This window comes from Acartia tonsa, chromosome 3 (genome assembly GCF_053477335.1).
Source record: "Acartia tonsa isolate MP-2025a chromosome 3, ASM5347733v1, whole genome shotgun sequence".
Taxonomy (NCBI): domain Eukaryota; kingdom Metazoa; phylum Arthropoda; class Copepoda; order Calanoida; family Acartiidae; genus Acartia; species Acartia tonsa.
In genome coordinates, this window is record NC_137262.1 from 53,174,546 (window position 1) to 53,318,724 (window position 144,179).

Genomic DNA, 144,179 nt, shown 5'->3' on the forward strand with positions numbered 1-144,179 from the left:
AATATTTATTGTAATAAAAAAAAGTTTCTAAGATATCTTATTTCTTATGTACCAAGATGGGTTATTAAGAAATTAAGGGTCATAAGATCAGAAGTCCAAATCCATTTCAGACAACAAGACAATCGAATCAATGCATAGCAGCGTATTACAAACAATTTTACACGAATATTAAAATAAAAATCATAAAATTAATACTAGATTTGTAAGCCCGGGCATCGGGCCAATCATAATTTTTTTATTTTAATATCTGCGATAAATAACTATTAGTTTACTAATTTCTATGTTCAATACTGATCAAAAGACCAGTTACAAATATTACGCCTGACCTCCTAGGCTGAGGGTCAGACTGACAGGTTTTGTTGCCTTATGTCTAGTTTATCTGAGGACACATTTCATGCATATGAAAGCTGCTAAATTCTAATGGCCTAGGCATAGAATTTAGCGCACCTTCATATCAATGCCAGCATGACTCAATTTACTATCAAACAAATATTAAATATTATTGTTCTAAAATTTTATAATTATTTCATACTTTAAAATTAATTGATAACATATTAGAGCTTAGTTTTCAAAACAGTATTTTTTTATAATGTATGAAAAAAAATTTGTATTTAAAGAATATTTTTTTTTTGCTCCGTATAATATGTGAATGTATAAATAGTTTTGAGACATCTAACGTTCAAATTCTAAACTACGCGTAATACAGCTTAGTCTCTAATAAGTAATTGAGATTTCCTTTCTAGACAAATGTAAAAGAAATTTTTCCTTTAATTGCCTAACGAGCACAGAAAACTATATCTTTAAATGAAATAAATGTGGATAAGGAAAGGTAGTGTTTTCTTTTCTGAACGGATATGTGTGGCCCTACCCCTGTAGGGTCTACACTGCGGGACTGCACTGTACTAAATAGAACCTAAACTAATCACATGATCTTAAGTAAAATATAAACATTAAAAAAATTACTCCCCTTACCTTTATGTAATAAAGGGAATGGGGTAGGGAAGTTCTGTGCTCATAAAGGCACTTTTAGGAAAACATCCAGAGAAAAAAATCCGGGAAATATTTCCCATTTCGTTTTCAGCTCTAGTCCACAAAGAGAATCAAATAATATTACATGATTTTTTAAGTTATGACGTTAATTGTGACACTAAAGGCCTGGGAAGAATAGATAATCAACGTTCAAGTGTTTATTTATAACAACAATATTTAGCTTTTTTATAAATTTCTAAAACAGGTATCTTCTTTATATCCCAAGGGCATAATCCGCTTGTAATGGGATGCAATACTCTAACACCCACTGTTGGATATTAGGTTAAGTAACATCCAACAGACAACCAACCCTTTGATTGCACGACCTTTGTCCTAACTGTGTATTGTAATAAGTTGTGCCTGTTTATGGGCCAAGGCAATTCCCCCATCTCTGACTATTTATGCCACGATCCTGAAATAGCAGCAGCAGGAACCATTTTTAATGTCTATAGTTTTGACGCGGTGTCGGGACGAGATTCGAACCTATCAACTGGCCGATGACGAGCAGATGGGCTACGTTTTGAGCCATGGTTGCGGATTAAAAGTTACAGGTTACAATAGTTGACAAAATAGAAGACAAAGAAAAATATTTGCCCTTTAGTTCAAAACCTGTTTTTCCCTTTATAACTTATTACATGATCATTAAATTCTTTTTCTAGCTTTTGTTGTTGAAGAGGAACACCTGTATAATGAAGAATGATCTTTTAACCTCCGCCTGTGTTTACAGTGTTTTCTAACGCCTCAACAACTGATGCACTTTGTAGACCAATGAAATCTAAAGTTATCCTTCAAATTTTTGATTTCTTAACGTAAGAACATACTCTATTCTCATATAAAAGTGTACCAAAGGAACTTGCTATCTGCTGAAGCGATATAGTTCTATTTTACAATGTAGCTTTTCATAGGTTCTGGTAAGGTTTATAACTATTTTTGGAAGAGTCCAACCCTAGAAAACTAATATGGAAAATGCGTGTAGGTCTACTTATAGTATAATGTGCCCATTTAGGCCTCAAGAAATACGTAGAGGCATTTTTTTTCATGAAAGTTTTTTAAAAAAGTATTTTCTTACAGAATAAATATTATAATTTTGTTAATATTAGAAGAACATTAGAAGAATACATTTAGACTTAGTAATAACTTTTTCAACTAAAAAACGACAATGACAACTTGCTTAGATTACTATTACCAGTCTAATCTTTAATCATAGCTTTGAAACTTCGCTAAAATCTCAAAAAAAATCCCTGTCACCCCAAAGTTGATTGTTTAAAATTGCAGAGCTAATGCTCAATGTAAATGTTAATGTTTAAAAATCTGACTGAGTAAATTCAATTTGTTTGACCCGTAGGAATAGAAACATTTACAGTTAATAGACATATTAGTCATAGATTTTTAATCATTTACAATTGTTTATCAAAGAGAGATTTATATAGCTTTTTGCATTTAAAATTTAGAATTTAGACAAACTATGTTTTGCCAAGTTCGTGTTGATTAACTGTAAATGTTATCAACAAAGAAACAAAATTCTAGTAACTATTATGTTTCAGGTATCATCATGCAAAGTTTGAAACTAATAGAACAATTCTAACATGCCTGAACTAGCAATAACTAATTTTTAGGTACGGACGTACAGAATCAATTATAGAACCACTCAGCTTTTTAAAATCTAAATAACCTGTTATAGAAGCCGGAATAGGATAATCTAAACTTACTCCAATATAAGCTCATAAAGGAATGAAGTATTTAAAATTCAAAACATAACACTTTGCTGAATACAAATATATAACACTGTAAAAAAAAACATTGAACTATTGTACAGTGTAAATAAACAATTATTTCTTAAAGTAACGGATGTCTGTCTGTGTGTTACGAAGGATCTTGTTTACAGCTGAGTCGATATGGTTCTCCTATAAATCGATGCTTAAAATAGATCCAGGGAACTATTTCACTTGAAAGTAGTATTGAAAGAAAATTTGTAAAGTCAGATTGTAAAAAATTTTTAACAGTGTAGCTACATGTTTTAACCCCTTGCATTATGGGTTTTGCTTTGCCCTTAAATTGCGTATTGTTATAAAGAAGCCCCTATATACAGAAAATGCTAATAAATTCTTTAAAAGCGCAGCTATTCTAGTATTATAGTTTGTATATTAGCTTAGTCCGTTTTTTAAATATATAATTCAAAACACAATTTAATTATATAAAATTCTTGTGCACCTATATGTTCACAAAACTTAAGCATTCATAATATATTTATATTTTAATAAATATATAGATAATTTAGATAAAATGTTATAAATAAATTACAAATAGATTTGTTCCTTCACAGGATGTTTTTATTTAATGTAACAAATGCATTGCTTAATGCAACTTACCCACTTAATCTTGTCAGAAATTAGTCATCAATTTCTTATTTTCTTCATTGGCTTGGGGAGTTTTAATTCAGAAAAAAATTTATATCATGACTTACAACAATTTATTCATTGAAAACTTGTTTTTTTTTCTAAACAATATAAATACAATATATAAGTTTTTATGATCGTGGTTTATAAATCTTCCCTTCAGGTGGTATTATTTCTGCTTGCCAGTCTTTTACTGTCTGTGACGGCCATAATAATGAGAGCGTGCAAAGAAGCAGACAATCTCTCATGTAGAGTAGCAAACCAATTTCAGAAACCAAGGTCCATAAGCCAACAAAGTAGGGTACCTAAAATTGATTTATTATTACTTGGATCGTAAACCAGATTATTATGTACTTTTATAAAGTGAAACTTTTAGCTGGCTAATTAACGATCCCCTCCCTCCACCGCCTTTCTCTCTTCCCCTACCCTCCTAATGAATGAACGAACCAACCAATAAATAGCAACCTAAATTGACGACAATTCCACTGTCATAATATCAATGTATATTCTACTACATTGTACCTGATAATGAACAGAAAGAGCAGCAACATAATATCCAAAGGTGGAAGAAATTAAATCACCAACAATATTTTGCCAGGAATCCCCATCGTACAGCTCAGAAGTTCCACTGTTTTGTCTGTAAAGTTCGATAACATATTCTGAATTTTCTGCCACTTCTATAAGGAACTCGAGAAGAAGGGCAAGCAGTGACCCCTCATACCAAATCCAATGGTTATTATCAATTGCTGCGGCCACAGGCAGCCACCATCCAAAGATTGCATAGAAGATAAAGCCATGCAGGATGTGGGTAAAGCTGTACGGGTCAAAAAAGTGCTGAGATACTCTGGGATGATACCATTCTGGAACGTAGAGAGGCCACCAGTATCCATTATGTGGAAACCATTTCATCTTTTAAAAAAACTGTTAATATAGTCTATTTTTTCAACTAAATTTTCGATGATTTTTATCAAATTTTTCGATGGATTTTTCATTCTTATAAATAAAATCAAATATTCATTTTAGTCAACATATTTACACAAGAAAATTTTAAAGATAAAGTATATTTTTCAAGGTTTTTTTCCGTTATGATTTTTGACTGAACTGATTAAATTCTTCATTTTAGGGAAACTTGACTTAGGTCTCGGTATGGTTTTAGTGTATTTTTTTTTGTAATTTGATCTTTGTTAAGCTAAAATATGCTTTGATTCATTACATAAATATTGCAGCGCTACTTATGCATGAAATAATTGTTTATCTATGTATGTTGGAGAATTAACAATTTAAACAGACCAAAAAAACTAAAAGCCAAAAAAGGTAAAAGTGAATGTTTTGCCTATAGATCGCAAGACAGTTGTAATCAAGTAAACGACATCTCTCTCCTTCCTTGGAAAACAATACTAAACAAGAATAAAATTGTTAGATATTAAATGAATAATTTTAGATATATATAATCCAAACAACTACCTGCCCCAAGTGTTGGAGACCTTTTTATGCTAGCAAATTACTTTTTGTTCTTGTAGGAGGACTTGGCTGTGTTTATAATTCCGACACTATTAGCTAATTTAATTAAAATTAATAGACCCAATACAAAATCGGGACAGGGTCCCCGCCACGTGGATAGAATTACATACAGCTCATGCTCAGTCTATATATTCTTTTACTTCAAAAACTAGATAATTCTGAAATTTAAATAATACAAAAAAGGGATTTTTTGTAACTACCAACACAGAGACAGATAAACAAAAACAACTACTTACATTTCGATAATATTTTTTTTTTATTATTTTCAAACAGCTTTCAGAGAAGCTGCAATTCTAAACGACAAATTTAGCGGGTAAGCAAATTTTTTTCAAATACGAACAATACATCTTTGTTGGATTAGGGACTTATATTCCTTTAAACAAAATTTGTTTAAAAATTATTTTTTTTTAAATATTGATCATTTTATTATCATTATTTCTCCATCTATACTATACTATATGACAATTGTCCATCTATTTATCAATCCATATATCCATTAATAAATCTATTGATATATCTTTCTTTCTATATCTTTCTCCTTGTCTTCTATCTATCTTTTTTTCTCTATATATCTATCTCTTTCTCTCTCTATCCATATATATTTTTTTCTATCTTTATCTATCTATAAATACACGTTCTTGTATTTAGCTTAATATTTGTTCGCTTCTATTAGACGTACATATTCTTGTTTACTAGTCGCTGTCTCTTAGTTACAATATCGCCCCCGCCCTAACATTTAAAGAGCTCCCAAGTGTATGTACATAGACTATATAGTATCAGGGTTACTTGGATAGATAACGGGACGATAATCTTCCTCCGAATATTCGAAAATTCTTTCATTTACCGCATTAAGTAATGATGGTAGAAAGGGATGTTGAGTAATTTCAATGCCATTGCCCTCCTCCTCCCTGATATATACGGGATGACCTAACCAAAACACATATATACGACTTTTTATGCAAAGTTACTTTTCTATAATTGCATTTTGTAGATTTAAAATTTTAAAAAAGATATTAAAATATTATAAATTAAATATTTCAAAAATGAGGGGAAAGCAAAAGAAAAAAATCCCTGAAAAATAAATCTACAAAACGCGCGAAACCAAGGCATTATTATTGCATGGCACTAAGGCACACTCACGTACATACACACACACGCACGCACAGTAAGGCCCTGGACTTTACGGTGAAAACAAGGAGTGTTCGTTTCTTCGCGTAACTTAGTTAAATACATTACATGAAACATGTTTCTAATAAATATTATGTATATATTTCTAGAGGTGTGTTGTTGAATTATTAACAAACAAAATATATTACCATTCTTTAAGTTTATGGGCAGGGCATTTAAATTTCCCCTGGTGCTTTTAAAGCATTTTAAAGCCATTATATTCAAAATTTATAGTTTATTTTTCTACAGTGATGGTTGTTAGTGATTATACGCAGCTGGGATAGTTACGCTCATTTTGCGTTATATCTTAATCAGTGAAAGATATTAATTTAGTGACAGGTGGAGTTATCGTAGCACTGCTACTCTATATCAAGTTTAAGCTCGTCTGTCATTATCAAAAATTATTGTTTGTGACCATTTTTAAAAATTTGAAACCATTAGTTCCATTTAAAAAGATTTTTATTGATGTGTGTTATATAAATTTCATGTTTAGGGATTTATTACCATTAGATACTACATTTTTTTATATTCCAGTATAGCATCTTATTTCAGACAATTTTCTACGAATATTTAAAAAATCTTAAAATCAACATCCAGGGCATATAGCTATAGTCCGGGCGGCTAACAAAACAGGTTTTAATCTTACTTTTTTTTATTTTAATATCCGTGGAAACCTGATTATAATATGATGACATAAATAACTATTCATGTAAATTTTCTTTGACGCTTGAATAATTTATTTTGTTAAAAAACTTTTTTCGTTTTATATTTTGGTAAATATTAAATATTTTTTACACGTTAAAAATGAATGCTACATTTTTTTCTCATCGTGGTTAGTTAATTGTTTTTAAGACAGGTTCTTATTTAAAATATTTTAATTTTTTTAATAATATTATTTACCTAATGGATATTTATATATACCTAATTTATTTCATAAATATAAATTAATTACTTAAATTAATCTCTTCTGAAACATATATATTATATCCTGATCACTATATCAATAAATTTGTATTCAATTTTAAAACATGGCGAATCTTTATTAAAAAGGCCAATTATTATCTATTGTATTATATCAAGTAGTAAGTTTTTTGTATGGAGACGATTTGTATAACTACTGAACCGATTGAGTTCTCTATTTCACTATAGGTCCCAGGATGGTTTTAGGTCATTTTTCTATATTTTATTATTTGAAATGTTTTAACTTTTCGATTTTAGAGCCCATACATGCTTGGGGCGCATCAGCTAGTCTTAAAAAACGGAATTAAATAAAAAGTAGTCAAAAGTGGCATTACAATGATTATAAATGTAAAAATTAGGGTGAATCTACAACAAAATATCAGAAGCCTAATATCTAAATGCTGCGCTACTAAAAGTATTATATTATTGGTTTATTGAGGCATGGTATATTACCCTAAAATTTAAGTATTTATAAAACATATGTTATTAAAATATTCTTAAATATAACCTAAAATTTGACAATAACTTATCTGTAACAAAATGTTAATATTTAATGGTAACATTAATGTCTATATTTGTATAAAATGTATATAACAAGTGAAATATGCAAAATTTTGCAGTGCTTATACAATATTGAGAATTTTTATCTACATTTTAGTAATTTATTAATAATTATTTTTCATCAATCAATGTGGTTAATGTACAATCTAATTATGATAAACAAAATTAACCCTTATATTAATTAAAATCATGGTTGAAAATTAGTGGATGAAACTGAGATGAATTCTTAAAAACTTTTGCCCCACTAAACTCAGTGAGGCAAACTAAAAATATAGAGGGGATAATTTTGCCTCACTAAAATTTTAGTGAGGCAAACTAGTTTTAGTGGGGCAAAAGTTTTTTTAAAGAATTCGCCTCTAGTTTATACTACCCAATCAAGTTTTAATAAAAGTCCCCAACGATTTTAAGCCAAACCAATTATATTTAGTGTTTAGTGTCCAAATGATATACCAATTTATCTGTTAATTCATACTCTATTGTCATATTTCGCTATTGCGATTCTGATTTTTATATAAACACCACTAGAATTAGATATGGAATAAGCTAAATATTAGGAATAATTGTATATTGTGAAACCCGTGCTAAACATAAGATTTATCCCCTCTCTATCTAAATTCTATAGTTTTGGTGTAATTGATTTTCTATTAAAGTATTTAGCAAAATGAGTAATATCATATTGCTGTCGAACCTTCTATTAATTTCAGGGATCTTAAGGGATAAGACAATTAATGGTAAGTTTGTGTACACCCCCAATTATGATAAAAAAAACTACTGTTATATTATTTTGGTTGAGAGTTGGGATACTGTTTGCTTAAAGCAACCAAATAAAGATTTGATAAAAGTACCCAAGGTTTATAAGCCAACCAGTAGTGTGTGTAGGGCGGGGTGTTTACACTCGCTTAAAACTTAAATTGGGACAGTATGTTTTTCCCTTTTCTTTGAGAGTGCCTGGGTAATATACAGCCCAATATCTTCACCCTGAAAAAATCCATCTCTGTACAAAGCTTTCTTTTAGAGCCTAGAAATATATACAGATTGTAACATAAACCAAATATCTGTATATTTTATTGTATGAATAAATTTTACGTCCATTGGATTAATCTAGACTAATATATTTATAAAACTACCCTTATTTAATTTGGATTACAAGCTAGCATTGTATTTATATTATACACAAAATCAGAAAAGAGGTACATGTTTTTCCGAAAAAGAATTGAAAAGACAAAAAAAAATTACTTGGAGGATACATCAATTTATCGTCCATGGACTTAACCATTAATATCAATGGTTGATGCTGTGAGTATTGGTGCAAAAAATATGACGTAACAAAAAAAATTAGCCAATGAGAGGCCGTTATTGACCAATGGTAAAATTTATAGTGGACTCTCATTGGCTAATTTGTTTTGTTACGTCATATTTTTTGCACCAATACTCACAACATCTCAATGGTTATATATCAATACTTTTTTATTCAAACTATTTCTCAGGGTTGGGCCGGATATTTTTTTTGCCGGATATCTGGCCAACGTTCGATATCCGGCAATTTACCGGATAACCGGATATCCGGCGTCAAAAATCAGCCGTATATCATGGAACCGGATATTTTTAAAATCCAGTATCCGGCCGGATATTGAAAATGACCGGATATCCGGCCGGATAACCGGCTATACCCTATTATTTCTATCTAGTTGTTTATGCACTGCTTATTGACAAAGGTTGTCCTTGTTATCATTAGATTTAATAAAAATGTCCCGTGTCTTTGAATATCCAGAAAATATTGAGATTAACTGTACTCCTAAGGGCAAAATTGTAAAAATTGGTCCCCAATTTTACACAAGGTTTGGGAGGAGTACAAAAAGAAAATCTATCAAAGATGGGGAAGGATTATCTGAAAAAAAATCAAACTGAAAATCAATGATGTACTGAAAAAATTATTACCTACATTACAACTGAAAAACAAAATTTGCTTTTGATCAATTTAATACTTTTTCTTTTTCCTATTTAGTTAATTGTTTTTTTTAAGGACAAACAAATTTTATTTAGACCTTTATTATTTTAAAATACATTACCTTGATTGGAAGTAACAGAAAAGAAACCTTGTTTTATACAAATTTTTAAAATATACATAATAATATGTTTGTTTGAGCTTTAATAGACTTTTATAGAGTAATCGTAATTGTTTTGAGGGTTTTTAGGTTTTCTAAAAATGAATAAGGTAGCTAGTTGAAAAATCATTTAACAATTATTTGTTGAAGTTAGAGAAAAAGAGAAGATAATGAACCTTAATTGATATGAATTTATGAAATGTTAAATTAATTTGTCTAATATTTGTAAAAGAAAAAGAAATGCTCTTATTATTTGATTTAAGGTTTACAAAACATTGCTTTGTCCATTTCTCAAACTGTAATAACCTTTGGGGTTTAAGCAAAATGGAGGATAATTTCTACCATATTCTTATAAATATTGAAAATTACCTATAACAAGGGTTAAAATTAAAATGTTTCTACAATCTACAAAGTAGCAACTCTACAATCTTCACTAAAATGAACGTATGTAAATCCAAATTTTTACATTTTATTACAATTTTATCCGACATAATTATCCTTTTCATTTGAATTTTTGAATTTGAGTAATTTAAAGATTTGGCTATATGACATAAGAGAAGTATCTATATACTTAAGTTCAAACATGTTTTATAACTTTGCTGCTGTTCTTTTATCAACATAAGACTTCAATTGTTGGCAGTTTTGTACGGTAATTTTGTTTATTTATGATTTAGCAAACAAAGAATATTGGGGTATAGTCCTTTCCACGACATCCCTCCATAAGGAGCGATTCTTCGTATTTTTCACAGTAGCTTTTCTCCTATTTCTAGCCCCTGCGGGGGGCTCTAACCCTGCGGGGCCAATTACCTAACCCTGTGGGGCAATCACCTAACACAATATAACCTAACCTAACCTAAAATAACCTATAAAAAGCCATTTTAAAAATACGAAGAATCGCTCCTTATGGAGGGATGTCGTGAAAAGGACTATACCCGAATATTGTAATATTCGCCAGGAAGTAAGAGCACACTGACAGAGCAAATAATCTATTTTCCTCCTAACTCTTATTATAACCCAATGAGAGAATTTGATTAATAAGTGTTTTTAGTATTGATTTATTACCCGTTGATGTTTCCCTGCACCCCTGAATATTTGCTGTGATATTTGCAGGCTGAGCTTTTCTCATAGATAAGTTGATAACAACTAGAAACAAAGATATGAAATATGTCAAACAAAAATCATAATAAAAAAAAACAGATTTTAGCACTATACCATATAAAAAAAAATATTTGATGTCTAAGCATAGCTACTCTAAAAGATGCATTATCAAGCTTGTTTGCTTCCCTTTTCAACTGTCCTAAAGCCAAACAAAGATTGTTAAGATTACCGTAAAAAAATAGGGCACTCAAACAGACTTAAACTCACAAACACATTCTTGTTACCTCGCTATTTATGGACAAATTTGTTTTGTTCTTTGCTGTCAAAATATCATTTAAATTTAGGAAAACTATTCCCTGCTCTATAACACCTAGCAAATATTTTTTATTGATTTTAAGATAAACAATTTGGCTTATTAGTCATTAAGTGACTTGCTTGCATTTCTTTGCTTAAATTTATAAAGAGCTTTGTTTTGGATATTATTAATTAATAAGCCAGATAAAGTGATAAATTTTGATAATAAACTGTTTTCGCAATTTTTTTATTAGTGTAATGGAAGGTAAAACCAGAATGATTTATTTTGGAATTCACATCAGTCTAGAAAAAAAATATAAGAACAAATATAAAATCAAACATTTTTTTGCATTCTTTAGACAGATGAAATATTAATCTTCACATAGACGTTCAAGGGGAAAGGGAGGTAATGAGGTTTTCACCCCCTTACAATTTTTACATCATTTTACCCACCTCAAAATTAAAAAAATACATTTGATTGCCCTCTTAGACCTTTAAAGCCCCTTATTTTCACCCCCATCAAAAAAACTTTGACGTCCTCGAATCTTTAGTTATTTTTCTATTATTAAAAAGTTTTATTCAGGACTGTAAAAAAAACACTTAAAATAGGCGAAATAAAGAAAAACAGAGTAATTGTAATAATGTTTAACTTCTAAAATTTAAAAAAATTTCGAAAGAATAAGCATGAATGAAATCTTTAAGATGCCAAAAAAACTAAATATAAGCCTGAATAGGTCTTTTGATTTTTTATTAAAATTCCATACAGGATTACATTCTATAATAAAATGTTGTACTAAAAGAAAAAAAACTTTAAGAAAATAGAAAGAGATTTTGCTTCTGAAAATCTAAAAGATCATTCTAGAATATAATAGGAGTGTGAAAAAAAGCACGCTTTGCACGTCAGTTTAAAAGTCAAAGCACGCTTTTTAACCTTTAAGTCTGTTGATTATGTAGAGGATGAACACGTAAGGGGGTAGATGCACCCTCTGACTATAAATTACATCCAACTTGTTGTCTGTTTTACGCCCCCTAAAACTCTCATCCCCCTACATCCCACCTCAATATTGGTTTAAGGGCATGTAATGAATCGCAAGATGGTAAGTCAACATTTCAAGTGTGCTGTGCACACCCCCCTGAAAAAATACTGTGCACGCCACTGTCTTGAATATAAGCAATAACTATAATGACCGAATACTAAACATAATAATAAAATAAGTTTCAGAAAGCAATAAACTTAAGCGAAATAATAAAAGTTTTGAACGATGAATACTTTTAAGATTAATTGTACCTTCCTTTGACTAAACATGATTGAGTAATATGATATTCTAAGAAGCTGGTAAAGTTATTCTATTACAATTTACTTGTATAGATTGGATTTTATTTTATAATAGCAATTTATACCTCGTATTATAGACAGCTTTCCGCGGTTATTAAAAATAAAAATAAATTATGACTCTATGAGATTAATACCTGGGGGTTGAAGGTTAATAAAATTTTAATAACAATCAGAAGAATTAAAGGCAGACACAAAACCTCAGTTTCATCAATTGGTGCATAAAAACTAAATATAATTTTATTTATTTCCCTAGACTTTTGATTAGTTAAAACTTTCATGCATAGAAATAAGCGTGTCGACGGAGGATATAAAATATTGAAATTAGTAAGGTCTGCCTTCCCTTCTATTTTAAATCCTTATAGTTTACACCCCTCTAGCAAAACCTTGAGCACACCTTGTTAAAATAATTGTGATAAGTCTTTAGTCCTAAAACTCTAATGGGCCTACAACTTATTTTCTTGTGTTTGTATCATTCTGGATAAAATTACATTTAATAAACTAAATTTTAATTTATGCTTTAAAAGGATAAGCTAAAATGAACAATTTTAGAATAAGAACAATTCATGTTCATCAGTAGCGCAGTAGCAACAACATACAATATAACGCTAACGTAAATCTTTTATATATTTTTATATCTTAAAATATTTTTTTGCTCATTCAGAATGTAACATTTTATCATACAAATAAGATTACTTCTAAAAGCCAGTTTTGTAAATTAGGTCATATAATAATGAATTTTAAATTAAAACATTTACGCTTTTGTAGATAAAAGAGACATGCATTTTAACAGACTATTATAACTGAGAAAATAAATGTAATACAATTTTTTTTCTTTATTAAGACAACTCAAATCTGAAGTATTAGTATATTACATCAAAACTTAGACATGTATGTTACATTTCTACTGAGGTTAGTATAATCCACATAAAGGGGATCTTGGACAAAGTAGCTTCGGACAAAGTAGCTTCGGACAAAGTAGCTTCGGACAAAGTAGCTTCAGGACAAAGTAGCTTCCGGACAAAGTAGCTTCCGGACATTTACTTAAGAAAAGTAGCTTCTAATAGAAAAATAAAAAAAATCGCCGAACCATTTTTAGTAAAATCCACGATCCACTTTTTGTAAAATCATCAAATTTTATGATTACAAACAAAATGCAGCTAGAAACCCCACCCTTTCTACAAGAGTTGTGCTGGCTGAGGTGGCTACAAAGTTACAAACTGATTCGATGGCAGTGGCTACTTCATCATCTAAATCTGATACACTGTCCAAGGCGATGTTTAATGGAAGAAAAGAACATTGGACATAAATAGTTAACTACAATTGTAGTTGTAATTGTAATTTGACCAGTTTATAAAAATAAATTGTTAAAGTTTTGTTTGCTTTTAATAAAATTAGAAGTTAATGTACATTAAACATTCATACATAGGTTAGGTTAGGTTAGGAATTATAGGCAAGGGGGCCGAGCGCCCGCGGCTAGGCAGGCCAGGGGGCCGAGCGCCTCGGCCATAACCTTTATTACTATTAGAAGCTACTTTTCTTAAGTAAATGTCCGGAAGCTACTTTGTCCGGAAGCTACTTTGTCCTGAAGCTACTTTGTCCGAAGCTACTTTGTCCGAAGCTACTTTGTCCAAGATCCAAAAATACACTTATGCTTATTAAAGTAAAAGAATAGAGGGGTCATGAGCTATATGTAAAGGGCAGGGACCATCAGCTAATAGTGACGAAAATATAAGCACAGTCAATTGCTTACAAAAGAATAAAACGCTACTTGCTAGGAGACGAAAACAATTCTTTCACTTGGGGTATGACGTTGTCTGGTTTATACATCTATACTTCTACATTTGTTATCTGCTTGTTTTGCTAAATGTTTATACCTGCAATGACAAACACATAAACTTAGATATATGTAAATACCTTAATCCTTTTAAGTCTATCTATTTTAAATTTCAAATACTTTTCTCCGAAATAAAATTTAACAAGAGATCATTTTTAGAATTCTGTACTCCCATATTTTTACTAATCTGATTTCAAGTGTAACTACAAAATTGTGAAAATTGTTAAAATCTGAAAATGGTTTGTGTCCAAAGAAGACAAACTAACAACATGTATTAATATAGATCAGTATAGTTTTTAAAAGTAAAATGCAGGTTATTTACCTTTTTAAAGCTATTTTTGTGTTATTTTTAAAAAAATTTCTTCTAAAAGAGAATACTTGGAAGTTTAATTAAAGACATACTTTTGTAATATTTCTAGAGGAGCGACACTTCTAGATTAACAACCATGGTTAAATTGTATAAACTTTTATATAGATAGAGATCTATATGGGTGTTTGGTGCTTTAATGCTTATGTATAATAACATATGAATAGGACATTTAATAACAAACAAGGACAATAATATTCTTAAATAGTATCATAATAGTAAACTAAAAAAATCTCAATAAGTAATAAATATATTAACATTCAGTTTTGGTTGATGATGTCAAAACTCATTGTACAGGACAATTGATTTTCAATTCACAAATAACCTTCTAATATTCAAATCTGTCAAGAAGTAAAGAAGATCATATTGATTTAACGTCATCACGGCAAACAAGCCCTTCTTATTATAAATTGTTAAATTATTAAATGCTTAGCTAAATTTAAACATAAAGTATTATAAATAGATTTATGAATTTTTAAATTTTTCAGAAAAAAAATAAAAAATTCAAAACACATGTTTAAAAATGTTATTGTATTGATACGTCATATCTTTTATTTATTTATTTTTATATTTCTATATATAACAATGTATGTATACAAATAAATGAACATAAATCAATTCTCACTTTAATATGACTTAAAAGATAATATACAATTAGAAGTTTTTTTCCTTTTCATTTTTTGCTTACTGTTAAACAAATAACAATCCTTTAAATAGTTTTTTTTCTAATAGAGGTATATAGATAGTTTATGCGTCTTCAACATTTCTGTCCATTAGAAATAAACACTTTTTATAGGAATACTTTGATATTCATCTAAATGTTTAATATTTTTTTTTTGATGGGAATAAAATATACATAGAATGAAATTCTAAAAGATTGCAGTTTAAAGTATAAAATTCCTAATCCCTGTTGTTTTTATATAGCTCGTAATCTGAATATGATACATGACCCATAAATCAAAACATAACAGAACAGTTTTAGATAATAGAGTTTTTAATATCATAAATTAGTAGAATATGGTAGACAAAGCCTTTATCAAAGAGGATAATATTGAGTAAAATAAGAATTCTAAAATATTTATTTCACCCCTACCATTTAAATTGCCAATAAGACTGATTTCTCGAGAAAGGGTTGTGGTACCCTCCCTAAAAATATTTTAAAACCTACATATAAGAAGCTACAATGTAAACTAGCAGCCATTGGTTCAGCGGTTAGCTATACCATTCGGCACAGATAGATAGACACACACAGACAGACATCCTGTTACTCTTATATAAGGATAAATTTATTTGACTGGCTCATAATTTAATGTACTCTAGGTTTAGATTACTGTAAATGCCAAAAAGGGCTTGTGATACTATACAGTAAAAAAGGTATAAAGCAATTTTGATAAAATTTGGATTGATTATTTTTGCAAACATATATTTTAGGCTTAGTTCGGCTATAGCTTCAGTCTAATAATTTAGAGGGCTGCACTGAAACTTTAAACATACAGCAACCGTTTTACGGCTGCATTTCGACATAATTTGGCTGGAATTGGAAGTGTACACTGTACAAAATCATATTTTAGTCAAATTTTGCATTAAACATAATTTAAGTTTACCAATACTCCATTTTATTTCTGGATAAACATTGTCAAAGCTTTGCATGTATATTTGACATATGAGTAGAGATATGATAAAACTCTTAATAAGCAGTATAATAAAATATCTAAACACACAATGATGCCATCGTCCGTAAGTAGCGAAGATCATAAAGTAAAAAAAATATGAAATTTATGAAACATTTACATTTAATAAAAGACATGAGAATCACAAGAAAAAACGTGATTTAATTTGCTGCTTTGTAAATTTATTTTTCAAATTCTTTTCCTTTTTTTGTTTCGCCACTTATGGATGTTGTCATCCTTGTTTGACATATGAGTATAGATATGATAAGGCTTATAATGAGCACTGCAAGCTTTTTACAGTAATCAAATTGTCATTTCTAATATTACTTACTAGCAGCCTCTTGGGGCACTTAAGTAAGGAGGGGAAAAAGTCGACCTCATCCCATTTTAAATTTGAGTTTTAAAGAGTAAAAAAAAATTTTTAAAACCTTTCCGTCCTGGAAGCTTCACTGTAAAGGAGAACAATATCGGTTTAGCGGTTAGCAAGATCCTTCGGGACAGACAAAAATGCTTACTACTTTATATTATAGGATTGCAAATATTTAAAATATCATCCTATTTACAAATTTAGTTTTCTCGTATTCATTCGAATCCGGTGGATAGGAACCGGTTCTCATCCATACGAAAAAACTATGTCTAACATCGTATTAAATCCAGCTTTCTACGAATATAAAAATGTACAATCAAAAGATTAAAACCAGTTTTTTTAGCTTTGATATATTCTAGCTTTGATATATTCTAGCTTTGATATATTCTAGCTTTGATATATTCTAGCTTTGATATATTCTAGCTTTGATATATTCTAGCTTTGATATATTCTAGTGGCTTCCTCATTAGCTTCTAGGGGTGGTTAAACCTCTCATGGTATGTTTTAAATAAGAAAAATTACGAAATGGGGTAGTTAGGGATTTTTAAAAATTAGTCAATCATTTTACATATCACAGTCAGACTATTGGTAGTATGACGGACAGACGAACAGACTTATTCTTATTAACGAGTAGCTGCGCTATTTAAAAAATTGGACAGCTAAACTAAGTTAAATGAATTTACTAAATAAATTAGAAATTTTAACATTTGTAAATTTGTAGAGAAAGCCACACCCTAAAATTTTGAACATAATATACAAAAATGGTTATATTATTACTTGGATATTGCATCAGATATTCATTACTCTAATAAATTTAAACTCAAAGCTGGCTAATATAACGATTCCCCAGTCACTCCATTCTTACTGGATGAACGAACTTACAAATAAATGAGGTCCATATTAGCAACCTAAATTGAAGACGCATTTTTCCTGTCAATATATCCACGTTATATTCTATATCCATATACAAAGTTTTTCAGTGAGGGTACTGAAATTATGTATAGATTTTAGAGTTGCTAATCAACTAATTTAATCTACTTGATATGAATCTATATAAAAAATAATCCTCAAATCATTTTATTAGTAGTAGCGAAGCTACTCTATAATTCACTTTGTCCGTCCGTCCGTCAGTCAGTCAGTCAGTCTGTCCGTAACGCTATGGGGGAAATGGGATTTACTCAGCTCCTATAAAAGATAGAATGCTGAAATTTTTGACAACATTCCCATCATTAAGGAGCACAATTGACTATAAAACATCATTGGCGTTCGGACCGATTTTTAGCAGGTTTTAGGCTATTTTTTTAGTTTTCACATTTTTCTCCATATCTTCAGTGTTTATGGTCCGATTTTCAAAATTTTTTTAGTTACAGATATCAAAATTAAATTTCCCGTCGTTTAAAGGAACAGCCATGAAGGCCAGACTGCCTTTTTAGCAGGTTTTAGGCTATTTTTATATTTTTCACATTTTTCTCCATATCTTCAGTGTTTATGGTCCGATTTTCAAAATTTTTTCAGTTATATAGATATCAAAATTAAATTTCCCGTCTTTTAAAGAAAACAATCATGGCAGCCAAAGTAACCATGACGGCCAGACTGCCTTTTTGGCAGGTTTTAGGCTATTTTTATATATTTAACACTTTTTCCATATCTTCAGTGTATATGGTCCGATTTTCCAAATTTTTTAAGTTAAGGATTTAAAAATTAAATTTTTTGTCGTTTTAATAAAACAACCATGACGGCCAGACTGCCTTTTATCAGGTTTTTGGCTATTTTTATATGTTTTACATATTTCCCCATATCTTTGTTTATTTTGATGCAATTTTCAAACTTTTATGGGATATCAGTATCAAAATAATTTTTCCCATTGTTATAAGCATCTTTATTATAATTTACTTTGACCATCGTCATCATGCAAAATAAAACAAGGTTTCATGTTTATTTTATCCAATAAATCTATTCTTGATTTTAGTAAAAACCTTTTAAATCTACCTGTACGTATTCCCATCGACGATTTTTTGTGCTTCGCTACTTATGGATGTTGTCATCCTTGTTTATATTATAAATGAACTATGCCTTTCTCTTTTTCGGAATTTTTTTACAGTAAAAGCATATTTGTAATTACGCAATCCTATTAAACCCATTATCATTTCAAAGTCCTCACTGTTTTATGCAACTAAAAATCATTGTTTTAAAGAAACTATGAAATCATTAAAATAACAATTACTTAGAAATTTCTAGCATCAATCTTAAATTGTGTTTTCGAAAAGACAATTTTGCAAATAAGTTATAAAAACATATTTGATCAAAAAGAATAGTAAATTGTAATACAATGATTTATTTATGTTTACCTATATAATCTTATGTGTTCCATCTCATTACAAAACTTTTTCTTGGTATATAGACGGTCAAAGCGAGATATATCAAGAGGGAGGGTCCATTGGGATGTTCCTATTACACTAGTACCCAAAGTTTTATAATAATGTTTTCTTATTTGTTGGTTCAACAACTTTGGGGACTTTTTGAATTTTGATTTGTTAGTTCATTAAGTTGAGTGTCAAAACGTTTCAACCACTGATTGTAATCATGTACAACATTAATCAGCCACTGTTTTATCGTTTTAGATAACTAGCGATATACTCAAGTTACAGAGTTGCTACAACTTAAAAAGGCATGTGTATATAATTTTCATTGCATATCACATATCTTTTATCTAAACTCATAGTCAACACAAAAACTTTGCATTCTTAATCAGGGATCAAAAGGGATAAGACAATGGCCGATAAATTAAAGAACATCCAGAATGAGAACACACAAAATTATCCCTCCTTTTTACTACAATTAGTTGTTGAAACTTTTAGACACTTAACTTAATTAAACGACCTATCAAAAGTCCCCAAAGTAGTTAAGCCAACGAATAAAAAAACGTTATCTTAAAACTTTGGGAACTACTGTTATAAACAGCCCAAATGTCCCCTCCCTTCTTGATTCTTAATAAGTCAATTCAGCGATCAATATTCTTACGATATTAATTTAGTAGTAGAGCAACAACTTTATAAGCAGGGCTTTTTTTTCTGCGCTAAAGTAATTTTGTAAGAAAATACTATCTGAAAATATGTAATAGATTTTAAACATTTTTTTTTATAGAAAATGAATTTGAGGTTGATATTATTGCAATATTTCTTAATGAAAGACACGAAGCAAATGAACTTATGTTACTATGCAAAAGTAAATGCATAATAAGAACTGGCAATTTTAGAGAATTAAAAAACTATGTATGGATAGTTTTTGTAGTTTTAATTTTCCAGTTATTCAAAAACATAAAGTTATATTTCTAGACTTTTATTCGCGTTCAAGAAAAGCTTAATGTTGCTAAAAATCTAAATGTCCCAAATTGCCTGATAAGTTATGCTAGCTATTAGGGATGGAAAAAGTATCCTGAAAGGTTTTTGTTTTAAGGTTATACTTGAGTTGAGAATCTGGAATTTAAAAAAATACGTTAAAATGAATTATATACTATTTTTAATATTACTTACAACTAGAATTTGATTTCAAAGAAATTTTAGTTAATTGTCCTATCCCTGTATCCCTGTTCATATATGATGAATGGGAAGGGTATGACAATGTGTTGATAGACAAAACTTGATCATAATTGACAAAAAATTATAGACTGATCGAACATTCTACATTATTTAATTCTTATTTGCTAGTCGTTTATTTTTATTGTTTAAATGTTCAAACAGATATATTTTCGTACCATTTCATAAAATTATAAGCAAAAGATTTCTATAGTTATGCTGGGGCAAGTAAACTGTCCTTTTTACATAATCGTTCTGTAGATTTAAAGGTTTTGGGCCTTCTTGAGAGAACTTGGACTTTGCCCCTATGGTTTCGAATCCCCACAAACCCCCCCTGACTAAGTATCTTTAGCATTGGTTAAAAATTATAAAAAGAGTAGAGTTAAAAATAATCTAATGTAATTCTATTTAGATGACAGTGTTTTATCTAAAAGTCTACGGGACATAGAGGAGAGTAAATAACTAGCATAGACTGTAATAAATATAATTCTTAAATACAAATTGGACAAGTAAAAGCAGGAGTTTATCTTCTGTAAGTGTGTATGTACTCGGTTTGTTATTTATTGGATTAAAGACACCGCATAAAGATTTAAATGAATTTATGATATACGTGGATATATTGATAGGGGAAAATTTTTTTAATTTAGATTGCTAATATGGACCTTATTTATTGGTCATTTAGTTCATGAAGTAAGAGCTTCACTTGAAAGTACATGAAAATCTGGTGCAACATCCAAGTAATAATACATCGATTGAAATTTACCAACCTTTTGTTTTTTCCTCTCTAAAAAATAACATTTTTACTGATCTAAAAATCCCTGGTTAAGTTCATGGGTGATGTTGTTATAAAATAAAGTCAGTATTATCATATACATAAACACACATGCACATGTATAACTTTATTTATAGGCATATTGTCATTTTGTGTGCAAATTTTATAGCGTGACAACTTTAAGGTGATATAATGCGAATATGAAAAAATTAACGGTAGATTTTCCATTAAGTTGTTTATATATATGTTGTAAGTTTGAAGCAAGGTGATCTAACATACAGAAGTTAAACTTGTATTATTACTTGGTCAAAGATAATAGTTCCGCTATGCAATTAGACTATTTTAATTTTAGGTTGAGTCTTGGGATGGTTTTAGGTTATTTTTTGTCCTATCCTACCCAATCATAGTTTCTAGATTCTTTGGGTGCAGTCGCTAGTAGTTTGCAATTTACTTTATACGCCCGTCTTTCCGTCTGTATTTAAACAATATTTGATTAATATAATCAAAAATGCTTAATTTAATTGTATTTGACGTTGTTTAAAAATTCTCCACATTTTTATCCCAGCTTTATTTACAAATTCTGGGTGTTTTCAATTCAAAACATTTCACACCTAAAAAAAAAAGATTTATGAGTAGCAAAATTTTCCAATAAGACTGATTTTACTTAAATTTTGACAGTTTGTGTGAAATCTTTTGCCAAATTTAGAAATGTTGTTTGTAACTTTACAAAGTGTCTTAGCCATGTGACGTCATAAAAAGGAAGGAAATGAGAGGAGAAGTGGAAAAGAAACCCCCTAAAAAATAGAAGGATAATCCCTTATTTTTATGACGTCACATAGCTGATTTTTGAAACACTTTGTAAAGTTACATGTTATTTCTTTTTTTCTAAATTTATCTTATTATTTTTACTTTTGTACTGCTTATTTCTATTTTTAAACATTACATTTTGTTATTGCTGCCCTATCTATGGGTATAGTAATCCTAATACACTATTAGAAAGTTAAATAAACAAAAATATATGTAAATGTCTCTATAATAATATTCTGATTTTGGTTTAGTTTTGGACAATTTTGCCTTTTATAGGTTAACATACACAATTCTATATGATACTTGAAAGATATAGAAAAAATTGTACTTTCCCTCAAAGTGCTTATTGAGGTGTTTGTTTTTATCCTATCCCTTTGGAGGGCCTAACCATGCGGAGATATTCATTTTAAAATATGGGTGAGGGGGTTTGTTCAACTGGGCCTTCCTCGTTCGTCGTTCTGTATGTCTATAATTTAAGCTATGAAGTATAAATAAACGTTTTTTATGAAAAAAATTTAATATGCTAAAATGCTACATTGAGAAGATACTGATTTTTTGTGAAGAAGTCCTTTTTGTCCGTTTGTCAGTCTAAATTTATTAAGGTTTTATTTTATTTTCAGAAATGAACAAAATGTGTGTCTTCAATAATCATAATTAGTGATACTAATCCTTAAAAGAGTGCATAAAATGTAAAAACCTGCTATTCTAAATATCCATCTACATAGATAGATAGATAATATTAGAAATGGCATAAATCTACAGATGATTGCATCATGCCACCGCCTCCCCCAGAAAAAAATCCTCCAAACGCCAGAAAAAAATCAACAAACATCAGAATTTAGTGATTTAGATACTGAAAGCTTCCCCCCAAAAATAATAATACCCTCTCTCCCCAAAAATATAGAATTCCATATAAGGCTCTGATGTGTTCTAAAGTGATTGTGAGTGCCAAAAACTGAAAAATGTTGTTTGGTTGCGGTTTGTGATATCATTATATACATAAATATTCAATATAGGTACATATTACAGAGATTATTTAGAGATATAAAAAAAACAATAATGAGCTATACTTTTTTTTAAATAAAAAACTGATAAAGTAAACCTTATGCACTTGAAAAAATATGGACTAATAGGTAAATTAGTCTTTTTAGATTGGTCTAAAGAGTATGTAAACAGGTATGTTGAATGAAGTTTTTTGGGTGATTTTATAGAAATTTTTAGAAAGTTCAACCTTTTATCTTTAATAGGAGCCGAAATAATGTAGTTTCTCCCATTTCGTTCCTTATTGACGGACGTAGGGATATTTGGAATTATAGAGTAGCTTTGTTACTAAAAAGAAACAAGCTTAAATTCAAACAATTAACTTATTGCTCTAAATAATCTCTTTTTTATTATAAGATATCCCTTATACAGAAACTATACACCTGGCGAACCCAAAGTGATAATAAGCAAAAAATGATCTACACACCAAAAATAGATCATCATTAACCATGCTTAATTAGTGAATAAAAACCTGCCAATTTTACTTCATTAAGAGTTGAAGTGGTTAATGTTTAATGCGAAGGAAGAGAAAACAGCAAATGGAGATTTAAACGTGTTTGTTTGTTTGTAATTAATTTCCACAATTAACAAGGCTTGGAAAATGTTAAATTCACAATAAAATCAGAGTACAGAAGAGTGCATTTTTACTATCACAGGACAATTCCATCAGTCCTAGAACCCGCTTAGTAATGAAGTAAATGAATGGAAGATTAAATTAGAGAAACTAAAGTGGATATAAAATGTGTGTGAACGAGCTGGAATGCCTGTTATATTATTTTTCCTCGTAAACAGGTACTTTATTTTGTCTAGCATAGGTCAGCTACTCCATAACTTGCTTTGTAAATTGTATATTGTAATGTAAAAAGAAGTGTACGGGTTTACCCATCAATTACCTCTACGGGCAATTGACGGCTGTCCAATACACCTTAACGTCAGGTTCAACAACATAGGATCACTAAGAAGAGCTAAATCTCTCCTTTCCTGTCCAAACATCCGGGGTATTTGATTAAGTAACACCCAAGGGACAACCAACACTTTGATTGTGCGATTTTTTTCTAGTAGTCCTAACTGTACATGATAATAAGTTGGGTCTGTTTAGTACCAAGACATTCATCCTACTCTGTATATTAATGTCACGCATCTAACATAGCGTCAGTAGGAACCATTTTTCTCTTCTTTGAAAGTTGCCATCCTTGTTAATTTAAATGCTTTAGTAACAATTAAGAATAAGATAAATTGTCAATTAAAAGCACAATAACAATTGATAGAAGCAAATAATTCTTACTTTCTTTTACCTACACCATAGCTTGAAAAGGACAAATATGTCCAAAGGAAGAGTAACATTAACCAGCCCCCCCCCAAAAACAATAAAACGAGCATTAATCTATAATACAGTAATCATGTACTGCAATATTTTTATGAAACTTTATAGTTATTAGTCTTAATAAACTTAATGAAAATATCTTTAATTTCTAATTGGTGTATTTAGAAAACTAGCGGCTGCATTTAGGGGGGGGGGGGGAGTAACATTCCACATACAACGTTTGTTTTATCAATAAGGGTAAAATAAGAATATACCGATGGTAATATTTTACATTAAAATAATATCTCTTGGAAGGAATAAGCACGCTTTCCCCCAAATAAAATAAAAACTTCTCGAAATATAAGAAACTTCCCTGTAAAAGAGAATCTTTTAGAACAAACAGACACAGGTGATAAAAGACAGAAAAATCTACCTTGTTTTATAAAGAGAATATATTTAAGGTCTCAACGGGAGCTGGTTAGAGAGGAAAGTTGAAGATTTAATCACTGAAGATAAATTTGAGCAAGAAAATGACCAAGCTTATGATAAAGCTGGGGTTGATGAGAAATATGCTTGGAGCGAAGCTTCTCCTTGTCTTGTTAATGGCACATACTGCCTCATGCTCACCTTTAGATAAGGTAGGATTTATTTATAAATAATGGCGCATCTGTAGTACAACTAACATATCTAATTAGTTTACAATCATTTAGCAAATAGACCTTTAAAATGTAGTAGCATTTAGCGATTTTGGTGAAGGGTAAAAGTAACCTCCACAATATGGTTCTCCTTCATAAAGAAGCTTTGTTGTGAAGGAGAACCATATTAGTTCATAAAAATTGCCTAAAAAGTACATCCTATTTAGACCAACAATTTCCGAGATCTTAAGCTTCAGACAAAAAAATACTTTATTATACAGTGTGTTTTTTTTGTGAGAACTTTTTTTAAAGCAATTTTACCCCACTTACAGTTATCAGAATTTAATGATTCATGGCTTATTTTTTTCGTTTTTTATAACCATTTATAGAACAATTTTTCTTAAGCTAAAATCTTCTGCCCTTTGCAAGAAAAAAATTGTATTTTCAGTAGTCGACTTTGGGGGGCCAGTACTCCCTCCCTGGTTGAGATATGGCCTTCAAACTTTGATATGATCTAGTACATGTCCCCAATAGTATCTGTATAAATTTTTAACTCTGTATCTCAACTTTAAAGCGTTTTGCAGCGTTCTTGCAAAGGGTAGAAGATTTGAGTATGAGAAAAATGCGCTAAAACCATTTTTAGATGTTGACACCTAGGTATTGAATTTTTTATTTTACTGCACTTTTTTAATAAAAACTGAAATATTTTTTTGATGTTCTATAAATGGTTATAAAAAACGAAGAAAATAAGCCATTAATCATTAAATTCTGATAACTATAAATGGGGTACAATTGCTTTCAAAAAAGTTCTCATAAAAAAAACACATTGTATAATTGGATAGAAAAACTGTATCAAAATAAACTGTGGTTTTATCTAACTTTCTATATATCTCCTTGTTTTGTACCTATATTTTATGAATTTGATTATGCTTGTTTATTGAAAAATTAATTTGGGAGGTAGGTTAAAGTAAATATGAATATTTTGGTATATGCCTTCTAGTTTCTAGATGTTTGGAAGTACGGGATTTCAAATTGAAAGGTTGCTATGCCTTCGAGATAAGTTCAAGTAAAGTTTAAACTAGCCAGGAAGATTATGAGCTATATTGTTTATGTTACAGATGGAAATAAATAGCCAATATGTAGAAAAGCTTCGCTTATAAACAATTGTAAAGTTGTTATGAGAAATGATTGTGTAAAATATTAAAATGTGTTTTCAATTAGAATAAAATAGCTGCATGTGCAGCTAAACTTCACAGAGATGCAGGAATACATCAACTCAGTATAATCCATTTTTAAAATGTGTTTCCAATCAGAAAAAACCGCTTCATGTAGAAGTATTGCTCCACTTTGTTACTTTGTTCTATAATATTAAGTAGTCAGAAGTTTTTTTTAAGATCTCCAAAGTTGGTTTTCTTTATGGGTTATGCTTTTCATGGAAGATTCGTAAATGTAGAGGGGAAGCATTTAGTTTATATATAAAATATTGAAATACTAGTTATTTTTTTTCTTCTTTTTGCTAAGGAAAGTTGAACGCAAAATGATTTATATTGAAATAAAACATACTACCAAGGCGAATAGTTTAAAAATAAAATTTTTAAATGGCGATTTGGCAAAATTATCACAAAAGAAATCCCTGTCCTGTTTGTAGCATAACAAAGCACTTAATTTAATTTAGAAATAAATATCTTAAATTAATGATAAACTCCGAAAATAAGTAGTGTATTATTGCAAGGAGAGAGGGAGAGTCCTAAAGGTTAAAATAATCTGCAACTATGTATTACGTCATATTTGCCAGACCGTTTTTTAATATCAAAAGATTTTTTATGAACGATTAATTAACCTTCATTGCGCTATCCCTGTATCCCCTGAATGTAAGGGAGTATTGACCAAAACTTAATGTATTTGATTAATCTGTCAATCAAATTTTTACATCCAGCTACATACAAATACATACCTAACTTTCCAGCGAGTTGGAATAATTATTTGGAAACAAATATTAGATCTGGGCACAGGAATATCTAAGTTATTGATAGATTATTTAATTTTCAAACCGAGCTATTACGCCTTCTTAGTCGCAAGGTAGATTTCTTAATCTCATATCGATAATGAACAAGTGTATGAGGATCAGTTGAAGTTTAATTAAAATTGGCTTTAGAAACTGAAAATTTCTATAAGATTTTTTAAAATTTTCAATCTTAGCCATAGACCTCTAATATTTTGGAATGTATCTCCCTCTGTATCTTTCTATTAATCTTTCATTCTGCTCATGAACAATTATAATAGGTTGAAAATTAGAAAGTAAATTCTTGAATTTATGTACAATTACAATACCTGCTAATATTTCAACTAGAAACATGTAGGTTAATTTCATATTCCAAAATCTTTTCTGATTAAATTAGAAATATTTAGTGTAGAATATTAATATAGGTCTTTATTTTATCTATAAGTTTAAAACAAGATGATATTTGATTGTCTTGTGTCGCGAACACTTGAAGTTTTGAATAAGTAAGTTAGATATATAGGGAAATGTTTAATAAAAAGAGATAAATAGAAAGAAAAATTAAAGAGAATGGAAGTGAAAGCGAAATAATGAGAGAAAGAAAGAAAGAAAGAAAGAAAAGAAAAAAAAAGAGAGAGAGAGAGAGAGAGAGAGAGAGAGAGAGAGAGAGAGAGAGAGAGAGGCATTTATTTGATTGCTTTTAATGGTTATTATCATTTGTAAGAATTGTCCATTATTAATCAAGAAGATAGGAATGCGAAATGACATAAGGCATATGATAGGTTAGATAAACTTTATATTTTGGGGTAAAATTTGTAGGAAAGCATTCTTAGCTGACATTATAATAAATGTTACCATATCCTTTGTGTCCAGGACGCAAAAGCTTTAATCTAATTTTTTTTTAATTTAAGGGGTGTAATGAGAATTTAAAGTTATTTGTTTTTTTTTTTTTTGGGGGGGGGGGCACCCATTTACTTCTAGGACGTCTATGCTTTGTATTATTAGTTAGTTTTTCTTGTCATATCATTATATCTTGTTCGCCCTTAGCCTCAAACTAAATGTAAAATATAGCCTAAAACACACCCAGAACCAAAACAAGCTTCCCTATGTATTTTAGTCCAAGTAATCGTTAATGTAGCTATTCTAACGATAAATATTTTCTTTGAAATGTCATTAAGATAATCATGAATGATTCTTTTCTAAGCATGAAATCAAAATAATGTCTATGTGATAGACATTATCAAAACAAGGATGTCAAGAACCATTAGAGCAATGTCTTTAAATTAATAAATGAATAAAGGACGTACTAACAATTTTAAATCTTGATAATTGAGATACATCGGTTACAAATTTAAGTATAGAGATTGATAAAAAAAACAATAATAACATAAATGGACTGTGCTTTTAATATTTTGATTTTAAAAATGAAAAATCTTGAAAAGTAAGAAAACATTGTTTCTTGCAGTAATTTCTCTGTTTTATCTCTTTACTCTTGCCTATTTTAACCACAACGAAAGAATTGTTTTTCATACATTTAAGTAAAAATAAAAATAGCCAAGTTGTTATTTATTTTGTTTATGTAGGCCCTAGCAACAACCTTTAAGAACATAAAGAAATTGTAACTGAATTTTAGTGAGCTAACCATATAATATGGTGGTCGTATTACTAAAAATTATGTTGCACTTGTTTAACGTGTGTGTTAGTTTCTGTTTGATGTGCAAAGTGAAACTGCATAGATAGATACTGTAATTTATGGAATCGTCAAACATAGCATGTAAAATATATCCTATTATATGTATTAGTAAGGTTTTTTTGTCTCTAGCTTAAGATTTTGGTAACTGCAGAACCAAAAGAGTTCTTCATTTCATGGAAGCTTCAAATGGGTCTTGAGATGGTTTTATTCTATTTTTTTTTGTATCCCTACAACTTTTAAGTTTCTCGATCCTAGGGGCGCATCTGCTAGTTTATTATACACTAGCTAAGCTACTAAAATGATTTTAACTCCATTTTTAAAACACCCATTTTGTGTATTTTTGTTACGGACGAGTAAATTGTAAAATTAGTTCCTAAAGTTTCTTCAAAATTAATTACATACCATTTCTAGTCGCATAAGCGTAGCATTTCTAAATTATCAATCTTCTAAAATGTTTTGGCTCTGAAACCGACTAATATCCGTTGGATTAGAACCGGTTCTCAGCCTAACTGAAAAATCATGTATTACAGACAATTTTCTACGAATTTTAAAATAAAAAAATCATAAAGTTAAGACCTGTTTTGTTAGCCCAGACCTTCGGACTCTTAAAGCTAACAAAACTGGTTTCAATCTTGTTTGATAATAATATCCGTGAAAAGATGTCTATACTATGAAATGAAATGACATAGTATTTAATTGAAAGTTTCTAGATAGTTATCAAATTATATTACTGTACTGCAGTTAACTGCTATTTTTGAAAACAAAAGAGTATTAATTTACAAACATTTAATTTTACTCCAACTGCAACATTTCTCCGACTAAGATCCTTTTTGTTTTTGTTAATGTTAGCATGCAGTAAGAATTCTTGTTTTTGATTTATTGTCTTGCATTATGCTTCATTTTAATTATAATTATTTTAGTAAAGATAGGATTAACAAGGAAGCTTGTGTCCATAATTAGACCAACAATCCTTATAATAAAGTAACAGGATGTTTATCTGTGTGTTTGTATGTTTAGTACCGAAGGATCTCGCTAACCGCTAAACCGATCGGTTTCTCCTTAACAGGGTAGCTTCTCATAGGTCACGGGAAGGTTTATAACTATTTTTTGTCTTTTTTTTTTTTTTGGGGGGGGGGGCCCGGGAGGGTACCACAAAAAAATCACAAAAAAATCTAAATTTTTTTATGTATAGAGACTTGAACGCAAAATAGATAGGTATCGTAGATACTTGAACGCAACATAGATAGTTAACGTAGTATTTAAAAAAAAAACATTTAAAGTAACACTAGAGGCCTCTAGGGGCGTAGCCGCTAGTCAAAAATAATATGAAAAACTGCTGTAATTTGACAGTTTTAAATAAAGAAGGAAACTTTTAGGAAAGTAAGTAAGATAAGAAATAGGATAAAAAAAGACAGAACATAAAATGAATAGGAGAAATGTGAATCTATCTATAGCAAAAAATTCTTTTTGCATACAATCTTTAAAATGTTTGTTAAAAATACAATAAAAAGACCGATTTGAATAGTTTTTGAAATGCTTACGGAAAAAAGTTACAGCTATTGAAATTCTAAAAATGTGTTTATCAAACAAATTATGGGAAAAAGTAGACATAAAATACAAGTTTGTGACAAACCAACTAATGTTTTAGAAAATTTTTCTTTTCAATGTAAAATCTATAGATGTATAAAATGGATTGATTGAAACCATTGTTGCCTAAGTATAATATTCTTTTTTAATAAGTATAAAAATGAAATAATCTAATATAATGCATATGGCAATCAAACATGTCTTTTCCAAAGCTAGTTTTTCTTGAAAGAAGGCCTTTCTGGATTTTTGTTAGTAAATTATGAAAAAGAAAATCTTTTCATAAATCCTTTGGGATCATTGTACCATTCAAAAGCATGGATAATTTTTATAATCATCAACAAATATCATAGGTTTGCTTATAGACGTCCAAAGGAGGGGGATAAAGGAGTTTTTACCCCACTCAAACTTTGAAACCCCTCTCAAAATTTTAAAAAATACATTAGATTACACCCAACAAACCTTTTAAACTCCTCATTTAACCCCCCTTAAAATTAAAAAAGTAAATATATTAAATTACCCTCATTAAACCTATGAAACCCTCTCAAAATGAAAAGCTTGGACGTCCCTGGACCTTCTTATTTTTATCATAATTTGGTTGTTATGTTAAAGCACTAAAAATTTGAATAACAAAAGAGTCTAAAACTGTTTGAAGATTTTTATCTTGATAGCTTATAAAAGGTTTAGCGCTTTTAGTAGGTAGATTTTGTAGGCTTTAAATATCTTACTTAGGAATTTATCTAATTCAATTTCATTATCATTTGTTTAGAAATTTATATATGGGGTTGTTAATGTTTGGGCATTTTTTGCATTGCAAGTTCAATAAATTGACCAATTTAATTTGTTCCTAAATCATTGTATTTATAAAAGGTGTCATAATTGGCTAATTTTTGTATTAGTCCTTTTTGTGGCAATTTTGAAGGTGTATTTTGGAATATAATTTTAAATCTTGTGATTATTTCAGGAAAAATTAAAGAAATTGATTTTATCAAAACATGTTTAAATTATTTAATAGGAGTATTTTTCCTTTGCCGAGATGTTAATTATTATAATTCCAACTGAATTGCATAATCTAATTTAACATGTTTTAATAGTGAAACTTCAATAACACAAAACAATAAAAAGTAAAGTAAATTTTGTATGTAAATTAAATGTTCAAAATAATTTGATCAGTCATGATGAAATAGGTTAAAGAGGACAATTAATAAGCTTTCTTATGGGTAAAGTGATATTACATATTATAAATACCATTTTTTCCAAAAGCATCTTTTCCTCCATTCCAGGGTATACAATAATTCAATTTCCTAAATTACTAATGTTTTTGGAAGATTTTTGCGAAAAAAATCTGCGAACTTTTTTGCACGCCTGAATTAAAATTTTGATGAACATGTTTGCTTCTGACAGATTTCATGTTTGTTGTGTTGTTAGGCTAAGCAATAGAGTTAGTTTAGAATATCCAATAAATGTATACAAAAAGTATAACTACCTGGAACCAGAAGTGTTGACTTTTTTCGTCATTTAGCAAACTACTTTCTAATCTTTTGTAGCGACTCTGCAATGTTAATATTTCTTACGCTATTGGCTGATATTCAAAGACCCAATTGGAAGTCGGCACAGAGTCTCCAACCCGAAAAAAATACCTGTGCCCCCTGTATTTTATTACTTAAATTAATATCCTGACTGTTGCTGTTATTATATCAACTTAAGACTATGTTACAATTGTAATTGGTGAAATAGATTTTTAGAGGCATTTATGTTGATCGAACTACCATGCTATATCAGACATGTGACAACAACAAATAGGAATGCGTCACAAAAACAGACAACTGACTGATATTTAAAATGCCATGAACGTCTTAAAGTCACAGAAGTAGAATCCCAACCCAAAATATAATTTGATTAATCTATAGTTAATTGGTCTCTTGTTAGATTAATTGCATAAGTGGTTGGCTACAATTATAATTAGAATTAAATATTTAATTTTCTATCAATCTATCATTGTCTTAACTATTATATAAGAACGACTATTCCATTTTTGGGAAGCTTCTTATAGGTTGCAAGGAGATTTAGACTTTAAAATCTTTAGATGCTAGGAGCTCAGCCGATATTGGTAAATACGACTTTTATAGTGAGCGAGGCAGAATAGTTAGGACTGGCAGATAAACATCATACAAACAAAGGCTTTGTTGAATGTAGAATGTTAGTTCAATAATCCTGCACAAGTACATTCTGATTTAACAAAATAAGATCAAGCATAATGGCTAATATCATTCTTATATCTCCTTTATATGTTCAAATATCTATCTATTTAGGTAAATCTAGAAGAAGACACACCCTCTCCTCTAGTCATTCTAGAAGATTCAATATATTTATCTATCTATCTATTTAGGTAAATATAGAAGAAGACACACCCTCTCCTCCAGTCATACTAGAAGATTCTATATGTTTATCTATCTATCTATTTAGGTAAATATATAAGAAGACACACCCTCTCCTCCAGTCATTCTAGAAGATTCTTTATATCCTTTGTATATCTATCTATCTATCTATCTATTTATGCAAATTTATAAGAAGACACACCCTCTCCTCCAGTCATTCTAGAAGATTCTTTATATCCTTTGTATATCTATCTATCTATCTATTTAGGTAAATATAGAAGAAGACACACCCTCTCCTCCAGTCATTCTAGAAGATTCTTTATATCTATCTATCTATCTATTTAGGTAAATATAGAAGAAGACACACCCTCTCCTCCAGTCATTCTAGAAGATTCTTTATATCCATTGTATATCTATCTATCTATTTAGGTAAATATAGAAGAAGACACACCCTCTCCTCCAGTCATTCTAGAAGATTCTATATATTTATCTATCTATCTATTTAGGTAAATTTAGAAGAAGACACACCCTCTCCTCCAGTCATTCTAGAAGATTCTATATATTTATCTATCTATCTATTTAGGTAAATTTAGAAGAAGACCCACCCTCTCCTCCAGTCATTCTAGAAGATTCTATATATTTATCTATCTATCTATTTAGGTAAATTTAGAAGAAGACACACCCTCTCCTCCAGTCATTCTAGAAGATTCTTCCCAGGTAAGCTTTTCTTTGGTCTCTTTATGTATCTTTTAAAAAATTGTAATCGTTCTAAAGGAGAAAAATATTGCATATTTATAACGTTATTTTAGTATGTCCTTTTTAAACGTGTTTAATTTTATCTATTTTAAATCATTGTGCATTAATTTACGAAATAATGATTGTTATTCCGCATTAGCTTGACAACAGTTGAACATCGGATGGTATTGCGGAAAGTGTCATGTGTGACGTCATAGAAATACGTCTATTATCCATCACTTTTTTTAGGGGTTTCCTTTTCCACTTTTCGTCCCTTCCTTTCTCTTTAGACGCATTTTTAACACGTCACACATAAAAATTTCCGCTGTCCCATATCGTATTTGTAGACATAACAATTGTCTCGAAACTTTTTATTTCTGTGCCTTTTTTTCAACTTACTGTCTCTTAAAGTTGCCAGAATTCCTGACATTCGCTATAATGTATTTTGTCATCCTTGTTTCTTTACTATTTAAACTTATATTTTTAGTACACGGAGACTGGCACAGAAGAATACTTAGATTATGAGTACAGTTCCAGTGTAGAGAAAGAACTAAAGGAAATTCACAAGATACTTTTCAGAAATGTAAGTTTTTCTTTCAGAGTTTTTGAAAGGGAAGCTTTTCTATAGTTAGGGTAGATTCGTCCGTCCGTAACGGTTATTCGTTAATTTAGTCATGTTATCGATTTTAAATTGTGATTCCTGTAGTAGTCAGGTACGATTTAGAAAGCATAGCAACTCTATAATTGTTGACAAGATGTCCATACGTCCATTTTAAACATGTTGTTTTTTAACTTTTTAATAGCTAATTTTTATGTGCTTTCATTATTTGATTGATCTGATTTTGGGAATACTGATTCCTAGGAAAACAAAGTACAATGTTACTTCTATAATCAAATCAAGTCCTAGAAATGTAAATATGGCATAAAACATCAAGCAGTTTTCAACAAAATAACTTAAATTTTGTTTCGACTTTTATACATTCATATTCTGATTATTCAGTTCCGACACTCTACAAGTGTTGTAATGTTCTTTTGTTTAACCGTTTCAAAGCTTTGATTTTGTGGATCTTATGGATGTTGTCATCCTTGTTGAGTATGAAACACAACAGTACAGACATACAGACAGAAGGACATACAAAAACATACAATGTATAGATTAGCTTCGCTACTAAAAACATATTAAATCTACAAAACTTAACATGAAATTAATTTATAATCTAGCGAAAAAAATATTTGATTTTGCACAAAATCTGCAATAAAAATGCTAATTGCATGTTTCATAGGCTCTGTCATTCTATCACAGATGTTCAATCATTGCAGAAAAAAAATTAAGCTTTCTTTTAAAAAAAAACATAAAAAGGATTGTTTCCATGTGGTAAATTTTTGTTTGTTTGTCCGTTTAGATCGTGCCAACTAGTCAACTACTGATAAACAACCGATTGAGTTCTCTATTTTAATGAAGATTAACAAAGGTCTTTTGATCTTTACCAAAGTCTAAGACTATCATTTACATGCATATCTTGGGATGGGTTTCAAGCTTTTTTACAGCCCCTGTTCTCTATTTGCAAGAAGCCTAGTTGCAAGTTTTTGATAAAGAAGTCGAACCAATTAAACTTTCACAACAGGAATCATTATTTTCCCATAAAATTACGAACGATAGTACGGAAAATTGAGTAAATTATCATTAGGTTATTACGTTTCACAATTTTTTTCCTGATTTCTTATGCTTTTATTAGTTTGTTATTTTATGTGAACACTATTGCAATGTCATTGTTTAATTCCTTTCCTAATATTCATTTAATGCAATTCATTTCCACTGAGCAACAATTTGTTTAACACAACAGTGTATATACAACAATGAAAAAATTGCCTGAACTTAATCTAAAAATTTTAGAAAGCCTATCATGATTTTAATTGATATGGTTGGCTTCAAGAGGCTGTTTGTACACTTATATAATATAAACCTATTGTTTTCATCAATTTGAATGATGAAGCACAAAAAACCGACTGCATTTTTTATTTATTCTTCATAATATTATGTTATTGGTAATAATCAAAATGAACACAAAATGAAAATAATGTATGTATTTTAAGTATAGAAGTTGAATAGAACTAAAAGTTTTTTTTTCTGTTTTCTAATGATTAAAATTCCTGAGAAAACACTCGCAAATCAATGACAAATTCATAGGGAGAGATAGGGTGTGAGATACAAGAATACAGGAATAGAGGGATAGGACAATTGGTAAAAATCTGTCCCGTATTGCTTTGAATTCTATTAATATCCGGTGGATTACAACCGGTTCTCAGCCAAACTGGAAAATTATGTATATCATTGTATTATATTAAGTTTTCTACAAATATAAAAATCTACAATCATAATATTAAAACCAGTTTTGTCTTCTGCATCTTTGGGCTACCAAAATTAGCTATAATCTTATAATTGCACATTTTATATCCTCGGAAAGCTGTTTATAATACGATGGGATAAAAAACTATTTCCAAATTTTGATAATCACTTTTTGCCTTTGTTAGCTTAACAGTTAAAAGAAATAAGAATAAGGCATTTTCTTCTTTCTCCTTGGATATTCTTAGTAAAAGAGAAAAATTGCACAAAGTAGAGGGGGGGGGGGGTGAAACGACTAATTGAAGCAAGGGATATTAGCCAATGGGAAAGTGAGGAAAATTGCAAAATATATCATAAATTTTGCAACAAGGATGCGATAAAGTTATTTTCCTTGTTATCACTTCACAACCGGAAGGTGCGAGGGAAAATAATAAAACAAAGATGACAACATCCATAAAAGCGAAGCACTGAAACGGTAGGACAAACGGACATTAACATTTGTATAGTGTCAGAACTGAATAATCAAAATATAAATGTATAAGAGTCGAACCAAAATTGTAAGTAAATTTATTGAAAAACTGCTGGATACAGGATAATGTTTATGAACATACTTACATTTTTAGGACTTGATTATAGAGTTGCTTCGCTTATAACATTACACTTTGTTGTCCCAGGAATTAATATACCAAAAATCAGATCAATCGGATGATTAGATCACATGAAAATTTGTTGTTAAAAAAGTAAAAAAATCGACATGTTTAAAATGGACGTACGGACATTCTGGTAATGATTATAGAGTTGCTACGCTTTCTAAATCGTACCTAACTAGGACAATTCTAACATGCCTAAGTTAACGAAAAAAGCTATTCGTTACGGATGGACGTACGGACGGACCGACCCTAATTATAAAAAGCTTCGCTTTTAATTTAAAAATTAAAATTGGTAATTTAGTTTGTAATTTTTATTGTTAATAATAAACTTTAACATTTTAAAACAATTAACAAGGATAAATTAAATTTACATAAAAAATATTATTTCGCAAACAATTGTACATTAAGACACTTCAAAACAATTTACTTATACAGACAGTTTTTACTTTACAAGCCAAAAGTTAACGTAGTGTAGTTTTTCTTTAGCAGAATTATCCGTGTCTATGCCTTGTTGACACTCTACCAAAGTTAAAAATTTATATCCTTTATAAAATTCAAAAATGCAATTTAAATTAGAGAAGTCTTCATTTCAATAGAAATAAAAAACAAGACTTTTCTAACAAGATTCCCGGACTTAATCAAAAGATGTTTACTCTTTTGTTGAGAAATTAGGGAGGGGCTCTGTGGGGTTTGGAAAAAATGCTGGGATAAAGAAAAATAAAATTAGCTAAAAAATTGAAATTCTTAAACTATTCTGATTGTTTGCATGCTATTTGACAATTATTATATCAATTTAGCGTAATAATCCTCTGACCCAAGAAGTTTAATCAATATTCAATAGCTTTTGATTCAAACAATTAAAATTTCTGTTTTAGTATTGCTTTAGAGAACTGTGTTATCATTTTGTTATTTCACTTTTAAATAAGACATAGTTTTGGGAGATTTTAATAATCTTTACACCATTTGAAAATTATAAAATTTGACGGTGTTTTTTCCCAGTAATTTTAAAAATTTGATAATATTATCTAGCTTGTAATTTGATTGATCTAATGCCTAGTTCAGAGTTATAAATTTACATAACAAGATGGTTTTTATATTTGTTTTATGTTGCTGAATTACAGTTAAGTTTTTCCCTATAATGTTCTATTTCTACATTGTTAAAATACAGTTTTGAATCACTTTAGTAATCCAATAAAATAATACCCCTAATATTCGGTAAAATATATAAGTTTAAGAAAATATTGTAAAGAATAAGATGGATTTCAATAAAAAGTAATAAAGCAAATATAATAGAAATATGTTAAACATTCTAACAGCAATTATAAATATTCAATGAAATGTATACTTTTTTCATTCATTAAATTTGGTTTCTGTGTTAATATATCATAACCATACTGATAAAAAATAAACTTTAAAAGATCAAGTAGTTTGCCTTAAAGTCTTGTGTTAACTTTTTGGGGAAGTACTACTCGCTGAAACTCTTAAACTGACAGAACAAACGAAGATCATTTAAGGACCTAATGTGACAAACTGTCGAACCTAAGAATCTCTCAATATAAAGTAGTAAGGCTTTTTTGTCGTCCATTTAGATCGCAATCTATTAAGTTCCTCGTATCGGGGAAACTGTATTTAGCAATTTTGTCTAATATGACCCTAGAGACGCATCCTCTTCAGGATATAGTCTGAAGTTTAAAATTGATCTTGTTTTTTAAAAATGCACAGTAACTATTAAACTCTAAATTGGGATAACAAAAAAAAGTATCAGAGACATAGATAAAGGGCAATAGAGTAAAACTAATTATTCTTTAAGGATACACGGAAAAAAACATTGCCAGCAAAGTTTTCTAATAACTTTTTTTATTCTTTGGCTCATCAACCTTGGGGACTCCATTGACTTTGGTTGTTTGGTTCATTGAGTTGGGTATACAATCATTTTATCGGCCTTCGTCTCATCCCTTTAGATCTCTGATAAAAATATGCCTTCCCCCATATAAAATCAGGTAACCAAAGACTAAATTTTATTTATCAAAAATTGTCCTATCCCTTTACCCTTTAAAAAATATGCATTATAAGCTTAACATCACAATCTGGCGCAATGCAACATCATATTGGTGATACAAAAAAAGTTAAAAAGCATAGCTGCCATATGAATAGAACGTCAGCACTCGACTCCCTAATTTTTGTCCTAGTATTATTTATCATAAGTTGATTTTAAGAATTTAATAATATACATTGCTTACCTTTAAATAAGGCAATTAACAAAAATCCCATACCTGCCAATATATGAAATTGAATTTGCTATTACTGCGATTAGATTTTTGAAGCACTTTTGATCCAAATTGACTTTAGGATTAAACATAGACCGATATGAAGAACATTGGATTAGAAAGGTAAATATTCAACCTTATTTTTAAAAATCAGTTTTAATATAGAAAAATATTTACATAAGTTTTAAGATTGGAGTTTAAAATGAAAGTTGAAATAAAATTATTACAGCTCTGATATAACTCGAGTGCCCAGGCCTCTATTGTATTATTTTGCATTCTCTATTGAAAGTGACATTTATATTGTATTTGTATCAATACAGAGATAGTTTATCTATTCTAGATTATTACATAACAGCAGTCTTACAAATCTCTCAAACGGCTCTATCTATTGAGTTATCCTTTTAAGAAGAGATCTATAAATAGTCCTGAACTTATAGTTTAAACTTACATCAAGATCCATTTTATTTCATACTAATGTACATTGTATTACAGGACTTTTATAAGAAAGTTAAAAAGATGATTGTAGTTAGATCTAAAGACTTAGAATAAAGCTTCCCAAAAAAGCACTCCACAATCGGCCCAGCTATTTTGGGGATATTAGAGTAGAACACTAGAGGGAGAAGGAGTTCAACAATTGTATGTCTCCCACCCAGTAGACCCTGTGCCGACTTTCCATTAGGTCTTTGAATATCAGCCAATAGCGTCGGAAATACTGGTACAGTCAAGTCGCTACAAAAGAGCAGAAAGCAATTTGATAGCAGACGAAAAATGTCCAAAACATTGGACCAAGGTAGTTGTCTGGGTTATACATCTATATTTGTAGATTTATTTTCGGGATGATAATTAACAGATTACGTATTTTGTGAAAATTACTTTATTTACATAAAATTGACAAAAATGTAAATTTGCAACAAAATATTCATGCATTTGCAAAATTGTTGCGAATCTAGTTCCATCAATTCTCTGCCAATTTTAGAATTTTGTTAGTTGTTGGGGTCTTCATACAATATATTCAATAAAATAGTAAAAAGTAGCAAACTTTTTCCATTGGTTTATCTCAAATTTACCCATTGTACGGAATTGCCATTTTTGGTCAGGTTTAAACTTCAAGCTGATTTTTGAAATTGTAATAGGTTCTTTTCATGAGGCTTACAGGCGGCTGCCGAGCCTTGAGTAGGACCATATAAGGTTATTTTGGCATGCTTATGTTTGCTATTTTGTATTAACACTTAGATTAAATGAATTGAGTATATTATTCAGCTTTAGCTTGACATTTGCAGAGGCAACACCTGCCTACAGTGCAGTTTTATACATCCTACTTTTTTAGTGAATTTACATATTACATTTGGGTTATAAAACACCTGTTATAATTTGTGAATTAATATCTCAATTTAAGAAATAGAGCTTTTAGTTGATTTTTGTTTCTAAAGTTAAAGTGTCTATTGTCTGTTATTACAACAAATTTATCTTTAGACAATTAATATAGTGATTCTAATGTTCATTTGGTGTTATGTTGGTAGTAAGATACGTTTAATGAAATTTTTAATCAGTAAATAAACTAAATTATTATCCCTTAACAGTCGGGCCCCCTTTCGGACTTTAATTGACTAGAACATCTACATTTCTTATTAAAATGTTCTACAATAGGATATTTTAGTGTTTTGGTGTTTAAGTAAAAAAAAAATTCGTTCTTTTACTGGATTACCCTTTAATCTGTCTAATTATCTTTATTAACACTCTACTCATCTGTCTACTATGTAGCTATCCATTTCTCTATCTACCTATCTATTTATCAGCATTAAGGACAATACCACTGACCTAAAAAATAGTATAACAAGGATGACAACATCCATAAAAGCGAAACACTGAAACGGTAGGACAAACGGACATTAACACTTGTATAATATCAGAACTGAATAATCAGAATATAAATGTATAAGAATCGAAGCAAAATTGTAAGTAAAATTATTGAAAAACTGCTTGATACAGAATAATGTTTATGGACATACTTACAACTTTAGGATTTGATTATAGAGTTTTTTCGCTTATAAAATATAGATTACATAAAAATTAGTTGTTAAAATAGTAAAAAAATCAACATGTTTAAAATGGACGTACGGACATTCTGGTAATGATTATAGAGTTGCTACGCTTTCTAAATCGTACCTAACTACTACAGGAATCACCATGCAAAGTTTGAAATCAATAGGACAATTCTAACATGGCTAAATTAACGAAAAAAGCTATCCGTTACGGACGGACGGACCGAACCTAATTATAGAAAAGCTTCGCTTTTAAAAATACTGACAGATAGTTCTAACCCAAACAAGTATATCACTATATAGCCATATTTATATCTCACTAAACATCCAACAATTTATTCGCAGGGGAGGGAAGGGACATTGGGCTGTTTATTATACTAGTCTTCATAGATTTATAACATTTTCTTGTTCATTGGCTTAACATCTTTGGGAACTATTATTGAATTTTGATTGGTTGATTGATTAAGTTGAGTGTCCAAACTTACCAACCAATAATTTTATTCTAAAGAAGGAATGAAGAACAATAATTTATCGGCCATTGTCTTACCACTTAAAGTTTATTTACCTATCCATCTATTTATTTAGGACAATGCAACAGACTTAGAAGAAAGTACAAACAATTCCGATTCAAGTATAATCAACCCAACACAGCACATTCTGCAAGATAGAGACAGAAAAGAATTAGATTTAGGTAAGTTTATACTTCTTATATAGTTTTCTATTAGAGCATCTTCCAAAAACTTAGGGATGTCCGTATGTCTGTACCCCAAAGATCGTCTCTAGGCAGTTTATAGAAAGAACGAAGTTACTTTTTATTTCCTACTGCTTTTTAAAAACTTATTAGAAACTTTAAAAAATTATCCTTGTTAGAATGTAAACTCGTTGTTTAAATAGAGGTCAATATCAATAAATTTTATTATATAAACAAACTATTGTTTTGTTTATTTAATTTGTCTCAGCAGAAATTTAACCCCATTCAATGATTTATTTGATATGTGATCTGATATGTTAAATTTAAATTTTTCAAGTAGATTTTTTCCTAGCGTTGAAAATTTCTATATTAATGAACCCAGATAATATTCAATTTTAAACCAATTTTTCCGTGTAGTTTCCGAGATCTTGCTCGAGAGACACAATGAACAACCTTAATTCATTATTTAGACGAGTTTATTCGGCAAGATCCAAACTTTGACTTTGAACCTGTTGGTGTAGAAATAACAGCTGTTGTCAGCCACAGCCCTGACCAGTCACAGGAACATTCATCTATTTTCATCCAGCTTATAAAACCAACAATGAAATTAATTCGAAAAAAAATCACGAAACCTATACGTGTTTTTCAGCTATCGTTGGGGGGCAACATATAGAATAATAATATACGGCCTTTCCATCTGCCCCCCAAATATTATTTTAGATTTATTTCACTTGTTGGTTTTACCTTATTCCTGATATTCATCCCTCTTTAACCTAACACCTGCAGGGCTACCCAGTATTTAATATTATCAAATTTTATCTGACCTAAAGTAATCAAGAATCAAACAAAACTACACCAATTCTCTCCTTATTTTTAATCTATTTTAAAATTATAGGGGGGGGGGGAGGTTTTGTGCTCGACTTGGTGTACCAAGTGAAATTGGCAGATAGATAGAAAGATAAATTGGCTGATAGATAGATAGAAAATGCATTTTGGGTACAAAAAATGGGAAATGGGAGTTGACCAGATAACTGGGTACAGATTGACAGATTGATAGAAATTGAGATAGATATCAGGATTTAAAAATACGGTAGTTTCCCTCAAAGTGCCTAGCAAGCACAGAACATCCCCCCTTATTTTTAAAATAAATTAAAAATAATCGGTCAGTGTTTTTACCTAGCCACTGCTGGAAGCTCTGACCCTGCGGGGCCTTTACCTGCAATTTCTTACCCTTGTCAGGTTACTTTGTACCAAATATAAACATGACTAACCTTGCATGAGGTAAAATACAAAAACACGAAAACATTTTATCCCCCCTCCCTTTTTTAATAGGTTTCAAAATGATAACGTTTGATTTTACTTATTATGCTGGACTATAAATTTCAGGGAAACCGCCAACAATACTGTTGTATCTAAGACATTAATATACTTATGAGACAGATAGACAAGTAAAATGCAGTACATAGTACCGAGACAATATCACCTAAAAGCCTAAAACATTAAAAAATAATTCCACAAAAGTCAACAAAGATTTGGTTAACTTTTAATAATTAAGTTAGGATTAAATTACCTTGTGACATACATCTAATCATCTTTTATTTGGGTGCCTTATTTCCTAAATTCCTGGGATAAATTCTAAATGAATGAACTGGATAGGACTTATCTGAGGGTGAAGTTTCTACTGGTGAAGACAACCTAGACAATACTGCCAATAATATGAATGCTACGGAGTTGGTTGTGAAGGTAAGTTGCACATGTTTTATGGATGTTTGTAACAGGTTGAATTGACCAAAATAATTATATAAACTATATGCATTGTTGTAAAGTAACTATAACTTAAGAAATCTACATTCAAAATATTTAGCTTTTTTGCTCTGTTTTAGTAGCGTTTTATTCAATCTGTCTGTCCGGATGCTTGTTACTTATATAGTAGAAAAATGTACCTTGCTGTTTATTAGCAGATTTAAAAGAAATGAAAAAAAGTTATAGAAAAGCTTTCCAAAAATATATTCTGTTGTCATGCAAAATTAGATAATTGTTGTTTCTCGTATTCATTCGAATCCGGTAGATAGGAACCGGTTCTCATCCATACGAAAAAAAACTATGTCTAGCATCGTATTATATCCAGTTTTCTACGAATATAGCAATGTACAATCATAAGATTAAAACCAGTTTTTTTAGCCCCGAGGTGCCGAAGGCACTGGCTAATAATTGTACATTCTATATACGCGGAAAGCCGTTTATAATACGATTCGAGAAATAACTATGCTCTACATAGGGATGTATCTACATGATTCCCATCCATTCTAAAACCTAAACTTTTTTTGCAGACACATATGTAAAAATTAAAGCTTACATATGTGCTGCTAGTAATCTTAGTTTGGATTTCAATTAAATTTTAGGACAAGGAGAATTATTCAGATAATAAATTATAAAAGAAAATGTAAAGACTATGCAACTTACATCCCCAATTATAATAAATAGATTAACACTATTGGTTGATAAAAGTTTTGATATATTACTGCAGTTTAAATTAACCAATCAAGAATTTAATAAAAGTACCCAAAGTATTAAGGATATTAAATGAGGGAGGGTATTTAAGAAACTTTTGGTACTAATCTAATTTACAGTCCAATATTATTTCCCACCCGAAAAGCAAAACAGAAAAAGCATTGCAAAGGTGAACAAACAAATATCTAACTATTTATAAGATTGATCTTCCTGTTTCACAAAGCTTTGAATTTAAAAGGGTTGATGTTATCTTATTGATGAACTTAACTATAAAAGGTATCTCCGAATTTTTATACCCCACTTCTATGTACTTGATTAGTATATAACTATTAACTATAAATGAAGAGTTAGCATGCTTTTTCATCGAATAATCCTTTATTTAAAAATCATTATCTTGCACATGAATTTAAATGGGGTTTGTGATCATTAAAAAAGAGTGAGGGGGTATTTATACTTCTCTTTACCAATTTTTAATTAAATGAAACGTTATTGCAGTTTTAGAAAATAATAACTTTTTTTGTGCAAAATAAGGACACACAAACACGCAAAACTGATATAGTAGCTCCGCTACAGAAAACTCATTGTGCAAAATCCTTCCATTTCTAAGAAATGTATCTTTGGGGTGGCCTTTGCTTTTTTTACTCCCAAAGCCAAAACTCTTTTTTAAAATCCACATACAGCACAAAAAAAGGTGACACATGCACATAAGGTAAAACCTCATGTGTGGTATATTGAATTTGCTATGTATTGATATAGAATATACGTGGATATTATGGCAGGGGAAAAATTGTCGTAAATTTAGGTTGCTTCAATGGATATCAGTTCTTTTATCCAGTAGGAGGACCGGGGAGGGGATGGGAAAAGGGAGTTAATAGTGGGGATTGTTATTTTAGTCAGCTACAAGTTTTGCATAATAAGAGTACATGATAATCTGGTGTAACATCCAAGTAATAATTAATCCATTTTGCAATGTAAAAATTAAATTAAACCCAACCACCTTTTTCTAAGCATTTATACTTTGGATCAGTTAAGATACTGCCATAGACGTCCAAGGGGGGGGTAATGGGGCGATTAACCCCCCCCCCCCCCCATTTAAAATTTACCCCTACCCTGGGGGTGCCGTAGGCACCCCCAACCATTTAGGAGGGGGTGTTTACCCCCCCCAAACAATAATATGGGGGTAAATACCCCCCCCAAACAATTTTGGGGGGGTAAATACCCCCCCCAAAATAGAAAATCTCTACCAAAAAAAAAATTTTGCGCGCTTCGCGCGCATTTTTAGTACTAAATTTTTGATAAAATTTAAATTACCCCCCCAAAAATTTTACTCTGGGGGTAAATTTTTGGGGGGGTAAACAAATTTTACCCCTGCCAACAGATTTCAGGGGGGGGTAATTACCCCCCCCCCCAAGCAAATTTTACCCCCGGGGTAAAAATTTTGGGAGGGGTAAAAAAAATTGGCGGCGCGCTTCGCGCGCCATTTTACCCCCCCCCAAAACCGAATTACCCCCCCCTTAAAAATGTTTTACCCCCCCCCAAAATAAAAAGCTTGGACGCCCCTGGATACTGCTACTGATTTTTTGGAGTGTGATTTTTTTGTAGAACTAATTATTGCCTTAAATCTGCCTTCCTTCACTTACCCCCTCCTTTACCTTGTGTTGAACTTAGTTATAGAGTAGCTACGCTGAGAAACATAGAATACCCCTAGGCCTTTCCTAATTAAATTTCAGTATAGAACATAATTATTTAGGCAATGGCTACCATATATGCTTATAATTATTATTTATCTAGCATAATAAGCAATTATAAATGCTAATATTTTAACCTTATATAGTTTTATAATTCTATTTAAGTTTATAAAAAGAAATCAAGGAGTGCGATAAATAGTCTAAAAATAAATAAAAGTGTATAAAAATGAAAAGAAACAAATATACAAGCAAAAAGTTGATTTGCAAATTTAATTTTAATTCTGTCGATAAAGCACGGACGTACGGACATACTTTAATAATATAGATCATTTAAGTACTACAAAAGCTTTGTTATCAGATTACTCTTACCTATCAATGAACTTTTTATTTACCAAAAAGAAGCAAAAAGCCTGTTGTATACGTATTCAATTATAGGGGCTATGTTTTATATTATGTTTATTCTTTTTTTGGAATAGATTATGCTAAAGAAAAATTTTATATGGTACACCTGTGCGATTTAGAGGAACGGGGCTACTCTATAATTTCTATCTAAGTTCGGATGTGGCTTTCATATGAGCTAATAGTGAAGATGCTCTGTAGAAATTTAAGGTTTATAAATAATTCAAAGATTTACAAATTATTTCTGTCAGCAAATTCAAAGTATTAAAAATCTATTTTAAATAAATCTGGAAAACTATAATTGAAAATAATTAGTATTATTATGGGCAATATTGATTTTTGTTAATACTAACTAAAACAAGAATTAAGCTTCTGATTTAAACAAATGAAATTGTACAGTAATCTTTACATAATTTTTTTTGTAGTTGATATATTTTTAAAAGCAAAGCTTTTCTATAATTAGGGTCGGTTCGTCCGTACGTCCGTCCGTCACAGAGAGATAGCTCTTTTCGTTAATTTAGGCATGTTAGAATTGTTCTATCGATTTCAAACTTTGCATGGTGATTCCTTTAATAGTTAGGTACGATTTAGAAAGCGTATCAACTCTATAAGCATTACCAGAATGATGATTTTTTTACTTTTTTAAGAAAAAAATTTTATGTGATTTAATCATCCGATTCACCTGATTTTTGGTATATTGATTCCTGGGACAACAAAGAACAATATTATAAGTGAAGCAACTCTATAATCAAGTCCTAAGAATGTTAGTATGCCCATAAACATTATCCTGTATCAAGCAGTTTTTCAACAAATTTACTTACAATTTTGCTTCGACTCTTATACATTTATATTCTGATTATTCAGTTCTTACACTATACAAGTATTAATGTCCGTTTGTCCTACCGTTTCAGTGCTTCGTTTTTATGGATGTTGTCATCCTTGTTTTATCTAAATGTATTTGAAATTCCCTACTTACTTTGTCTATCATTTCCATATGTTATTAGCTCTACTTATAGATATTTTTGTTGCATAATATTAAGCGCTGCATCTTTCTAAAATATCGCAAAAAGAATTCATTAAGCTAATTGGCCTAAATATAGACCCTACCGCGCCCCATTTAGAATTAAATTTGATTTTTAATGAACTCGCATCTTGTTATTTTTCTACTGATAGACATGGATGATAAAAAAAGTGTTCCTAGGTGGTCTCACTCCTTACATTTCACGATAGATAGACCCTAAAAGGTATAGGTAAAGGATAAGTAATTTTCACATTACTGCAAAAGAAATGTAAATTTGATAATTTAAGCAAAATTGTTATGTTTATTCATTTAAATGAAAAAAAACATTTAGGATTAAGACATATATTTAGGTCCTGACATATGTACAGACGAACATCATAGTAGTTCAAAATTATCTAAAAAAAACGCAGTTACAATTATTTAGCTGTTTTATAAAGAGTTAGATTGTCGGAGATTGGTGTAAAATAAGGGGCATATTAGAAAGTGACTTTAACCGATTTTATTCCAAGACTGGGACATGTCTTCTAAAAATTAAATAAGTTTGTGAGAATATATTTGTAGTAACTAATAATACAGACAATATGTACACAAGTAGTTAAACAAGAACCAAAACTCAGGGATCTAAATAAATTTATGTACATCCCCAATAGTAATACACAAAATTACCCCTTCTGTAGATTAAAATTAGTTGTTGAAATGTTTGAATACTTAACTTAATGAAACAACCAATTAAAATTCACTAAAGTCCCCAAAGTTGTTGAGCCAACGAATAAGAAATTGATATTATAAAACCATGGAGACTAGTGTAATAAACAGCCCAATGTCCCATCCCTCCCTGGTAAACTTTACCTTTGCTTTTAAAAACCATCTGAAAATGCGCAAAAATTATTTTTCAGTATACATTTTCCTTAATGGCTGTAACCGATTTTATTTTGGATGTTAGTGCATTAGTTTGATAGTTTAAAAAGATTGAAAGTGATAAACTTCATGTTTTGGCTCAGTTTGCGGCCTTTGGATAGATAGATATATGCATAGATAGATAGATGGATGGATAGACAGGCTGATAGATAGATATATAGACAGGCTGGTAGGTTTTTTGGCTAGTTTTGCAACGATTTGATAAGCAGAAAAGTAGATGGATAGTCGATTAAATAGATGAACATACATGTAGATACATGGATAGATAGATATATAAATAGATGGATAGATAGATAGATATATAAACATATGGATTTTATGTATATAAATAAAAAGTTTGATAGACTAATAATAGGTAGATCCTCTGGATTAGATTATTATTATTTTAAAAATAATAAAAATCATTTAAGAAAATGTTTAACAAAACTAAAGTAGAATGATATGTGGATAAAATTCATAGAAGGATTCTAAAAATTTTATGAGCACGATAAATTGCATTTAGTCCAATATACACTCATAAATATTCTAATTCAAATGTAAATTAGAACAAACAATTTGAAAGTAAAATATAAGTTGTATGTCAGTGAATATTTTGAAACAAGAAGTAGTGTAGCAAAAATAAGCTTTATTTGCCATAATTTTCAATGTTTATTGATTATTATAATTAAATTAGTTAGTTCAACTTCATTTAATTTTAAACAATCTATGTTTGAAATTTTAATTGTCGATAAATCTTCCAGTTTTGGCTAGAATTATTCTTGTTAGAATTTCTATTTATCTTGATTGAATATAAAATATGTAACAGGCAAGTAATTTTAATTTATTGAATTGCACTTTTATGCAACAGGATTATGTTTTATAAGCAGTATAAAAGAAATTGTGTAAGGCTTGTATGTACAAGTGTTTTTAAAAGAAATATTTATATCGAAAAGCCTAAAACCTAACAAAAATATGTTGTTTTTTTTCAATTAAAAGTGATTTAGATATATACATTAAAATATGAAATATAAAAATGGGAAGTGGCAATTTTAACAAACGGCTGCATTGGGTGTTTTTTTTTGTTGTAAAAATTTCTGTATGAATGTAAATTTGACAGTAACTTACTGCCAAAAATGGATCTATCTATCACTGGCATCTGTACATCCAATTATTAGTGCTTACTGGCAAATTAACTATCTAAAATACAACCACTTTAATTTGTAAGATAACAAATAACTAATAAAAAAAAACATTTTAGGAGCCGCTGGACGATCTAACCCTAGCCCTAACCTGGTGGCAAATCCTGCTGCTGATAGCTGCCTCGCTGCTGTTAGCCTCTCTGTGCTGCTATTTCTCTGGCTGCTGCTTCCTCACCTCAGACTGCTGTGCTGATCCTTTCTGGGGCTGCTGCCCTTGCTGCTATAATTGTGTTAGGTAATCTATCTATCTATTCATTTGTATCTTTCTATTTGTAATTATATTTTTAAAAGCGAAGCTTTTCTATAATTAGGGTCGGTCCGTCCGTCCGTACGTCCGTCCGTCCGTCCGTAACGGATAGCTTTTTTCGTTAATTTAGACATGTTAGAATTGTCCTCTCGATTTCAAATTTTGCATGGTGATTCCTTTAGTAGTTAGGTACGATTTAGAAAGCGTAGCAACTCTATAATCATTACCAAAATGTCCGTACGTCCATTTTTAACATATTGATTTTTTTATTTTTTTAAATAGCTTTTTTCGTTAATTAAGGCATGTTAGAATTGTCCTATCGATTTCAAATTTTGCATGGTGATTCCTGTAATAGTTAGGTACAAGTTAGAAAGCGTAGCAACTCTATAATCATTACCAGAATGTCCGTACGTCCATTTTAAACATGTTGATTTTTTTACATTTTTAACAACAAATTTGTATGTGGCTTAATTATCTGATTGGTCTGATTTTTGGTATACTGATTCCTGGGACAACAAAGTACATTTTTATAAGCGAAGCAACTCTATAATCAAGTCCTAAAAATGTAAGTATGTCCATAAACATTATCCTGTATCAAGCAGTTTTTCATCAAATTTACTTACAATTTTGCTTTGACTCTTATACATTCGCATTCTGATTATTCAGTTCTGACATTATACAAGTGTTAATGTCCGTTTGTCCTACCGTTTCAGAGCTTCGCTTTTATGGATGTTGTCATCCTTGTTTATGAATTTCTAACAATCTATTAGAAGGACGAAGCCCAATCTGTCCAACTTTTGAGCAAGACGATTCTCTTTTCTCCCATCTCTTTTGAAGAGATTTCCCCCCCCTTTCCCTTTTCTTTTCCCTTTCTATGACGTCATATAGGAATCGTCTTGCTCAAAAGTGGGACAGATTGGGCTTCGTCATTAGAAGGGAGGAGCATGTCCAAAAGTAGTGCATCAATCATAAAAATTTAGAATAGTTATTTATTTCCGCGATATTAGAGTGAAAAATTATAATATTAAAACCAGTTTTGTTAACCCCGATGGGCCGAAGGCCTTGCTAACAAAACTGGTTTTACTATTATTAATCGGTTTCGGAGACCTACTAGAAAAATTTTTATTTTAAATTTTTTTTCGTTATTTCTTACTTTTATCATAAATTTGTACTAGTTTAGTCAAGCTACCATATACAGAAGGATGACAAAATTAGAAAAGTATTTAAATTGGGCCTGAATTACATATATGTAACATGGAATTATAAAAAAACAAGAATGACGAAATTCATAAGAACACGATACATTGAATATAATACAATGTTTTTTGAGCTTTTATATAGGAGGTTTAATTAATTATACAATATGTAATTAAATATATCAAAAACAAAAAAAAACTTAATGGACAGCTAAGCTTAAGACAGTCAAATTAATTAGTAGAAGACGAAATGATATGCTAAAAATAAATTGAAGTTTTGCTTTGAAAGCATTTAAAACATGCATAAGGTCTCTCTCTCCTGTATATGGTTTATCAATAAATAATCTAGCAACAGAAATAAGGCCACATCATTGAAAAAGTCAGTGTTTGTACGAAATTTTTTAAAAGGGGAATTTCTAAAAATGATTATAATATAGGCAGTTCCCTAAAAGCCTGTTTTAAATCACAGAACTAGCTCACCCTTTCTTAATTTAACCCTTAACGGTGGGGGGGGGGGGGCGTTGAACGCCCCCCCCCCCCCGACCGATTAAGGTGCGGCAAGGGGCCCGACAGAAAGGGTTAAATAAGACTAAAAATAAGGTTTGGAAGGGGAGAGAGGGTGAGTTTTCGTTTGATTCTCTTTTACTTAAGGGCATGTTAGGTTAGGTGATATTGGGTTTCCCCTAATGTTAGGACTCCGCAGGTATAGGTATAAGAAGACACCTAAACTTTAGAAAAGTACTATTGTAAGGGTATTGCAAATTTATAAAATTATAATGATTTAGTTACTTCTACAAAATAAATAATTGGTAGAATTGTGTGAACACCCTAAGTCTAATTTAAAGGCATGAAGCCACCTCCGCAGAAAATAAAAATCATCAACTATTAATCCATCTAGTTTGTAATAATTAAAAATTATATTCATGTGTATATCAATCTATCCTAAAAGGTATACTATACACATATTTAAATTTAAACAAAACTATTTATGATATGATTTACCTTTAAACTATCAGCTTCGTCTCTAAAGGCCCTAGTAGCACTATTAAAACGCGTCATTGTTCAGAAAAAATAAAACATTTAACAAGTTGTTTACATATTGACGGACGGACGGACAGACAGACATACTGCTACTTTAAGCATAGATATGTTCCTTTCTTAAAATCTTTTTGAATCAATTTCTATATCTATGTCTGATCATATGTCTAATTTAAATGCACGAATCCACCTCCGCAAAAATCTGAGAATCATTCTATTTATCTATCTATCTATTTATTATTATTTCAATATTCATAAATGTACTTATCAGTATATCTAATTTTAGATCACGAAGAAAAAAAATCATACCTACTATCAGCTTTCAAATATAGATGTCTGTTTTTTTTCTGTGTTTTGTATTAACCGCAATCCAGAACTAAAATCTTTTTTTTTCTTTTTGGAAATAAATTCCTGGAAATTATTTTTTTATAGTATCTATCAGATTATTGTGAATTTTTTTTGTCCTTAAAAACTTTTACATTAAAAATATTTGGCAAAGGGCTCAAATGTATTTGAATATTCATTATTTGGCGTTATCCTCTTAGAAATTTTTTTTTCAATTTTTTTCAATTTTGTACCCCCCCCCCCCCCCCCGACTACCGAAGACAACTATTTTAGGTTAGGTTAGGTTTTAGGCTAGGGAGCCGAGCGCTGCGGCTAGGCAGGCAAGGGAGCCGAGCGCTGCGGCTAGGCAGGCAAGGGGGCCGAGCGCTGCGGCTAGGCAGGCTAGGGAGCCGAGCGCTGCGGCCAGAGTTCAAGTTCGCTGTCGGGGGGGGGGGAGGGGGGGGGGAGGGGGGGGGAGGGGGGGGGGGTACTCAAATTTTCAATATTGAAAAAAAAATTTCTAAGAGGATAATACCCATTATTTTTCTAAATATCCACAAACATTTTCTGTATTTTTATGTATTTATTTCAGGTACACAAAGCCCCCGCCCCACACCCCCAAATCCAGCCATCATGACAGGGAGGAAGGGAGAGCAAGGAGTAATTACTCATTAAATGAAAATACTACAGCTCCAAGGAGTACTATTGATAGAACTACAATCAGGTACACATACATAGATAGATAGGAGGGGAGAGCAAGGAGTAATTACTCATTAAATGAAAATACTACAGCTCCAAGGAGTACTATTGATAGGACTACAATCAGGTATACATACATAGATAGATAGGAAGGGAGAGCAAGGAGCAATTACTCATTAAATGAAAATACCACAGCTCCAAGGAGTACTATTGATAGAACTACAATCAGGTACACATACATAGATAGATAGGAGGGGAGAGCAAGGAGTAATTACTCATTAAATGAAAATACCATAGCTCCAAGGAGTACTATTGATAGAACTACAATCAAGTATACATACATAGATAGATAGGAGGGGAGAGCAAGGAGTAATTACTCATTAAATGAAAATACTACAGCTCCAAGGAGTACTATTGATAGAACTACAATCAGGTACACATACATAGATAGATAGGAGGGGAGAGCTAGGAGTAATTACTCATTAAATGAAAATACTACAGCTCCAAGGAGTACTATTGATAGAACTACAATCAGGTACACATACATAGATAGATAGGAGGGGAGAGCAAGGAGTAATTACTCATTAAATGAAAATACTACAGCTCCAAGGAGTACTATTGATAGAACTACAATCAAGTATACATACATAGATAGATAGGAGGGGAGAGCAAGGAGTAATTACTCATTAAATGAAAATACTACAGCTCCAAGGAGTACTATTGATAGAACTACAATCAGGTACACATACATAGATAGATAGGAGGGGAAAGCAAGGAGTAATTACTCACTAAATGAAAATACTACAGCTCCAAGGAGTGCTATTGATAGGACTACAATCAGGTATACATTAGATAGATAGATTAATAGATAAGCTATAGAGAACGGGATACGAGATATTATATTAGTGTACCAAATCTTGTTAATTGTTAATTTAAGTTTATAGTTAAACAGTCAAACGTCCCTCATACAACCAACCCTTTGTTTGCACCACCATATTGTTTGGAAGTCTTAAATGTGCATGGTATTAAGTTAAGCCTGTTATGAGCTAAGGCATTCCCCTTACTCTAGATGTCAAAGAGCAGTTGTAACTAATTTTAGAGTCTTAAGTTATTATGCTGTGTTTGGCCAAGATTCGAACCTATTACCTTTCCGACAACGACGGTTTAGGCTACGTGTACGCCACATTTGTGGAGTTGTGGGTCTAGATAGATAGATGCATAAAGTTACACATATAGATAGACTAAAATTAGCTGATAGCAGGAATTAAAATGTAAAATTATATTTCCCACCAATTTTGATGAAATTTGAAAATACCCATGGATTAAAAAGATATCATCAATGAGTCTATAATTAGGAGAAGGTTTAATGGTGATTAAATTAATGGAATCACACAAGAATTATTTAAAATTTGCATGCTTTTGTGCTGTTGTAGTAATGTTTTTATTAACTATAGAAGCGTATTTTTATGTGTGAGAATTACTACTTACAAATATCTTATTTCATATGACTCACTATTTAAGCAGGGATGTAAAGAATTTTAAATTAAGCAAAATTGTTTTAATTTGTACATCCTCAATGATAATAAACAAAATTATCCCTTCTGTAGATTAAAATTAGTGATTGAAACATTTGAACACTGAACTTAATGAGCCAAAAAAACAAAATTCACTATAGTCCTTAACGTTGTTAAGCAAACAAATAATAAAACGTAAGTGTAAAACTGTTGGGACTAGTGTAATAAACAGCCTATTGTCCCATCTCTCTATGGTTTCTTCAACCTTTTAAAACACTTTTTTTGATTCTGTCGAATTTAAACCCTGTATTGCCCAATAATTGAGATGCACTATTTTTATGTCACTTAAATAACGTTATGTTGACGATATGTCATTTATGACTTTTTTTCTTCTACATAGTAGACATATAGCTCTTCTAAAAATTCATTTGTTTTTTCCTTTTCTCCTAGAATTTTAATAGATTTTTATCTTTCTCGCTTTAAGGAAAGTAGCGGACAAATTTATCCTTCATTTTTATCATCGACAATTTTACCCTAATATAGAAATTTGAGAATCGAAACTACTGTAAAAGTTTTGGAAACGATAATAGTTATTTCTTGCATCGTATTATAAACAGCTTTCCGCGGATATATAAAGTACAATTATTAGATTAAAACCAGTTTTATATTCGTAGACAGCTGGATATAATACGATGCTAGACATGGTTTTTTCGTATGGATGAGAACCGGTTCCTATCCACCGGATTCGAATGAATACGAGAAAACAACTTTAAAAAGTTAAATTTAAGCATTTTAGAATTGTCCTATCAATTTCAAACTATTGTTATTAATTCGGTATCATCAAATTGATATGATTTTTAGTAGTATTGTCCTTATGACAAAGAGGCATAAAATGTCTATATTTATGTTTAATTGGCTAATATGCTAAGCTTTGCTTATGGGATGTTGTCATCTTTGCTTTTTATATCTCATTGCAATTTATTTTGATAATCTATGACTAAATAGACTTTTCATTGCTGTAAGCTATTTCATGGTTGAAAAAGACCTAATTTGCTTTGGTTCAAATGAAATCAAAAGAACGGACATGACACCTGAAATGTGTTTAGACAATATTGACAATAAAATTTAACTTTTTAGCAATATTTTTTTTTCTTCATGAAAAAGAATTATATGATATTTATTTACCTTTTCAAAAAAGAGTGCAAAAGTATTTATGAAATATTGATTATTATTAAATACAAAAAGTAGTAGAAAATGACAAACGAACCTTTTTTTGTAATATTGTACAAACATTAGCTTGATGACAGTCTACTTCATGATAGAGATGATAAGACAAGGATTAGAAATAGACAGCTTTATCATAGCTTCTCTACAATTTATCCACGAACAGCTAAACTTTTTCTAACTATTTCTTCATGCTTAATTTTTTAGCAGCCTAGAAATTAGGGTTTTGAAGCAATACAAGATGAAGGTAGCCTTAGAAACTCTATAGGATTTGGCTTATTTTGATTTCGTCTTCTGCTTACAAAGGCTTAGGCACAGATGGAACTTAGATAAAACTTTTTATTGTAAGATAAAATATTTTATTTTGGGGGGTTTTAATATTTCTTTGGAGCTATTTTTTTTATTAAGTCAGAAATTTGATATACCTTCTCAAAATAAAGATGAAATATCTAAGAACCATGATGCACCTGAAAAAAAAACTTAATTTTCTGTCGTTTGCTGGATATTGTGTGACTAACAAATATTTATAATCATAAACAACTAAGATAAATATTAACCAATTTAAGATAAATAAATTGATTTACAGAATGCTAATGAATCTAAAAATGGTTTAGATTTGCGCGATTCAAACAAATTGATTCTGACAAAAGATTATTTTTTATTCTAATGATCTTTTAGGATAATTTAATTCAAATGCTATAGGTGTTAAAAAAGAAATGTGTTCTTAGAAACTGCAAGAAAAATGTTTAATATTTTGTAGAAGTATTTTCAATTCCAAATCAAGAAAGAAAGCAACTACGAAAGAAAATAACACAAAAATATGCTGATATGAAAATTACAAATTATTAATAGGTGAATAAATCAATAAAATCTTTAAATAATTAAATTGTAGGAATACTAAAAAAACATCCTTTAATAACCCATAATTGAATGAAAGATTGTCGACTTTAGAAAAAAATTGATTTTAAAGCACAACAACAATACTATTTGTTTCGTTCTATCTTATTTCAAAAGTCCCTAAAGTTAAAATAATGTTTTCTTATTCGTTAGCTTAATAACTTTGGAGACTTTCATTGAATTATGATTGGTTGGTTTATTAAGTTGAGGTGAAAAACGTTTCACTAATTGTAAATTACAGAAGGGGCAATTTTGTGTACCTTTATTGGGATGTTCATAAATTTATTGGCCATTGTCTTATCTCTTTAGATGCTTGGAAAACATAGGTTTTTTCCTGGTATACCTTCCCTTAATGCGTTAAAATCTCAAATAGTTAAGTTTCTCCTTTTTTTTATAGTTTCAAAAAAAGGAAAAATAGTGTTGAAATAACGCGAATAAATTGATATTCTTGTGGTTTCTACATACGTAGATAGAAAGATAGCCAACTAGCTAGATAGCAAGATAGATAGATAGATAGTTAAAATTGATATATTTGTGGTTTTAAAAAGTCACACGGAAACTATTTGTCAACCTTTTTCTAGCATGCAAACCCTTGTTTGCTGAGTGTTCACACAATGTGAAAACAATATCTACATTTATATATTCCAGTTTTCATTATGATAGAATTGTCTTATACAATTAAAACAATTAGCAATTGTTTCTGTAAATGTTGATTTTAATCTTCAAGTTTCAGGGCTTTCATGTTTAAAGCAAAGGAGATCTAGGTCTCTTATTTAGAAAGCTTCATTTTATTCTTGGTTGAGTTTTAGGATTTAAACATTATGGCCTCAAAAGTGGTGTAGTGACTTTTTTCGTTCTTGTTAAAACATTTTACACTGTACCTTTCAAATAGTCTTTCTATCTAAATAACTCAAAGTAAAAAATTGGATATGTTTTAGCTAATGTGTAAAAACACCCACTATACCCTTAAACCAGTGAAAGTTTTACATTGCTTGACAAAAAATAGTTTAGACAGGAAGACGTATTATTAAAACAAATAGATCTAAAACTACACCTCACACATTTTTATTTTATAGACTTATCGCTGATTTTTTTTTTTTTTTTTGATTATCTAAGTTAAATCCTTCTGAAACTCATCTTAATATTTAATGATTATGAGCTAAATTTTGTATTTCCAGTGTAAATAAATACCAAACAATATCCGCTGGAATAGAATTATTTCTCAGCCATAATGAAAAATCATACATAGCATCGCATTCCAGATAAATTTCCACAAATATTTAAATAGATTTTATAAGATTAAAACAAGTTTTTTTAGTTTAATTTTAATATCCGCGGAACACAGTATAAAATATGATGCAATAAATAACTTATATGAAGCCTTTTCAGTGTTTCTGAAATTACCTAATACCTACAATTTTTATTTACATGCAATTTATTGTTGTGTCGCTTTTGTCATTTCAATTGTTATTTTCTATGTTTGATTTTAATTGTATATGTTTTTATGTCTTAATTTATTTCTAATTACCTTATTTACTTTCTCTATTTCCCTTAGTTAAATTACCTTCTTGTCTAAAAAGTGTTTTTCCTGCTCTTTATTTAGAATCTTTAGAAACTTTGGCATTTATAATGTCTAAGAGCTATTCGTTATATACAGAAAAACATACCTTAAGGGTAGAAAAGCTTCACTTTTAAAATATTCTAAACTAATAAAAGACTAGTTTTGAAAGCTATTAATTTGCACAGAAATGTTAAACAAGCAAAAACTTTTAAAACCAATTCTCAGAAACATTCAATCGGGGACAAGTATTCTAAAATACAAACAATAGAACATAGTAAATACTTATTAGTTAAGCAAAGAAATTATTTACCTATCTTGTAATACTTTTAAGGACAAACCGCTGGTGCTGTGCTACTGACTGAATGTTGAAGAATGACCATTCAAATAACTTTTGGTTTAAGAATAGAAAATAAGTTGGATGTGCGTTGTTTTTTTCAGTTTGAGTAAAATTTATTTGAAACCATTAGTAAGTGTACCAATCATATAAATCGCACAAATACACTTTTTTGTTTGCATATTTGACCACTTCCTAGAATTGATAAAGTTGGCGGGGAGTGAAATTATCAATTTAATATTTCATGACTAATCTATCTAATTCACTCTTAAAAACCTCTTTTCATATTAGAACTGCAATGCAATGTAAATTATCAGATTTTTAACTAAATTTTAAAAATGTGTAAAGGTATCTGTTAGTTATCCGAACGATGCAAGCTGAAATTTTTAATATACTGCTATTATTAATGCTTGTTATTATCAAAATTAGGAATGCCTTGTTTCAACAAATTTGCATAATTATTAATTTAATAAGTCATAAATAAGTTTTTAAAGTTTGCTTAGTGGGCTAAATTTTGGTAATTATAGCTTGTTTAGGCATATAACTCAGAAAATTTAATAATTAATCATAATTTTCAATTGAATTTCATTACACATTATAAAATAATCAAATAAATCTTTTTCGACTTATTACCAAAATGTTTTATAGTTATTTGAATATGATTAAAAGTGAAATGTTGATTGCATGAGCAATATTTCATTTGAGAGATAAATAATGGAATAAATAAATGGATAGATAGATGAAATTTGTTTTCTCGTTGTATTTTTTTCTCCCAGTTTTATCATATTTTATAAATTTCAATACAACATCATCTTTGCTTTTGGATCATGATGGTTTATAATCTAGTTAAAGAGAAAAAAAACCTATTTATTTTATTTCTTGAATTAAATTCTATAATGTTTATTTTCCTAAACATTTAGTTTTTAGTATATTTGACTATCGTCTTAAAACCCAACTTTTTATCTGCCATATTTGGTATTTAATTCAAATTATTCATTTCAAATTTTAATTTTGATCTAGATTTACAAATACTTTTGTCAAAGTGTTATGGTTTCAAAGATAACTTAGCAATGATTTCAATAACCAATGAACCGATTTAGTTACGTTTAGGTAACCTTAACGGTGGTCCCAGGATGGTTTTAGACTATGATATTAAAAAAATAAGTCTTTGGGAGGTTTTAGGCTATAGTTTTGCCACTTTTCAACCACTTCTTATAATGAGCAGAGCTCATAATGCTAGGGGTGAAGCGCGATTAGAAACAAGTAGCTGCTCTTTTAAAAACATTTTAAAAAAGATTTGGTGGTCAATAAAAAAAAAATAACATTTAAAGTAATTTGTCCCGATTTATTTGCCTTTGCAAGGGCATTCAAGAAAATTCTTTAAGTTAAATAACATCAAAGTATCATGCTGTTAAACAGGAATGTACTGTGATTAATGGGTAAAAACAACTATCAATCTAACTTTGTACTACCATAATTGTTTGTCCAGCCGTAGTTCATTTGGAGAAATTAAACTTGTTTAATGTTCGAACTTGTGAAAAGAAAAATGTTAAGCAAAACAAAATTTAATCAGCAACTAAAGAGATAAGACAATGGCCGATTAATTAATGTACATCCCGAATGATCAAACACAAAATTTCCCCTTCTGTAGATTAAAATTAGTGTTTTAAACGTTTGAACACTCAACTTAATAAGCTAACCTACTTAGTTCACTTCAGTCCCCAAAGTTTATAAGCCAACGAATAAGAAAACTTTCTAATAAAACTTTAAGGACTAGTGTATTAAACAGTTCATTATCCCCTCTCTCTCTGATATTTAATACATCTGTATTTTTAGCACTGTGAGGCTGGAACCGGATGAGAGCGGCATTGGTAAAGTGAACGGGAGCCGTAACGGACGAACTCCGTTAAAACCTGGCAGAGGCAGCAGTCGTACAAGTGTCAGGAATAACCAGATGTCAGGCCAGGTAAAGCTATAGTAGTCGTACAAGTGTCAGGAATAACCAGATGTCAGGACAGGTAAAGGTATAGTAGTCGTACAAGTGTCAGGAATAACCAGATGTCAGGCCAGGTAAAGCTATAGTAGTCGTACAAGTGTCAGGAATAACCAGATGTCAGGACAGGTAAAGGTATAGTAGTCGTACAAGTGTTAGGAATAACCAGATGTCAAGACAGGTAAAAGTATAGTAGTCGTACAAGTGTCAGGAATAACCAGATGTCAGGCCAGGTAAAGGTATAGTAGTCGTACAAGTGTCAGGAATAACCAGATGTCAGGCCAGATAAAGCTATAGTAGTCGTACAAGTGTCAGGAATAACCAGATGTCAGGACAGGTAAAGGTATAGTAGTCGTACAAGTGTTAGGAATAACCAGATGTCAAGACAGGTAAAAGTATAGTAGTCGTACAAGTGTCAGGAATAACCAGATGTCAGGCCAGGTAAAGGTATAGTAGTCATACAAGTGTTAGGAATAACCAGATGTCAGGACAGGTAAAGGTATAGTAGTCGTACAAGTGTCAGGAATAACCAGATGTCAGGACAGGTAATTTTTTTATGGCTAGAATTTTGCTGAAAGTGTCTAGTTGTGCATAGAACCAACCCTCCCTTATCATTAAAAAAAAGTATAGATACATATTTTATCTATAATTAAAGAAGCAAAAGCGATGCTTTTCTACAAATGGGCTGTTTGTGTTTTGGGTTAGGTCATTAAAAAAAATAAAAATATTTAAAATCATCTACATTACCAATACAATTAATTACTTATAAGTATATTCTTGTTTTATTACACGTTAATTGCACCAAACTACAAGCAAACACAACATTTTTTGACAATCTAAATCGTGGATTTGTTAAGATTAAGTAAATTGAAAACGTCATTCTTATCCGTATGGTATATTTCAGAAGCTCTTTATAGTGGCTAAAAAAATTACAATACAAATGGCCAATGATAGGCCAATACACAGACTGACTAAATTACCAATTGCAGGACAGTATATATATTATAATTGACTAATGGAAGGCCAGTTTGACGTCATTTTTATAGGCACTATAAAGAGCTTAAAATTTTCTGTTATGACAAAAATAATTTATTTTAACTTTAAAATATTTCTTCTTGTAAGAACAATTGCAACACGCATTGTAAACTTTTTAAATAAAAAATCCACGATATAGAATTAAAAATTTTCGCATAAGGCATAAAATGTTGGGTCCACATTTGTCTATGTCCAAAGATAAAAGATTAAATAGTTTTATAGCCTACTTTTATTTATGTAATATCTACATATTTTTAGAAAGGTAAACTTTTTTGCAATATAGAAATAGTGCTTTCATGAATTAAATGCTTTTAAGTGCTTTTAATCAAAGAATATTTTTTTTATCCATATACCAACTTACTGACTCTTAATTTTGAAAAGGTTATAAATACTTTTAGGGGAGTATATGGAAGATCTTATTAAATTTGTCACATCACCTTTACCTTTTTTCTTATCTATCTTTACATTGTCTGCCAAATAAAGTTACAAAGTTCTTTATAAAGTTATATGTTTTGAAATAATAGACCGTTTACACAATTCAATTTTGTGTTTAAAATAATTTTGTATTTTATACTTTTTAACAGGAATGATTTATAAAAATTTTATTTTAGAATTCTCTGGCAAGTAACACAAGTATCCATAGCAGCAGACCATATACAAGGAATAATATCTACTAATATAAACAATGTTTTTTATCAGAGGTAAATGTGCTTGTGACAAGTTATATGAACTTGTAACGCTTCCAAGTGCAATATAGATTAAAACAACATCAATACTTGAATCCTCTAAGTCTGTTGAATTCCCTCACAATAAAAAATCTAGCATTAAAGTAAGGTGGAAGAAACTTTGGATCTACTGCAGTTCACGGTAAAATATTGCTGGTAACGAATATTGCTAAAAAACAATGAATTTTAAAGGCTGCTAGCTGCAAAACGGCTGAACTTACAGATTATACCTGCACACTATTTTAAGCGGTATAAGAAGGCCTTCAAATAATCTGGAATAGCCAAGATCCAATGATGCACAGGGAAAGCTTCACTTAAGAAAAAACGCGTAAAATAAGCCTTTATCGCGCATTTCTCTGCACTGCGAGGTAATTATGCATTATTGATTGATGGCTATTTCAGATTATTTGTAGGCCTTCTTATGTCGCTTAACAAAAAACAGTGTGCGGGCATGATCTGTACGTTCAGCCGTTCGGCAGCTAGCAGCCTTCAAAATTCATAGATTTTTGGCAATATTCGTTACCAGCAATATTTTACCGTGAACTGCAGTAGATCCGAAACTTTAAAAAAAAAAAAAAAAAATTTCCTCACATGGAAAATCTGAATCACCTTTTTTATCTAAAATGATACCCCACCCTTGATTTTTTTGTTATTTTCTTGTTGATAAAAAAAACAATTGATTGGTTTTCAATTAGGATTATTGTGAACTGATAAGAAATATATCTCTGAAGCGCCACTTGGTTACATAAAATGCTTTGTTTAAGTCAAAACATTTTTGCTCTTTACCTGGATGTCCCTGCCATCTTGTTGGCATCCAATGCCCGCCAGGATGAAGATAATAAAAGAATTAAAACTCGTAGATATGTATAATCACCATTTAAAAAGTCAGTTAACTATAGTCCTCTATCTTTTACATAGAAAAAAACAAATGAAACAAGGGGGGGGGGAGGGGTCTTCCCCACTTTAGGGGTTAATAATCCAGTCCAAAACTGACAGAATGTATTAAGACATCAAAAATGTTCTTAACCCCTAAATTATCCAATATCTGCCTAAATGGCCGTTTTAAGTATTTGATAAATTAGTGCACTATTAAATTTGATGAGGCGGAATTTATATGTACAATTTATCTTAAATAATTCGGATTATACATTAAATGGTGTGTCATCGTTACCACATATTAAAATTATATTTAGAAAGGAAGATTTTTGTGGTAGGTAAATTTGTGGTTTATTTAAAATGTTAATGACACTATTTTATACATAAGTAATTTTTAAAGAGGCATTTTATTTTTGAACAGCATACTTTTTTTAATGTTTTTAATGACATATTTTCTTACTTTTTTGTCCTTCTGTTTGTCTAAAACGCTAAGAAAGTGTTTCTAGTGGAAAACTATGTTTTTTTAGCCTCTAAATCTACCGGTTTAATAATTTTTCGCTACTTTTGGATATTTTTTTCCTTAATTTAGAAGCATGACACTTTTTATTTATGTAAATCAATTTGGCTGTTAAGCAAAAACACTTCTGTAAGACATATTGCTTTAATCAATTTACACACTGTCATTTTTAATAATAATTTTTGCATGTGCAGATTGTTTATAACAATTTGTGCAAAATCGTTAAAATTGCATATATTTTAGAAGAAACTATTTTCTTAATTATCTTTTATTCAATTTAGACTATATTGCCTTATATTACTAAACAATTCATCATTGAAGCAACACAGCTTATTTGGCTTTTTCGAAGTGTTCCATTAAAACTGGGTAACCACAAAGCATTAAACATGTGAATTTGCCTGATATTTCCGTCTACTTTCAGTTGAACATTAGTTAATGGAATTAAACAATTATTATCATTATGGAATTAGTATTACAATAAGAGCATACTGTGTTAAGTTTAGACTGCGCAGATTCTGTAGATTCTAAACTGCGCAGAACTAAAAACTGAGCTACAGAATACTACAAATTACATAAAAAAAATAAAAAAAGATACTCCCTTGAATTATAAATTAGTTTATATTGTGATATTATATCATCACATATCCTTAAAATTGCATTTATCACAAACATTTTACAACTATATTTAGAATAAAATGATACTATATAAACAAGAACATTTTATGCATATAACTTTTTGAGGCTGTTTTAAATATTAAAGATAATTACTACTTTTATTCATGTGAAATCAACATTCAACATTTTAATGCCATTCAACTGTTTTTAATTAACTATGTAAAATATTTCCGAATCCAAATAATTTCCGTTGGATCAAAACCGGATCGGATGAAAACGGAAAATTTTTGTCCCAAACCGTATTATTGAGAATTTTCCACGAAAAATAAAATATCTATATGGAATTAATCCCTATTTTGATGGCCAGAATCTTCCTACCCTACGGCCAAGAAAACTGAATTTATTCCTTTTAATTTTGCATTTTAATATCCTCGGAAAACTGTCTATAATACGTAACGAATGATCCATAATTAAAAGAGAGGGAGACCAAATTAGAGAAAGTGAGAAAAAAATTAATATAAAAGCGGATGGATTGCGTTGCAAATATTAAATTTTGCATCTAAATTAATGGAGAGTGATAATTAATCTGCATGAAAAAATAATAAGAGAACAGGACAGTATAGACGTCCAAAGGTTGGGGTAAGGGGGTGTTTACCCCGTTAATTTTTGTAACCCCTTATTTTACCCCCTGAAAATATATTACCCTCTTATTCCTTTGAAACCACTCATTTACCTCCGACAAAAAAAGCTTGGTCGCCTCTGAAGGACACTTAAAGATTTAGAAATCCTTATACTAAAGTAACAGGGTGTGTGTCTGTGTGTTTGTCTGTACCGAAGGATCACGCCAACCGCTGAACCGATAGGGTTCTCCTTAACAGGATAGCTTCTCATAGTTCCAGGGAAGGTTTATAACTATTTTCTTGGGGGATGGGACACCCCCAACCCCCCAAAAAATTAAAAATACCCCCCCCCAAAAAAAAAAAAAAAATTCCATCCCCCAAAATGTTTTTTTTTACTTTTTCTTTTAAAATCTAAAATAATAATAATAATAAATTGGGTTATCAAATTCGACTTTCCCCTCCTCAAGTGCCTATAGACGTCTCGGGGCGTAGCCGCTAGTAAGCAGATATAAGAAGTAAAAGTTGCAACCCCTAGAGGTTCCAACTTCCAGACAAATGAAATACTTGGTCGATATACGGTAAAATAAATTATTTCTAAGAATACATGTACATTGTACATGCCTTAAATCTAATTTTGAATTGTTGGTGAAAATTTTGAAAATATCTCTGGGCTAATTTACAAAATATAGATTTTAGGGAAATTAACTTTTAAAGCTGAAATTACGATATTCTAGTTATTTAAATCCTATATTATTTTGTAGAAAGAAACTAAAATAAATGAAATTCTGAATTACATTTTAAGAAAATTTCATTTGTTAGTCTATCGAATTTTATCCCATTCAGTACAGACATTTTTAAAAGTCCCTGTTGTCGCAGTGTGCTTTTCTTTCTAAATTCTGCACTTACTACTTGTAATTATTGTTCGTCTGGTTTAGCTACAAAAAACGTCAATTTTATGCAGTTTGTTATTTGTTTTGTGAAATTTTGGGGTATAAAATTAATCTTGAACTAATATTAGATATTAAAATATTTAACAGGAGACATTCGCACAATAACAGTTTCAGAAACTCCAGCGGTATCTTAGTTCCAGGAGCCAGGTTAGTAATAATTTTTATTACCAAAGCTTTTTTTACAGTTAGAGTCCGCACGTCAATACTTAACGAATAGTACTTATAATCAATTTAGAAGTGTTAGAATTGTCCTATTTATTTAAAAATTGGTGTTAGGAGATCCCTTCTTTAAGAGGAATATTTACAAAAGTTATGCATAGGTCTTATTTATTTACTTGGATTCTATTAACAATGAGGCATATTATGGCACTAAGCAACCTTGTAAGTGGAACTGCTCTGCGTCATCAAATATTTAAATTCTACCGGCTAGGCCCCTAGAGACCTCTAGAGACAGACAGACTAGTATGTTACTTTTATATTGGAATTACTATTTATCTATCTATCTATTATAGGGCTGGTAATAGCCTACATGCGTCCTCCAGAAGTATAACAAGGGTTGAGGACAGTTTCAAAATATTTAATAGTTATTTCTCGCATCGTATTATAAACAGCTGTCCGTGGATATAGAATGTACAATTATAAGAATAAAACCAGTTTTTTTAGCCCCGAGGTGCCGAAGGCACAGGCTAAAAAACTGGTTTCAATCTTATGATTGTACATTTTTATATTCGTAGAAAGCTGGATATAATATGATGCTAGACATAGTTTTTTCGTATGGATGAGAACCGGTTCCTATCCACCGGATTCGAATAAATACGAGAAATATTATTATCTATCTATTACAGGGCTGGTAATAGCCTACATGCGTCCTCCAGAAGTATAACTAGGGTTGAGGACAGCCTCAAATATTTAAATATTATTATATATATATCTATCTATTACAGGGCTGGTAATAGCCTGCATGCATCCTCCAGAAGTATAACTAGGGTTGAGGACAGCCTTAAATATTTATCTATCTATCTATTTTAGGGCTGGTAATAGCCTGCATGCGTCCTCCAGAAGTATAACTAGAGTTGAGGACAGCCTTAAAATGGCCAGAAAAGAAAGTGTTATCCTCAGAGGAGAGCCATCAAAGGTAAACAAAATTTTGGATCAAAAAAAGAAAACGAAGTAGCGGTATCGTATTTTAGCAGTAGCTTTTGATAGGTTAGGTTAGGTAAATGTTAATGATTGCCTCGCAGGGTTAAAGCCTCTCTCCCTCAAGTAGCTAGAAATAGGAAAATAACTACTGTGAAAATACGACGAAGCCCGCTGCTTTATAATAAACAATTTTTGTTTGATTACTCCATTGAAAAATTTGATTTGATTTATTTTTTTTTCAGGATTGGGTGTATGAAGATTCTTCTGGATATTTCAGGTTAATAGATATTAATAATATTTAGATAGAAATCAGGGAGGGAGGGAATATTTCAGGTTAATAGTTAGATAGAAATCAGGGAGGGAGGGAATATTTCAGGTTAATAGATAGATAGAAATCAGGGAGGGAGGGAATATTTCAGGTTAATAGATAGATAGAAATCAGGGAGGGTGGGGATATTTCAGGTTAATAGTTAGATAGAAATCAGGGAGGGTGGGGATATTTCAGGTTAATAGTTAGATAGAAATCAGGGAGGGAGGGAATATTTCAGGTTAATAGTTAGATAGAAATCAGGGAGGGTGGGGATATTTCAGGTTAATAGATAGATAGAAATCAGGGAGTTTGGGGATATTTCAGGTTAATAGTTAGATAGAAATCAGGGAGGGTGGGGATATTTCAGGTTAATAGTTAGATAGAAATCAGGGAGGGTGGGGATATTTCAGGTTAATAGTTAAATAGAAATCAGGGAGGGTGGGGATATTTCAGGTTAATAGTTAGATAGAAATCAGGGAGGGAGGGGATATTTCAGGTTAATAGTTAGATAGAAATCAGGGAGGGTGGGGATATTGGACTGTTTATTATACTAAAACCAAAACTTATACTTTTGGGTACTTTTATTAAATCTTTATCAGTCAATTTAAACTGGTAATATTCACACCTTCCAACTTATTTTTTAATTCACATAAAGGGTAATGTTATCTATCATCATTTGTGATGTGCATCAAATTACTTTTTATTGTCTTATCAATAAAGTTCCCTCATATTTTAGAAAAAGGGATAGGTATTTTTATCAGTGATCTAAAGGGATAATTAATGTTCAATAAATTGATGCACATCCCCAATGATAAACAAAATTTTCCCTTATGTAGATTACAATTAGTGGTGGAAATGTTTAGCACTCACTTTTATAAACCAACCAATCTAATTTCAGTAAAAGTTCCTAAAGTTGTTGTGCTAACGAAAAAGAAAAAAAATACTATGAAACTTTGGGGACTAGTGTAATTAACAACCAAATGTTTCCTCCCTCCTTGTAATACATTAAGTTAACAAAAAGCAGGGCAAAAAGAATAGATTTGTGAAAAAAGATATATTATTGAAAGTTATATATAAAGTAAAATTGCTAAAAAGAATGACAGACAAAGGACTTATTTTAACTACCTGAATATCAATTAATCTGATCATATTTCTCTATTATAGCTGGATATCTCGACTTGGATCTGGAAAGAAGAAACAGTACAGTGTGTATGAGAAGAGTAAAAACAAATCTAGTCAGAATAACAAAAATAATAAATACAGGTAAATTCTTTACAAAAAGGAAGTATCCTATTCCTAATATTAAATGGCTTAAAACCAACATTAAAATCATACAAAAATTCCCTTGAAATTATTATTTAAAAGCCATTTTATTCATGTTTTACATTTACATCCTTATCTAACAATGAGCAAAATCCTGTAAAGGAATATGTAAGATTTGCCTAGCCTTGGAAGTTTTATAGGATTTATTGTATTATTGTATTCGTATATCTAATTATTTATCTATCTATCGACAGTAATCCAAAAAACTAGATACTTTGCTTGCAGCTATTACTTCTATCTACCTAACTATCCTTCTGATAATTTATTTATATTTCTATTCAATTTTCTATATTTCTATTAATATTATCTATTAAGCCAATCCTAAAACGAGCATCCAGCATACATTTGAAATCAATTTCTTCGTCTAAATACCTAAAAGATATCTCTATATATATACATTTGTCATCAAAATAAAGATGATATATATAAGAAATAGTCCATCTAATCTATACTATAATACTATTTTATCTGTTTATCTATTCAATTAATCATCTTTGTATTTAGACAATCCAAATATGAGCACATAGCAGATATGAGAAATTCTGCAGTAATTCCAATGAAGATTAGCAAACGCGCCAGCAATGCCAGTAATTTTAATATCAGGTACAGTTTTCAATCTATATATCTATCAATCATTTTTCATCCTATTTTTTTTTTCTTGAATCATATTATCAATCTACCAACCTAAACATTTATTAATCTATCAATCAATCTATTTATCTTTACATAAATGATTTATTCTATCTAGTTTTTTTTCTCTTTAAATTTTTATGATATTGGTGTAGAGAGTATGATTAGTGCAGATGAAGATTATATCCAACTATTTCTATCTATCTATCTATCTATCTATCTATCTATCTAGACCTATGAGAGCCCGTAGTGTAGAGAGTATGAGTAGTGTAGATGAAGATTATATCCAACTATTTATATTTATCTATCTATCTATCTATCTATCTAGACCTATGAGAGCCCGTAGTGTAGAGAGTATGATTAGTGCAGATGAAGATTATATCCAACTATTTCTATCTATCTATCTATCTATCTATCTATCTATCTATCTATCTAGACCTATGAGAGCCCGTAGTGTAGAGAGTATGAGTAGTGCATATGAAGATTATATCCAACTTTATCTATCTATCTATCTAATACCTAGGAGAGCCCGTAGTGTAGAGAGTATTAGTAGTGCAGATGAAGATTATATCCAACTATTTATATTTATCTATTTATCTATCTAATACCTATGAAGGCCCGTACTGTAGAGAGTATGAGTAGTGCAGATGAAGATTATATCCAACTATTTCTATCTATCTATCTAGACCTATGAGAGCCCGTACTGTAGAGAGTATGAGTAGTGCATATGAAGATTATATCCAACTATTTCTATCTATCTATCTAGACCTATGAGAGCCCGTAGTGTAGAGAGTATGAGTAGTGCAGATGAAGATTATATCCAACTATTTATATTTATCTATTTATCTATCTAATACCTATGAAGGCCCGTAGTGTAGAGAGTATGAGTAGTGCAGATGAAGATTATATCCAACTATTTCTATCTATCTATCTAGACCTATGAGAGCCCGTAGTGTAGAGAGTATGAGTAGTGCAGATGAAGATTATATCCAACTATTTATATTTATCTATTTATCTATCTAATACCTATGAAGGCCCGTACTGTAGAGAGTATGAGTAGTGCAGATGAAGATTATATCCAACTATTTCTATCTATCTATCTAGACCTATGAGAGCCCGTAGTGTAGAGAGTATGAGTAGTGCAGATGAAGATTGTATCCAACTATTTCTATCTATCTATTTATCTAGACATATGAGAGTTCGTAGTGTAGAGAGTATGAGTAGTGCAGATGAAGATTATATCCAACTATTTCTATCTATCTATTTATCTAGACCTATGAGAGCCCGTAGTGTAGAGAGTAGGAGTAGTGCAGATGAAGATGAAGATTGTATCCAACTATTTCTATCTATCTATCTATCTATCTATCTAGACCTATGAGAGCCCGTAGTGTAGAGAGTATGAGTAGTGCAGATGAAGATTGTATCCAGCCATTTCTGCACACCAAGTCAGGTTCTTGAAAGTTTTGCAATTTGCCATCAGGGCAATTCGCACTTCGGTCATTTCTTTTTTGCACATTTTTCTTGTTTACTTTCATTAATTCCATTTTTATTTGCATTACTTCGGTTTTTAACTTTATTTAACTTTGTTTTCTAGTTGTTTTAATTTCAATAAAAATTATAAAATTTGCAATAAAACTCTCGCAACCTTTGCAAAATTAGGAAGTATATTGTGCAAAAAGTATACCCCCTAAAATTTTGCACTGTTTGTTTGAAGTAAAACTGATTATTTTCAGAAAGTTTGCTGAATATTTTGTTTGTTTTTGGTGTTTCTAAAAAGAAATACAATAAATTTATGTTTTAAAATACAAAGATTGATTTAACGCTGACAACTTAAATTAGATCTGTTTTTTTTTTGTGTGTCATCATTTTAATTGCCTACTTACAATACATAATCATTTCTATCCTTGTTTTAGATAAGATAATTTTGTCTATAATCCTATTTTAATATTTCTATTTATTACTCTTTCTAACCATCTTTTTTTTATTCAATAATACCTATACTAGATATAAAAGGGATTTATTTTTAAAAATGTAGAAGGCATTTTATCTTTTTTTTGAGACGACCCCTTTTTTTTCTTTTTAAAAAGTTTTATTTAATTTTTTTTACCAACCTGTCCTCTTTCTATCCGCTATTCCGACTAATCTATTTGTCTACTTATCTATTTATCTATTTCAGAACGGAATCTACCGTCTCGTCTGTCAACAAATCTGGCAGAGATTGAAAATAATAGAGCTACCAGATTGTCAGGTAAAGATGGGTGATTTACCTTAGAGTGCATATTGAACACTGAAAACTTGCTTCTCCCTTATTTTTCAATTGTAATAAATTGAAAATAATGGGGTAGTATTTTCCCTACTCCAAAACCCTGCAGGGGTCGTAATTCTGCGGGGCCCTGTACCTGCGGTGCCCTATCCCATTATACCTATGATATAACCAGAAATGAATATGCACTTTTAGGAAAATTGCACAAAGTTGACAACCTCTGTAAGTGGTTAGGCTCAATTTTATCTGATTAGTTTTAATAGCATCGGAGAAAATAACACTTCCGTTTATTGTTACATTTCTGTAAACCTTATCAATCTATAATACAAAGTAGAATGATGTCTGTCCGTCTGTCCGTCCGTCCGCCCGTCCGTCTGAAGCTTAAGATCTCGATAACTACTGAACCGATTGGATTCTACTCTTCAGGGTATATACCTACTGGTCCTGTGGTGGTTTTAGGCTATTTTCATGGAGGGTGGGACACCCCCAACCCCCCTAAAAAAAACAAAAAATCCCCCCCCCCATTTTTTTTGCAGAAAATTTCCCTGGTCCTTTTTTTTGCAGAAAATTTCCGTGGTCCTTTTTTTTTGCAGAAGATTTCCTTGGTCCTTTTTTGTTTTGCAGAAGATTTCCCTGGTCCTTTTACGAATTTCAACTTAATTTTTTTTATCACCTCTTGGGGTTAAGCCCCTAGAGGCTAAGGGCGAAGCCGCTAGTTGTTCTTTAAACTAAATATTCTCTGTTATTTTCCCCTAATTTGCAAACATATTTCAAATTTGCACATCCCCGTTTCCCCCCTTCCCAATCTCCCTTCAAAAATTATTTATTCATCTGCAAAAAGCAAAGCGAAAAGGTTTTTAGGTTTAATTTTGCATATATTGATTTTTTGTCAGGCGAATATTAGCAAAGATTGTGTTCATACAATCTAACATAAGAGACGGATAGAAAATTGAAAATAGTGGCGCGAAAACGATTTCTTCTGGTTTGAGAAAACGTTTCAAATGCTATAATGCCATTACAAGAATAGCGCTAAAAGGCAGATATATTGAGTTTAAGTTATATTATTATCTACATATAACATTTGTCAGTTTCGATCAGTTTTATATTATGCAATGAAGTCGATAGAGGTTTAACGAAATAAATCTCAACAAAAAACATAACTTTGTTAAATTGGCTGCCTTGTGTTAACGCCCTCTGTTTAACTAGGCTTAAATAGACAGTAAAAGGTTTTATACATTTTCATTCATAATAGAATTTGTTTTCATTTTAGTTATGGGGACAATAAGCATTAAAAGGGGGAATTATATTACTATTTTATGTATATTACAAGTTAGAACTATAGTGGCTTCGTATGTAGCCTTTACAAATTTTCCTAAAAGAAGAAAAAAAGACTGAGAGATATACAGCATAACAAATAGACAGACAAACGGTAAGACATAGAGACAGATTAACAGACTGGCGTATAGAAAGACAAGCAGCCAGACAGAGTGACAGACGAACAGACACATACTAGTACAGGCAGACTGATATTCAAGTATAGTCTTTTTATAATTTATGGCAATATTTGATTAAATTGATGATTAACGTAGTAAACAAAACAATAATAATAATTAAATTTGTTATTTTAGGTTCTCTAACGCCTGTTCCTTGCCCAACTGTCCCAGGTATTATAATCTTACAACCCAAATTGTTTTTCAAATTTTGGCAAATTTTCTACAGAAAACAATAATTTTTAAGTTTCAATCAAAAACTAATCAAAAATTACTTATAATAGTTAATTAACGTATTGTGTTAAAGAATAAAGACAGCTTTCCGCGGATATAAAAATGAAAAATTAATATTTAGATGAAGGTCTGGACTAAGAAAACTGGTGTTAATTTTCTCATTTTTATTTTAATATACGTGGAAAATTTTCTGTAATATGATGATACACATGATTTTTCGGTTACCACGCTATACTGGAATTATAATTCTTATTCAAAATTTAAATATATTCAATATTGACAAAATCCAAATTTTTCAGATGGTTATGACACCATGGGATCCACCGGCTCTCGGCGGAAAGTCTCGCGCAACGCGCGCCACCAATCTCCCGCCAACGAGCCGTTGTTAACGGCTCTCGGCGCCCCTGTTGCCGACTCACGGCGGAACGTGACCGTTCACAGATCTCGTGATCCGATTCCCGGCGAGGAGTTTAATTTGAAAAATTTTGAGAAATCGTTGATTAGCTCGAAAGAGACAAATGTATAATGTATTTTTTTGTAATTAGTTTTTTTAAAGTTAAAATTGCAGCCAGTGATTAAAGTTTAAATACAATACGCATTGGCTAACATATTTTTGGATCATTGAATTAAAACGAAGTAACGGGTTTCGTCGTATTTTCACATTAGCTTTTTCCTATTTCTAGCACCTGCGGGGGGCTCTAACACTGTTTGGCCAATTTCCGAACACTGTGGGGCAATCATTAGCAGTTATCTTGCCTAACCTAAAATAACCAAAAGCTACTGTGAAAATAGGACGAAACCCGGTGCTTAATTTACTTTCTATGATCCAATTTTTCATTAACAAGTATTTAGGTGGAATCACATAAAGATAAGTAATGTATACCTATTTAGAATTTGGGTTTGACTATAATGTATGTTTTTATGTTATTCCGGCTATTCTTAACTACAAGCCAAATAAAATAATCATTATTATTCATAATTGAAATCATAATACAAAAGATATAAATACTACTAAAATATTAATTTGTTTAGCAACTCTTCTGTAATTTGAATTCAATATCAAAATAAAGCAACATCATGCAAACCAAAATTATGATATGTTTTGAATGTCAGAAAATTTGGAGGGTAAAGATTATTCTTTAAATGATCCTCTTTTTAAAATTTCAGTTTCCATAAAAAACATAATTTGATCACCATTTTTTGATGATAGTTAATAGCTTTAGTTAAAAGAACATAAAAATGCAATTAAACATGTAATGTACAAAAAAAACATGATTTCTCGGTGAAATTTTCATCATAAAATTTACATTATAATATTGTATTAATTTTGTTAATTTTTAAAACTAATTTGAAAGATTTTTTGCTAATTGCTAATTCCCAAAAATTGTATTATTTTTTTTAAAAACTAAAAACACTAATTTTTCTTTTTTCTTTGTTTGACATTGTTAAATTTAGTTAGAGAGGGGGACAGTTAATCTGATAAATAAATAGTAGACCAAGATATACATAATATTTGAATTTTTGATTTGTAGGAAAACCTAAGTAAAAAATGTCAGTAAAGAAGCGCTGGAAAGTGTTACGTCTGACGTCATAAAAATACGTCTAAAAAGAGGGATGAGAGGAGACATGGTAAAGGGAACCCCAAAAAAGAAATGGATAATAGACCATTTTCATTACGTCACACATGACACTTTCCAGCGCTTCCTCGGTAAAACTTAAAAATGTAAAGAAATGTTCATTAAATTTATATTTTTAATTCAGCTTTGTATGTCTAACGCTTCAAACTTTTTGCATCCAAATAACCTATCCCCTTGTCCCTCAAAATTAGTTAATACTTTGTTATTGCTTATTGTGACGTGAAGCATGTGTGTGCATTTACACGGATTCAGGGGTGTTGAGGTTTCTAGTATTACTGCTAATTGTTGGATACATGGTCGTATCAAAGTGGGTTGCTATTACCCTTTTAAAATTTAATTAGAATACCGATCCCTGAAGATATATGTACAATATTCCTTAAATTGTTGGACTATGTTGACTTTTCCTATAACAATAACAGCTGAATCCTCCTGAAAAGAATTTTTTCTTTTATTGGCCTTTCCCTCCTAATCCCTGAGTGCAGTAAAGTGTGTTTCTAAGTTTTGTGGATGCAATAAGGAAGAGACAAATATTCATAAAATCTGTTTGAAAATTTAAAGTTGCTATGTGATATTTTGATATTTGATAGAATAGAAGGAGGTTTACTATAATAGAAATGTATGTAGAATATACGCGGATATTATGACAAAAAAATGTCGTCACTTTTGGTTGCTATTTCCCATGTTATTTATTGGCCAGCTCGTTTTGAACATTATTTTAGCCCGCTACAAATTTCGCTTTATCAGAAAACATGAAAATCTGGTGTAAAATCCAAGAAATGATAAATCCATTTTAATAGATTTGAGGGGATCTTAGTAGTTCTTATGAAAATAACTGTAGGACCATATCTTGATACCTTACCGTTTGGTTCTAAAAGAAATCACTAAATATCCTACTCTTAATCAATTCAGATTCTCTTTCTACAATATCAGTCTCTCTCAGTGTATGCAATTAGATTGTTTAAAAATTTAAATGTTTGTTTTTAAGTGTTAATGTTAAGAATGTATTAAAATGTCTAATTAAGTTAGTGATTATAGCCCTTTAATAGTTTAAACAAATTTATATAGATTTCATATCATAAATATATATTGACAATAGATTTATATTGTTTTCCAGTTGTGATTAAATTTGTTTTCATAAGAAAGACAAAAATATACATATTTAATTTTTCGAAAAAAAATGTAATTGTTTTTTCAAAATACATTTTAGAAACAGTTCTTTAAAGCATAAATTTGTATTTTCTTTTCATAAATTATATTGACTTTTTAAAAGTTGAGGTAAAATACTTTCTGCATATTTAATGTCTCTCCTTATAAAATTCTTTTTTTAGATAAATATTGCAAAAAATAATAAATACAATATAATAGAAAACTATTCCATTTTAATTTTTAAAAAATTAAATTTAAATAACATTTAGAGATAGATTTGTTAACTTATTAATGATAATTTTCAGTTTGGAGTTTGAAAAACGTCTCCTTTCTTAAAAATATGAGATTATTACCTCTATCATCTTAAAAATATGTAGGAAAACTATTGTTCTAAATACAATTAACTAAAAAGTATACCAAACGTGATACCTCAGAAGTATAACAATAATCATCACTAATATCTCAAAAAAATAATTTTACTCCTCTACCAAAGAATTTAATTTAATTGTGAAGGGTTTAATTTTTTTTGAAAATGAGATAATGTAGAAAAGAAAAATGAGGGAAACCATTATTTACAAAAACTTTCATTAAAGAATCTAGTAATCTCAAATCACTTTTTAACAGATGAGAACAATTTTCAATCAACATTTAACTGAATATAATTTTACCTGCCTAATTCTTGTTGACATTAGTTTCATAACAACATTTTAAATTTTATTTTTCTCATTTTAATAACTTGTTGATAACCTTTTTACATGAATAAATGTTAAATCTAATAATAATTTTTTCAATTATTTGTTTGGTAAATCGTGTATGATAAATTATTGAGTTATATTGCTCAAATGGGTTAGTGATTCATATTGGGGATAAGAATGACATTTTTAATCAGAGTAGCGCAAAAGGGAGGTATAGATGTATAAACTCCCCCATTACCCCTATAGATCCCCATTCACAAATATTTACACCCCCGAAATACAACTAAGGGGGGTGTCAAGGTAAAAAAGCAACACACCCCTGAAATTTACAAAAAATGCAGGGACACTTGGGATAGGATTTTGAGTTAGTGGTTGTATATTATACACTAAAAATACACTTCACTTGTTTTGTATAATACACCACCTTAAATTTTTGTTTAAGGGGTGTTTCCAAATCTTCTGTAAAAAATACGCTGTACGCCCCTGTTTACAATTTAAATTAAATCATCCCAAGAAAAATTGAAAAAAAGTTTATAGAAAAAAAAGCTACCAGATCTTTTAACTACAGTTAAAAGAAGACAATTTTTAATTTAATTTGGTGGGAAAAGTCTGGATATTGTTATTCTAAAACAATAATTGTATTTTGACTTTTAAGGGACAAAACAACATTTTTAAAATCCAGATTTAAATAAAAACATTTCTACTTAATTCTTTTTGATGTTTTAATTCAATATTTAAAAAACACATTTTTTTTCAATATAAAAAGTTAATTTTGAATTTAATCAGATAAAGATTTAGGTATTTTTATATTTTCTCTACTATCTTACTTGTTTATTGTTTATTACTTCAGACCAGATTAGGTTAAGTTATACTGGGTATTGGTTAGCTCTACATTGTTAGAGCACCGATTTATTATTTTAAAAAATCATACTAAAACACTATATTATATAGTTTTTAATAAATTTATTTCTTTTTTTACACAAGTATATAAGCAATGTAATTATATTTTATTAGCTCTAGAATTTAATGATTAATTTTTCTAGCAGCCCGTCTTCTAGCTCTTCGTACCAATCTCTTTCTTCTGAATAAAAGATATTATTAAGTATTTAAATAAATCAAAAACCAAAAAAAATCAATTTGTATTTTTTTTATTGGATGGCCTAAAAGGACAGTCAAACCTGGAAATTTGGTTTGATATGTTTAATTTAAATATGACACTCAAATATTTATTTGAGATTGTTATTGTTGACTTGATGAAGGGGTAGAGAAATAGTGTGGTATCCGCCTAGGGTAAATGGCAGACACCAGAGTTCGAATAAAGACTACGGCAGTGTGAACAGACGTGGACACCTTACTATAGAGAAGCTACGCTTCTCTAGCAATCACTAAATAATAAACATAGTCTATTCAGTTGTTTCTTTATTGAAGGTCTAAGAGTTACTACTGTTGTACAACATAATATAAATACATATGGATTAGGAATAAAGATAGTTAAAGATAAATCATACAAGTAAAACATAGATAATTGCAATGGTTAGGTAGATGGCTATCCCTGTCCGGGGAAGGCAGGATAGCCCATGGAACAGCACAATAGGTAGATAAGCATAGAGGGGTTGAGTGGTAGGTCTGGGTACTAAAAAGGGAAGGTTTGATGATTACTGTGACAACAACAGTCTGTGTGGGGGTGATTCTATCAGGTGAGGGAAGGCTTAGATCCTTTATCCTCAGGGTTGAGGTGGTGCTGATAACTTGGTGGTTGAAGGGGAAGGTTCCGGTGCTTAAGATGGGAGAGGGAGGGGTAACACCCCTCCCTCCATTTGCAGGACAACTGAGAGATGAAATCAATACCGTTATCTGACATATTTTCAGGTGGCTTTACAATTGTAGAATAACAGGATTTAGCTGGGTGCGTAGCATCACTATAATGTCTTGGTTTCTGCATGGTCCAGAGTTGCCGCATACCACAACTCTCCCCTCGGAAGGCTGGGAGGGGTTGTCTGCACCGCCAGACTTCCGACAGTGGTTGCGGCCTTCAGTTTGTTGTCCTTGTGGAATGGGTCCGCCAGGATACCAACTGCTGAACGGTGGTAGACTCCAGCCCTCCCAAGGTCGAACGGAATCTGCTATATCTGCTGGAGTAGCTGGTCCTGGTGGATGTTCTGGCCGTTGGATGTGTACCTCTGAGGCCACCCTGGCAACCTCCAGGGGTGGCACAGCACATGAGGCTGGTGGTCTCCATCGTGTTGGTCACCTTGCTGCTGGCAGGCTGGCTACTGGAAGCAGGCGCAGCTTCTTCGCCCTCGGGGCTGGTCAGGTTCATTCGGCTTCCAGGGTCTCTGTCAACGCGGGCAGGTGGTGGTTGCCATACTGTAGGAGCGTTGCCTCCCTCAGGCTCATCCTGGACATTGGCCGGGTGGTGCATGGCAGTCAGACCTGCAGGGTAGGGGAAGGTAACAGTCCATCCCTTATGCCGGAGGCTGTCTTGGATCTGCAAGGGTGGCTCCGCTCCAGTTGGCGGGGAGACAGGCCCATCCACGGCCACTGCTGCTGGTGGACTGGAGGCACAAGGCTCCGGATTTCCTCCCCTAGCCTGAAGGTGTCCAGGCACATCGTCTCCATCTTGGGTAGACATAATTGTTGGGGATCCTCTACTTCTATGGTTAGGCTCGGCACTTGGCGCATCTAGTTGAGTTACTCCCCAGGCAGCGGTCAAAGCTTCTTCAGTTTGGCTGGTAATGGCTGATATCCTGGTTCCTGGGGCAGATGCAGGGGGCGCAGGCAAGTTTGACCCAGCCCAAACTTCCTGGTACACCAGTGCAATACAATTACCCTGGCTTGGTTGAGGGAGGTAGACAGCTGGATGCAGTTGAGGGTGAGGGACAGCTGGACTCTCCCTGCTGGCTGGGGGCTCTGGCTGACTGGGGGTGACGGGTGTCACCCCTTCCTCTGGGGCAGCGGGCTCGTTCCGGGGTCCAGGTATCTCGGTGGCGGCGACGGTTGTCGCCCCAGGCACCAGCGTGGGGGCGCTGGATAGCACCCCCCAGTCTTCACAGGGGTCCAGGTCTCTCGGTGGCGGCGACGGTTGTCGCCCCAGGCACCAGCGTGGGGCGCTGGATAGCACCCCCCAGTCTTCACAGGTGGCGGCGATGGTTGTCGCCCCAGACATCAGCTTGGTGGTGCAGGGAAGCACCTCTCGTTCCTTCCAGGTGGTGACGCCGGTTGGCATCCCATACATCGACTCAGACTCGCTGGCTAGCGCCTCTTGCCTCTCCCGCTCGGCGGCCGCCAGGGCCTCCCTGTACACTGTCCCGGTGGCGCTGGGTAGCGCCCCTCGGCTCTTGCTGGGGGTGACAGGGGTTACCTCCTCCTTCGGGGGACGCGGTCTGACGGGTAACATCGCGTTGAGGCCGACCGGCAGAGGCCGCAGGACTTCTGGCTCCACAATGTTGGTTGGCTGCACGAACACCGGTCCCATGTGGTTGAGGCTGAGGTCCAGGCCAACCCGGTTGGGTTCAGCCGCTCCTCCCAGCACGTTGATCCTAGCCACTATGGTCCCAATCTGAGACACAGACTCCTGGGTAGCCGCGGCCCCAGCGGCGGCAGCTGGTTGGGGTGACGGCTGGGCATCTCCCTCCAGGTGGACCTGGGTGTCCGACTGGTTGTAGGCAGGTTGTTGGGCTGCCTGGTGTTTCTTCATTGCCTGGTCCCAACCGGTTCTACACTTGGCGGCTGTGTGGCCGTTGAAGCGGCAGCGCTCCTTCGTCCAGCTGGGTCCCATCAGTCCGGCTTCCCCAGGGTGTATCAACCTGCCAGGTCTCTCCTCCTCCAATTGGGGCACCAGCTGACAAACAGGGTCTCCCCTACTAGGGGTCAGGCAGTGCTGGGCTGCTGGTGGTGGCTCCTTGGTTACATTCAGCCTCCTCCCCATACACACAGGTCCCTTCCATCCAACAGCGGCTCTCCTCTCCTGGGTGGCGAGGCCAGCCTCGGCCTTAGCTTCTGCAGGTGCTTCTCCACATGAGGGATCCTGCCTCTGGGTACGCCAGGTAGTTGGTAGCAAAGGCCGTTGATGGTGCCAGTCGGAAGGGGGGCTATGATCTCTGGGGGGTACCTGTGGCCAGTGTGTGGACAGGTACCCACAGTTGAACCAGCAAGGCCCAGAAGATGCCATACTGATGGTAGCCTGAACTGTGTTCTGGACTGCCAGCAGGCTGTTGGTAGCCACCTGAGTTGGGCCAGAGTTGCCAGCTGGTATTGCGTCCCTGCCAGGCTCCGTCAGCTGCTGGTGGGGAGCCCCTGCGGTGGTTCTGGTTTTGGCAGGGGGTGGCCTTCTTATTGACTTCCCTAGTTGGAGCTCTGCATCCTGGTGGGCCTCCATCTTCAGCAGCATGGGGGGACTTGGCTGGGACATGTGCAGTGGTTCAACAGAGTAGAGGCATCTGGTCTTGGAGTGTGGGGGAACAGCCTCACTGCTGCTGGTCAACCCTGCTCCCTCCGTGCTGGGTAAATCCTTCCACTGCAGCGGGTCACCATTCCCCATCCTTAGGCCGGTCCCCAGTCGTTCCATGCCTGGGGGCTCCCAGGGAGGCTTGGGTGGCGGCTCCCACACCCCCAGGTACGCGTCGGGCATCTGGGTGAAGAGCCTATTCCCCTGGGACAGCTCCCCATCCTCCAGCTTGGTGAGGCCAGCGCCAGGGAGGACCTTTCCACCCCAGAAACAGGTGGTACTGGCCCTAGGGCTGGGCCCCTTTGGAGTCTCAGTTCTGGTGGTAGTGTCCATCTTGGGGCTGGCCACTAAGTCTCTGAAGCTTGTCACCTTCTCATTAGGCTCAGTTGCATCGTTCAACACCCCCAGGAGGACACCTACAGGTTCAACCATCCCCAGTCCAGTATCGCCATTTCTCGTGCGTTGAGCACCAACTGTACAGGAGCTGTGCAGCGGACATTCAGTCACCCTTCCAGACAAGGGCATCTCAGGGACCAGGGGTCTGTGACCTGGCATGTGTTTGATGTTCACTGTACTCAACACAGTAGGCCAAAGTAATAACAGAAGCAGCATCTTGTATGAAGAAGCAGAGAGTGGTGGGGTACAGATGTTGGTGGTTATGGTCCAAATGAAGACTTCTGTCCACCACAGTGCCAGCAGCAGGCCTAGGCACACAGTTAATGCCCAATCAGGAATGTCTTCTATTGCCGCACGTCGGGCTAGGGGCTGACAATTTCTTATCTTGTAGATATAGGAGCAGAGTAGAGTAGCCGCGCCGCAAGGAGGTTCGAGCCGGCTCACCCCTATTATAAATACTATAGCTGTGTAATTAGGGTGGTAGTCCACGTAGCCGTAGGCTCGGTCCTCCTGGCTCAAGAGTTTCTGTGGCTGGCGCGTCCCCATGATAAGTAGCAGGGGGTTGGTCTGTTGGTGCCAGCGTCTTGTTTAACTGTTGAGCCTGAGTTGTTCTCCTTTCCAGTATAGCTCTTGATTTCTGTGATAACCAGCGGATCTTAGCTTAGAGATAAAAGGGAATATGTTAGGTATCCATAGATGTCTCTAGGAGCGTATCCGCTAGTAGATATATGGATAGGTAGGCTATCTATATATATATGGCTACACTCCCATATATATATATACGTGTATAGGAATATCCCCAGAGCTAGCTAGCTTTCCTCCTTGCTCCAAAAAATCACGCTTCCTCTGTATATAGTTCACAACTATGAGGGTCTATGGTCCAGGTACACACCACCACTGCCCAGTGTGGGGCATCAAGTCAGGCTATGTCCACAGGGTGGGCGTACTTTCGTTCAGTTACCATACCAGTTTCCAGTGTTGTATGGTGAGGTTAGTATTCACTTACTTGCACCCATGATACAAAAAAACAACACTATTTATCACTTGGGTATTTATATATACAGATATTTTTTTCACTAACCACTCAGCTTTGAAGTAGGGTTGGCAGGGCTAGGAAGATGTTGAGGGTCTGAGCTGGTCTGAGGAACTGATTTAGTTTTCCTTATCACACTGTAGAGAGGGAGGGAGGAGCTTGCAAGTTTTTCTTCTAAAAAAATATCTCTGTTGTATGCTATAGAGTGGCCCCTCTCCTGTGTGTGTGTGTGTGTGCGTGAAATCTCCTTTCCTTGCAGCGCGCTTACGCACCGTCAAATCCGCACACACGGGTAAAACGCGCACTTATCCCTCAACTCACTCTCTCATTGGTCCGCTTTGTCCGTTGAATTTTTATGATATGTCCCGCACTCGGTTGCGCGATCCGTAAATGGCGCTCTGTCCTCCCGATCGCTAGCTCCACACCGTGGGCGGACTTAGTCAAGTGTGGGTAGGAGGGGGGAAGCGCGTGAGGGGACGGGGTAAAGCCGTCCGTTCCCCCTGTGGGGAAGGGGGAGTGCTGTGGGTTTGAGGTAACTGTGTGATGAGGTAATGTTGCCCTCTCTCCTTAATCCTAGGCTTATTGTTATATCACCTTGATTGTATTCTCTTCAATGGAGAGTGGGCCCCTCCCTTTCCTCTGGAATAAAGGGTGTATTTGTTGTGCAAGAGGCTTGGGTGGTTAGATTGTTTATCAAGGCATTGTTATATTACATCTAGATTCTATTTTTGGCCTTATCACAATACATAACAGATTTGCTTACCAAGCCTGTTCTATTTTTAGTTGTTATCACAATACACAACAAATTCAAGCCTGTTCTATTTTTAGTTTTATCACAATACACAACAGATTGTTTGCCAATCCTTGCTCATAAATCTATTGTTTAACCATCACACTAGGGTGGTAATCCCTACAATGTGATATAATATCTGCTTTTCTAGATGGGTGGCTGCGCTGTAGCCTCTCAGGATACTTGGAGTTGACGTAGTTTTCCCTGCTTTGGTGCACTACACTCGTATGTTGGCTCGCAGCTCGCAGCTATGTGGCGTGTTTCAGCCTATCGGCGGCAGGGAATGTCCCGTCCTGCTAGCGCCGTATATCCGAATCCGGCTGATGGCGGCAGGGAATGTCCCGTCCTGCTAGCGCCGCTGGTTCGGATCCTGCTATCTCTTGCAGTAAATGTTGGCCTATTTTCAGCCGTTTGCACTTATTTGGCCTGTTTCAGCCAGTCCGCAGGCCTGTTTCAGCCCTTTGAGCGCTCAATTCTCCGTTAGATGTCGGCGCTTCTCGCGGTTCTCCGTCAAGTTTCGCTGTTTCACTTCCACAACTGCCGGATGCAGAGTTGGACCTTGCTATCCAGGGTGGGTAATTCAGGTTGCTTGTGTCAGTTTTGCCAGTTTTGCTTCCACAACTGCCGGATACAGAGTTAGACCTTGCTATCCAGGGTGGGTAATTCAGGTTGCTTGTGTCAGTTTTGCCAGTTTCACTGCTGGGAGTACCTTAGCCTCAGCTGCGCGTCTGCTCTACACTTGTGGTTTGCCGTAATCTCACACAGCTGTCACCAAAAGTTGTGGTATCCGCCTAGGGTAAATGGCAGACACCAGAGTTCGAATAAAGACTACGGCAGTGTGAACAGACGTGGACACCTTACTATAGAGAAGCTACGCTTCTCTAGCAATCACTAAATAATAAACATAGTCTATTCAGTTGTTTCTTTATTGAAGGTCTAAGAGTTACTACTGTTGTACAACATAATATAAATACATATGGATTAGGAATAAAGATAGTTAAAGATAAATCATACAAGTAAAACATAGATAATTGCAATGGTTAGGTAGATGGCTATCCCTGTCCGGGGAAGGCAGGATAGCCCATGGAACAGCACAATAGGTAGATAAGCATAGAGGGGTTGAGTGGTAGGTCTGGGTACTAAAAGGGAAGGTTTGATGATTACTGTGACAACAACAGTCTGTGTGGGGGTGATTCTATCAGGTGAGGGAAGGCTTAGATCCTTTATCCTCAGGGTTGAGGTGGTGCTGATAACTTGGTGGTTGAAGGGGAAGGTTCCGGTGCTTAAGATGGGAGAGGGAGGGGTAACACCCCTCCCTCCATTTGCAGGACAACTGAGAGATGAAATCAATACCGTTATCTGACATATTTTCAGGTGGCTTTACAATTGTAGAATAACAGGATTTAGCTGGGTGCGTAGCATCACTATAATGTCTTGGTTTCTGCATGGTCCAGAGTTGCCGCATACCACAATAGGACAAAAAAGGAAAAATGATCCCCCACCCCCCTTTAAATTATGATAAACTAAATAACTCAGAAGAATATACAGATAATTTTTTATTCTTTTTTTACAAGTAACCTGGAAAAAACAAGAACAATACCTGTTAAAAGAAGCACCAATGACAGGAAGATTACTTGTGTTCATCATCATCATCATGGCCGGGTCTTGAACCCCACACTGGGCACCCTCACATCTCTGAATCTATATAAAATATTTATTTTCTGGTCACTTTTTCCATAGCCTATAGAGGCAATAAAATTTTTTTTAAATGGTGTTTTTTGCATAATTTTCCCCACCTCAAATGGACAGAATCTGCTCTAAACCATTATAAGACTCCCTGAAAATTGTGAACAATTGAATCAGCTGCTTACGGGATCTTTTTGGACATATACTTACATCTTATCATTAGTGTTCTACTGAACAGTTTCTAGGATTACCATTTTTTGAGGACAGTTTTTCAAAATCAAAGCGAGACATGGATTTCAATCAGTTCTTATCAATGGAAAGTCTTATTTCAAAAGGAAGACAAATCCTAGCTGTGACCAACAACTAGATTAATTCGAGAAAAAGATATTCATAAAGGTTTTGTGATTCGCAAGGACGACCATTTTATCTGAACTCCTAACATAATTTTAGATTTATTTCGATTGTTGGCTATACCTTATTTCTGGACAAATCCTACCTGGTTATTTTCAACATCAGTACCACCAATAATAAATGGATTCCTTGGAGCTGGGTCTCTGATTGGATCATGACGGGAACCAATCACAACCTAGAAATAATAATGCCATTGGTTGTATACAAAATCAATCAGTTTCTGATTGGCTATTGCCAAAAAGCAATAAAAACTTATTATTGATATTAATGTTATATGTTTTAAAATCTGATTGGCTTCTACCAGTCCCCAATCAAAACCTATAGATACTATTCTGTTAGAAGTATACAAAGCTGATAGGACATATCTTACTTAATTGTTGTCAGGGGGTAATCAATGAAAATTAAACAATTTTTGTATTTACCTTATTTACAGGTTCGGGTCTTCTTTCAGGATTATATCTTTCACCAATAACAAACTCATCCTTATAATTCAATAATTTTTTATCAAGGTAGACTAAGAATTTTCTTTATTATTTTTCCAATGATAAAAAGCATTACTTGAAAAGACACAGCTTATAAATCAAGCAAAATGGAAAGGATAACTCAATATTTTAGCCCGCTGTGTATCTTACTTTATTATAGAACATGAAAATCTGGTGTCTGATCCAAGTAATAATATATAAGTGTTTAAAGATTGTGGCTTATTTGTCATATCGCAAGCGGAATTAATTGTTTATACCTTAGGTGCTGGTGTTGTAGGAACAAAATTGTATCCACAAATGGGAATGTGATTCATAACTCTGAAACATAAATATAACTTTAAATATTTTACTTATAAAGATAGTATACTTTATAAAGTACGGTATATCCATATGTCTGAAAAAATTATGCAGTCCACATTCAAAATAACTCTATTTGTTTAACTTTAGTACTTACGATAGAACCATTGACTATTTGATTTAAATTTGTCAATATTACTTTTTGAAATTGGATTTAAATATGGTTCTTTTACCAGATCAAGTTATTGATACTGAACTACAAAAAAATAACTTTAAGTTAATTTAAAAGTTTTTTATAATCAGACAAGAATCACAAAACCTTTTGAATTTCCCAGAATTTATCACTATCTGTGCATAAAAACTTAAAATCTATATTACATTTGGTTAGTTTTTATCATTATAAATTGTAACCTGCAAAAATCTGTGCTACTGCAAGTTCCAGTCAGGCAGGGGTCTCTGCAGAAATAATCCTACAACAAAGATTGTTTGTTTTAAGGTTGTTTACATTGCTTTAAGAAAGATATCCTATAGGATGTAAAGAAAGATTTGATATCACTTTGTCATTTATTAATATTGTTATTTTACAATATTAGATTCAATGTAACTTTAATCATCCATTCTATAGATTTAAATTTTTGGATGAAAAGATTGGACATTCTAGCCACAGTCATAAGAGTAACCATAATATGCCTAAAAGTACTCAAAGTTTATGAGTCAACAAATGAGGTAGCGTGTTCATAAAACTTTGAGTACCCGTAAAAAGTGCAGCCCAATTATCAACTAAAGTTAATAATCCTCCATTATTTCTTTTCTGTTCATCTGTTGATAAATTTCAAATTGAATTAAATGTAAACCTCCCAGAAGTATCAAGAAAATGTCTCTTTGTGTTCATCTTAACTGAAGCTTATATTTAGATTTGATATTATCATTAGAATTACTGTGCACAAACAAAAAGAGTAATAAATTACATAACAACTAGAACGACTTTGTCCAAAGGAATCAAAACCTTAATGGAACAAATGGTTAAAATGAGTTTATATAAAATCTTTATGAAAGTATGTTTTTAACACAAATTTTAGGCTTTTTAAAGTAATGCTTTTAAAAAGACAAAAAATGTAAAATTACGTTTAAAACTCTTTTTACAAAGTAAGACAGACCAACAGACAGACGAACATTAGAATACAGAGTAGCTTCACTATTGAAATCAAGTTTTAACTAAATGGTTCGGCCTACATACTATAATTGAAAAAAATCTAAAACTAAATTTTAGATAAAGAAATAACAAAAATCATAGTATTATACAGAATTTTCATTTAATAATGCTTAGCGAACACTGAACTCAGGTTATTGGTTTTAAACAAATTTAATTAATAGTTTCTCTCATCTAATTAAGTTGAGAAAATAAACTTTTTTATTTTTAATATATGCAGTGAATTAAAATTTCCAACTTGAATGATTTTAGTCCATTGTGAAGCCACCCAACAAAAAAGTCGCTGTGATAAAATTGCAATTACGACCAATATAGCTTTCTATTTGCGAATGGGGAAAACTATTACGCAAAAAAAGAAATATTTTAAGAAGCTAACGTTATAATTAGTTTTATAGGTGATACTTTTATTGTTGATAACAATAACAGAATGATCATTGATAAAAAAGTAGGGGAATAAAACATGAGTTCATATTATTTTTTACAGAAGATTGTAGGCAAATTAGGTTTTCCTTACAGATCTATAGTATAGGTGTACATATATAAAGATAACTACTTGCCCCCTTTTCCAAAGACTTTTTTCGTCTGCTAGCAAATTGTTTTCTGCTACCTGGCTTTGTTAATATTCCCGACACTATTGGTTGATTTTAACAGACCTAATTGGGAGTCGGCACGAGGTCATTGGGGATGTACAGCTATTTAACCCCTTCCTCCTCTATTTTTTACTAAAATGTTTTCCTTATTAATTAATACGTATCCCTATTCTATTTCTATTAGTTCGCCCACGCCGAACGAATGAAACCAAAATTGCAAAGATAAAAAGTTATCGCGGTGTGTTCATACAAAATACTGGGGTTGAATATTTTAGCTTTGGTTATTTCTAATTGGCATGTCAACCAATCAATTTCTAAATTTAATCTATTTATTTAAAAATTCTGCCTCTGATATTATATAATCATTTGAGGAGAAAAAAGGATGTAGATTAATTTAATTTTAACAACATTCTATTGACTCGTATCAGATAGTAAGGGTGGGAGTTTCAGATTTTCAGGGAGGAAGGGCTGTAAATTACACTGGTAGCTAAAGTTTTATAACCAGTTATTCCTATTCGTTGGCCCAAAAACTTTATGTACTTTTGTTGAAATTTGATTGCTTTGTTCCTAACTAAAAGTGTACAAATGTTTCAACCAAGGATTTAATATACAATGGTGGTAATATATTGTTTATCATTATTGGATTCGTACATCAATTTACCGTCTATTGTCTTATCCCGTAGATCTCTGTAAGGTATAGATTTATTGAGAAAATAGTCTGGTAATGTTTGATAATTGATTTGTTAAAGTGTCATTACAAAAAGATGTGTCTTTTTTTCTAACAAAACAAGGACAGTTTAATATTTGCAGAGCTCTATAATCTACAAATGTCTAAATTATAGAAAAAATTCAGTTAATATACCTCTTAATGAAGTCACAAATATAAAAAAAAAAATTAATACCAGAATATCAACAGACATGCTAAACTTAAGGAGAACATTTGGATTGAAAATTAAGAGAAAATTGAAAGGTAAAGCACAACTTCAAAATCTTTCAAGAATTGATCATTTTTAAGACGTGGCTACTCTATCACTGTATTATTTCTATGCAATTTACTTGTTTTTATTGCTTTGCTAAATATAAACATCTTATTCTTTGTACATAATACAATTCTTGTTTAAAAGAGCTCCCGGATTTAAAAAAAAAAACTTTGACGGATTTCAAATTTTAAATATTATTTTGATTTCATTTTTACTTTGATATAGATAAGTATTCTGAACTACAAATGTACGAACAATTGTCTATACATTTTTTACTTCTTCCCTTAAAAAACTAAATGGTGAAAGTATTAATATATATTTTTACCCAAAAGAATTAAAATTGTTTTGTGCTTCTCATTTAATTGGTCGATAAAAAATAATTATAGATTATTGACAATTGTAAAATTAAGAGGGGAAGAAAAGTAATTTCTAGATGAATAAGAATCCTATTTACATTACCCATTCATCCTATTTTATAAAGTAGTAAGGTTTTTTTGTCTGAAGTTTAAGATTCAATAACTACGAGCTGATTGAGTTCTCCTCTTAAGGGAAGACTCCCAGGTTTAGGCTATTTTATATTTAGATTTCAACTTTGGAATGGTTTTAGGCTATTTTACTTGCTCCTTGTCCCCTTTACACTATACTTCTATAGGTAGGGGACACAGACGCTAGTTTGTATTATAGTATTCATGCCTGCCCTGTTCCTTTAAATAAGTATCTCTGTTTGTAAAAATTTTAACTTGATTTCATCTGTAGATGTTTCTCTTAATTGTCCCTCCCACACACTATTCTAAAAATGACTCATCTACTTTTTAAAATACTAGCGGCTTCGCCCCTAGCCTCTAGGGGCTTTGCCCCAAGAGATTTGATCAAACTAATTTTTCGTGTTTTAGATTTTAAAGAAAATTTAATAAAATTTTTCAGGACCTATGAGAAGCTACCCTATAAAGGAGAACCCGATCGGTTCAGCGGTTAGCGAGATCCTTCGCTACAAACAGACAAACAAACAGACAGACATCGTTCTACTTTGAATTATAGATGTAAGAAAAATGGAAGAGTAATTCAGCTAGAAATTTAATGTTGTATAAGGGGCTCGTTAACCGCCCATTTGTATGCAGTTACTAGCCGCCATTTTTAAGCAGGCTTCACCTTAAATTAAACAAAAAAGTGTTGTTTTCAAAACAGGACTATTCTAATGATTTATAAATAGAATAACTTTAAACCAACCAATTTACTATACACATATGAAAGCTTAGTTTTTATATTATTATAGCGCGGGAAAAATAAAGATAATAGTTTTAGTATTATTTTTAAAAGCGAAGCTTTTCTATAATTAGGGTCGGTCCGTCCGTACGAGATAGATAGCTTTTATTCGTTAATCTAGGCATGTTAGAATTGTCCTATCGATTTCAAACTTTGCATGATGGTTCCTGTAGTAGTTGGGTACGATTTAGAAAGCGTAGCAACTCTATAATCATTACCAGAATGTCCGTACGTCCATTTTAAACATGTTGATTTTTCTACTTTTTTAACAACAAATTTTCAAGTGTTCTAATTATCCGTTTGATCTGATTTTTGGTATATTGATTCCTGGGACAACAAAGAACAATATTATAAGCGAACTAACTCTATAATCAAGTCCAAAAATATAAGTATGTCCATAAACATTATCCTGCTTCAAGCAGTTTTTCAACAAATTTACTTACAATTTTGCTTCGGCTCTTATACTTCTAAATTCTGATTATTCAGTTTAGATACTATACAAGTGTTAATGTCCGTTTGTCCTACCGTTTCAGTGCTTCGCTTTTATGGATGTTGTCATCCTTGTTTTAAAAAGACCAAAGATATATTCCCTTTTCTCTGTTAACTGTAGGCATCACTTTGAAACAATTTGGCAAACGTACTTTTGTAGCTTCTAGCAATAACAAAATGAATGGCTTCTAGATTTTTAAAAGTCAATTGAAAGCAATTGGAACCTATAGGCCTATTTGAGCAGACACATCTATATCAAAACCAATTCATTCAAATTTCAAAGCCTTTTGAACAATTATAACTAGCAGGACAGACCAACTAATGGAGTATCTATACTACCTTTAATAATAATGTGCTTGTTAATATTTTATTAAGATTATTTTGCTAATTTAAACGTAATTCTATTTTTGTATCTTGCCCATTCCTTCCCCCAAATAAATAAAGGGATGGGATCATTCATAATCTATTCTAACCCAACCTAACCAATTGCTATCTGTAAATATTCAATTTAGTATTGTTTTGCTTGGGTTGGAGCGAAGCTTTCTACTATTTATACATTAGTTCGTCGTGTCCGCCGCTCACGCACAGCATACTAGATATGCCCATAAATTTAGTATTAAATCATTTTTAAAATATGCACATTAAATAATAATTCAGAATGCTTTATTTGGTAATTACATAAAAGGTAAACATATGCCGAAAAAAACATCAAATTAACCATAAATTATGTTCATTAGATCTCAATGTGTACATGATCCCGTTGCGTAGCTACTTTATAGCTATGAACTATCCATATTTGTGTTTATCCCCAATGATGATGCACAAAATTACTCCTTCTGTAGATTACAGTTAATGGTTGAAACGTTTGGATATTCAACTTAATTAACCAACCAATTAAAAGTCAATAATTATCCCCAAAGTTATTGAGCCAACGAATAAGAAAATGTCATTATAAAACTTTGTGGACTATTGAAACAAACAGCCATTCTTATTTGTCAAATATAATTCTAATATCTGCTTTACTAGGGTATGCATTTTTTGGAATACAATTTATTTATTTCAAAACAACCATTTACCCTACCCTTTCAATTTGAATCTCATAATGAGGCCTGGCCAATAATGTAACAGTATACATATTTTTGTGCATCAATATAATTTTATTTTAAGATGCATGGTATTTCTATGAGTTATGGATGCTGTAATTTGTCTACATTATGTACGATTTCTAATTGTAATGAAAGTTATCTATAATACAAAGTATCTTGATGTCTGTCCGTCTGTCTGTCCGTCCGTCTGAAGCTTAAGATCTTGGTAACCACTGAACCGATCGGATTCTACTCTTCAGGGAATATACCTACTGGTCCTGTGGTGGTTTTAGGCTATTTTCTTGGGTGGTGGGACACCTCCAACCCCCCCAAAAATAAAAAAAAATCCCTCCCCCATTTTTTATTATTTTTTTTTTGTAGGAGATATCCTTGGTCCTTTTTTTGTAGAAGATATCCTTGGTCCTTCTTCTTTTTTTTTACGAATTTCACCTTATTTTTTTTACATCTCTTTGGGCAAAGCCCCTAATGGCTAGGGGCGAAGCCGCTAGTAACAGTAATAAAGCAGTAATAAGAATTAATATAGAAAATAACTACATAGATTTTCAGACAATTAAAGCGTTCATTAATGTTCATCCGTAGAGTTTGGCTCAGTATAACGTCAATTAACTATTAATCAGCTTAAAAGAACAAGATTTTCTTTATTTACCAAGTAATGGACAGCAATGAACTTCTTTGTGCTTGTTTAGCTTGTATTCTTTTATATTATGATAATCAGCCCAAAAAAGGAGTCATATTCAATATATATGAATATTATATGCACGTATATTCAAAACCAATTTATGAGGTATTCTTACAAAACCCACCAAAAAATTATTGTTTTTTTCTTTACCTTTTTCATAACGGATAATTAGCTAATTATCCTAATCATTTTACATAACCTTTAAGGAAGTCCTAAATATTCAAAAACCATTGCTTCTGTAGCATCAACAATTAATTTTTCTATTTTTGAATGGTTGTGGCTATTTTTATGTGTACGATTTTTTTTATTTTGAAGGAACGCCATTCTGAAAAGAATGTTGTTGTTTTAAACCCAGACAATATGATTATGAAACCATATTTTTATATTCCATAGATCAATAATTAATATGCTGTCTGGCAGTTTTTAAATAAACAGGGCACAAACAGATTTAAGCAGACAACACGATATTGAAGTGAAAATTTTACTGAAGCTATGATTTTATGGACAACCCATGGCTTCTATTTGATATCAATGATAAGCCAAACCGTTTTCTTAGATATTCAGTCGCCAGAAACTCAATATCCTTATCTAGCGGCTTCGCCACTAAAGCCGTCAATTCTCCATCTTCAATTTTATTTTTAAAAAGATTTATCTTAGGACTGTGGTGGTACATTTTCCCAAAATAGTTATAAATCTTCCCAGGACCTATGTGAAGCTACATCTTAACCATATAGGTTCAGCGGTTAGCAGGATCTTTGTGTACACACACACAGACATCTTGTTGCTTTCATTATCTTTAAAACAAAACCTTCTTTACAATTATTAATAAACTTCAAAAAATACTACAATTACATTTATGTCTAAATTCTAAATTTTACGGTGTAAGGTTAGGTTTTCAACCAGTTTATGCTTAAATTGTAGGATGTCCCAAGAAACTAAAGTGTAGTCGTTAGCATTTTGGTAAAATATTAGTTAAATATATGTACAATGTTCTGGGCTCAGCATGTGTATTGACATGTAACACATGTTACCCATGTATCAGCTCAAAGTTGCACACTAAATTTACTAAATATCTTGTAAATAGATAACAATTTGCCTTTAGCGGATTTATGGATGAAAATTTACATAGATTTATGCAGTTTTATCGCATACATACATTTGTATTTTAAATTGACAATTTATCAAAAGCGAAATTTTTCAAAATTTATAGTCTTTATATTGTCTCTATGAAGATTTTGCACCCCTAAATAGCAACGCTAATCTTTAATTGTAACCGATAACTGAATAGATCTATTAGAAGTGCATTGCGACTATTTAATAATGATATTGCTGTAATACAATTTTTTCAGAAATTACTAGCCTACCTATTCTAAGACAATTCTATTTCTATGATTACCAATATCAGTTTAATTTTTAGTTTTCTTTACTGCTATATTTCCTTTTTAAAAGCAAAGCTTTTCTATAATTAGGGTCGGTCTGTCCGTACGTCCGTAACGAATAGCTTTTTTCGTTAATTTAGGCATGTTAGGATTGTCCTTCGATTTTAAATTTTGCATGGTGATTCCTTTAATAGTTAGGTACGATTTAGAAAGCGTAGCAACTCTAAAATCATTACCAGAATGTCCGTACGTCCATTTTAAACATGTTGATTTTTTTACTTTTTTAACAAGAAATTTTTATGTGATCTAATAATCCGATTAATCTGATTTTTGGTATACTGATTCCTGGGACAACAAAGTATAACGTATTAAGCGAAGCAACTCTATAATCAATCCCTAAAAATGTAAGTATGTCCATAAACATTATCCTATATCAAGCAGTTTTTCAACAAATCTACTTACAATTTTTCTTTGACTCTTATACATTTATATAATGATTATTCAGTTCTGACACTATACAAGTGTTAATGTCGGTTTGTCCTACAGTTTCATTGCTTCGCTTTAATGGATGTTGTCATTCTTGTTAAAACATGCTTAGTAAAAACTACGTATGTATTACCTGACAAGCTGTCTGTAGGCTGCAGTCATCATCTATGATACATTCTCCACGAATACATCCTAAAAAGCAATATGTAATGCAGCAATAACGAAAAAAACAATCAGAGGGTAATATTATTTTGGGACATTTTTCTACAGAAGTTATCTAATCAACTTTAATGTGTGAATCCATAACATAAGGACCGACTACCAAGACCAGCTTAATTAAATAGTATCTCCTCAATAATGGTAAAGCCCTTGATTTGACGACCTTTGTCTGGAAGTTTATCTGTGCCTTGGCGGTAACATTAAATATTTAGGAAATATTAAATAGTTTTACCTGTTCTGGCATCGCCGACAGTTCCTTGTGGACAAGCGCAAGTAAAAGAATCTCCCTTAAATAAAAGCAAATTTACGATTGATTTATATTAATGGGTAAATTTTTCTTGCCAATTTCTATCCATAAAAGTTGAAGTCTAGTTGTTTGTCTGCCTCTCAGACGCTCTGTTTGGTTGTTTCCCTCAACGTACCAATAAATTACCTTTCTCCCTCACCTTTTTATTTTAAAAATAATTAAAGTAAGGGCCTATGTGTAACCCACTGTGGGGCACATACCTGCACTGCACTAACCTTGCGGGGCTACCCAATATTCAATATAACCTTACCTGATTAATAAACAAACAAAATTTACCCACATCCCCCTTTATTTGAATTTGTTTCTGAAAAAGTTCTATCCTTGACATTTAAGGGAACTTCATTTCTTTTTTAACGCACGTTTTATCTATCTATCTATACCTGAGGTGTACACAAAGCTCCCTCTCCACAAGGATTAGGATTACAAGGATCCGGTTTCTCAACACACTTCTGATCCCGACAAATATATCCGTACTGACAATCAGGATCAATAACGCATTCAGGGCCACATCCTAAAACCAACAAGATTGATGAATTAAGACAATGGGTCATAAACAGTGGCGTGCGGAATGGAGGTGTAGGGCGAGGGAGTGTCAACACCCTCCTAAAAAATATATTAGGAGAGCTACCTTTCCACTGGCCCTAAACGAATTATTTAGTTTTAATAACTGAATCACAGAGACTTTAAGGGACGAAAAATTGATATATCAACACATTTTTGTTAAACAACATTGTCCTCTCTGTAGGTTAATATTTTAGTTTGTAACATTTCGACACTACTAATTTTGAACTAACCAATCAAAATTCAGTTTTGAGCACGCGAATAAACTTGGTCATATAACTTTGGGTACTCCAGTTTAATTTACAGACCAAAGTTCCCTCTCTCTCCCTTCGTCCAATATTAGCTAAGCTGTTTGAAATCATTAGCAAAATATACAGCTAACATTGAATGTGTTAAAGAACGAACAAGCGTTCTTCAAAATAATTTTAATAATTGTAATATCTGCTCCAGAAAGGAATGTGCGTGCATTTAATAATAAATTTGAAATTGCACTTTTTCACAAAGGAAGGTGAAAAAACTGAAATTTAGATATTGATCTCAAGCGGTATCATATGTAGATATGTTTTTTTTAATAGATAATGATTTCTAGACCTATCACAGCTCTGCATTTCTTTTCCTTTAGATTCCTTTTATTTGTATCAAAAGACTAATGATGGAAATATGCAAATATGCAAATATAGATTTAAAGTAAAAGTCAAAAGGATGAATTAAGAAAAGCATCTAAAACTCTTATTTACATTTTAAAATTGTTTATAGGGCATTTTCTTATTTCTATTAATTTTATAGCTGTAAAAGGTAATAAACATATCTTTTACTCTAAACATTGAGGACCAATTACGTTAAGCTGGCGTTTTAAGGCCGCCAGAATTATAATATTACAGAATTTGAACTTCAAGTGCATAATACTATGCCATTTAAAAAGTCAATTAATTTTATATTTGAAAGATATAATTTATAATAATAAAAAATTCCGTAGTCTTTGGGGAATTTGGAAAAAATTCAATTTTTGTTGGCAAATTTATGTTATAAATATATCTATATACTCAGTCTAAAATTGTTGGTCTAATGCCTATACTAATAAAGCAATAATCTAGGCGCCTAAGATTCTATTTATGTCAAAGCTCCTTGATTATTATAAATCTTTTGTGTTTTTATTTTTAAGTGTTTATATATTCAAACCAATATTTCTACAATAAAAGTTTGTTATGGTAAAAAAGCTGATCTAACCTAATAATCTTATTAATTTTTTATGTTTAGATCCTAGCATTTAAATTCAACTTTTTTTCTTTACCAATTAAAAATAAATGTATAATATTTAGTTCAGTAATGAATAATTTTTGTAAAACCTTTAAGGTCATTGAAAGTTGCAAAATCTTAGAATTTAAAGTTTATATTTCATTTGAACACCTACATTGAATTGTTCAAGTGTAAATAGTCAGAAAAGTGGCGCCACTTACCTACTACAGGGGTGCTACAATATAAAGTAGTAAGGTTTTATTGTCTGAAGCTAAAGATCACGAAAAATTCTGGTCGAACTTTTTTTTTTTTTTTTTAAAGAAAGATAAATGAATTAAGAGTAAATAATTAATCACATGCATATTTTAGAAAACCTAAATTTCCTTTTATTAAAACTGAACAATTAGTATTTCTAAAAATCTATAATTACACAATTTTTAATATAATTAAAAGTCCCTTTTCCTAAAAGATCGTGGAGAAAGGGGTAAGGTTACAAACATTCCACCCTCCCTACTATCTTCACTTTTATAACAGATAGACGTTAAAATTCGTTTTCGACTCTTTACCCAGCGTCCCTCGATCTTTTAGAGTAAGTATTGCAAAAGGTTTGCAATCTTAATTCTGCGTAGAAACACACACACACAATCATATAAAAGATATTCTAAACATTCAGAATCCTGTACTGTCATAGTCATAGTGGTTAAGATATTAATCTTTTATTTTAGTTCATTCAACTCACTGAGAGTTCTTGAAAATACGTTCTTAAAGAATAATTTGTATTCGATGTTTATAAAATTTGGGTAAAATTTTTAAATTAAATTCTTACTCTGATCAATTTTAGCAAAAATTTAATTTTTTCAAACAAAAACTTTTTAAATATTGTAATTAATAGACTTATGGAAAAGGAGTAAAGTCAACACCTACATTAATTAGAAAATTTTGGAGGAATGTTTTTTTGCTCACATCCACTTACTGCTGTTTCACTCTCCATGAAAATGTATTATATGCATTGTTATTTATAAATATGACAAGAACTCACAAAGAAAATCTTCGAAATTATAATTAATGATATATTCCCTTTCCTCTGAGCACATACCATTTAAATGAACTTGACCTATTTTGAATTTCCATAATGCGCAGTAATGTCAGGATTTATGGGTTGGGTTCCTCCGCTATAGGTGTTCCCTGTTTTCAGTTAAAATATATAAAAAAAATTGGGGAATAGTCCCTTTCGTAACATCACCCCATAAGGGGCGATTCGTCGTATTTTTAAAATGGCTTTTTATAGGTTATTTTAGGTTAGGTTAGGTTATATTGGATTAGGTGATTGCCCCACAGGGTTAGGTAAATGGCCCCGCAGGAGAAAAGTTACTGTGAAAAATACGAAGAATCGCCCCATAAGGTGCGATGTTACGAAAGGGACTATACCCAAAAACTGCCTAAAACAACACCAATATATATTAGAGCTTCCCCGAGAAGTAAAACAAATTCGAACCAGCAATTTGCAAGATCTTTGGCTTCAGACAAAAAAAACCTACTACTTTAAAATATTGATCGAAGTTTTTGACTTTAAAAAAAAAAAAAAAGCTTTATCTTAGCCAACCAAAGATATTCTCGAGCTTAGGCTTTTAAGGTTAGATTAGAATCAATGATAAATATGTTTGTTTATTGAACGTTTGCTGATATCTGCAAAGAATTTATTTGCAAGATTGTATGCCGCCCAGAAAAAGGAGGTGCTATTGTGTACATGAAAATTTGCTGATATCTGCAAAGAATTTATTGCAACATTGTATGGCAACCAGAAAAAGGATGTGCCATTGTGTACTTGAATATTTGTTGCTAGTTGCTCTGCTTACCCTTTGCAAAATATGTCATAGGAATGTGCTTGAGGGATTAAGGAACATGGCAGGAAAGTGCTTAGATTAAATATATAGGTAAGGTAAATTCCATGAAATACAACAAAGAAAAGGTATGTAACTATTTTGTTGGATAATGCCTTCATTCTTAAGAGATACACCTTGACAAAATTACCCCTTATTACATTTTGTTTTTTCCTAAACTAAAATTGAAGTTGGAGGGTCAATAAAATTGTATGACAAGTAAATGCTTTTGAATTGATCTATAAAACTTATAGTCTTTATTACATATATTTTTGTAATCGTTTTGGCTAGCTTTTAATTTCATATAATTCTAGTTGCTCAGCACCTCGCAACTGTGAAAGGATGGAGGATGTCAGTAAAATAGCTTAAAAGGAGAAACCACCAAAGATATATATAAACATTAACTGAAAAAAAAAATATTACGGACCGGCAATTTCAGAGATCCCCAGCTTCAGACGATAAAACCTTACTACTTTATATTATAGGATTGTTACTATTGTCATGTTTGTATATTCCAAAGTATAGTAATTTGGCAAGCTATCTTTCTACTAATGCGTTAACGTCTATTTTTTTCTTCAAAAAATCAAGTTTCGAAAGACATTTAAAAGGATTCAAGATGGCTTTAAAATCTCTTTAAAAACACAATCATTGTATTCATATGTAGGAATTAAACATACAATAAGTAAATATCTAAATTCGCATGGTAATGTCGCATTCTTTAGCTGTATATGTAAAGAATTTGTACACTGTTCATTTATATAAATTGTAACATCCTAGTTAAAGCTAACATCCTTTTAGCGTCGGAAAGCTTGTAAGCTTAACTAGTAAGATAAGTATTTTTAAGCAAATATAAAAAAATGTAAATATACTGTATAAGTATGCCTATCTTATCAATAGTTAAACCTATCTGTCCTATAAGTTAACCTAATTTTGTGTGGTATATTTTGTAAAACGTATTTAAGATTGTATGTTGATTTTTATATCCTATCATATAAAGTAGTAAGCTTTGTTGTCTGTAGGTAGCACTCTCGCCATACGCTAAACCGATATGGTTCTCATTTACAGTGAAGCTTCTTATAAATCCAGCAAAGGTTTTTGACTATTTTGGGGAGGGTATCTCCACCCTCCCAATAAAAATTCACCCCCCATCCCCCAAAAAAAATTTCTTTAAAAACTCAAATTGAAATGGGGTTGGGTCGGCTTTTCTTTCTACCACCTTAAGTGCCCCTAGAGGCATTGCTGCTAGTTTTATAACAAAGTAGTGTCTCAATATTTTTTGGAAAACCAAAGTAAAACATTTGGATTATAAGTCAAAGGTTTATGAATATGAACTCAACAGAAAAATGTTTTCTTTGTCTATTTTAGGCATAATTTACTTTTTGGTGTGTCATTCTATATCAAACAAGGGCAATTGTGTCCTTAAGTAGCGCCGCAATAGCAAGGTATCAACAATTTAATGGACAATGTTAAAAATGGGATAGTTTTGTCATCACATTAACTTAATTCCGATTTTCACTGAAGAGCTCAAATTTTTTATGTAAGCTTTTGAAATCCGTCGCTAAACATAGTTTATACAGTGAACTAACTGACAGATTGATTACAGAAAAGCTGCGCTACTAAAAATATCCAATGATGTTTTGAATAAATTTCTTGGTAGCGTTGTCATGATTAACACGTTCTGAATTTTTATGTAAGAATTTGTCTTTGTTTCTTATATGTTAATGATTCTTTGAGGTTAAATGCATAATAAAAGGATGATATAATCCCAGGGATATCAAGGTAAAGACAATGGACGATAAATTGATGTATAGTACACCCCTAATTTTGATCAACAAAACCATCCCTTAAATTTATTTGTTTGAAAGTTTAGATACACTGATTTAAGATTTGGTATATGTTTCATTAGGTTTATTAAACTTTGGATACCAGTAAAATTTAGAATTCTATTTCCCTCTCTCCCTGTTAGAAAGCTTTGTTTAAAGAACGATTTAGATATTTTATTTTGTTTTTATGTTTGCAGGCTTGAAGCTAAAAACCTTTGCGGAACCTATAAGAAGCTGCCCTGTATCAAAGAGTCATATATGGCAAGCGGGTTAGAGAGATCTTTTTACACAAACATCATATTATTGATAAGAATATACTGTAATTTAAATACAACACATTTTTTTGCTTTATGACTAAAAAAATTATGTATACCTGTGATAGTATCAGGTTTGGGAATAAGTCCTGGCAGACACTTACAGATTGGGTTACCATCCCTATCAGAAAAAATCAAATCATACGACTTTATAAAATAACTTTTCTGTCAACTAAACGTTTTTTTTTGTAAACTTCAACGCTTTTAAATTATAATGAAGTAAGTTTATAAAGTTTAAATGTTTATTTATCATTTTGACTTACATAGACGTCCAAGAGGGGGGGGTATTGTAATGATTACCCCCCCCTCCCCAAACGAATTTGGCGGTGCTGTAGCAAATTTTACCCCCCCTAGCAAATTTTACCCCCACCAAATAAAAAAGCTTGGACGCCCATGTTGACATATTTCTGTCAAAATGCTTACCAAACAGACATAGAATAGAAAGATATTACAAAACTGATTACATGGGCTTGTAAAGAAACTTTGTGAGTATATTAGGTCGAAAAAGCTCTTTTGACAGAGTTATGACAAATCAATGTTTTAACATGTTTTTATGATTTATGATTTATTTTCCTGTTAGGTGTACAAGTGGTTCCAACTCCACAAGGAGAGGGGTTGCAGGGGTCAGGCTTCTCAACACACTTCTGGTCACGGCACACAAATCCATACCTGGATGAATGGAGAGATAACAAGGCTGCTTTTCCTGAAAGTGCCTATCAAGCAATGAATTAAAAACAAGGGGAATCGTTTCTGTAATCGACAAAGCACTTTTAGGGAAACATCAATAACAAGATATATATCCTATTATATAAAGTAGTAAGAGTTCTTTGTCTGAAGATTAAGATGTCAATAACTACTTAACAAATTGGGTTTTGCCCCTAGATGCTAGTAATCTATACTACGAGTAGCTTGATATCTGTCTGTCTGTCCGTCTGTCTGTCTGTCTGTCCGTCTGTCTGTCTGTCTGTCCGTCCGTCTGTCTGTCTGTCCGTCTGTCCGTCTGTCCGTCTGTCCGTCTGTCCGTCTGTCTGTATGTCTGTTTGTCCGTCCGTCTGTCTGTCTGTTTGTCTGTCCGTCTGTCTGTCTGTCTGTCCGTCCCTTAAGATCTCGGTAACCACTGAACCGATTGAATTTTACTCTTCAGGTAATATACCTACTGGTCCTGTGGTGGTTTCAGGCTATTTTCTTGGGGGGGGGGGGGACACCCACAACCCCCCAACAAAGAAAAAAACACTACTTTATTATTTTTAGGCAATTAATTTAAAATTAATGGTCGCAGCACCAGAAGTACTTACTATTTTTTTAAAATTACTTTTCGGGGCAAAGTCCCTAGGGGCTAGGGGCGAAGCCGCTAGTATAATATATAGAGTTAGATATAAGGAAAGTCAAAAGGTAATTTAGCAGATGCAAAATTGGAAAGTTTATAAACAAATCAATTGACAGATTAAATTAATTGTCCTGATAGAAAATCTTTGTCACTATTGAAATTTTGAGTTGGCGACATTTTCGTGAACAATTTTTTATTGTTATATAAAAGTGCAAGAATAGTGGGTGGAATTATGCATTTGTGCAGTTAAATATGCAATAAAAATCTATAAAAAAAACAAGTTAACAAGTTAGTTTTTCTTGTCCCTCAAAATTAAAGTTTTCTCTATTGGTACCAAAGTTTCAATCTCTAAAATTTATTTAAAAATAGTTTGAATAATTCAATAAATCAATAAAAAATACCCAACAAATTTAACAATCAAATAATGAATGCAAAAGATTGAAGTTTTTTTCTTGAAATTTCTGAAAATGAGATTATTATTATCAATGAATTATCCATTCATTTAAGTTTCACAAATATTCTTTTTTTCTGACTGTTTGGTTGAATTGAGACATATTTCCTTAAATAAAATATTATAGGCAGTTATAGGCAGTAAAAAAGGCACAGAGCAAATACAAACAAAAAACTTCCATTTAATTCTCATGTAGAAAATTATGTCTAAAGATGGTGAAATGTAATATTTATCGAATTATCCACTCACTCCATAGTTTTTTTTATAAAACACTGAATTATTGAAAAGAAAATCAAAGTTTCAAACAAACCTTTGTACAGTAAAGAACTATGATAAAGAAGGTTAACAAGGATTAGATGTGATTTAATCGAAATATATTCCTACAAATTGAGCTGTGTGTTTTTCCTTGGATAGTCTGTTTTCAACAACGTTGCTGTGTATTATTCCAAAATCTTTACATTTTTATGAATTTGCACCGCAATAATTTTCTAGATCAATTGTCCCTATCTCTAGATGATTTTTGCAAAGTTTTTGGCAACCTTTCCCACATTCATTATTGGCAAATAAAGAAAAAATGTTAAATCTTTATTTTTATTAAATTACTATTTGTATATTATATAACTATATTATTTTTTTTAAATATGTGGCAAAATGTATTTTAAATATAAGTATAAAATTAAATGAAAATAGAGTTATAGGTAGATTATAGTTTTTAGATATATATTTATGTATAACTGTAGACAATTAGATAAATAGATTTAGTTTTATAAAAATAAAGAAACTGAACGATTATTTGAAAAAAGCGTTAAGGACATAATTCACCTAGCTAGATAGATAATTAGCAAGCAATAATATTAGCTTTAGGTTTAGATAGATACAGAGATCGATAGTTAGGTAGAAAGATGGGTAGATAGATAGATAGACAGATAGATATGTATATACCTGCAATCAGGATCAACAACACACTCAGGACCACAGCCAGTAATGGTATCAGGTTTAGGAATTAGTCCAGGTAAGCATCTACAGATAGATAGATATATACCTGCAATCAGGATCCACAACACACTCAGGCCCACAGCCAGTAATGGTATCAGGTTTAGGAATTAGTCCAGGTAAACATCTACAGATGGGATTACCATCCCTACACAAATACAAATCAAATAAAACTTCAAAATGTTCCAAAAAAAACATGAATTTTTTTTCAAATTTGAATGCCATAAAAAATAGCATCTACTCTATAACTCCTTGCGTATGTCTGTTTGAGTATTACGCTATAAATTATAAAAATGAATTTTAAAGGCTACTGTAAGGATATTTTTTGAAATTTATTATACAAGGGCTCTTTATTGATTGAAAAAATAGCCCAACACCACCCAAGGGCCTGTGTGAAGCTTCCCTTAAAAGGAGAATTATATGGGTTCAGTACTTAAAAAAACTTTATTTAATAGTATTATGTTTCACACTAGAAGATTTATTTACCTGTTTGGTGTACAAGTAGTGCCAGGTCCACAGGGGGAAGGATTGCAGGGGTCCCTCACACTGCATCTAATCTCAGGGGTTGGGTCGGGGACTAGCCCCTCGGGGCACTTACAGGTGGGCTTGCCCTCGTTGGGGATACACATAGAGCCGTCTCCACAGGGGTTAGGGTCACAGGGGTTTCTATAAAGTTTATACTTTACTTATTTTATCAAATTCAGTAATGAAAATTGTATTATGTTTAGCAAAAATTACAATAGTAAAACTTTTGAATAAAACAGAAAATTGTTAAACGAATGAAATGCAAAAATGTCTTCAAAATCTGAATAAAAGGTATAAATTAAACTTTTATGCAAATGATAGCTAGAAAAAGGATTCCAACATCCATAAAAGCCAAGAGAAGTAGACAAAATATACACAGTGGGATCTTTTGAAAAAAATCGGGACATCCAAAAAATTTAAAATCGACTTTTATCTATCCTAGGAATTAATAATGGCTGTAAGTAGACAGCTAGAAAAGAAATTTTTAAAAAATATTCATTTTTGGCGGATTTATGCCATTTTTAAAAAAGGTAGTGAAAAATTTCTTTTCAGTTTTGATGATTTTCCAGATTTTTTTACACAATTTTTTCAAAGCAACAAAAAATACATTTATGTTCATCTTATGAAAATAATTTTTGATTGAGGTACTTTTCAGATACCTGTAACAATGTCTAATTAAAGAAAAATTTTAAAAAAATATTTTTTTGGTGGTGTAAATTGACATTTTGTGAGAAAATTTCACCAAAAATATTAAGATTTTTAACCCCAAAAAATCAGTTTTCTCCATTTTACACAAAAAAAATGGACAGGAGGCCCCGGGTTTTGCAATAATAATATCAATATACAACATGTATTGTGTATTAAACAGTTTTCACAACCTGGGGCCTCTTGTCCGTTTTTGAGTAATTGAGCATTTTACATTGCATGGTTTGAACAATTTCGTTCTTGTGAATTTCAAATTTTCCCCCGTTAGAGGGGGAAGGAGTCATTTTAGAGCCCAAAGTCATCTCTGCAATGTTTTCAAACTTTTTGAGGCGGATCTTTCTTTACTTCTGCATTATTTGCCTCCGGCCAACCGTTACGCCGTTATTTGCCGCCGTTGGCGAGATTTTTAACGATTTTTGCCGTTCTCGCGGTTTTAATGGACATTTAAGGGTTAAAGGAGTCGTTAAATAAAAATGACTTATAAATACTTTTATTTTAGCAATTAAATTTGCTAAATTTCATGTGTTATAAAAAATTTGTATTTCTAACTGGTTTTGGTCTAGCAGAAATTCAAATTTGCGAATTAATTATAATATTGCAAAAACATTATATACGCATCAGAGAGAGAGAGAGAGAAATATACATTTGAGAGAGAATATAATATTAGTAATTATGTTTATATTCTTATACAAACTTTAAATGAAGATAGCTAGACTTAGAATAAAGGTATTAACACAAAATCAAAAGTGTTTTGAAAATTATGTTATTGTTGTTTATATCTGTAAAAAAAAAACATTTGAAAACATGCCTTATAAGTGTCCTATTTTACTTATACTGGACCTACCTAAAAATGCCGGGACTCGAACTGGGTGCACCTGACGCTATATTCATGTTCACAAACATTGTTTGCATTGAAGAAATATTTACATAGACGTTGATTTTGTTAAAATATTCCTATCCTAACTAAAGTTATGAAGTTTTATAGATTTTTTAAAAATAGGGTAGCTTCGCTCCTCCAAAACAGCAAGACGTACATACCAAATGCACATTAGAAGTTAACAGGAGCAAAATTTATGTTATTTTTGAGTTAAAGCAAAAGAAATTACATCATTTAGTCAAATACAAGCTTTTTTATTGATGTTTACTTTTGTCTACCCTTAATGTCCCGTTTTTTTGCAAAAGATCCCACTGTGAAATATCGATAACAAGTATATATAGACAGGAACTGAAGAAATAGACGAATAGAAATATATAGATATAGGTCTGAAACAATATTCCTCCACCGTGATTGGATAAAAAAGGACTATACGTATATGCCTAAATTAGAAATTTAAGCCTCAAATCAAATAAAGTATAAATTCCTTGGGGGTTCATATTTTGGCAGTGCTGGTGGGGGAGGAGGTGGAGGGGGTGTGTTATCCAAACATGTGTTAGCACACCCATCAAAACAGCAGAGCCCCCAGTTGGGACAGTCCAGATCAGGCACACCTACTGACCAACAGGTGCTGTGCTTACCATAGCATTGCTCTGACAACCAAAGTATCCATTAAAAAGACAAAATCACATGCTTACGAAAAGAAAATCTTCTACAAAAACTCCTTCAAAACTCAAATTAAAGTTGAGGTTCGAATAACCTCCCCCTTCCCTTAAGTGTCCCTAGAGGCCTGCAAGGATACGCTACTTGTAAATACATGGATAAATGCCTAGAGGAATAGGAATGACATTAGGACAGGAACCAGTGGGTTGGACAGGTATAGCAACAGGCTGCACTGGTACATGGACAACTGGTACAGGTACCTAGATAGATAGATAGATACATAGTTGGACAGGTATAGCTACATGATGTACTGGTACATGGACAACATTAATAGGTACCTAGATAGATACATAGTTGGACAGGCTGCACTGGTACATGAACAACAGGTACAGGTACCTAGATAGATGGATAGATACATAGTTGGACAGGTGTAGCTATAGGCTGCACTAGAACATGGACAACAGGTACAAGTACCTAGATAGATAAATAGATAAATAGCTTGACAGGTATAGCTACAGCCAGCACTGGTACATGAACAACAGGTAGCTTGATAGATAGATAGATAGGTATATACATATTTGGATAGGTATAGATACAGACTGGACTGGTATATGGACAACTGTGTAACTCGATTTTTTTAGAAGAATTGTAAAAAAAACTTGTATAAAAAAGAGTATATTATCAAAATATTTTTTTTCAAATAACAACGATTGCTACTAAACCATAAAGTTTATAGAAATTCATATTTCTTGGAACTATATTCAACAAACAAATTTATAAAGAGTCATGTAAGATTATAATAAAAAAATTGTCTTGTCAAAAAAAAACTTTTAAATAAGTATTGTTTTAACGTTTGTCTATTTTTGAAATTTATCTGACTTACCTGAACAGAAGGAGAAGCAATATGATGGGGAGGTCCATACTCCTCTCTGGGAGCTTCAGGGGGCGGGCCATAGGATTCAACAGGGGCCACAACAGGGGGTGGACCATAACTTTGCACAGGGGCAACTACAGGGGGTGGTCCATAATCTTGGGGAGGGGCGTAGGCCGGAGCTGGTGTTGGCTTGGGTGGTGGAGGGTGGGTAGGTTTAGGCTCTGGTGGCACGTAATTATTGACTGGGGGTGGGTAGGCGGGGTAGGCAGGCTTTTTGGGTGGGTGTTGGACCACAGGTGATTGATAAGAGGGCTGGGGCGCAGCCTGACCGACACAGGTATTGGCGCAACCATCAAAACAGCACAAACCATGACCAGGACAATCTGTGTCCCTGACACCAGGTGACCAACAGGTTGACCGGCGGCCAGCACAGCTGGCAGCAGCCTGGGCTGGCGGACACTTGGGATCCTCTAGAAAATTGGCCGCTGCTCCGGCTATGATACATCCTAACAGCACTAATTTAAACATGGTTATTTTGGAGTCTTAAATCACAGTTTTTTTTATTAATAAATGGACAGGCTACTAAAAAGCAACCTCTTCCAAATAAAAGCTTAGCTAAGTCTTTGTATAATAAAGCTTATTCTCTTGCTTATAAATGAACGGGCTAAGGATCAGATGTGTAGAACTGACGGATCCTAAATCCCAACTGGCTGTGGAGTGCAAACTACTCTGACGAAATTGGTTGAAAACAATAAAATTTGCGTAGGCGGGGTTAGTACTCGCCCCCCTATACACTCCTCAAACCTTCTTCTTAATAAAACTAAAAAGGATCTATCTATCTTTGTGAGCTCACTTTAGCTTTAATAGCTCATCTTACTTTTATGATGAACACATGGGCTTTAATTATGTACATATAGTACCATACATACACCCACTTAAAATCAATTATTGTCTAAGATTTTCAAACTTTAAAATCGTGTTATGTTTTTTGATTTTCTGTGGTGAGAATGTGTTTTCGATTGGTCAGTCTAAATATGACTGAGATCAACTATGTCTTTCTCTAATTGTTGTACCACATTTAAATTCAAGTGTGGTTGATAAAATGAGTGAGAGAGCGAGAAAGAAGGAGAAAGATGTAATAAAGAGAAAGAGAGAGAGGCGATCTTGGGCATTTTAGATCAAATGCATGTATTACATATACACAAAAGCAAACTAATATTCCTAGACTGTTCATAAAAATGTAACTTTCTAGGTTTACAATAGAATTAAATGGTTTTCTGTAGGTAATAATCTAATGGTTTACCTTATTATTTTATTTTGGAATATTTTTTTTTGTTTAAAAAAAAGTATATTCGAAGGATCATCTAAGGAATCCCCTCTTCAAAAATTAAATCAATGGGATAGTTCCATCATGTTTAAATTCGTATTGAATGACTGACAAAGATTACAGAGATGCTTCATAGCTTAGTGAGTTTCTACCATGTTGTAAATATATATGACAATTCTACATTATTAGAGCTTGCTTTAAAATCATAATAGTTAGTCTATTTTAACTCTATTAAGAAGACCACAAGACGCCATGACCAAAAAAGAGCAAGACAAAATTTTGGGCGTGGAATAAAAACTGGGGAAGGAAAATCTTTGGTTGTAAAAAGAGAGGGGCGCCTAGCTTTTTATACGCTAATCTCTCCAAAGTTTATATAAAACTTCAAATAATCTTTGAAAATATTAAAAACGAGCTGTTCTATAATTAGGATCGGTCCGCGCGTCCGTTCGTCACGGATAACTAGCTTTTCATTACTTTGAACAGGTAAGAATTGTCCTAAGTTAACGATTATAAACTTTGCATGGTGATTCCTGTTTAAGTTAGGTACAATTGAGAAAGCGTGGCAACTCTATAATCGTTACCAGAATGTCCGTACTTCCATTTAAAACATGTTGATTTTCAACTTTTTAACAACAAATTTTTATGTGATAAATTATCTGATTGATCTAATTTTTGAAATACTGATTCCTGGGACAATAAAGTACAATGTTATAGCGAAGCATCTCTATAAGTAAATCTTAAGAATGTAAGTATGCTAAAAAGATAATTTACTGTAATCGTCTACTTTTAGTTTTGCTTCTAAAACATGTAAACTTGTTCATGAATTTTAACTGTTTAAGAGATCTTCAGAAACTCAAATATGAAACTACATATATGATTATTAGATGGTCTAAATCTCATTCCTTCCTAACTTGATCAAATTCAATTTATAGAATTATTCAATCAACTATAAAAAGATTTTTGAATTTCATATTTTCAAAGATTTTCTTGGTATTTTATAAGTTTTTGTAATTAGGTTTTGACTTTTACATCAAACAAAACAACTTTTGACATTGCATGTTCTGTAATATAAGTTTAAAATTTGTTGGTTTGAAAAAACGTCGTTCGCTCCTTTTATATATTCTGCGACGACGATTTACGTTGGCACATAGCTCGTGCGTTGAACACGTATTTTATGACGCAATGGAAACTTGACCAAAGAAGTTGGGGGAGAAATCCACGAACAAAATTTGAGTACAATCTCATAACATTTAGGATTCTTTGTTAACTAAGTTATTGAAAGTTGATTTCTACTTATGAAAAATTTTTCTCTCCAACATTTTCTAAGTATATTTCACTTGAGGTGTAATTTTGTTTGATAAAAACAAATTAGCCTGCAGTTTTCTTCATAAAATAAAGAAAACGAAATAATGCGAATTTTTGCCCTTTCTCGTTAGCGGCTACAAATTGTCAAAATTTGTGTAAAAAATTATATGCGTTTCTGGCTTTAGCTGTTTAAATTGGCAATTCCATACAGTTTGACAATTGTAGATTAAAACAATCTAAATATTCCAAAAATAAAATATTTTTTCTAAAATTTTTATGAATCAGCCCCGTTATTAAAATGGTATTGCCCCCAACACTAAAGACATTCAACCATAAATAATGTATTCAAAAATATTATCAATAAATTTACACTAGATAGATTAAATATGGATATATCGTTTGAATTTTGACAAAGTAAATGTTATTGAAATTATCTTTATAATATGTTATGATAGCGAAAACCTTTGATATGATCATTGGTTTTAATGTAATAAAAAGCCGATTTCGCCCTTTTCCCTTTAATATATTGTGCAAAATAGGTATGCATTGATACTATGTATATAAGTATACCTTTTGTAATATTAAGTGAATTCGCCTTATTTTTCCAATAGAAACTATGATGCATAAAATTTAAATAGCCCAATCTGTCAAATTTTATTACAACAGATTGTGATAAAGATTCTATTAAAATGTCAACTAAATACTGATTAGAATAAGTTTTAATATAATGAGTAAAGTAAACTAATTGAAAACTATTTTCCTTCTATCTTTTCAACAAATCAAAATAATCATTATTTACATTCCAACCAATTCCTGGGGGCGTCCAAATTAAATAATACCAATCCTTTGGGGTGGGGGTGTTTTTTGTTCAAATACTATACTATCATTCATATGTATAAGATAAGGGATTTTGGAATAAGCTAAATATAACTTTATTTTTAGAATATGCATCCCCGTACAAGTAAAGATTGAAAAAAAATGGGGTGGGGCGTTCCCCAATACCAAACAAAAGATAGAAGAAAATATGGTGAAATACATGAAAGTAGATGAACTGAAATTAGGTCAACTGAAAATAGTTGCCGAATGTGTACGCAGTTTCCTGGGTGTTTCCTCGTCCTAGCTCAATATTTACTACTAGCTACAAATCTTCAAACTTCTCTTAAAAAAATCAAAATTTGAATGTATAAACGATTTAAACATTATACATTATAAATTTGAATTTTTTAAATTTTGATTTGTTTTTGAAGTTTGAAGCTTTTTTAGCTAGTAGTAAATATTGAGCTAGGATGAGGAAACACTCAGGAAACTGCGTACACATTCGGCAACTATTTTCAGTTCATCTGAAATTAGTTTCCGAATGTGAACACAGTATCCTCGGTGTTTCCACATCCTATCTCTATATTTACTACTAGCTAAAAAAGCTTCAAATTTCCAACCAAAAAATCAAAATTTGAAAAATTAAAATTTTGAATGTATAAATGTATAAATTGCTAATACATTCGAATTTTGATTTTTTTGAAGTTTGAAGGATTTTTAGCAAGTAGCAAATTTTGAGATAAAATTGGGAAACACCTAGGAAAATGTGTTCACATTCGGAAACTAATTTCAGTTCATCTGAAAGTAATTATAGTGATCTAATAAAAAAACCAGAAAAAAACATGAATAGTTTTTAAAACTTTCTTGAGACCGCTTTATGATAACAAATCTAAGTTTACAAAAGTATTTTCTCAAGTTAAAAAGATTGAATTAATAACTTTTAAAAATCTTTTTTTTTTGCTGGGTGCAAAGACATTTTTATATATTTTTCATTGCCAAGAGCCTGTTATATCTTTTACGTTTTTTTTATGAACACTTTACTTTTTAATAAATTTTACAGTTTTGTATGAAATTTTGAAAGCATTGTTATGGGTCAACTGAAAATAGTTGCCGAATGTGTACGCAGTTTCCTGAGTGTTTCCTCATCCTAGCTCAATATTTACTACTAGCTAAAAAAGCTTCAAACTTCAAAAAAAAAAAATCAAAATTTAAAAAATTCAAATTTATAATGTATAATGTATAAATCGTTTACACATTCAAATTTTGATTTTTTTAAGGGAAGTTTTAAGATTTGTAGCTAGTAGTAAATATTGAGCTAGGATGAGGAAACACCCAGGAAACTGCGTACACATTCGGCAACTATTTTCAGTTCATCTTGTTATGACATTGCTTCTTAGAAAATGATCAATTCAATTTGGTGTGACTCAGAAACTAACAATCAGTCAAACTGGGGTTCAAAGATTTGTTTAGATTCTAATATTACAGCATAATTAAAAACTCAAGAAAGTATGGATCATATTGTTATTACATTATAACTAATATATTTAGAAACCACTACTTGTAAGCATCCATCATGTAAGTGTAGTGTCATTGACATTGGGTAAAAATAAATTCATAATTTTCTCTTATAAATTATTAATAAAACATACTTTAATCAATAACGAACAAGGATGACAACATCCATAAAAGCGAATCACTGAAACGGTAGGACAAACGGACATTAACACTAATATAGTGTCAGAACTGAATTATCAGAATATAAATGTATAAGAGTTGAAGCAAAATTTTATGCAAATTTGTTGAAAAACTGCTTTATACAGGATAATATTTATAGACATACTTACATTTTTAGGACTTGATTATAGAGTTACTTCGCTTATAACATCATACTTTGTTGTCCCGGGAATCAATATACCAAAAATCAGATCAATCGGATGATTAGATCACATAAAAATTTGTTATTAAAACAGTAAAAAAATCAACATGTTTAAAATGGACGTACGGACATTTTGGTAATGATTATAGAGTTGCTACGCTTTCTGAATCGTACCTAACTACTAAAGGAATCACCATGCAAAATTTGAAATCGATAGGACAATTCTAACATGCCTAAATTAACGAAAAAAGCTATCCGTTACGGACGGACGGACCGACCCTAATTATAGAAAAGCTTCGCTTTTAAAAAGAAAAGTCCAAATGTATGTATGTAAGTGTTTTCCAATTATATCAAAAAAGGTAGAATTAAAACAATTGCTAAATAAAACATTCATACTCTACAATACTATATGCAATAAAGCCAAAGTAGTCAAACCCTTCAGAGTTATAATTTTAAGGAAAGCTTCTTATTAGTCCTGAAAAGTTTAAGTTAAATGAATGGTCTTAGATAAATAATACATGACCCAACAATTGAATTATTATTTTAAATTGTAAGGTAGCAAAAGCATTTAACCAACTACAACACCATTAGGATTTATCTTTTTTGTAAAGGTCAATTAAATTTACTTTTTCAGCGTTTTTTCTAATGATGACTAATCACAATTTCACCACTGCATGTAAAAAAATGATAGAAAACAAGTTAGTAAACAGCACAAAAGAACATCTATCTTATGTCAATGATTTAGGTTTTCTAAAAAGCCATGATTCATAATCGAAAGAGACCTTTTAAGTAATTTTCAAAATTAATGACCTCATCCAAAACAATATTTGAACCAATGAGAAATTTTTGTCTTAATATGTAAACAAGATTTATTTAATTTAAAAAAATTGCTCTGTTTTGCTTTTCATTATGATTATTCTTATCCACCAAATGAAAATTTAAATAAAGAATACTTCTAATTAAATGTTTAATACAAAACATTAATAATCAATCCAAAAATATTTCGATTCAAATTTGATTTTTTTTTATTAGGGACTTGATAGTAACAACACTAGAGGTAATTCTTTCTCCAAGCGTGAGGAGAAATGAGGTTTTCCTTTTAGAAAATACATACTTTGAATAATTAATTTTTATTTTAAATTGTATTCAGCCGCTATTCAGATACAGGTCCCGCTTACAGCCTTGTATTTGCATAGTTCAGTCCGCGGCTTAGTAAATACCTGTCAAGCGGCTGTTTTTAGGATTCCATTTTTTATTAATGGGAAATAATGTTTAGAAACTATCTTTCCCTATCGTTTTATTATGTAGTTGTATTGAATTAATTTAAAACTGTCTTTATGTAGCATTTGCTTCATTTGCATAAACTTAAAATGGAAATCTTTAAGTGTCTACACAATTTAGCCAAGTTTTTTAATAAATCCTTTTGTGTATTATATAATTTAAAATAACTTTTTCTCTTGGGGACCTAGAAAATATTAACACAGGCCCATTAAAGTGGCTTAAACCCTACTCTTTAAACATTCTTATGTTTTGATTGTTATCATTATTGAAAGATTATTTTGTTTAATTACAATGTATGAACAACTTCTGAAAAAAGTTTTTAAAGTTGGTAATTATACATCAGCTTCTTTTGTTTTCTTTCACTTTTAGTAGCTCAGCTACTCTTTGCTCACTTAAACTAATGTCTATCTGCAATATGAGATTCTAAGAATTATTAAATATATTCCTCTGACCAATGAGCATACACTAGCTGTATATAAGTATATCTGTGTTTGTCAGTCTGTATTTAAACCTTTGGAGACAATTGTTTATTTCTAGACGAAAAATCTATGACTATCTATCAGAATTATGGATTTTGCCAACCTTGTTTCCAATCTTTTAAAATTTTATTAAGGTGAGGCAGATAAACAAACATTTAAATTTCTCTTTTTCATAAATTTTAAAAATGGATTAAAAGTAGCCAGCCGGCAATTTCAAGAGTTTAAAAAGCAAAAAATCAACAGCCGGCAGTATCTTAAAAATATAAAAAGATTTGTATTATTTTCGCATGTTCTATCTTTCAAATATTGATAGGTTTTGTCTAACTAATGATAATTTTGCCATTTCTTACGAATTTTCTAGAAATCCATTTTCAATGAAATAATATGGTTATTTTGTGACACAACCTGATAATATTAATTTTCCAATCCTCTATTTTAATATTTCTATAATATTAAAGTCTCTGAAATAACTTGACAAAGTTTTGAGGTTGCTAAATGAATAACGATGTATGCATTTTTCTGCAATTTAACCAACTAGCGTCTGCGCCGCAAGTATCTAGGAGCTCTGTATTCCAAGAGGAAAATCTAATAATGAAATAGCCTAAAATTATCCCAGGTACTATATCAAGCTTTCCTAAAAAGAAGAACTCAATCAGCTTAGTTTCTTATCAAGCTTCTGATAAAGAAATCATACTACTTTACATAATATAATTATCAACTTTTTCAAAAGAAAACATTATTATTTTGCCATATTTCAATAGACCAATATCATAAAATGAACTCTGCCTGTTAAAGGTCCTAAATCTTTTGGTTAATTAGGACTTTCTCTCTTGCATATCAATACCTAAATCATTGATTAATAGTCAAGATTTTTAAACCAGTAAAGCTGCTAATTGGGAAAGTTTTTCAACGGAGCAAAACCTCTGTATCATATTCTAATTCATATTTGTCTGTCAGTTTATATATGTCCGAATTCTCGACTGGTATAGAAATTATTTTTTCTGAAATGAAAATAATGGGATTGATGTTTTCAAGAATAAGCATTTAAATATTACATATAAATAAGATAAATTGATAAAAAGTTTAATAATTATGAAATTAAGGCAGAGGCTCATAAAATTGTAATATAATTGAACATAATGTGTTTTTATATCCCAGGGCAAATTAACCCCATAATAATTATAACTTTAGGAAGGCTCATTAAATTCACCATTAAATAATTACCTAAAAACAATTTTATACATTAATTTTCTCCAACTTTTATGCATGAGTATTAATAAAATTTGGATTTGATGAAGTTGATTGTGAAGTTTACGTTATAATTCAAAATACATATACACCTGTCTAGAATTCATAAGAGGGTGTCCTCTTATGATTAAGGAAAGAAATTTTGAAACAAACTTTAATATTTTTTCTCGTATTCATTCGAATCCGGTGGATAGGAACCGGTTCTCATCCATACGAAAAAACTATGTTTAGCATCGTATTATATCCAGCTTTCTACGAATATAGAAATATACAATCATAAGATTAAAACCAGTTTTTTTAGCCGGTGCCTTTGGCACCTCGGGGCTGAAAAAAACTAGTTTTAATCTCATAATTGTACTTTCTATATCCGCGGAAAGCCGTTTATAATACGATGCGAGAAATAACTATTCCAGAATACTTTTCCACCTTTGAAACAACCCCTTTTAAATCCTTTTTGAGTGCTCAAAAGAACAAAAATTAGTTTTAAAAGGACAAAAACTTGCGTTAAATATTTTGCAGGTGTCTTTAGATATGTTCATGCAATATGACATAGCAATTTATTAGGAAAGTAGAAGAATATTAGTTTTTTAAGTTATTCGAAACGGATAATACATTTTTACCTTGGTTAGACGTTTTTATCTCATATCTTTAAAGTCTGTTTAATAATAGTTATTTCTCGCATCGTATTATAAACAGCTTTCCGCGGATATAGAATGTACAATTATAAGATACAAACTAGTTTTTTAGCCCCGAGGTGCCGAAGGCACGGGCTAAAAAACTAGTTTAATCTTATGATTGTACATTTTTATATTCGTAGAAAGCTGGATATAATACGATGCTAGACATAGTTTTTTCGTATGGATGAGAACCGGTTCCTATCCACCGGATTCGAATGAATACGAGAAATTTCATTAAAATCATAAACAAGTTGTTTTGCCTCTATTCTTTAGGCAATAGCGACGGAGGTTAAGAAAATAGACTAAAACCACCACAAAACATTTATCAAAGCTTCCCGGAAAAATATAACCAAGGTAGACCAGTAATTTCCGTGACCTTTAGCTTCAGACAAAAATCTCAGTAATTTATATTATAGGATACTAGACTAGCTAAATGTAAACTTGTATTTCCAGTGATATCCTCTAACGGCTGAAATAGTGTTTCTTAAATTTTCAGGAAAGCATGTTATTGTTTCTAGTTTTATTATTTTCTCATAGACTTTTCTGTCACTTTTTAAGCTTTTTCTTCACTTTCTATATATTCCTGAATTTCTGTATCAGATTTAACTTTCTCTTAGTAATTTTGTGATAAGCAGGACACCTTTTTTGCTACAAATTTTTGACAGCTTCTTATACAATGTTACAAAAAATGTTAACTTTTATAAATAGCAAAGAATTTAAAGAAAATATCGAAAAGCTTTACAGATCAGATAATCAACGATAAATTGATTTACATCCCCCATGATAATAAACAATATTACCTCTTCTGTAGATTAAAATCATTGGTTGAAAACATTGGAGACTGCTTTTAGATTTAAAGCCAAACACTGAGAGAACATGGAACACAGTAATAGTGTCTGACTGATTATGACGTAACAAAAAAAGTTAGCCAATGAGAGGCCACTATAAATTTTACCATTGGTCACCTACAAGGAAAAAACAAAAAATATTTTTAAAGCCCAATGTTTTTAAACATAAAGACCTATTTTCCCTGCAATGTATAAACATAAAATTTTCAAATTCTTTCAAATAATGTTGACAAGTTGACTTCTCAGAAGCTAAATTATCAAACTATTCATACAAATTTTGGTAGGGATATCCCAATAGTGCCCAAATTAATCTACACCTAGTTCTTCTCCTACTATTTTGGGCTACTAAAGATAAAATTTCACATATTGTAATTTTTGTGGGAAATAAATTTTCGGTTCATTGACCTATCCCTAATTCCCTGATTCATCCAAATTACATCATTCAACAAATTTAAAAAGACCAATACAGAATGAATTTCATTTTAGCATTTTTTTTTCATTGAATAAATCATCTATTGGCAATAAACTGACTGAAAGGTTAAAAATTTTAAATAGTTTTAAAAGTTCTTTTGTATTTCAAAAAGATACAGAAATTTGGTAGTTTTAATAATATGATTATGAAAGTAAAGTTGGTAAAATTTTGGATTTTCCTTGAATGTTGTTGAAAGTGGCTTAGCGTGGCTGCGGCTGAGTGTGGCTGAATTAAAATTTTGCAACTTCATTTGAAAATGATTAGGTTGTGTCATTTGCTGGCTGTGAGGGTGGCTTAGGAGAGTGTAGCTGATGGGGGCTTAGAAGTGATGAGGCCTTAAGTGGATGTGGCTGGTTTGAAATTTTCTGGTTTGGTGTTTTTGGGTGGTTTATATTAGCAGCTGTCATTGAGGTTTTTTGGGTGTCTATTGTAAGCTGAAGGTGAGGCTTCTGTAAACTTCGCGGCAGAATGTAGCTAAGGCTTCTGAGTTCTGTCAGTACTTTACATGTACTTACTCTTGTACTTAAATCAACATCATCTTGTCCTATTATACCCCTTTCTCTAATGATTATAACCTAGTAACAAAACAAGAATAACATTGTTGGATGATAGCGAAGCTATTCGAAAGTTATATCATCTTAAAAAGAGAGGGTAAAACGTTGAATTCAATGTTTCTTTTATAAACAAGTAAAAGTATTTGTAGTGCAAGTATTACAAGTTACTTCCAAACCGACAAGTACTTGTAGAATAGGTATTCTACAAAAAAGCTCATATTTAATGTCTTTCTTTGAAATCCAAACAAAATTAAATTTGACAGCTAGAGACCATCTGTTTAATAGATATCCTTAGTGTTTATATAATATGGTAAAAAGGTATTCATGGAAAGAAAACAATTTAACGGGTTTCGTTGTATTTTCACAATAGCTTTTGATGGCTAAATGTTACTGATTGCCCCGCAGTATTAGATACCCCCAGGAGGGGCTAGAAATAGGAGAAAAGCTACTGTGAAAATACGACGAAACCCGCTAATTCGTTAATCTACAAACATGATATTGTATTAACTTTTCAAAGGTCTTTTTGTGGGAGCACCTGATATATTTTTGATACAATTAACTAAAAAGTGCAGCTTATCAGCTTCTTAAAATCATTCCTTGGGGATTATAATGTTTGAGCTTGAAAGAATTTAATTCAAGTTAGTTAAATATATATTTTAGGTAAATACTGCATATGGCAGACCGTCTATCCATCCGTTCTTAAGATAGGCATCTGGAACTCCTTGAGAAGATTTCTTTGTCCAAATGTGCATATTTTCTCTTTTCAATTTAGTAATAGTTTTTACCAATAGAATTACTACATATATAATTTTAGATCACATGTCACCAAAACGTTTGTTTACAGTTGAGCATGTGTGATTTTGTTTTGCATCACATGGAGATTAATCCATACAAAAAATACCATTTTCCTTCTTTCAGAAAGTTACTGCAATGGAGCTTTAATAAATTATTTTTAATAGAATGAGTTCTTAAAATAATAGGATTTGATAACTTCTTGAGTTTCCGTCATTAGAATTAATGGATTTATTATTACTTGCATCTTACACCAGATTATCTTGTTTTCTAAAAAAAACTTTGTAGCGGGCTAAAATAATCACCTCCCCTCCCTTTACCCCGAATGTATTATAATAACAGGGGAAATAGCAACAATTTTTCCCCTAAATTTCATATAACTACTGAACTACAGTTTATTGCTGTATGAGATTAAGATTTTTCAATTTGTTTGTTCAATGTTTATTTGATTATTGAGGGTTTTTTCAGCTTATTTTATTCTTTGTGAATAAATCCCTTAAATCTTTGGAAATTAAGATAATTTTAGGTTTTTAAGATTGATTGTTAATTCAATTGCAATAGATAAGATGGTTTCATAAAATAGTTTATTTTAGATTTACAGTAGAATTGCTACATGTGTGTTAAATTACTGTGCTTTATATTGATTTGATTGATCACTCAAGAAACCACGGATAATATTATCTAACGTTACCTATTTTGTCATTTGAATAACTGAATATCCAAATATTTGTAAATTTTTCAGGGATTAGGGATGGGGAAAGTTCAAAATATTCCTTAAATCTTTGGCCAAGAATAAGCAACTATTCAGACATATATTCAAAAATTTCTTCATGTTAATTTTGTCTATGCTATTAGAAAAAGTTATAAGGTTTTTTTGTAAGAAAGTGATAACTACTAAACCAATTGATTTCTGCATTTTAGGAAAGCTTAATCCCTACCTATAAACTTTGGAGCCCCTAGTTGCTATGAGCACTATTTAGAGCAACTATAAAAGTCTAATAAAATAATTAGAATGATGTATCAAAGTAAAAATGATAGCTTCCTTTTTTTCTCTTCTGTTTCATTTTGATTGTAATTATAGGTATTTTATATTTTGGTGTTTTCACAAACACTAAGAAAATAAGCTAGCTAAAATATTTTATCGAGTAGCAAGCAACACTTAAAATCATATCATAACATACAGTAATGAACTCTCGTAAAAAAAAAATTTGATATTAGCAGCTTATAGTTCCTATGAATACAATACCATTAAAGGGCCAGTGTACATTTTACCATTGGTCAATTGCAATGTATACTGGCCTAACATTGGTCATTTATATTGTATGACGTCATTTTTTACAGGAACTATTAGCTGCTTCTCTGACAATACTATCTTTTTGGTCTTCGTTTTATTTTGACATTTCTCTATTATTTGTTTAAATAACTTTATTGTTAAACTAAACATGTAATAAAATTGTTATGGTAGCGCTACTACAGTCTACTATGATATAATTGTCTTTTTACATTTATAATAGATAAATAAACTTGAACTATTCCTCCAAAAGAAAATAAATGGCTGTTTTATGAAAGCTCCATTTTTGGTAATTATAGTATATTATGGATATATTACTCCTTTATTATGGGTATATAACACTCTATATTACATGAAACACTCCTCTATGTGTCAGTTTTATATTTTATTGTTGGTATTAACCATCTGGTTCCAACAGTGTTTGCCCTAGATAGAGATTCATCTTCATTTTGAAAGCGAAGCTTTTCCATATGGTTTATTGGTCAGTTTATCCTAACTTGCTTCCCATGACATTTTAAATGCCTTTCAATTTTTTATTCCCTCCTTGAATCCAAACCGACGGGGTGTGACTGTTTTTCCTTGACACCCACCTTGGTTGTTTTAGGGGGATGTATCAAAGGATTTAGTCTAGCGGAGGTTATAGAGGAGTGTAGGGGGTGGACACTTCACTTAAGGGGGTGTATCTGCCCCATAACTTTTCCAAGGGGTTAATCCACCCTCCTTATTCACGCCTCTGCTTTATATTTAATGTACTATAATATAATTGTAGTTTAGAGACTAACACATTCTTATAAATCATCGATTAAATAGATAATATTTATAGATATTTTGCCTTTTGTTATGAGCCATGACATTACAAATATATACAATTCAATGTCTTTCTAAGGACTTTAATATACTTGTTTTATATTTTCTAGAACATTTAAAGAACTTAAGATGAAAATAAGAAGAGAAGTTTGGTGATTTCTCATCTTTCAAGAAACTCATACAAAATGATTTCTATGAACTTTTTGAGGCTTTTTGTCACAATAAACTTTCATCATTTTTAGCTTTTGATTATATTGTTTTAGAGCTAATGCTCTAGGTCTTCAAAAAGTAACTTTATTACACAATATGCTACTTATGTAGTAAGAAAAATAACATAGAAATTAACCTTAAAAAGTTGTAAAAATTTCACATTTAAATCACACGTTGTTTTTGCCCTCATAATTAGTAGCATAATAAACAAAAACACTTTTTACTATTACAATTTTTCTTATGCTAGAAAGTTGGTTTAAAGTAAGAGATGAAATGGCAAGTAAATCGATAATTATTCGTCCTAGATACCTTAGGTTTTGAGATCTTAAAGTAACACACAAACAAGTGTCCATTAATTTTGTCACAACATTTACTGCTTTCTCATAAAGTACCTTTGGAGCACTGATAACTCCTTATCTTTTATTAAAATGAATAGTTTTTCGCTTGTCAGGTTAGGTTAGGTTTAGGCCTTGCAGAAGTTTGTCATAGGAAAAAGACAACCATCTCTCTTACTTTCAAATAATTTTAAAAATGAAGGGAAGGAGTTGTCAGCTTTCAACAGGCACTTCGTGTAAAGTTACCAATTTTTGGATCATTTACCGATCTTTATCACCTATTTAAACTACGTTAAATGTATGCCCCAAGGAAAACTGTAGCAAAAAATCTTTAAATATAAATAAGAATACATTTACAATTACATATGTATGAAAACATGGTTTACTGTATAATTAGAAAAAGAAACTTAATCAGGGCTTGGCAAACGCATTAAGCCGCGGATTTATGTTTTGCAGCAATTAAACAAAATCTTTTAAGTATTTAACAGAATTTCACTGAAGAGTTTTCTGATCTTAAGCAACAATTAATATACCATACTACATCAATAGTTATAAAGTCGGTTAACTCCAAATATCTTTAATATTTTATAAACCATTTTTTTACGCGGCAAAATTATTCTGTAAGGATGGTTTCAAATTAATTTTAGTGCTAAGTAAGTTTGAAAAGTGCTCATCTGTACCTTATCCCTCATTAATTTATTAATTTAATTTACTAAAAAGCTTCACTTTTCTTGAAATTAAGCATTCTTGTTTAATAATCATATCAGATAAAAAATCCTTTGGTTTTGACTTTGCCATATATAGAGAAAATATTAGGGTGTGTTTTAAAAATTCCTAACTGTTTCAATATTTAAGGTGGATCCCCCCTTTTTTTTATTAGCAGGGCTTTTCTGTTCTTACTATTGTCTCTATCCGTAGGTCTATTAGGTATATATGTTTATCAACCTCTTTTTATGGAAACACTTTTTGATAGCTTAAACATTTTTAGTCATTGTAATGATTTTAATTTTGAATAGAATCACGAAACCTTTAATTTGAAAGACTTTGCAAACAATCAAACATGTAGCTTTTGGGCTACTTTACCGCGTATTATTATTTAAGCCTTGAAAAATATTTAACTTTTAATGATAAAATGCAACTATAATTTCAATATAATTCAAAAAAAAGGTAAAAAAATCATTATCAAGAATATTAATAATATGAGATCTATTTTCTAAAGAAGCAAAATGTATGGATAATTTTTAGCCACACCAAATCCAATGAATAAAAAGAATATTAATATTCTTCAAGTAAAGATCATTATTTTTAGATACTTTGGAAAAGTATTCTCAAAATGTGTTTTTCTTAACTATTTATTGGCAATTGTTAGCCTATAACAATCATGGGGCTTATAGGAAACAGCGTAAAGTGCCATAAAAAAAATGACGTAAAACAAAATGAATTTTACCATTGCTCAATTAAATGTATACTGGCCTATCATTGGTCATTTAATTGTATGACGTCATTTTTGGAGGCACTTTACGATTTTTCGGCTTATAGCAAAAATGTTAGCTGCAGTCCCTAAATTTTTAACAGCTAAGACACCCAGTCCCAAAAACCAATAGTAGGCAGCTGACAAGCCCTTAACTAGATTTTAGTCAATTAATTTGCAAATTTAATTCGAAAAAGGACTTGAATCATTATATTTATAAAGGTGGATAAATATTCTAAAAATCAATTCTATATTTGTTTTTTACTAAAACGTTCCCTCATCCTCTGACATGAAACACAATCTGAAACCAAATTCTAAAACCATGAAAAAATGTTGGCTTAAAAAAAGGGTAATTAATCAAACCCTTCCCATCCCATCAAATATGTTTTTGGTGTGCAGACAGAAGTGCCAAAAAAAGGACAATTTATGAGAACAACATTTTTTAATAAGAAGGAAATAACAGTAAATGGAAAGTCGCCTTCAAAATAGAAAACCACAGCCGAGATGAATTTTAAAAATATACGGCCAATCGGTAAGTTTACAATCTGCTACAAGGCGACTCTGTAATCTAAAAATCATTACTTGAATGTTGCACCAGATTTTCATGTACTTTGTTAAAGTGATGCTCATAGCTGGCTAAAATAACGATATCCCCCGTTTACCCCATTTATCCCAACCCCTCCCCTTCTACTGGATGAACGAACTGACAGATAAATGAGATCTATATTTGCAAGATAAGTCGACGAAAATTTTTATCTTTTTAATAAATCCACGTATTTCCTATATACATTCTATTTGCTCTGTTTTTTATTCTGCTGCTTTATTATGACACCGTTCATTCATGCCATAACTCATGAAATCATGTTTAATTATAGTAAAATAGAAATAAAACTATAAAATTTCAAACCACTTTTTTATGGTAGTTTTCCTATCTTTAGTTAGTAAGGTAGTAAAGAGACAAATTATCAAGAGACAAAAAACCTTTATTAGTAGAATTAAAAATTATCTAATTTAATTTTTTTGCTAAGCAGTTACAAAGTATATTTTGCTATCAGTAAACTAATTGTATTGTAATCATTAATCTCCCCTTAAAATTTAAATTTGAATGATAAAGAAATACAACCCCCAAGCAAAACCCTGTTCACGCCACTGCTATAATATTGTAGCTTGTTGCTTCGCTCCTTCAAAATAAAGATGTTTAAATGTTCTAATGATACATACAAGTAATGTTTCTGCTTTACCAATGATTTTTCTGAATGTTTATCCCTATAGTATGAAACATAAATAGGTACAGCATAGTATTTCCCCTTCTTTCTTATATAAGGAAGGATAATCTACGATTTTTATTTGGTTTCAATTAAGCCATTTCATAAATCATTCTATAAAATCTAAAACAAAGTATGTATTGAACTAATAAATATTTGTTTTTGTTGCCCTTAATGGCATTTATAAATGTGATTATGGATATTTAATTGACATAAAAATTTATCTGATATTTACGGTGACAATATCAAATAAACTACATTATATTATTTTATACCTTAATCTTACAACAGATTACAATGTATAAAAAAAAACTTTGTTATATAATAATGGAGCCAATTTAAATGTTAAGGAAATTGTCCTATAATCTTTACTAATTAGAGACCTTTTATAAAAAAGGGTAAAATGAACTAAAAGACTATGTTTAAATAATTATATTACTTCCACCAGGGCTCGGCAGAGGAAAGACTAAAAGGGATTCGTTACAAATTAATTATTCGGTTTTTTTCCAGCTTCGTTTACAGAAGTCTAAAAATAGCACCACTCGGCTGAGCTGCATATAGAAATATTAGTGATGGCCACAACTCCGTTGCGATTGTTAAAAATTGTTAAGTAATTGCGGCTGCCGAGCCTAGATTGAGACCAAGAGATGTGAGACATAAAATGAAATAAAGGGTGGAAATAGATTTATTGCCAAGATATAATACATGATATGACTTTATTTTTTAAAGCAAGGCTTTTCTAAAAAAAAATTTGTATATCAGTAGATTAATTAATGTTTTTCTTTAAACCCTATATGAGAGGTTAAACAAGTTATAACCTCAATAATTAAATTTAAAGAAATACATTATTATATGTTGACTATTTTAATCTTTAAGCTATCGTATGTTTATGAATGCTTTTGCTTTTATTCTTGTTATTTAATTACGTAGGTAATAAAATTAAAGAAGATAAAATAAACCTAATTAATAATACGTAGTTTTTTTATTGTTTCCTATTTAAAATGTTATAAATTAATATAAAATGTTCTCCAGCTAAACTAAATTATAACTTTTTGTTAAATCATTTAGAAGTATAGCAAAGCAACTATTTGAAATCAAACATACCACGCTATTTTCTTCTATTTAAGGCCCTGTTTATAAAAAAAATAGGTTCACGAAAAAAACTGTAAAATATTTGTGCTTTTAAATTTACGAGAATTAGAGTAAAATAAGTGAAACTTATCCTTTTAGCCCCTTATCCTAAAACTTTTTAAAAAGTTTTTTTTCTACTTTTTAATCATCTATTACAAAATTACTTACTTTACATTAATTTTTGGAGTGTAGATTCATTTTAAGACCCTTAATATATTATTTAATGTTATGTTTTCCTATTTCTTTCAGCTTTCCTCACTCTGATTATAGAGTTGGTACGCTTTCTAAATCGAACCTATCTACTACAGGAATCACCAAATTTAAAATCGATAGAACAATTCTAACATATCTAATTTAACGAAAAGAGCTAACCGTTACGGACGTTCGGACCAAACCTAATCATAGAAAAGCCTCGCTTTTAAAATGAAAATAAAAACGGAGAAAAATAGAAATTTGAATCCAGGAATTTCTTTCATTCCAATCGTGTTTAAGGACTTACACTTTTACAATGTTGTTGTGTTTATCTTAGCCTCAGGTTTATGTTTGAAAAATCTAAATTAGTTATGATTTCAGGCGTCATTTTATATCACTTAAACATATGTATATTAAAACTACAGAAATCAGAAAAAAGATATAGATAGTAAAAGAATAAAAGGATAAATCAAATATTTCCTAATGTGAATTAATACAGCTATTGTAATATGTTTGTGTCTGTGTGTAGTATAACTAACGGTCTGTACGGGTGTGTTATTCTGCTTAAATTTACCTGACATTGTAACCTTTTGATGTAGTAACAGTTTGAAGAGAGAGTACAGTTATAGAGTATAGGCGCTTTATTTTGTTAATTTTATTTTATTGTTGATATAAAAACAGGAGAATATTAGAATATTCAATATGTTCATAATTTGCCTTAATATACTTTTAAAGACAATGTCGTCCATACCTTGCCCCTTATATAAAGCGTTTAAATTAAAACCTCTCATTTCAATGCAATTTTTAACTCTCCAAGCCCATTACTATGGTCCACCCTTTCAATAAAAGGAACATCAGAAAACTAAAACATATAATACTGAAATCCTGCTGTAATACAAATATAAAATAAATCTTCGAAACCCAAATTCAAACTGCATTTTCTCTCCTGCACTGTCTCTTTTTATCCCACCCCCTGCTGGCTTTTTAATGCTGGGATTGATTTACAATTAAGCAATAATAGAATATTATCAAATTTATCTACATTAGTTGAATGTAGATTAAACGAGGATAATTATTTTTGGTTAGGTTAGGTTAAATAAGAGCTAGTAGAGTTCCACATGAATAAAACCAGTTGCAAATTTCAATTATCCTTTATAGAAATTAGTGAAAACACCTTATCTTTCTTTAGAAGCAGCTTATAATGCCTCATAAAAAATGACGTCAGGCACTATGATCTTATTCTTGCTTTTAGGCAAAGCTGTTTCGCTATTTTGCTAGAAATTATACTGTTAAAATGTAAGAACACAATGATGCACAATTTAACTGCATTTTCTCACACCTAGCGTCGTGATAAAACATATAAACAACACCATTTTATTACTTCCACGTATTTTCTTTTTATTTCTTTAAATCTTAGTTATCAAATCGTATGATAGACAGCTTTGTTAGACCCGAGGGGGCCATTATACAAAATTAGTATCTTTAATATGACTCTTTATTATTCGTGCAAAATGTCTGTAATACGATGCAACAAATGATTTTCAGTATGGCTGAGAATCGGTTCTTATCCAGCGGATATTAACCGGTTTTGATGTCATATTGGAAAAGTATATCATATTTACCATAGGGCAAGGCAAAATATCAATAGAGAAGAGGGTTGCGAAGGTGTAGGGACAGTTTGCGCTCTAGTAATAAAGTAATAGGAGTAATTTTGTTAACATTAATTGGGGTCATAAATATGTTTATCATCACTTGTGAATATGCGCATCCCAAATTACGATAAACATTATTACCACTTACTTTTGGATTAGCTTTTGTCAATAAAGGTTTGTATAACCATATTAAGATTTAATAGAAGTCCCCAATGCCAACAAATGAGAGATATGTATATTTATTTAGGATGTGTATGAGTATGACACATTTAAAGAAGTGATTGCACATCTCAACATAGATATGATTAATAAAAAATTTAGTTGGGAAACTTCTCTATAAATTCCGTGTAGGTTAGCCCATGTATTTTTCACACCAAGTATTCAAAATATAGGTATGATCATATGAATATAAAAACAAAATATGTCTAAGAAGTTGTTTTCTTTGAATATTTAACAAAACTTTAGGATGATAGTTTTAATATCTTAGTCTTTAAATTTATTTTTATTTTTTATTTTTAAGTTAATTAACTTCCGTTTAACTTAAAGTTATTTTAAGGGGAAGGAGAAAAAAAATGTTTTATTTAGGGAGATAATTATATGATTGTCATGTAAGTGCTTATTCTTGTTTTCTAACTCAAAAGTAAAAGGAACTGCTACATTAAAATGATCCATTATATGAAAATTGATTCTTTAGAAAGTTTCTATAGTTATAACTAGACAGTATAACCCTTTCTGTTTTGTTTCGATCATATTTGTTAGTTTAATTAATATACAAGTACAACCCTTCTTTCCCCACAAAAAATATCAGCTTCTAGAATTATTAAGGAGGGAAAAACACCTTTATCTACATATATATCCTTATATAAAAGCATCAGGATGTTTCTCTATCAGTGTGTACTAAAGGATCTTGCTAACCGCTAGACCAATGTGGTTCTTCTTTACAGTGAAGCTTCGTGTAGGTCCAGAGAAAATTTATAACTATTTTTGGGAAGGTTGGCTCCCCCCTCCCAAGAGCAAAAAAATATCCCCCCACAATGTTTTCCCTATTTATCCGTAAATTAATAGGAAATTTTCAATTGATGTTAAGCATCTAAAAAGAAATAGCTGCTCTACTAAAGAAAGAAACTCAATATGTATTTTAGAAATATAAAACGCATACATATATATGTAAGAAAACTGCCTGTATGAAAAAGTGTTAAATGAAATTAAGTTCTTTGCTATAGCCTTTAATTTATATACAATCACATAAAAATAAACAGCTGAATGTAGTAGAAACTCTACTGTTATTTTAAAATTTAAACAAGTATTAAACCCAGTGTAAGTGCATTCACCTTTTTTTCAAGACGCATTTCCCCCATTTATTGCTTCCCACAACCCTTTTTTCCTTCCCTTTTATGGCTCTAAGAGTGCATTTACTATGCTGTCTCCTCCCCCTTTTTAGTTACTAGCTCTATTTCTTATCTCCCACTGAGAAAAGAAGGCTAACATTTTTAATCTTTTAGAAAATACATAAAGAAATGTTAGACCAAAAAGAGTTTAGATGACTTTTACAATTGTATAATTTATAGGATAGTGAACAAAACTTAAAAGCATTCCGAGACCAATGCGAAGCTCTTCTATGATGGATAACTAAATAGGTTCAGTCATTAGCAGGATTTTACGCGGAAAGATAAAAAAAAACTTTATTACTGTAAAAATATTTTTGGATTTAAGTTTTAAATATTTTCTAGGAGCGACAACAAGAGAGAAAAACTATCTTGAAATAATTATCTTTAACCCAAATTTTTATTTTAAAATTACCATGAAAACCCTTGATTGCACGACCTTTGTCTGAAAGTCCTAATTGTGCATGGCAATGAGTTGCACCTCTTTTAGGCTAAGGCATTCCACTCTTCTTTTCATTATTGTCTTGGGTTAGACAACTTAATAGTCAGTAGGATTAAAAATGTTGGTAGTACTGCAACTAATCTAAGCTTTTCCTCTTCCCTCCCAAAATGAACTCTCCAAAAATAGCTTTCCCCAATCTATCTAACTCATATTTTTAAAGAGAGGCTACTCTATAAGCTAGGATATATCTGTCAATATCCGTCTTTTTGTAGAGGATATCAACAATCGTAAGTAATGTTTGTTACAATTGTTTTATTGAATGAAAATCGTCGAGAATGGAGATCTTGTAACGATATGGCATAAATGAGGCAACTGTATAGTTATAAGTAATAGTTTTATAAAAATGTTCTTTTTAGAACAAATCACGACATGAATCATTGATGTTTTTTATTTAAATCTTTTTTTTGGCCGGTGATACCTAGAAAGATAAGGTACGTTTCAGAGTAGCATCTCTACAACTACGATTCAGAAAAGTACTTCAATTTTAAGGATTCATTGTGTAAATATCTTTGCTATTCTATTCTAAAGAATATTGTTTTTCTCTTTGAATCAATTGTAAATCGTCGAGTTTATGGATGTTGTCATCCTTGTTATATTGCTTTTTATATTACTACATGGGTAATTTAATTGTGCTTTAGATTATTGCCTCAAATTCTTGAGTTAGTTTTGAATTGTTGTGTTTTTGAATGAAACATATCATTAAATTATATACTGTAGATAACGATTTTGGGGGATTTTTTATGTTTTAGAAAAATAAGATGTTTTATTTTAAATTACAGACGCATGTAAAACTAAATTTAAATTCTGATATCCTCAACTAGTAATTATCTAAGAAAATTGAATGATGATTCTTTAAATATCAAATTTATTAAGGTATTATGGGTTAATTTGTGTGGTTACCTAAAATTAGGAGATATACCTATATTTTTAAAAGCGAAGCTTTTCTATAATTAGGGTCGGTCCGTCCGTCCGTCCGAGATAGATAGCTTTTTTCGTTAATTTAGGCATGTTAGAATTGTCCTATCGATTTAAAACTTTGCATGGTGATTCCTGTAGTAGTTAGGTACGATTTAGAAAGCGTAGCAACTCTATAATCATTACCAGAATGTCCGTACGTCCATTTTAAACATGTTGATTTTTCTACTTTTTTACAACAAATTTTGGATCTACTGCAGTTCACGGTAAAATATTGCTGGTAACGAATATTGCTAAAAATTTATTAATTTTAAAGGCTGCTAGCTGCCAAACGGCTGAACGTACAGATCAATCTTGCACACTGTTTTAAGTGGTATAAGAAGGACTACAAATAATCTGGAATAGCAATAAATCAATAATGCCTAATTATCTCGCAGTGCAGAGAAATGCGCGAAAAAGACCTATTTTTCGCGGTTTTTCTTCAGTGATGCTTTCCCTGTGCATCATTGGATCTTGGCTATTCCAGATTATTTGTAGGCCTTCTTATGCCGCATAAAATGGTGTGCAGGTATTATCTGTACGTTCAGCCGTTTGGCAGCTAGCAGCCTTTAAAATTCATAAATTTTTAGCAATATTCGTTACCAGCAATATTTTACCGTGAACTGCAGTAGATCCCAAATTTTTATGTGATTTAATTATTTGTTTGATCTGATTTTTGGTATATTGATTCCTGGGACAACAAAGTACAATATTATAAGCGAAGCAACTCTATAACCAAGTCCTAAAATGTAAGTATGTCCATAGACATTATCCAGTATCAGGCAGTTTTTCATTAAATTTACTTACAATTTTGCTTCGACTCTTATATTTTTATATTCTGATTATTCAGTTCTGACACTATACAAGTATTAATGTCGGTTTGTCCTACCGTTTCAGTGCTTCGCTTTTAAGGATGTTGTCATCCTTGTTTAAATATAATTTTTGGTGATATTATTTACTTAATAACCTAATAATATTACAAGATATCTTATAGTCTGATAAACAATTGAGTAATGTTAAATAAGAAGTGGTCCTAATCAGTTATTTTTATACATTTAAGTGGCACTTGAGATTAACACTAAGTACAATGTTTAGAAGTGCACAGTAATACATATTATAAATGATAAGCATGACATTAAGTTATTCAAATGAATATAAGAAATTACATCCTGCATTATTAAAGAATTGGAGAAAATAAAGATGATTAAATCACGAAACCTTGCAGTTTATTAAATGAGATTAAGACGGTTAGTACCGTATCTTTTGACAACAATAACAAAATAATAGTATTCATTTTTATAATTAGGTAATAGAATATTATATTTAAATAATTATCTTTAAAAATAAAATGTAGTTTCCGCGGATATAGAATGTACAATTATAAGATTAAAACCAGTTTTTTAGCTCCGTGGTGCCTAAGGCACGGGCTTATGGTTGTACATTTTTTTATTCGTAGAAAGCTGGATATAATACGATCCTACCCATAGTTTTTTCGTATGGATGAGAACCGGTTCTTATCCACCGGATTCGAATGAATACGAGAAAATTACTTACGGGCAAAATATGTTATGATGTTAACTAGTGATGAGAAATCTCCAAAAAAAGAAAAATCAATCAAGAAAATTATGTCTCCTCCATGGCGTACTGACTGTTGGTCTGGAGATGCGATCCTCAATTTTCAAATTCTTTGAACGTACATATGAGACTTTTACAGAAATGCTTCGCATCCACAACTATCTATCTATGCTTGATATAAAGTTAACACTTTATAGAGCATATTATGAATATTTGATTGACGCGTGCCCCGCAATTATCTAGTAGCACTCAGGGGCAAGACACAATTACTTTAGCTAGGCCCAAGGCATTATTTGTATCAATTTATGCATTCATAGGCCTATCTTTACCTATATGACACCATATATGGGTAACGCTAGCCTATTCATGGTAATCTGTATGTGATTTGCTAATAGTATATGTTTATTAAAGATATTATGTTTATAGTTAATGTAATCATATAAACAACCAGTACAAATATGTATGCCTACAACCATGCCTGATTTACGTCACATATTAACACACAGATATTTAATTGCACAGACAAACACTAAAATCCTGGTCCAGAGCTAATGTTATAGCATGTACCTCTTGAATTTATTCAGTTATTCATTAACTCTCCTACCATCAACTTCTCTTTCTGGCTTTAAAAGGTAATGACTTAGTTGTTTGGCATGCATTGTAGTTTAAATTTAGGCCCCTTAGTACTTAGCATGAATTGAGCTCAGGCCTTATGTTAGAACTCTAACACTTAGCACAATTCACTGCTTGGGACTTAGGGCACATTTCTGTCCTACTCTACTTATAATTTTAACACTTATCCTGTAAATATTTTCATACTTAACTTATGCACTTGTAATATAAATACACTTTATAAAAACATTTTCCTTCCTTAATACTAACTATACTTGTATAATTCTGATCGAATATCAAAACCAACCATTTATTCTTAAGTTAAAGCAACATAATACTTCGCGTGGGTCTTTTGTTGAGCTTCCACCAGCTCAACCAAATTCGTATTATACTTGTGGGAATAGAGGGTTAAGCATTCTAAACAAGCGAACCGACGATGAGAATGTCTATGTGTATTGCATTAAAATTAGGTTTTAGTAATACTCATAGAAGAGCGGTCTCCATACCTAAATATGGACAAACGCCCCATTCGCACACACAATGGTGCAACTTACCGGTTGTATCTTAAAAAAAAAATTTTACTTCATAAATTTTTTTTTCTTTTTTTCTTACCGTACCCGAACCGCCTAAGGCAGGTATTTTTACCAAAATCGAATAATTGTAGTTATGGCAAAATCGGATTTTCCAAAACCTGTGTAACTATTTGAGAGCAAGGTTAGGACTATGAGGCGTTTGAAGAGATAGGGACTGAAAGGCACGACACAAATGCAATTGAGAGCCTCGTGTACGAGCAGTTGCACTAGCTGACACTCTAGAGGCCCTAGAGAATGCTAGCATATTTGTGGCCATTGGTCGCCGCCCTATAAGGACACTCGCACTGGTTGACACTCTAGAGGCCCTAGAGAATACCAGCACACCGGCACCTCCATGTCCGCCTCTCTTTAGTAAAACACTTGGGTTGGAATAGTCTATGATTGAGCTATGTGCAAAATTTTGATTTCTGGACTTAGTCAGAATTTTGAAATTTAGGAGTTGTGCTAGGTGGCGGAGTATATATATAAATCTTCGGACTTAGTATGACTTTTACTTATTCGAAAGTTCTCTAAGTGTTGAAATACTTGAATCTTTGATACTTAAACCAGAACTTATTAAGAATCAAGCATGGAGTAACTTTTCATTTATAAGCTATCAAAATACTATTTGTAAAGGACCATTTTGAACTGTCTCATTAAATGAAAACTTAGGAGCAAATCTTATAGAACACGGGAAACGCTGTTAGTTGGGATACATATTGTCTTTGGAGCCATGTTTCTGAAACAATATGCCGAAAGCAGTTAGTACTCTTGAGTCGTAGTAAAGGGCCAAAAGATTATTACAAACTTGTAGCATTTATACTCAAGTTAAACTGTACTAATACTTTGGTGCCGTTAGAACCGATTTTCTGAGATTTGCACTTACTTATACATGCCTAGGACTTATATTCCTAATGTAATTCTGATTTATATGCGGATGTATCAAAATAACTATTTCCTCAAAAAAAAAAATTTTTTTGTCAAAACAAAATATCTCAAAATCTCAAAGATATTCTCAACATCGATCGGTTGGAATGATATAAGTATAAACAAATTACTGTATGCAACCAGCAATAATTCCAGAGATTTCCTGATGCTCTGAGCAAAATACTCCACTTTTGGACTTAGCACCGTTCTATTTCTTTTGTTACAGAGAGAATTTCGAATCTCTGGACTTATAGTAATTTTATGAAATTGTGAACTTGGTTGGAAATTTACCAAAATTCGGACTTGTAATAATTGCGATTTTTCCAACTAGATTAACAAATTTCATTTTCCACACTTAAGAGAAAATTTTGTTTTAGAGTATTTCTGTCTTAGCCAAAATATTCCAATTATGGACTTAGAGAGATTCTATTTCTTTTGGTGAAGGATAATTCTAACACTCTAATACTTTATGATTTTAAAATCCTTAACTTAGCGAGATTTGCATTTAGTCAAAATACTCCAACAGTGGACTTAGAGTGATTCTATTTCTTTTGACTTATAGGCAATCTCTAAAGTAGCTTTGTGAATGAACTGTTAGGAAATTTCATCTCGGACAAAATATTCCACGTCTGGACTTAGAGTAATTCTATTTCTTTTGTCTCAAGATAAATTCACTAGTTTTGTACTTAGCATAATTTCATTGAAAAGTTTTGGACTTAGTCAAAATTCACTAATTTTGTACTTAGTATAATTTCATTGAAAAGAAATTTTTTTTGGACTCAGTCAAAATTCACTAACTTTGCACTTAGGATAATTTCAATAAGAAAATTTTTTTTGACTTAGTCAAAATTTATTAATTTTGCACTTAAGATATTTTCAGAATTTTTTTTTCCTAAGCAAAAAAAAAAAATTTTATTGATTTTGTACTTAGAATAATTTCATTAGAAACTTTTTGGACTTAGTCAAAATTTTCCAACTTTGGACTTAGAGTGATTCTATTTTATTTTGACTTAGAAAGTTTTTAATTCAATCTTAACTTAGAAAATTTTTTTTTGTTTGTATGTTCCTTACAAACACATACATAAATACAATAAACAGTTCACTCAACAATAAGTAGGACATGAAAACTAAATTTTTACTTGCTTTGCTAATGCTAAAATTTCTATTTCATGTGCCGCCAGAATTCAACAGACAACTTGAGAAGAGTTATAAACCATCAATCATTAGTGATAGTGAATATTAGTGATTTAAAAGTATAGTCAACAACCTAAGCCCTATATGTAATTAAAAAGCACACTTATAAGAGACAAAGTTCTAGTAACCAAACGCAGCAAAAGGTTGCAGCAGCCTATATTGGGAATCTTGGGACGTCTCTAAAAGAAGTAGCAAGTAATATTGGAAGTACTCTACTGTCTTTATAAAAATCCGGATTAAAACAAAGAAAGAACATTTTCTTTTTATACCATTGAGAAAATTTAATTTTACTTAGGATTATTAGCATAAAGACTATAACCAAGTAAAATAAAGTGTGTACATATAGTTCATAATCTTTATAATCTAAAATTGTTACCATTTAGAAAAAAAAGGTGCACTAATTTAGCTAATTTGATTTTCAATAATATTTGACCAAATAATAACACCAACCTTGTAGTCTACTTTAAAGAGTTTGATTGACAACTTCCAGCGTATAGATTGATCACCTTGCGTAGGATATCACACTTCAGTAAGACACATAGAATATTGTGTTCTCACTAATTAAGTAGAGCACATCCGGTCTATAATAACCTTGAAAACAAACTGATTATATTCATATATATAGGACAATCTAAATTGAGTCTCAATAATATAGTTATAAGGATTGAAATCACAAGTGAAGCCCCATAATAATTCACGAATAATACTTAGTAGGATTGGTAGGCATACCCTAATACAACTATAAGTATTGGGTGCGAGATCTTTGATATTCAGGCAAAACTGTTGCAATACTACTAGAATATAGACGATCCTTTGGGAGTGAACCTTAGTAAGTTATATTCATAAAGCCTTACAGGAATAAGCAGATTGTAAGCTACATATCCTTAGAGTGGAGTAAGAATTCAACAAGGATTATAAATTGCTGTTTTTCTCAACAATAACATTTGCTAGGAAAAGTCGACGCCTAAGCAAATAACAGTTAATTTGTGATAGTATATTAGCATACCCAAATTAACTTCGCTGCAAACCTTAACATTCTATTTAACTTTATAGCTAATTTATATAGCCAAACAACCCACATTAGCTTTATAGGCAAATATAGAATAAATCTAAGTAGAAGTGTTTCTACAGTTGAGCTTAATTAAGGATAAGAGTGCATTAGCGCACACTCCAGAATAAGATTCAAAGCTCACTCGCAAGCATTCACGACGTAGAAACAACTGTAGGTGAAGTAGACAATACCTACTCATCTATATTTAACAATTTTAAAAGAAAAATTTGTTATTGTAAACAATTTTTGATTATTTTAACTTTAGGCGCATTATTTAGTTTCTTCTTGTACCTTTGCTATTTAAATCCTAAAATAGTACAACATCTCATAAGCTTCTTTAAAGAACTCATAGAAAGTTTAAAAGCTTTAAGCTAGCTGTAATGCCATTATTTAATAAAAGTAAGAAAGATGACAACGCTGAAAAGGCGAACACTCCACGTCGAGGACGCTCGACGACGCCTGGAAGAAGAACTCCATCAGCTGATGCAGCTTCTGCAGGAGATGATACACGAAGGGAGGAACCGATGCCCAACCAGGAGGAACCAGAACAGAATGGTGAGAGAACCAAGACGCCAGAACCAGACACGGAATCTGTAAGATCCATACCTATGCGTGAGGACTCACCAGATGCATTGATCAGAGACCGATATGTTAGAGCAACACTATCAGATCCTCTGGGAAATTTCCTGTTCCCACAATTCCTGGATACAATAAGACTCTGTAACCCCAACATACGTGTGGACTCAGAAATGATGAGGAACTTCTGTACCAACTACACACAGAGTATGAGGGAATACAAAGAGGAACAAAGACGTGAAGTTGAGTTAGAAGCCCAGCGTATTGTACACGAGGAGAATGACAAACGCACTCAACGACACTTCAGTAACTTCACCAACCAAACTGGAATTAAACCACCAAGCAGCTATGCAAGCAAGAGCACCCTATGCAACGATCAAAAGCTTAAGTTAGCCAATGGAACCTTCCCTCTCAAGCATTGCTTCAAAGGAGACGGCAAGCCACCTTACATTACTGATTATCTGTCAGAGATGAACACTGCTCAGGAATTATGTAATCTCTCAAGATCAGAATTCGAAACCTTTATGCTTAGAACCACAACTGGCGAAGCATATACTACTATCCAGCAGAGTTTCAACCTTGGACTATCTATTGAAAGTGTCTACAATAGCTTACTGCTACAGTACGATATACTCATCAGCCCACAGGAAGCTCAAGCTAAGCTGATAGCTTTTAAGGGAACCAAAGCCATGTCATTCCCTAAGCTTGTCAGTACCATTCAGAATCTTGCCAGCAGAGCCGCTGTTCATTATACAGACAAGAAGGAACGACAGAATGTATTCAACATAACTGCAGTGGAGGCACTCAAACGTAGCTTACCAACAAATAGCCGCAATATAGCATCTGAAAACCATCACAATCTCACACATGATCTTGGGAGATCCCCTACATATCATGAGTTGACCGCTTCCATGTATCCTAGAACTGAAGACCTAGATCTGGACCTACAGCAGAATGGTGTATCAGCCAGTTACAATGGAGATTTGTCGCTTCATAAAAAGACAAACAACACCAACTACTCACATGACAGGGATACAAGAATGAATAGAGACAAACAGCCTGCTAAAGTTGCCGCTACGTCAAGCTATTATAAAAGGCCAACAGTTAGAGAAGTTACTGCTAAACCAGCCTATCCTAAAACCTACAACAGAGAAAACAGGGATAACAGAGATAGACAACCACAAAAGAACACTAAACAAGATTATCATATCTCCTATGGTACATCCAATAAGCGCTATTGCGGTGCATGTGGTCAAAATACCCATAAAATATCAGATGGATGCAGACTACTGTGCGATGACCAAGGACGACAATATCAAACAGCACTAACATCCGGATACTGCCCAAGCTGTCACAAGAAGTATGGCAAAGACCTATACCACGCTCAACACCTATGCCCTGGACGACCAGCGATGATGGAACTGTACCATAGTGGTAAAGTAAGACCTGGTGGTGTGTTTAAACAGGCATATGAAGAATGGGTTGAGGCCAAAGCCAATGGACAATCCAAAGAGCGTGGCAGAACAAGTAGGGTTAACGCTATCACCGTTCGAATGGATCCTAATGACCCCAAGATTTTAGCGGTAGATAGTTCTGCAGCTATCATGGATGAAAACAGGAAAATGTACCTGAACTGCTCCGGCTGTATGTCAAATGGAAACTACGATGTATACATGACAGCTTTGTTTGACTCAGCAGCAGACAGAAATATCATGTCAACCAGCTATTTTGGAATGTTATTTGGAGTACAACAAAATGAGGTTAAGAACCATCTGGAAAAGAGTGACATGGTTCTTGTCAGCTATTCTGGACACAAAATCCCAGTAGCTGGAGAAATAACTCTCATGATTCGCCTCACACAGTTCTCAGGCATCTATAGACCAGTACCATTTATGATTGTACCTGAGGAACACAAGAATGTCACACCTATGATCATCGGAATGAATGGCATTAGAGATCTCCAATTAGGGTTGACTTTCGTTGCGGACAACCACCCGCCAGCACCATATCTATACTCTATGTTCCATCCTGGGAGAGTACTAGATAGCCTGTTCTGTTCTGATTATGAGTTACAACTCTGCACAGGGACAATTGACAAAATTGACTCTAATGAAACTCAGACTATAGAGATGAACATCAACCATTTCTTCAACTTGGCTCCTGGAACAAAAGTCATTCTCAGCGATGACCACATTGCCAATGATAGAAATGGAGGAATTAAAATTCAGCCTGGACAAACGCAACTGACTGTCAACAACCGAGGACAACTTAGTGGAAGAGCAATGATAACAAATGTCACTGAACATGCAATCACTAACACTGTTATCACCGGATAATTGGAACAAAGCAACCAATTTGTAGTCAAGGAGATCACCACAGACTTTGATTTTACGCAATCATTCCTACACAATGTATCTGTGACAACTGAGCTAGACGAGATTGTACAAGCCTTGGAGCAACACGCAGAGAAAGCTAATACTCCAGCTGTCAATCAGATCTCACTAGACACCAGAAACAACTCAGTCCAACTCTTATAGCTACCAAAATACAGCGCCATCAATCTGGTAGAACGATCTTTTCCTTTAGCTGATGGATATATACCGAATCCTACAGCCATAAACAATGACACTCCAGTACCAGGAGTAGCCTTATCTGACTACCGTTCTAATATTGATGAAATTCTAACTACACCAGATCCTGAAAAGAATAAACTCTTTGAAAATAGTGATGACGTTATTGAACTTGGCTTAAAACATATAGCTGAATCTGATAACCTCATGGACTATGTAACAGAACCTACTGGCTATAGTGTGCCTAAGGACCAGTTTGTTAAACCAGAGGATCTTGTGGTGCTGTCAGACTATCCACCAGAGGTAAGTCATTATATAGAAGACATATTCCTAAAATCTTACCCCGATATCATATCTACACATTCTACTGATAGAGGTAACATGAGTAAATATCTGGGCAATTATACAATTAGACTAAAACCTGGTCAAACTTTACCCCAGCATAAGAAATTATATTATTTATCACCCGTAGAGAAAATGCAAATGCAATCTATCTTAGAGTTTTTGTTAAAGAACGGCACCATTGAAAGAGCTAATTTGGATGGGGATTCCTATAACAACTATGCAAGCCCAGCTTATCTGATTCCAAAGTCGGATCAGGGGAGCTGTCCTCGTTTAATTGTAAATTTTCAACAATTGAATCCTTGTCTGCAGTCTGAACCTGCACTGCTACCCACGGCAGAAAATTTGATTCAGGCACTAAGGGATAAATTTGTGCATAGTAGTAGTGACATGGCTAACGCTTTTCATAGTATAACGCTAGAACCTTCTTGCAGAGACCTAACATTGTTTGCAACCCCATTAGGAGCTTTTAGACACGCATCCTTACCAACTGGCATTAAGACTTCACCTGAAAGTCTATCACGTTTTATGGAAAAGATATTACACTGGGAATTGGTTTATGATGATAATGGTAATGTTGTAATGGATGGTGATTTAGCCAAAATGGTATACTCACCTATCCCAGAAGTCCAACACATTTATGATGATTTCATTGTCTCAACTGAACTAGCTAAAACTAGATCAGAATCATTGAACATACATTTTAAGATTTTGAAGAAAGTCATGGGGAGAATACACACGCATAAAGGGAAGATTAGTTTAAAGAAATCACAACTTTTCAAAAGTAGGGTAAACTTCTTTGGATTCTTCATTTCGCATAACTATTGCTGTGTAGATCAAAGGCGAGTACAAAAACTTCTAAATATTCCCATGCCTACTGATATTACTATAATGAGATCTTTTATGGGAGTACTACAAAGTATGCATAAACATCTAAGATTTGACATTATGGCTCCTACACATATTCTAACTTCACTTACATCTACTAGATTAGGTAAAACTTTTGTCCCAACTCCAGAACAAAGACAAGCATTCGAAGACATTAAGAAAGCTTTAGCTTCAGGACCAATTTTTAGCAAATTAGTTAACTTATCGGCACCTAAGATTATTTTGTCAGATGCAGCCGGCACCTCGACTGGCTCATATTCAGCAGTCTTAGCGCAAATAGTGACACCAGAATTACAGGCTAAAACCCTACCCCCTGGGCTAAACTTCGATGATCCTGTACACCATGTTATTTATGATAACAGGTTACCAATTTTACCCCTACCTTTGCAGATTGAAGGTGAAAACATTAAGGATTATGCTAAGCGTATGTCTGAAGATCGCCCGAATTTGAATATTTGGCTAGTAAAACTTTGGGCTATCCTGAAGACGCTGTACACAATAGTCTTGGGATATCCTTACAATTGCTTTTGGAACTAAATAAAGTTCAAACACCTTTGACTACCATCCTGCAAAGAGCATCAAAAATCATACGTTCTACCATGTTGAGACAAAAGTATATTCAATTTGTATTTAATAATGATAGGGATAAATTCTTAGAATTTATTCGCAAATTAGAGCATGGATATGTATATCTAGATCCGCAACAACTCATATTTGAGGCTCTTAGTGTGGCTATGTACCGCCCTGTGATAGTTATCACAAATATAGAGGGTGCCAAACCTGTCACTCAACACTGTTCAGACAAAACAAAACCCCCTTTTGTATTTTTACTATATGGACACAAGGAGCAACACATAGTAAGACCCGCAATGGTTTCATCAACCAATAGCTTTAATTTAAAATCTTTAGCGTCTATGTTTGAAATTATCGCATACACCTCAAAGAAAATTACCGTTGCTGAGTCAAGATTACATATCATAGACATTGAAATCCTAGGAATTATTTATGCAGCAAACTCGTTTAGAACTCTAATAGGTCCAAGCTGTGAATGTACTTTGTTAACAGACGCAAAGTGTGCTTATTATCTCTTCAATCCTAAAGCATTAACAGCCGTTAATAAATTGAAGAGGTGGAATACCACTCTGTTAACTCTAATACCGAAGCTAACAATGTCTTTCTTGAGAGGAGAAGACAATTTGGCAGATTTCTTAACAAGGGCATATAAAGCTACTTTACCAAGCATCAAAAAGGTAGCCCTACCTAAATTTGTTAAATCTGGGTTCGAAGATAACTTACCACAATATAAAGTTTGGACTATTGAAGAATGGACACAGTTCATTATGGATAACCCCGACTATTTGGGTTATGATGAACAACCCCCACAACCAAAGCAACAAAAACCCAAAATCACCATAAATTCACTTGCCGCAGAACATAGAGTTATAGGCAAAGTACTAAGACCTTTGGAAATCCTAAAAGAAAGGATTAGCATAGAAAATATAATTGCAAACCAAAAAGAGGAATACTCTGATATTTACACACGTTGTCTAACCTCTAAATCAAACACCTATACTTATAAAAGACAGACCTACGAACTTAAAGACACGATTCTGTTTACAAAAATAAAAGGAGATTTAAAGGTTTATCTCCCAACCAAACTATTACCAGTATTAGTATGCTATACTCATCTTTTGTTAGTACACAGTGGAGAAATTAAAATGCTTTTGAATATGCAAAATTTCTTCCACCCTAACCTTAAGAAATATGTTAGAAATTACACTAGATCTTGTTTAAATTGTCAACTTCAAAATTCATCTACAAAACTAGAACAAGTAGGAACTTATAGTACAATTTCAAGACCGTTTGAATGTGTAAGTATTGACTATATACAATCCTTACCCCCCTATCGTAGTTATAATCATATCCTCACTATAGTCTGCCAACTAACAGGAATGATTCTTGCATATCCCATGAAATCACTCACATCCCGTGAATTTATAGACAAATTCATGTTTTATTTCTATCCTAATTTCTCCCCCAGACAAATATTGTGTGACAATGCAAAATCATTTTTAGAAAAGCAAAATTTGATATTCTTTGCTTCTATTGGCATCCGAGTTTTGTACTCTACTGCATACTTTTCACCTTCTAAAGGACTGGTAGAAGCTAGCAACAAAGTAATAAAATGGCCAATCATTAAAATTTTGGCGCAAGACTCAACAACCTCATGGTTATATCTACTACCGTTAATAGTTCGACAATATAATTGCACTAAAATACCAAAAACTGGATTTTCACCCATGGAATTATTATTCGGGACACGCAGCTCCCTGTCTAAATTGTTCTTTGGAGCAATAAAACCGGACGAATATCACCCTGAAATAGCTCGCACAGAAGCTTATGTGCAAGACCTCTCAGACGGTATACAAGAAAACTTGGACATTTCAGCAAAAGCTATTGAGAAGGGAAGGGAGGCAAGACTAAAGTATATTAACAAAACCCGCATACACAAACAATTTGATATAGGAGACCTTGTCTTGGTTAGAAATAACACTATTACACCTGGTGTTAACCCAAATCTTACTCCTATCTATCATATTTCACCCTATAGAGTTTTAGATGTAAGCCCTAACAGTTGCACGCTTGAAAGAATTTCTGACAAGAAGACTGAAATATTTAAATACTCTTTCAACGAAATCAAAAAGTTCAAGCCAATTGACGAACATTTTGACACCCTCCCAGAGGAAATAAGGGGAATTATTACAAAGCCTTATAATAAACTCACAAATCAAGAGATAGCCACATTAGTTAAAAATGACACACTTCCGCTTATATTCCTGGTTAATTCAAAGGAACCGCAACCAGGAATACGCGCACACTCACCCTTAGAAACACGAAAACAAGCGTCACAAAACAAAAAACCATTAGACTCTGATTCGGACATAGAGGACTCAAGTGCCGATGAGGACATGACACTAGATTCCGTATTTATTACCGGAGGTCGACGACTTAGGAAAATAAATGATAGACATGTCAGATTTCGGAATAACACAAGTTCACAACCATAATTTACATTTCCATTTACCCTGTAAACTTGTGAACAATATGATAATATGTTATTCTAATCTGATAACTAAGTTATCATATTCATGTAAATTTTCCCACTCAAGGTTATATATCCAGTGGTAAAATATACATCTTTTTCTCTTCAGCAGGGGAGACCAACTATATGCAATATACGTCGACTAAAGAGTCGATCCCTTCAAAAACACTTACATAAAAAATTGCATATAGAGAGTTTTGAATCTGTATAGGCAAACAGAGTCAAACGATTGATACAGATTGTACAAAAATACGAATGTTACGAATGTTAAATACGCACCCTGATATATACACAAAAACTATTTAAAACATTTAATACAAATTGTATAAAGTATACAAACATAGCAGTACTATTAGGCAACCTATATATATATGCCTTGAATTATGATGAGTTGATTAGTTATTAGAAACTATAACCACTCTACATACAAAAAATATGTCAAAAACTTTAATTATAACTTCGGACAGGAAACGCCCACTCAGAATTTTAGTAGTAGTGAACAATAACGATAACTTAAATTTTATCCTGAAATTGAGTCAGTTTACTATAACATATCCACAAGTGAGGAAATCACCAACCTTGTGAAGTACTACAGTTATCACATAACACGTAAGTCTTAACAGAATATTTTACAAAAGCTATAAAATGCAAACTAGATTCCGAAAGCCTATGCCTAAATCACAACGAATTCTACATGAGACCTTCGCGAACCTAGTAGAATATTGTTATAACTTGCTTACGATGATTAAAGAAATGTTATCGTTTAAAATTAGTTGTGGAATCAGCCAACCTAGTCGTATTGTACGATACTTGCATTGTCGTATACTTAGAAACACTTATAGAGATGCATACAACCGATTGGTTATACGGTATAGACAGCAAGAGTATAGAAGCCGACAAACTATAACAGACGAATTACGGGCAGTAGCACGACAAATAGAGAATCTGAGAGACACAGTCCTCCTCATTTCTGGACATTGTACTCTCCCCACTATCCACGAAGAGTAAACTAGTTTAAAACTGATTCTTATAATCTGACTTCTAACAATGACGTACGGACGTATCCTAACGATATAAAAGTTTTGCATATGATAAAACCTCTTGTACATATGTGTATTGATGTAAAATACTTATATCCTCATATATCTCCATGTAATTATTGAAAAAATTTATCTTAAATAAGAGCGATAAAAACGATAGGAAATTAATCGCATAAATCATAGTTGAGATATCAAAAAAAGAACATAGCAAGAA

General features: G+C 31.9%; 3 protein-coding genes across 4 annotated transcripts; 1 reads left to right on the forward strand and 2 right to left on the reverse strand.

Annotated features, from left to right (window-relative positions):
* Positions 1-3,373: 3,373 nt before the first annotated feature.
* Positions 3,374-4,380, reverse strand: LOC145314578 (UPF0314 protein BBta_0150-like). The gene is made up of 2 exons (XM_080154558.1): positions 3,948-4,380; positions 3,374-3,730 (listed from the first exon to the last, which is right to left on the reverse strand). Exons 1-2 carry the CDS (start codon positions 4,332-4,334, stop codon positions 3,557-3,559), a joined length of 561 nt encoding a protein of 186 aa, XP_080010684.1. The 5' UTR covers positions 4,335-4,380; the 3' UTR covers positions 3,374-3,556.
* Positions 4,381-22,477: 18,097 nt separating this feature from the next.
* Positions 22,478-76,250, forward strand: LOC145314580 (uncharacterized). Of its 2 annotated transcripts, none has more exons than XR_013877812.1 (21): positions 22,478-22,875; positions 23,258-23,692; positions 24,665-24,841; positions 33,153-33,209; positions 33,715-33,810; positions 41,116-41,221; positions 41,692-41,781; positions 42,876-42,964; positions 48,996-49,171; positions 52,334-52,465; positions 59,807-59,936; positions 61,610-61,657; positions 65,387-65,448; positions 66,331-66,436; positions 66,684-66,718; positions 67,916-68,014; positions 68,579-68,677; positions 70,075-70,149; positions 70,881-70,952; positions 72,596-72,631; positions 72,991-73,093. XR_013877812.1 is itself a non-coding variant. In XM_080154559.1 (21 exons), exons 3-21 carry the CDS (start codon positions 24,734-24,736, stop codon positions 73,215-73,217), a joined length of 1,848 nt encoding a protein of 615 aa, XP_080010685.1. In that variant the 5' UTR covers positions 22,478-22,875; positions 23,258-23,692; positions 24,665-24,733; the 3' UTR covers positions 73,218-76,250. The 2 variants fall into 2 exon arrangements, 1 of the variants encoding a protein (XP_080010685.1); XM_080154559.1 differs by having other exon boundaries at positions 70,075-70,154; positions 72,991-76,250.
* Positions 76,251-77,112: 862 nt separating this feature from the next.
* Positions 77,113-107,674, reverse strand: LOC145314581 (uncharacterized). The gene is made up of 16 exons (XM_080154560.1): positions 106,655-107,674; positions 105,938-106,031; positions 105,596-105,761; positions 103,491-103,670; positions 103,054-103,152; positions 100,806-100,902; positions 100,293-100,353; positions 94,800-94,930; positions 94,345-94,399; positions 94,027-94,085; positions 86,123-86,181; positions 85,672-85,732; positions 85,355-85,414; positions 85,018-85,107; positions 84,436-84,536; positions 77,113-77,250 (listed from the first exon to the last, which is right to left on the reverse strand). The coding sequence occupies exons 1-16, from the start codon at positions 107,171-107,173 to the stop codon at positions 77,193-77,195; spliced, it is 1,890 nt and encodes a 629-aa protein (XP_080010686.1). The 5' UTR covers positions 107,174-107,674; the 3' UTR covers positions 77,113-77,192.
* Between the last annotated feature and the right edge of the window lie 36,505 nt (positions 107,675-144,179).

Bases quoted from the DNA above. Each gene is read 5' to 3' on its own strand.
- LOC145314581 (XM_080154560.1), bottom strand. From the start codon at position 107,173: ATGTTTAAATTAGTGCTGTTAGGATGTATCATAGCCGGAGCAGCGGCC. The intron at 100,903-103,053 runs GTATATATCTAT...CCATTCATCCAG, and splicing joins GTTGTGGATCCTGATTGCAG to GTATGGATTTGTGTGCCGTG. The intron at 85,733-86,122 runs GTTACAATTTAT...TTTATGTTTCAG, and splicing joins AGTAGCACAGATTTTTGCAG to AGTTATGAATCACATTCCCA.
- LOC145314578 (XM_080154558.1), bottom strand. From the start codon at position 4,334: ATGAAATGGTTTCCACATAATGGATACTGGTGGCCTCTCTACGTTCCA. The intron at 3,731-3,947 runs GTACAATGTAGT...AATCAATTTTAG, and splicing joins CTCTTTCTGTTCATTATCAG to GTACCCTACTTTGTTGGCTT.
- LOC145314580 (XM_080154559.1), top strand. From the start codon at position 24,734: ATGACCAAGCTTATGATAAAGCTGGGGTTGATGAGAAATATGCTTGGA. The intron at 49,172-52,333 runs GTAATCTATCTA...TATTTATTTCAG, and splicing joins TGCTGCTATAATTGTGTTAG to GTACACAAAGCCCCCGCCCC. The intron at 61,658-65,386 runs AGGAATAATATC...AAAATATTTAAC, and splicing joins ATAGCAGCAGACCATATACA to AGGAGACATTCGCACAATAA.